General features: G+C 48.0%; 5 protein-coding genes and 2 long non-coding RNA genes across 14 annotated transcripts in view; 4 read left to right on the top strand and 3 right to left on the bottom strand.

Moving 5' to 3' along the window:
* Positions 1 to 22,509, bottom strand: part of LOC105494688 (uncharacterized) — a 33,133-nt gene extending 10,624 nt beyond the window's left edge. The window contains exon 1 of the long non-coding RNA XR_011623338.1: positions 22,163 to 22,509. This is a non-coding gene — a long non-coding RNA (uncharacterized lncRNA). The remainder of the gene's footprint in view (positions 1 to 22,162) is intronic.
* Positions 22,510 to 35,079: 12,570 nt separating this feature from the next.
* Positions 35,080 to 38,842, top strand: LOC105494687 (gap junction protein beta 5). The gene is made up of 2 exons (XM_011763346.2): positions 35,080 to 35,542; positions 37,637 to 38,842. Exon 2 carries the CDS (start codon positions 37,661 to 37,663, stop codon positions 38,480 to 38,482), a length of 822 nt encoding a protein of 273 aa, XP_011761648.2. The 5' UTR covers positions 35,080 to 35,542; positions 37,637 to 37,660; the 3' UTR covers positions 38,483 to 38,842.
* A 2,319-nt stretch (positions 38,843 to 41,161) lies between these two features.
* On the top strand, positions 41,162 to 42,550 carry LOC105494686 (gap junction protein beta 4). Its single transcript, XM_011763344.2, has one exon. It carries the CDS (start codon positions 41,598 to 41,600, stop codon positions 42,396 to 42,398), a length of 801 nt encoding a protein of 266 aa, XP_011761646.2. The 5' UTR covers positions 41,162 to 41,597; the 3' UTR covers positions 42,399 to 42,550.
* Positions 42,551 to 65,026: 22,476 nt separating this feature from the next.
* Positions 65,027 to 66,622, top strand: LOC105494684 (gap junction protein beta 3). Its single transcript, XM_071096400.1, has one exon. The coding sequence runs from the start codon at positions 65,027 to 65,029 to the stop codon at positions 65,837 to 65,839; it is 813 nt and encodes a 270-aa protein (XP_070952501.1). The 3' UTR covers positions 65,840 to 66,622.
* Positions 66,623 to 66,735: 113 nt separating this feature from the next.
* LOC105494685 (uncharacterized) lies at positions 66,736 to 108,917 on the bottom strand. Of its 3 annotated transcripts, XR_011623335.1 has the most exons (5): positions 104,933 to 108,917; positions 78,767 to 78,842; positions 73,141 to 73,240; positions 72,553 to 72,660; positions 66,736 to 71,524 (listed from the first exon to the last, which is right to left on the bottom strand). It is a non-coding gene; the product is annotated as an uncharacterized lncRNA (long non-coding RNA). The 3 variants fall into 3 exon arrangements; XR_011623332.1 differs by lacking the exons at positions 78,767 to 78,842; positions 104,933 to 108,917 and having other exon boundaries at positions 66,736 to 68,474; positions 69,194 to 71,524; positions 73,141 to 73,315; XR_011623336.1 differs by lacking the exons at positions 78,767 to 78,842; positions 104,933 to 108,917 and having other exon boundaries at positions 73,229 to 73,315.
* LOC105494682 (gap junction protein alpha 4) lies at positions 73,450 to 76,180 on the top strand. Of its 2 annotated transcripts, none has more exons than XM_011763339.2 (2): positions 73,450 to 73,530; positions 74,659 to 76,180. In XM_011763339.2, exon 2 carries the CDS (start codon positions 74,676 to 74,678, stop codon positions 75,675 to 75,677), a length of 1,002 nt encoding a protein of 333 aa, XP_011761641.1. In that variant the 5' UTR covers positions 73,450 to 73,530; positions 74,659 to 74,675; the 3' UTR covers positions 75,678 to 76,180. The 2 variants fall into 2 exon arrangements, with proteins under 2 accessions (XP_011761641.1, XP_011761642.1); XM_011763340.3 differs by lacking the exon at positions 73,450 to 73,530 and adding an exon at positions 73,599 to 73,719.
* A 27,749-nt stretch (positions 108,918 to 136,666) lies between the features above and the next one.
* Positions 136,667 to 141,391, bottom strand: LOC105494689 (small integral membrane protein 12). 5 transcript variants are annotated; one of them, XM_011763347.3, is made up of 2 exons: positions 140,672 to 141,391; positions 136,667 to 136,954 (listed from the first exon to the last, which is right to left on the bottom strand). In XM_011763347.3, the coding sequence occupies exons 1-2, from the start codon at positions 140,964 to 140,966 to the stop codon at positions 136,671 to 136,673; spliced, it is 579 nt and encodes a 192-aa protein (XP_011761649.1). In that variant the 5' UTR covers positions 140,967 to 141,391; the 3' UTR covers positions 136,667 to 136,670. The 5 variants fall into 5 exon arrangements, with proteins under 5 accessions (XP_011761649.1, XP_011761652.1, XP_011761653.1 ...); XM_011763350.2 differs by lacking the exon at positions 140,672 to 141,391 and adding an exon at positions 140,450 to 140,657; XM_011763351.3 differs by lacking the exon at positions 140,672 to 141,391 and adding an exon at positions 139,832 to 140,433.
* Positions 141,392 to 142,876: the final 1,485 nt, after the last annotated feature.

Here is a 142,876-nt window from a genome sequence, read left to right as displayed (position 1 = left end):
TTAACATTTTTGTATTAGAACTCCATTCCTTCATCCAATCAGTGTGTCTTGAGTATCTGTGCTAAGCACTGCATGGGGCTCTGGGTATATTATGGTGTGCCAAACAGACACAGTTCTTGTCCTGATGGGAGTTCTGCCTTGGTGAGAGGAAGATGCCAAGAGACATCCAGGAGACAATTCAGAGAATAGTCAGGGCTGGATACGGCTTGGGAGCCTTCTCCCAACTGCCCCAGACACATTTCAGAAAGTGTTAAGAGCTGGAAAAATTATGAGAAGATTTCTTCAAGGCCCAGACTTCAACCCTGCATTTCCCACAATATCCAGCCAAGGCCAATGTCCCTCTGCAGGGCTTTGCTCCAAGATGACCGTGGGAGGGGCAGCTCCCTTGGAGATGGATACCTGGCCCAGTGTTCAGGGGCTCTGGCTTCTTGATTACCTGCTAGATGGGAGTCTTGTGATTGCAGTCATCTGATTAGGGATTCATGCACTCATCAGAGCTGAGCAGAGACACAGGCCAAAGAATCTGGGCCAGGCGGAGTAGTTCTTAGCTATCTGGTGATACAGGTGAGGTGTTTCTTCAGCACTGCCCCATGGATTCCCAGGCCTTCATACCCATGCATCCCTCTTTCCACTACACTTTCTGTTCCCCTAAATGCCTCTGGGGCTCACACTGTGCCAACTGACCCCAACTTTCTTTACCCTCCTAAACTCAGACTTTTATCTCCTCTCTACACTCCCTCTAGCCTCTGCCTTCCAGCTGCCCAGACTCACTGCACACATACACACACTCCTGGCCCCTGTAAGCCCAATTAAGCCAACAAATCCACAGTTAATTTAATACTGAGCACTCAGCAGAAGGATACATCACTGGTGGTAGATTGCGTGAGTGATACCGTAGAATTACATCTTTGTGTGCTTCAGTTGTGTGGGTATATTTTATAATTCACTGTGGTCAATGGGTAATAGATATAAAATTCAGAGACTAATATAACTAGTATAAATGATGCAGAAGTTTCAGGCTGTAGCTCTCGTTTTCTGAGATAGCATTGTTAGAACTGCAGTCTCCTGGTACTCATTCCCTGGGCAGGAAGCAATCCTCAGGTAAGAGCGCCCCAGCATAGAAAGATGATCTCCTCCACTACCATCTGCTCCGTGATGCGGTTTCCAGGAATACACTGTGTGGGGTGGTGGGGGAACTCCCTTTCCTCCAAACCCTACTCTCTGGTGATTTTGTCAGCCTGAACCAAAAGCCTTAAAAATATGCATTTTCTTTGACTCTATAATTCTACTTTCGGAAACAAGTTCTAAGGAAAACGTATGTGCAAGGATGTTTGTGAAGCACCATTTAAAATAGCTACATATAAAAATGGAAAGAACCGAGATGTAATATACACACAGTGCGATTCTATGCAGGTTATTTACCCAGTGTCTCTCAGCTCACATCTACCCTTTTGTATTCTGCTCTTGCTGAGGCCAGAACTCCAAACCCAACGCTTCCCAGACTCCAGAACCAGCTGGCTTCCTGTTGGGTTCCTGCAATGAAAGGCACTTGAGGAAGATTGGAAGGCAAGATGAGGAGAGAAGGGACTTGGTTCCTGTTTCTTCCTTTCCTGCCAGCATCACTCCAGCAGCAGCAGTTGGCTCCAGCCCCTACTTTCTTTTTGTACTCCCAAACCCAGCCTCACCGCAATCCTTCCATATACCAATAGCAGCCACATACCATTCCCAGGTCTCAGCACCAGTTCTGCAGGACTGCAGGACCCATACTCTGAGTTCCTAGGTCCTGGTTGCCAAACTTCTTTTGTTCCTGTAGCCCTAGGGTTGGTACCTGCTTCCTGCAGTTATTATCTCTGAGTTACCCCTGTGTTCCCTTTTTGCCCTATCAGCTCTCCAACATCTGTGTAGCCAATTTCCTGTATTAAATTCACTCTCTTTGAAATACCTTGTGTGGTGTCTGGTTTTCTGAGTTCTGGCTAATATAGATGTCATTTCACCCCAATTGGGTAGAAAAAAATTTATAAATGTAACAATATCAAAGGTTGGTTGAGACTCAAAGAAATTGGAAATTTTCTACATTTCTGATGGGATTGTAAATTTACAACCATTTTAGAAAATAATTGGGCAGGCAATAACTGGTAAAGTCAAATTGCATACGTGAAATTCTGGTCCTGTGTATGAACTCTAAAGAAACACTTACAGATTACTCAAACAGAGAGCATCATTCCTTATTTTTCCCAACAGAAGAAGATGGATGATTCAGTTGCAGTACATTCATATAAGGAAATACTACTACATGGTGGTCAAAAATGAATAACTGATAGTTACCTACAGCAACATGGATAAAACCTAGAAGCATAATTTTGAGTAAAGAAAGTATCCTGCAAAAAGATGTGTACAGTATGGTGTCATTTACATATACATTTTTAAACCTACAAAGCAATACTATATATTGTTAATGAATATACTTGAATATAGTAAAAGTGCACATCATACATGGCAAGTTAAATTATTTAGAAGCACTAGCTGTAGATGATGGTGACTCAGGAGACAGGAAGGAAAACGGAATCAGATAAGGAGGAATCAAAGGAGGACTTTTTTTCTTTCTTTCCTTCTTTCTTTTTTTTTTTTTTTTCTGAGACAGAGTCTTGCTCTGTCGCCCAGGCTGGAGTACAGTGGCATAATCTCGGCTCACTACAACCTCCACCTCCTGGGTTCAAGCGATTCTCCTGTCTCCTGAGTAGATGGGATTACAGGAGCATGCCACCACACCTGGCTAATTTTTGTATTTTCAGTAGAGACAGGGTTTTGCCATGTTGACCAGGCTGATCTTGAACTCCTGACCTCGTGATCCGCCTGCCTCGGCCTCCCAAAGTGCTGGGATTACAGGCGTGAGCCACCGCACCCAGTCTGGCTTTATTTCTTCAGCTTGGTGGTAGGTACTATTAAATTGAGGGTCTGGAAGGCAAGGGCTTAGCGACAGGAAGAAAGGAATAAGAATCTACATTTAGGGGAATGGAAGAAGTGGGAGCCAGTTAGCATATCACGCCTAGACATCTAATAAAATTATTATGTAAAAATATGATTTATCGACACGAAGAGTTGTTAAGAACACATTAAGTAAAAATTAAGGATACAACATAGTATGTATTTCATTACCCCTTTTTTATATAATACAGTGTGTGGGGGGGGGGGGGGGGAATGGCTGAAAAAGAATATACCAAAATGGCAAGAGTATTTACCTCTGGGTAAGAGGGTTATAGGGGATTTTTATTTACTTCTTTATAGTTAACTGTATTTTCTATTGCTTCTAAAACAAATATGAACTTCTTATATAATGAATTCTTAAAGGAATTTTTAAAATGTACTTTGAGAATTTCTTCCCTTACCTGTGGCTGTTATCTCAACATCCCACTGAAGGGTTTCCTAAAGTGTCGTACGTAAGATGATTTTAGGTGGTTTAATGCACATTAAACATTTTTTATTTTCACATATATATCTACTTTAATGTATTTTACAAAAATAATTTAGCGCGTCAAACTCATGATTCAAAATGATACTCAATTTTTTTAGATGGAATCCCTGAAGTACAGGGGAAAGGGATTGTCTTCTCAATAAATGGTGCTGGGTCTGTGGGATAGCTGTATGGAAAAAATGGAATTCAGACCCCTACCTTAACATACACAAAAGTCTGTTCCAAGTATCCTACATTTTAAAGATAGGACAAGAAAGCTTCTAGATGATAAACGTAAGAGGGCCTTATGCCTTTGGGGTTAGAGTTACTTAAACGGAACAAAAAATTATTAATCATATAGAAAAAGATGGATAAACCAGACTATTTCAAAATTCAGAACTTCTTTTTTTCAAAGGACACCACTGAGAGAGTAAAATAAAAACCACAGAATACAATATTATTGCAATATTTGTAATCAACATTAGACACACAACTAGAATGTATGAAGAAGCCCTACGCACCAGTTGTAAAAAGGCAGATAAAATGCAAATGAAAAATTACCCAAAGACATAGGCACTCCAAAAAAGAAGATACCCAAACATCTAATAAACTGGTAACCCTGCAGGATGTTTGCGGAGACCTGGGAACACTTTCCTTTCTTAACCTGAGAGTTGATTAGATGGATACATTCACTCTTTGAGTTTCCAATTTTCAACTCACGGAGCTGTACACTTAAGATGTGTGTACTTTTCTGTATATACATTATACCACAATTATACTACAATAAGATTATCGTTTTTAATTTAGATAAGAAAAAGAAAATAACATTTTGGCCCTTTTACCGATCAACAGAGTTTAGAAAAGTAACAATGTACTATGTAACTTGCAAAAAGGGAACAATAGAAAGATAAACCAAAAACAAATAAAAACAATTGTCTCTGGGAGGACAGGCAAGAACAGGGGAAAGGGATTAGGAATAAAAATTAGACTTAGCTGCATGTGTGTTTTTAAATAATCCTGATTCACAATCATGTAAATAATCAATATAATTTCAAAATGAGTCCATTTTTAAGAAATACTAATTTTAAATTAAGTTAATTGAGATGGTATATAGACAGAGCAAAAATTGTGACATAGATATTAACCTGAGTGACTAAAGTCATGCCATGTGAACATAAGGTTTCCATATGATGGGACATTAATGAGACAGGCCACTGTCCAAGTCACCAGGGCAGGCATTGCTAATCTATCAGAGCTCTTCCCCACTGAGCCCAGATTCCACTTCAGAATCCAGCTCAGCACACACTCCAGACAGCAGTGGCACAGAAGTTAAAACAGGCTTGCCATTCCTACTCTGCGATAGCAGGGCTCCAAGAAACAGGATGAAGCAGTCACAAACCTACCCACGTCTCCTAACCCCTCATTCTACTAATGGGAAAACTGAGGCCAAGAGAAGAGGAGTGGCTTACTCAAGGACACAGCCGGAGTTTAATTTTCCCTCTGCCACACCACCACCCAGGCCTTGGCATTCCAGCCCAAAGAATGGAGTCCTTTGCTCTTCCGTCAACCACACACGCCCAGGCAGGGGAGGTACAGAAGCAGTCAGCTGCTAACAGCTCTTCCAAAATTCCCAGGCAGGAACATTGCAGTTTGCCTTTGCACTGAGCCTGTTCCTCAATCCAGGGTTCTTCCCTTGCCTTAACAACCAAGCCACCATCCTGCCTCAACCAGCATCACGGAGATGTCTTACTCAATCGCAAGGATGATCCTGCCACTTTCCTGCTCAGAAGGTGGCCTTGCCTCCCTATTTCTTTACTCCCTAACTGGACATTCTAAATATTTGTGATCTGACTCTAAACTGCCTCTTTCTCTGATCATCAGCTTGCCGCCTCCTGTGGGCTCCAGCTCAACCCCACTTCCAGATCTTTGTCCATGCTGTTCCAACCACCTTATACTTTCACTGAGTCCCAGAAGGTGAAACTAGGACACCTGAAAGTCATTCTTTCATGCTCTGGAATGAAGCCAACCCCGTGAGTATGGTCAAGAGGCTTCAGTTGGAAGGAAAATGGGCTCTTGAGGCTGGAGCCAGGTCAAACAGCAGAAACTTTCTCTTGAGCGTTCTCAACCTTCTTTAGACATAGGACTCTTTGAGAATCTGATTAAAACTCTGGACCCCATTCCTAGTTAAATACATCCAAACACGACATTTTCTATTTAATATCAAAGCACTGGGGAGAACCCTTAAGAATCCTTGCCCCATGAGGCTACAATGTCAAACACTATTTCCTTGTATTCATTACGTGTCAGGACTATGGTAAGGACCACACACATTATCTCATCTAACCCCTCAATACCACCATGAAGTAGGAAACATGGTTGCCTGCACTCTATAGATGAGGAACGAAGGCACAGATAGATGGTAGCCACGGAACCAGAATTCAGATCCAAGTCTTTCTGGCTCCTCAGCTTTTGCTCTCACATGATGCACCAAAGTTTTCGGTTGGTTACCCAGTGTCAGAATTTCCTAGGGTGCTCATTTTAAAAATGCAGATTTCTCAGCCCCACACTAAGTCCAGTGAGTCAGAACCTCTGGAGGTGGAGCCCAGGAATCTGCGTCATTCACGAGAGCTCCAGTTGACTCTCAGGTACCCTAAGGTTGAAAACTGCTGCACTTCACTGGACTGTCTTCCCCAGTAAGCAGTAGCTAAACATTCCAGATATTACGGTTGTGTAATAGATGACCCCCGAAATGTAGAATGACCACTGTTTTATTTTACTCCCAAATTTGTGGTTCCAGAATTCAAGCAGGGCATCCCTTCCACCAGACTCCATTAGTCGAAGCAGTCACAAGCCAGCCTAGATTCAAGAAGAAGGGAATTAGACTCCACCTCTTGATGGGGCATGGCAAGGTTCCCATTGTACACAAACATATGGCATGGACGCTATTGTTGTGACCATCTTTGAAAAGGGTAATCTGCCACTCCAAGCCTCTATTCACATGCAAAATCCGGTAAAATCAACCGGGCTGCTTCGATCTGCAGCCTGGAGAGAACAATGCTTAACATTCATCAAAGTCACTTTTCAACAGGCTTCCTCATGCTTCACAGTTCACCCTTTCTGCTTCAGGAAGAACTGCAGTGGCACAGCAGGCCCCTCAACGGCCACATCAGAAAGTGCCTTCAGTGGCAACACTTTCCTGGCAGCTCATGATCTCATGGACCAATTTAAAAAAAAAAAAAAGTGTTCATCCAGCTTCCTTCTGCATCCAGGTGGCCTTACCTCAGGGCACAAGGGGGACATAATGGGAGACCCAGAATCAAAATGAAAAAGGTTTAACGAGAAGACATCAAAGAGAGAGAACAGAAAGAGTGTAAACTAGGAACTAGGACAACCTTTCCAAAGGGCAGCTTGGCCACATATATCAAGATGTAAAATGTGCGTACTCTTTAACCCAGCGTTCCCACTTCTAGAATTCAGCTCAAGGAGATAACAGCTCAAACGCAAAAGAAGACATATGCATAGCATACACACACAGTATTGTTTGCAATAGAGAAGAACTGAAAACAACCTTCACTCCCACAAGTCAGTGATAGATCAGGCAAATAAATTGTAGCTCATTAATACTAATTTTCAAAGAATGAAGTAGATCTATAGGGACTGATATGGAAAAATCTCTAAGACAGACGGTTAAATAGAAAAAAAGGTATGTGAACAATACCTATCATAAATCACATTTATATAAAACTATGTGTGTTTTAGCCCCAAGAGAGATGTCTGGATGAAGGTCCCCTGGGTGATAGCATTTGGTGTCGATTTTGCTTTCTTCCGCATTGAAAGTGTTCAAGAATAATAATGAAGGTGCATCTATTATACCTACTCTGTGCTGCAGACTCCAGTAAATCCCTTACATATGTTAACTCATCTTATCCTAATAACAACGCTACAATGTGGATACTGCTATTACCTCTATCTTAGAGGACTGGAATACTAAGGCTCGCAGAGGTCAAATAGCTTGCCTACAGTTACACAGCCAGAAACTGACAAAGACAGGAGTCAGACCCAGGCAGCCAGGCTCCACAGTCCATGTGCTTAGCCATTAAGCTGTCCTACTCCACAGTGATTAGACACTATTTCTACGAAACAATAAGACTATTTTTCTTATTTAAAAAAAGACTGCATGCAGTGGTTCACACCTGTGACTCAGCACTTTGGGAGGCCAAGGCAGGCAGATCATTTGAGGCCAGGAGTTTGAGACCAGCCTGGCCAACATGGTGAAACCGTGTCTCTACTAAAAATACAAAAATTAGCCAGGCGTGGTGATACACACCTGTAATTCCAGCTACTAGGGAGGCTGAGGCAGGAGAATCGCTTGAGCCCGGGAGGTGGAGGTTACAGTGATCTGAGATCATACCACTGCACTCCAGCCTGGGTGACAGAGCGATACTCTGTTTAAAAAAAAAAAAAAAAAGTCATCAACTTGGCTTTAAGGTGCCTTAAGTTTCCAAAAGACACATCCCCAGGTCTTTGTTGAGGATTCTCCTGCCCCCTTACCAGCTGGGGGTATAGACAGAATTCCTACAAGGTAAGTTCAAGGGACATGACAAGATCTGGTCCAGGAAGTCCCATGGTGGAAAGGATGTTAAGGAGACCCAGATTGTAGGCTTATCCCTTGGTGGGGTGAGAGGTCCATCCTGAGAGTCTACAACTGACCAATGGTAAAGAAAGAGACCCCTATGGAACTCAGTTCCAAGCCCCAGATTCATGCCTGATTCAAAGCCAGAAAAACGTGTTATGATGAATATCTGTTTCAAATGAGACCCAAATGGCTAGCAAGTGAGATCACCAGAGAGGTGGTATCAACGGGTGCAGAGGTCTGAGAGCCGGGATTCAATCTATGTGCATCCTTGGACTCTAGCACATCTGCAGGAGGGGTAAGGCAGGCCCACCAGGAGCTGTTGCCATGAAGGAGGGAGAACTCATCTAAGGGAAAGGAAAACTGAGGTCCAAACTTGGTCCAAAGAGGAAGGTAAAGGAGGTTCTAGCACAGCTCTGGTGTGTCACTCAGTGCTCCAGCACAACCCCAACCACCTCATCCCTGAGATCTGGCACAAGGTGGCCTCCATCTCCTCACCTTTACAAGTTGAAGTTTGAGGAGCTGTTTCTCTCCTACCTCCGTGGGTCTCTGCAAGCAGCTGAGCTGGGAGCAGCCCCTCAGGCCCTCAGCACACACTGTGACAAGCAGGAGTTGTGGCCCCTCCCCCTTCTGTCTGGGGGACACAGCTGACACTCTGGGCTTCAATAGGAACAGGAGACATCACCACAGCAACTTGGAGTATAATGAAACGAAAGTGGTGGACACTCTTGGTTGACAAAGGCACACAGGAGGGGTCCCAGAAGGTGCCCAGGGCAGCTTGGAAAGGGATTTATGGTATCAGGGGTTGCCTTGAGCAGCTAGAGGTCAAGTTGCTCAGGGAGTGTGTGTACTGTGAGAAGCAAAAGGCCAAGTGCAAATCCTCAAGAAGACAAGAAAGAAAGAGGGTATGCAAAAGAGAACACGTCTGCAAGCCTTTGTGTCCTGGGCCTGCCCTAGTGAGGAGAGGGCTTGATTTCTTCCCACCTCCTCGTTCCCATTATCACTCCAGCCTCTACTCCTCCTCCTTCTCCACACTCAAAGAGCTCTCCCCAGCTCGCTCTCCATGTCCCCATCCACCCAAACTGTTTGGGAACCCACGTCTGGGTCCTCCTTCCACTGAAGAGTCAAAGAATCAGGTGGGACTGCCCCGCTGGGGGCAGAAGGGATTCTACTCTGGAAACTTTCTTTTTAAATCAAAGCAAGGAACAAATGGCTCTGCCATCCACTGGGGTCACCTTGGGTTGGAAATTTAAAATGCTTTAAAGTTGAGAGACCTATAAACATGACGTAACATGTTCTGCAGGCCGCTGCCTCTGTGACTTGCAGTCAAACGGCACAGATGGGCACACGCCCCCATACACACCTATCCCTGGAACATCCCCCTTCCATGCCTGTGCACGTATGTGCATGCACTCTCCCCATAGACAGACACACACAGGTCTGTGCATATGATCCCCCAAATAGATGTGCATTCACAGACCTTACACCACACACACTCACGCCTCATAGAGGAAGAAATGGGCAACTACATGCAGCTCCACCCTCGTGCATGAAGATACACACTTGCTGCATCCACACACGTACAGCAACTTGCACACAGTCACCCCACACACGCGCACGCCTTCACCCTGCATACACGCAGATGCATACACACAAACCTCCCTTATACGCATCTCACAGATATAAACGAGGCCTGGGCTCACCCTGAACCCGAGACAGACATTCTCACCCCACGTGCAGACACACACAGAGGTACACACTCACATACACTGACCCCACCCACACCTGCACAGATGTGTGCAGACATTCCTATAGTCATCCAAATACAGACCTTCATGTGCATACACACTCACCCCACCCCAAATGGATGCATTTACTTTCCCCAAAGCAAAAATGTGTACAAACATCAATGCATGCTCGCCCACACAGACTGTGCTCACATACTCAGCCCACAGAGACACAACATAATCAGATAAACACTCAGCTTCCCTCCGACTTCAAACAACCATCTGGATGACCATGCAACTGCCTGGATTCTTGATTTTTTGTTGTTAACTTTCTCTTCTCTGAAAATGGTTCCACCATTTGCCCAGTGGTTCGGGCCAAGAACCCGAGAATCTTCCTTACCCCTCACAGCCAGGCTATCTGCCATGTCTGCCTTGAAAGTATGTCTTGAATTCAGTCAAATCCCTCATCTCCAAAGCCATCATTCCACTCCACGCCCCCATCTCCCCAACCCCGGGCCATTGCTATAGTTCCTCCCTGAGGTCATTTTTTCCACTGTCGCCACCTACAATCTGTGGCAGTAAGAGCAAGAGACCTTTTTGTGACATCATTTGCACTTTACATAAGTGCAGGCTCCTTAACCGAGTCTACAAGCCTACATGATCAGACCCTGTTCCCCTCATGCCCTGACCTCATCTCCTGCATCCCCTCCACTCGCCCACAACACTCTCACCCATTGGCCTCCTCGCACTGCCTCAGGCACACCCACCCCTTCCCTACTCAGGGCCTCTCTCCCACTCTTCCCTCTGCCCCTGACTCTTCCTATGGCCCACACTCATCTTCTAGGTCTCTGTTGAACCGTCACCTCCTCAGAGAGGCCTCCTCTGATCACTCAGTCTAAACAGGACACTCCCCATTATTCTGATCCACTGGGTCTTGCTTCCTGCATAGCACTCATCACCATAAGCACTTCTTTATGTTTACTGTCTGCCTTTCCCTCTAAACTTGCACTGTCCAATAGCACAGCCACTGGCCTCGTGTGACTATTCAAATTTAAATTAACTAAAGTTAAATACAAAATTAATTTAAAAATGTAAAATTCAGTTCCTGTCACACTAGCCACATTTCTTTTTTTTTTCTTTTTTCTTTTTTTTTTTTTTTTTTTTTTTGAGACAGAGTCTTACTCTATCACCAAGGCTGGAGTGCAGTGGCATGATCTCAGCTCACTGCGAGCTCTGCCTACTGGGTTCACACCATTCTCCTGCCTCAGCCTCCTGAGTAGCTGGGACTACAGGTGCCCGCCACCACGCCCGGCTAATTTTTTGTATTTTTAGTAGAGACAGAGTTCCACCGTGTTAGCCAAGATGGTCTCGACCTCCTGACCTCATGATCCACCCGCCTTGGCCTCCTAAAGTGCTGGGATTACAGGCGTGAGCCACCTCGCCCGGCCACTAGCCACATTTCAAACCTGCAGTAACCACATGTGGCCAGTGGCTATTCCACTGAACACCATGAGTTATTTCCATCGGCCCAGAAAGTTCCCTTGGATAGTGCTGCCACAGACTGTAGCTTAGAGAGGGCAGGGCAATGCCTCTTCTACTCACTAATGTGTACTCTGTGCCCAGCATAGGATCTGGCACATAGTAAGGGTTCAGGAAATCATAAGTGAATGAACCCACCCATGTGCACACAGTCATAAATGGAGACAGGCCCTTCCCTGTATCAAAGGCCTCATTCAAATGCCACTTCTTTCTTGAAGCCTTCTTGTCTTCCTTCCTTTCTCTTTTCTTCCAGTCACGATGCTTGCACCTCCACAACACACAAGTACTTATTACGAGCCGCAGACCTAAGTTCACTGCAGGCACTTTTGCCCCACACTGGCTGTGAGATGGAGAGGGAGGAGGAAGCGTTGCAGGCCATTTCTTCCCCCACTATCCACCTCTTGGGGCAGCAGAGGAACGACATTAAAACCACAAGCCCTGGACACAGCCAACTCCACGTTCACCCTCCAGCTCTGCCTCTTACTAGCTGTGACTTTGGACAGATTACTGAGCCTCTTTGAGCCTAATTTTCTCATCTATAAAATGCACATAGTAATGCATACTTCATAGAACTGCTATTTGAAGTAAAAGAAATAACCTATGTCCACAATGTTGGGGAGTGATCCCTTTGAGGGTGTTGCAGAAGTAGGACTCATTGACATTCTACGTGCCACATACAGGGTCTGGTAAGGAAACCTCAGTTAGTTTGCAATTTATTCCGAAGAGGTGTGGAATTCCATATAGGCGGGTGCTCCAGGTCACTGCCCCATGGCCTCATCGTTAACCATGCTCTGATTCTGACCTAGTGGCTGCAGCTCTGGAGCAAAATAATCCCTTGTTGTATTTCCATAATTTGTTAAAAGGATACTAAAATGCCAATTTTTTAAAAAGCAAACTATGATCACCACTGAACCCACACAGGGTCCTCAAATGCTGCTTTATCTGAGATGGGCCAGGATAAATAACTAAGCTTCCTCCATCTTTCTGGTTTGAGTCTCTCCAGGTATAATGATGGAGACAAGATCCTGGCCAAAATAAATTATCAGAGAAGAAGGAGCAGGGCCCATGAGGAAGGAGCTTGTATTAGTCCATTTTCACACTGCTGATAAAGACATACCCAAGACTGGGCAATTTACAAAAGAAAGAGGTTTATTGGACTTACAGTTCCATGTGGCTGGGGAGGCCTCACAATCATAGCAGAATGTGAAAGGCCCATCTCACATGGTGGCAGACGAGAGAAGAGAGCTTGTGCAGGGAAACTTTGCTTTTTAAAACCATCAGATCTCATGAGACTTATTCACTCTCACTAGAACAGCACGGGAAAGACCTGCCGTCATGATTCAGTGACCTCCCACCAGGTCCCTCCCACAACGTGCAGGAATTCAAGATGAAATTGCAGTGGAGACACAGCCAAACCATATCAGAGCTGGCTTGGGAAGAAGGAGGAGGAAATCAGAGGGAATTTAGCTATCAGGCAAAATCCAGCATCGTGCAGTAGTGAACTTGTGGGATCCGATGCCAAACTGCCTGGGTCCAGTCCAGCTCCGCTCATCACTGTGAGACCTTGAGCAAGTTGTTTATCCTTTCTGTGCCTTTGTCTGTGAAGCAGGGTTAATCATAAGACCTACTTCAATGGGTTGTTTTGAAGAGTAAATTCATTAATATATATAAGGTGCTTAGAAAGGTGCCTGGCACAGGTTAAGATGTCACGTTCTTTTTTTTTTTTTTTTGAGACAAAGTCTCACTCTGTCACCCAGGCTGGAATGCAATGGTGCAATCTCAGCTCACTGCAACCTCCACTTCCCAGGTTCAAGTGATTCTCCTGCCTAGCCTCCTGAGTAGCTGGGATTACAGGCATGTACCACCATGCCCAGCTAATTTTTTTATTTTTAATAGAGACAGGGTTTCACCATGTTGGTCAGGCTGGTCTTGAACTCCTGACCTCAAGTGATCCACCTGCCTCACTCCTGACCTCAAGTGATCCACCCACCTCAGCCTCCCAAAGTACTGGGATGACAGGTGTGAGCCACCACGCCCGGCCACATGTTAAGTTCTTAATGAGGGTTGGTTAAGTAAATTGGTGAAGAGAGTGGAGAAGTCTGAGAATTGGGTCTAGGAAATCTCCCTATACCTTTTCCACTCTCTTCTCTCCTAAGTCTCCTAACCAAACTTTCTTCCCATTTTCTTTAAAGTCCTCCCCACCACCTGATCCTAGGTAGACTCCATCACAGACCCAAAGTGGCTCTAAAGGGAACACAGTGGCTGAAACAGGGGAAAGACATTCAGCTCTGCATCTTCACTATCGCCCAGGGTGAGGGAATTAAATCCACACTAAGAGGACTTGGAAGGGTCTCAGAGAGGGCCAGAAGGTGATCAGCATGCCTTCTACGTGAATACACCTTTGTTTAGTTGGAAATCTTAGTGCAGTGTATCACTCTCTGAGTAGACTTCAGACAGCTGTGATTCAGATGTTTCTAAAATACTGAAAAAATACCCGTACAACAAAAATTGCCTGCATTTCAGTGCCTAACAACACTACAGTGTACCAGAGCACCTGAATATTAAATGTTAAGAAGTCTTAGAATCCCCTTATCACTCCCAGAGTTCAGAGCGAAGAGCCGTTGGGAAGAGAAACCATGGTCTGTCCTTGAAGGCAGACCCTTGATGTTGTGGAGCCTGGGGGGCCAGCGGTGTGGGGCGGTGGGATGGGGGAAAAAGAAGAAAGTAGAGAGAAAGAGAATAAATCATCGGAAAGAACAGAGGGCGTATCAGGCCTGCAACAGGCAGAATCACAGCCCCCCAAAGATGTTCCCATTTTAATTCCTGGAATTTGTGAGTGTTATCTTATAGGGCAAAAGAGACTTTGCAGGTATGATCAAGCTAAGGATCTTCAGATGAGGAGATTATACTGGATTCTCTGAGTGGTCTGAGAGGGAGGCAGGAGGGCCAGAGTCAGAGGAGACGTGATGATTGAATCAGAGGTCAGAGTGATGCCGAACCACAATCCAAGGATTGTGGGAAGCCTCTAGAAGATAGAAAAGGCAAGGAAACAGATGATCTCCCAGAGCCTCCAAAACGAACACAAACTGTGGCCCATTTTAGACTTCTCCCCTCCAGAACTGTAGGATATTAAATATGTTACTGTTTTAAATCATAACATTTGTGGTCATTGGTTACAACAATAGGAGTCTAATACAGGATCCATAACAGACATGACGGCAATTAACTCAACAAATATTTCCCTGGAGGTCTGCTATGAGCCAGGCACTGCCCTGGGCATGGAGAAAAGAGCAATGAAAAAGGAGACAAATCCCTCTTTCCTGGAGCTTTCATTCTAGTGGGAAGAGATAGGTAATAAATGAGTTAAATAGGATAATTTCAAATAGTTAAAAGTACATGAAAAAGCCAGGCACAGTGGCCTTATAATTCAGTAGCTATTTTTATTCTTGCATTTGAAGGACCAAAGGCATACCCAGGTGGAGAGTTTTGACAGTCAGTTGGACTTTCAGCCTGGCTATTTCAAGAGTGGTTCAACTGCCATTTTACTGAACACTTATTATGTGCCAGACACTGTACTGGGCTCTCTCACATTGGCTAGCTTCTCTCAGCTTCCTAATAGTGGAGCTCTTAAGAATGTGAGGCCTCAGATGCCAAGATGAATAATTTATGCCAGGCACCTAAAGGGCCGCATCATCTGGCCCACTATGTGTCACTGACACAAGCGGGAAGGATCAAAGCTGTCTGTCACCCCAATTTTTCCCATAACTTGTATCATAGGAGGCACTTCCTATGTGCCAGGCACCACTCTAAACATTCCACGTGCATTGTCTCATTGTATCCTCACAAGACCCTTGAGAAATGGGTTCTGTTGTTATTCCACACCACAGCCAGGAGCACTGAGGCCCAGCCAGGCAGAGCTGCAATTTTGGGTTTTGTTTTGTTTTGTTTTGTTTTGTTTTGTTTTGTTTTGTTTTGTTTTGTGAGATGGAGCCTCACTGTGTCTCTCAGGCTGGAGTGCGTTGGCATGATCTCAGCTCACTGCAACCTCCACCTCCCGGGTTCGAGCGATTCTCCTGCCTCAGCCTCCTGAATAGCTGGAATTACAGGCACGCGCCACCACACCCAGCTAATTTTTGTATTTTTAGCAGAGATGGGGTTTCACCATGTTGGCCAGGATGGTCTCGATATCCTGACCTCATGATCCCCCCACTTCGGCCTCCCAAAGTGCTGGGATTACAGGTGTGAACCACCGCACTCAGCCCAGGTCTGGAATTTGAACCCAGACAGGTAGACTCCAGGGACCACTACCCTGCACTGCTCCATTGCTAGCACTTGGAGTCTTTGTATCCAAGGAGGCCCAGCAGCCTTCCCTTGATGCAAGCCTCTTTGGAAAGAGGGGAACAGACAGAGGCCGCCCCTGGTTGCAGGCAGTGTGATGCCATGGGAAGAGCGCCAGCTTGGGTGCAAGGGGGACACAAGGTGAAGGCCTGGGTCTACCCCTCTACCCCTTACTGAGCTGCAGACCATAGGGAAGAACTTCAGATTCACTAAGCCTCCACTTCCTTTTGAACAGAGATCTTCATTCATTCATTCCACGAATATTTACTGAGACCTTTCCATGTGCCACACACCGTCTTCACAAATGTGATGTTCTAGCTAGGAAGACAGACGAGAAAACAAGTGACCGAACAAATAAAATAACTGCAAGCCATAATGAGTACCACGCAGGGAGGCAGCCAGGGGCTGTGGGGGGAAAGCTGGCATGAGGGCCTATTGTGGATAATAAGAGTGGTCACCTGGAGGGCGAGAAGGAGCCGGCTACATAAAGGAGAGCAAGCACTCTGGACAGACAGAAGAGTGTGTGCAAAAACCTCAAGAAGTTTGGGAACTGAGGGAGCCCAGCATGGCTGCAAGCAGTGAAGAGACCACACGAGATCCTAGTCCCTCTTCCTGGCTTGTCGTGAGCATGAAAGAGGGCTGCACACATGTAGTAGACACTTAATAAATGTGAGATCTGCTCCTCTCTCCCCCAAGGTGGGTGCCATGGGTCCAGAAAGAGGCTCCTTCCCAGGGGTGGGGCAACACTCCTAACCATCTTCAGCCACGAAACCCTAACAGCTCCTCGGGGTCCCCAAGCTCCAAGCCTCTCTTGCCACCATCAAAGCACACACTTTCTCCCTTTGTCTAATTATTCCTAATTGGAAGAAAAATTGTTTGGCAAATCAACTGGCATCTCCTTGGCTCCGGTGTCCTAGCAACCCAGCTCTCAAGGGGTGACACCAGAGAGGAGGCGCCTGCCGCCTCCACACTGCACGGAGTGCCAGGGAAGGGCAGGCATGACAGCTACACCCCCAGATTGGCGTCTCCTCTCTCCTTGGCCCCTCAGTGCTGCACCGTGCACGCACGCGCGCGCGCACACACACACACACACAAACACACACTCCACAGAGGCCACCAGCACTTGACCTGCCTGAAACATAACCTCAGCCTTTCTGGAAAGCAGAAGGTGTCTCAGAAATAGATTTCTAATTTTCCAGCCACCTGCTCGGCTGAAAGATATTCTGGAGTTTATAATTACTTTTCAAGCACTTAACTAGAGCCTAGTTTCTAGGGCAGCCTGATGTATCTCCTAATGTTCTCCTAATGTTTATAGGGAAATCTCACCCTCCTGCTCAACTAGGGTGGCAGGAGAGTGCCCAGCCAGGTCCCTGGGAAGGGCACTGCCTCCTGGGCTCAGGCTTTGTAAAGATAGCAATACTGCCCTGGTGGGCTTTGAGGAAGGAGTCAATGAGATAATGCAGGTACAGCTCCTGGACAGGACACCAGAAGTCCAAGAAGTTCTCAGAGACTATTTAGCAGTGGTTCTAATGAAAACAGGCAGAATGGGCCGGGCGCGGTGGCTCACACCTGTAATCCCAGCACTTTGGGAGGCCGAGGCAGGTGAATCACTGGAGGTCAGGAGTTTGAGACCAGCCTGACCGACATGGTGAAACTCCGTCTCTACTAAAACTACAAAAATTACCCGGGCGTGGTGGTGGGCATCTGTAATCCCAGTTGCTCGGGAGGCTGAGGCAGGAGAATTGCTTGAACCCCAGAGGCGGAGGTTGCAGTGAACTGAAATCACACCACTGCACTCCAACTCCAGCCTGGGTGACAGAGTGAGACTCAGTCTCAAAAAAAAGAAAAGAAAAGAAGAAGAAGAAAAAAGAAAACAGACACAGACAGCGTGGTCCTCACGTCTGGGAGCATGCCGGTTGAGGGACCAGGGCTTGGAGGCAGAACCTCCGTCAATTGCCCTCTAACAGGTGACTTGAGCTTGGTGGCTGGACCAGGGTTCAAATCCCAGTCACACTATCTACTGGCTGTGTGATCATGGGCAAGTTACCCACCATCTCTGTGCCTCAGTCTCCCCACCTGGGAAGTAGAGATGATGATGGTGCCCACCTCATAGGGCTGTTAAGGAGCTTAAAAGAGTCAATTCATGTAAAGCAATTAGCACAGTACCCAGCTCATAGCAAGAGCGCTGAGTAAATATTCTATTACTGTTATTATCAGATAATGAGCGAACAGCTACCCCTGTTCTTTGATTATTTGATAACAGTAATAGAATATTTACAGTTACCGTATATTTATATTACTTCTCAAGCACTGTTGAAAATAAATATATAAATATATATTTATTTACATATATTTATATGTGTGTATATATACACACATAGTAACTTCTATTTGTATTTTTATCTCATCCTTTTAAATTTATACTTTATATATGTCTCATAATGTATGTACAGGTTTCATAAATGAACATACATATATTGATGGGCCTTACTCAAGAAAATTTCAAGGACAGGGGAACACAATCAAAAAGGTAGGAAAGAGAGACTAAACACAAATTAGTTCAAGTGGAAGAGGCCCTAGGGATCCTTCAGCCAATCCCCACTAGGGACACTGAGGGCCGGGAAGGGGGTGACGCAACCCAGAGTCACACCAGAAATAATGAACCAAAGCCCTGAAAAATCCACAGAAGGCTTGAGAAGCTGACGCCACAGAACTCCCAGGAGACAAGCATCTGCCGCATGGGTGGAGCAGTCAGAAAGGCTTCCTGGAGGAGGTGGCAGGACCTGACCTTTGAGCAGAACGGCAAAAAGTCCCACATGGGTCAAACCTAGGCCAGAAAAGAGGAGCCATTGCTTCTAAAGTTGCCAGCACATGGGGTTTACAGGGTGTTCACCCAGGGTGAACAATCCCACCAGGGCTAACTTCCAACAATTAAGGGTTTACAATTCACTGGCAAATGTCCTGAAAATTGAGGGGTACACGTTGGCACCAGCACACCCTAGAGCTCCCCCCGGCTGCTCAGCGCTCACGCACTGCGAATCTCTACCCGCCTCTCTGTCCTCCAGTCAGTTTATCTATCTGTTGTTCCCCCCGACTGCTCGGTGCTCACACACTGCCAATCTCCACCCTACTCTGTCCTCCAGTAGGTCTGTCTGTCTGTCGTTGGGTCAGCCTACCACTCTCTCTCCCGAGGTCATTCTCTGAGCTGGGGTGAGGGACCAGGGTGTCACTGCCTCTGTCCCTTAGGTGTCTCCTCCCTGGGTCTACACTGGGGTCCCTGTCTCCCCAGCTCTGCTGATGTGCGTCTGGGTCTCTCGCCTCCTCGGTGCCTCCTCTGACTAGAGTGTGTCTGTGGGTTGCTTGACTGCCCGCCAATCCTCTGGGCCTGCTGCTCTCTGGCTCTGGGTATGTGTGGGCGGAGCTGGTGTGTAGCTGACTTCTCTGTGGGCCTCTAAGTCAGTGGTTCTCAAAGCGTAGGGGGCAGCAGTGTCACCTGGGAATCTGTCAGAAGTGCACATTCCCAGCCCCACCCTAGACCTACCAAAGCCGATGCCCTGGGATGGGTGACCTGGCGATCTGTATTTTAACACCCCTTCCCCAATCCCCGGGGCTTCTGGTGCAGTTCAAGTTTAGCACCAAGTCAATCTCTTTCTGGATCTTCCTTGCGGGGAAGGAGGGGTGTTCCTCGCTCTCGGCCTGGCTTGTCCACCCCTGCGTCATTCTCCCGGTAGGTCTGCATCTGTCTGTCACTCCCAAGGCCACTGGACAGAAAGCAGCTGCATCCCGGTGGGCACTTGGCTCGTGCCCTGTCCCTGACAGCTGGGACCCAGACAAAGAGCAAACAAGCCAGGCAGAGGAGAAAAGCCCAGTGAGAGGCACAAAGCAGCTTGTGGACTGACCACAAAGCCTGGGGCAGCCAGAGCCTCTTCCTCTGCTGGAGACAATCATAAGGCTGTGTTCAGATCACCTCTGGCAGGGATTCTCCCCGGCTGCACACGGAATCACCTGGGACTCTGCCAAAGCATCCTAGATGCTGGGGATGCACTCCCAGAGATTCTGCTTCAGGTAGTTGAGCTGAAGCCCAGACATCAGTATTTTTTAAAACACTACCCAGGTGATTTGAACGTGCAGAGAACAAATTCCTAATGGAACCATCACAACCCCCTTCAGGATGGTGATCAGGATTCCCCTTGTGCCAATGGAGCAAATGAGGTTGAGAGGAAAGGACTTGACCAAAGTCACATCACTAAAAACGGCAGAGCTGGGGTTTGAACCCAGATCTTGCAGGCTCCAGGCCCACATCTTTGACTCCACCTCGAGCTGTACATTTTGCACGTAACAGTGTCATTCTCCATGGCCCGCTCAATGCTGGTCTCCCTGGATGGCCGTGGGTTACCCCTTCAGGCAATCCAATGGCATCCCCCGCCACTTACTTCCCCACCTCCCCGGTACTCCCCAACCCTGATGCCCCCAGCCTGGGACAGCCAGCCCCTCTGAAGTGGCTGACCTGTTACAGCACCCTCGCCCTGGGGGTAAACTCTCTCACTCTTTGCAAAGGATTTTTATTATATCATTGCCAGGAAGGTTTCCTTCCTGATACCCCCTAGAAAGCCTCGCTGCATCCCCACTCCTCCGTAAAAACACTCTTCTCCTCCAGGCCCCTGCCCCTGGAGTCTGACCAGCCCACTTCTCGTTATATAAAGCGGGCGTTTGCTTTCTCTCCAAATGCAGTCAGCACCCGGGCTCTGCAGCCACAATGCCAACAACAGTGCAATTGCCTAACAGCAGTTTCTCAGCCTCTCCCATGGAGGTGCCCTAACCCACAGGAGTGACCTCATCCCTGCAGGAGCCTGCACCACAGGCCAGTCTGGCCCCTCTTAAGCTCAAAATGTCTTTGAAGCCTCCTATTTTCTCTTTAAAAGTCAAGTGAACTTTTCATTTTACTCCATAATGTGTCAGAGTTTGTTTCAATATAAAAATAACACCTATTGATTGAATTTTGACAAGGAACATGTATTACTTTTGTAATGTAAAATATTTGATTAATAAGTAAATAGAATACTTCTAATTCCTTACCATCAAGTAAAATTGATGATCCAGTGAGATGCCAGGTTTACTCTGGCTTTATGAATTCCCAACACATAGGGCGTCCCCAGGGGCATCCATAATGCATTTATTCTTTCTTTCCTTCACCCATTCAACAAATATTTTTAGAGCGCCTGCAGTATCCCAGGCCTGGGGACTATAATGATGAGTAAAACAGACATGCTTCCAGTCTCCAGGGAGCTTCCAGTCTATTCAGGGGGTCAAGATGTTAACACACACACACACACACACACACACACACACACACATTCTCTCTCTCTCACTCTCTCACTCAAAATAAAAGTATAATAAGTTGTAATAAATACACTGCAGGAAAAGCAAAGGATGCTCTGAGAAAGAATAATGGGTGCACTAAAATTGTTTCCAAGGAAGTGGCATTTAAACTGAGACATAAAGATGACTAGGAGTTGGCCAGGTAAAAGAGAGCAGCGAGAGAATGCTGTAGATGCCAGTAACAGCCGGTGGGAAGGGGGAGAGGGGCACAAGCCCAAACCTTCCTGGCAGCTCAGGGATGAGTCCTTCACCGTCTACAGCAACAGTTTACAGGAGCGGTCCCCCTTATGAGCCCTGGGAGGCAGCCAGGCCCTCTGCTAGACCCAGCCCAACTGTATGCAGTCTCTGGGCCAAACCTTCCTGGAGGCTCAGGGATGAGTCCTGCACCACCTACAGCAAGACTTTAGAGTAGCAGTCCCCCTTATGAGCCCTGGGAGGCAGCGAGGCCCTCTGCTAGAGCCAGCCCAAGTGTAGTCTCTGGGCACAAGGCCACCTGTGATCACACAGCCAGCTTCCAGCTCAGTACCAACCTAGAGGACCTGGAGGACCTGGAGCCAGGTGGGGTGAAGGCCAGCAGGCAGCAGGCACAAAGGCTGGTGAGGCCTGTGGATTCAGTCCCAAGTAGAAAAGTGTAGGGCTTCAGTCAACTCGAGATCAGGGCCAAGACCAGGCTAATCCTCTAGGGTTTCCTCACACTGTCCCTGATGTCTGGTGACAGCACCTTTGGAGCACATGGCATGAGAGAACAGCCTTTAGGAATTAGAGGGCCAGCTGCCCTTCTGAGCCTAGCTCTGGTCAGAGACTCCACCACGGTCAAGCCCAACACCTCACTTTGTGCTCAGCTGTGCGTCCCTGGCCCCTGTTCCTGAGTCACTTTCTAGCAAGCCAGTCCATCTAGGATGGGGGGCTGCTCCCCTCCTGCCTGCTGTCACCCCCATGAAGGGAATCCTGGCCTTGAACTCAGGCCTATCTGGGCGGGGTGCCCTGTGTCCTGAACCCTCTGCCACCACTGCAATAGTGTGCTCATTCTGGGGTTCAGCACTGCCCCCCTGCACTCAGCCCAGCTCTCCCCATGTCCCAGCAGGGGGTACCCACCATCCGCCTCATTGTCTCACTGGTTCTTCTCCGACTCCTCTCCCACCTGGGCCATTGAAGCAGCTTCTTGTCTGTGCTTTCTGCTTCCCAGTAGCCAGGGGTACCTTTCCGAAAACACAAATCAGGCACTTCAGTGAACTTTCCATGGCTCTTAGGGTAAAGTCCAACTCCTTTACTGAAGTCGACAATTTCCAGGCCCCTACCCTACCCCCACCTGCTTTCATCTTCGGGGAAGATTTGTAGAGGAGGAAAGGATACTAGGAGAAGGCTCAGGGGAGAGTGGAAGGAACAATTCAGCAGCAGGAGCACAGACTGGAACACCCCAAACTTGGGACCTCCACCCCACCCAGCAGCTTCTGCCCCTACAGGAGCAGGAGCTGGTTGCTGGTAGCTGGCCGCAGAGAACGGCTCTGAGGGCGGAGGCTGCAGGAGCCCGGGCGCTGCCGCCAAGCCTGGGCCTCTGCTGCCCCCCAGCGGCTGAATGGAGCAGCTCGGGCAGGTGAGCCAGTCTTGCAGTGACCAGAAGCCAAGTGTCTCCCCAGGACTCAGCAATCCCCTAACACCTCCGCAAGTGAGCAAAGTCCACAGTCAAGGGTGTGGCCAAAAGCAAAGTCCTCCATCACCAGTCAGCATCAGCGTCCAGCCCAATGGGTCCTGAACACACTTCTGTTACGCATCTGCCATAATGCATTGTAATTTTCCTGTTCCTACATCTGTAGCAACTAGACCCCACTAGATCTTATAATCTGGGGTCCCCACTCACAAGGTAATCCCATGCCTTCTGGTCATCCAGCCTCTCCAGGCCTCTCACTCCCTTACTGTTCTACCCTGCTCTTCCCTACGAGACCTCCTTCCCAATCCCCTGGGCCTTGGAGACCATCCCAGGCCAACAAACCCCAAGCAGAGCGCTTCGGCCTCTCCACACACGCCCCTTCCACCACCAGTTTGAAGTGACCGCAGGTTCTCCCACCACCACCCCCAACGCTCATTCATTCTCTCATTCCTTCATTCACCAAATACTTACTGAGAGCCTCATGGGTGCTGGGCTTTATGCTAGACCCTAGAACAACGGCAGAGAACAGACATACAAGGTCTCCTCCCACGGAGGAGCTTCCCTTCCAGCTGGGGCAGACAGACAATTGGATCAACGAACAAGGTAATCTCTGATAGCGATAAGTTGAGTGATGTGTTATAGGGGACTTGGAGGGTGGCAACAAGGGTCAAAATTAGGTGACTTAGGGAAGGGTCTTGGCCTGTCTGAAGTCAAGTATGATGGTTTTTGAATATGTCTATCCACTGCCTTCAAAAAGTGGAGCCTAATTTCCCTTCCCCTATGTCCCTTACATGCAAGCTGTATTTAATGACTCACAAGAATAATGTGGCAGAAGTAATGATATTTGACCATGGACGACTTCCAAGATATGGCATGAAAGGATTCCACCCTACTTTCCCCTCTCTCACTCTAGGGGAAGCAGCTGTCAATGAGGACACTCAAGTCAAACCATTGCGAGGCCCACAGCGGGGAACAGAGGCCTCCTGCCAGTAACCATGAGTACACCATCATGGAAATGGACCCTCCAGCCTCAGTCAAGCCTTCAGGTGACTGCAGCCACATGAGTGACCCTGAGCCAGAACTACCTGGCTAAGCCACTGAGGGTCAATTTGTCCACTAAACACAAGAGGCACCGTGCCTTGCGCCCACAAGACATTTAGAACTAGAGAAAATGTTTTACACTTCCTTTAAAATCAGAGAAAGAAGGAACTTTTAGGTCAAAGAACATGTTTTTAATTTATAACACTAATATATTTACCTTTAATACCAACACAATCATGAAATGTAATTTTTCAAATATTCTTAGAAAAGGGAAGAGGCCAAAAAAGGCAAAAGTGCCCAGGTCCCATAAACATCATCATGTGCTCCTGAAGCTGCTCCAGAATTCCTGACCCACAGAAACTTGGAGATAATAAACACTTGTGATTGTAAGCTATTAAATTTGGGGGTGATTTGTTACAGCTTCGTATACTGGCTTTGTGAATATTTTAGGGCAGAGCATAAGCACTGCAGACAGGGAAGAGCAGGTGCAAAGACATCATCTTGGCGTGCTCCAAATGAACAGAAAAAGAGTTGTTTAACCTCTTTCAGCCTTCATCTTCTGGCCTGGAAGATGGGCCGATGATCGTCACATCTCATTGTGTGGCTGTTGGGATTAAATGAACCTTATCTGGCACAAAGCAAGCACCGAATCCCGTGCTGGTGTCCCCTCTCTCCAGCAGGTGTGGGGTCCCGAGGAGGCTGTGTTCTGGTTGTCAGCGGACTCTGGCAGCTTCTGACACAGGTTTCTTCGGTCTCACCTATCTTCATTTGCGTTAATAGCACCTGGGTAGCACTCACCGTGAGCTAGAGATGTTTCTAGGTGCTTTGTAGGTGTGCACATGTGCAATGTCTTATTGTTTGCTAGGATAACTCAGCCTCCTCTTGGCCTTTCTTCCCCATCCCACGCCTTGCCTGGGCCCCATACCTGAAGGCCTGAGCCATCCTAGCACCAGAGCCCTCAGGTTTCTTGTGCCTGCGATCTGCACCAATGTGCCCAGCAGCTGGAGGCGGGGGGCGGGGTTGGGGTGCAGAGAGACTTCTAGGCAGGACTCTGAGGTGGGAGAAGTAGGTGTTCCACAGACCAGGATGGGAGGAGCTCAGGCTTTGCAGCTCTGCCCACAAGATCTGCCTTCCTTTCCCAGCACCCACTTGCTCATTTACCCAGATGCAGTCAGAGTCTTCTGTAATCCTGGAAGATTCCTGATTGTGAGGCACAGTCCTTACTTTCCCCCTAAAAGCCTATCATTTACACACACATCTACCCGTGCTCTGCTGAGGTAGGGAAGAGCCCTCCCTCACCACTGTCAGGGCATAAGAGACAAAGCAAGGCCATAGCCCAGGGGCTCAGGAACGGCAGTGGGGGGCGGGAGAGGGGACATTACTTCTCCACGTGTGCGTGCACACACAGACACACACACACACACACACACACACACACACCTTGAAGCCTGAAGCCTGAACTCTCCCCTTCCTTAGGAAGTCTTTCACCCAGATTCACAGACAGGTTAGGAGCATGAGGATGAGCAGTCCCTGGGCTGGCTGGGTGTAGGAGGGGTGTCCATCACTCCCTCCCCTACTCGCTGCCTCTGCCAAGTAGACACACCGTGATCTATGATGGCAGTAATAATAATGGCAACAAGCGGTGGTGGCAGAGTGCGTCCTCTGGGCCAGGGCTCTGCATGCATTCATTCACACAGCATCATGTATTCAGTCTTCACATGGAGAAGATAGCACTGTTACCTCCGAGGATGAGCCGAGAGCACAGAAAGGTGAAGTCACTTGCCCAGGGTCACACAGGGAGAAAGTGGGATTCAAATCTAAGCAATCCACCTGCAGAGCCGGGGCTCATGGCACTGAACCATACAATCCTGCTTGTCTTGCCCATCCAGGTCACAGACACCTGGACCTAAGGGCAGCCAATCATCACGAGGAGGAGCTGGGCCAATCAGTCACTCCTTCAGCTAGACTGGGAGCAATGGGCGCAGGGGCCAGGAGGAGAGACTGAGCTCCACTGTGGAGTAGAGCGGGCAGAATAGCCTTGGAGACCAGGTGTAAGAGAGAACAGAGCAACCATGCAGAGAAATGCCAAGCCGAGATGCCCAAGAAGCTCCCAGGAGAGAGGCCAGAGCCCATCTCAGTCCTGCTAGCTCCCAAGCTAAACCAGCAGAAACCTGCTGGTCCAGTGGCTCCTGCCCTGGGAGATGTGGAAGTCCTGCCGCACCTACAGTGTGTCCCTTTCATGGGACAAGCTTTAAAAGGTCTCCCATCCTGGCTATCAGAAGAGTTCTGGTCAGAACATACTGTGTGACCTTAGGCAAGTTACTTAACCTCTCTGTGCTTCAGACTCCTCCAGGAAATGAGATTTTGTGAGAATTCAAATTGATGCTGTATATGAAGCAGCTTAGGAGACTTACCAGCATGTAACAGATGTGAAGTAAGTTGTAGATATTTCCGGTGCTTCCCCTCCCCCCACCACCCCCCACCCAGGCATCCTCACCCCTCCTAGTGGACTGAATCTTGAGTGCACACAGTGTAGACTCAGGTTGAGGCCCTGGTGACATGGCCAATGGGGACCTAGGTGAATGATACTGACCCGACTGGCTTAACTCGAGTGCCAGAGGGCCCTCATATGAGAACACTGCCGTGGGGGCCTGCATCAATATTCCGCACCCCAGTTCCCCTCTGGGGCCCTGACCTCTCCCCTCATTAACCCCCTTCCCTGCCCCCAACCAACAGCTGCAATCTGCTGTTGGTTGTGGGTTTTTTATAATAAACTTTTTATTTTGGAAGAATCTAAAAACTACAAAGATAGTACAAATAGCTCCTGTATACCTTCTACTGATAACATCTCACATAGCCATGGTACATTTATAGAACTAAGAGATTACCATTGACACAATAACTATAAACCAAACTCCAGATAAATCCAGAAGCATGCTAGAGAGGCATACTGCTGGGGGTGCGGAGGGGCGGGATGCAGAGGTGCCCTCAGTTCCAACAGGGGAGGGAGGGGCCCCGTGCGAGCTGACTGGAAGGATCCGTCACACCTGCTCCCTTTTCCTCCCTCACATCTACAGAAGTCACTGCTCTTCCCTAGGTCCCCACCTTCACTCAGACGGGAAGCAGCTCTGATGCAGGGTTTGTGTGCTGAAGGCCTGTTTCCAGGGACTTTCTCAGTGAGGGAGAAGGTCCACCATGGAATGGGTGAAGAGCATGCACTCTGGACACAGACAAACAGAGGCCAAATCCCAGCTTTGTTGCTGTGTGACTCTGAGCAGGTGACTTAACCTCTCTTTCCCTTCAACTTTCCTGCTCTTTCCCTCCATCTCTGCTTCAGACCCTGCATCTTGGGCTCTTTCTGTCAGACACAGTCTTCCCAAGTCTAGTTTCTCTCTCCTCAGCCTCTTTCAGCCTTGGTGCTCCCCCACCCCAAACCCCTTGGAGTCCCATTAATTTTGAAAGGCTGTCTGTATGGATTGCCGCCTGGCCCAGTCCTGGGGCTCAGAGAGCTGTGTAATTATCCACTTGGAGCTGAGGGGAAGCGATAACCAGTTCTCCCTCCCTTCTTCCCTGCCTGCCTCGCTATTCCATTTCGCTCAAACATCCCCAGGGAAGCCGATTACAGAGGGGCCCGCTGGGTGAGGAGGGCGGGATCTTCATTACCGTGTGGAAGGTCAGAGAGACTGAATGGGGGGGCATCCCTCCAACTTCCACCAAGCACTAAGGCCACAGTTGGTCTGGACACCCAGGCCTGGCTCCTTTTGTCTGTACTGGGCACCACAGCTTACTCTCTGTATCATCATCTCCAGCTAGGAGCATCCTCCTGCGCTCCAGACTTGTTCAGCCAACTGTCCCCGGACATCTCTCTCCAACTCAACACCTCCAAACTGGATGCACCATCTTCCCCTACCAGACCGGCTTCCCCCAACCTCTCTCTCCTCCCCTTTCCTGCCCCCCCAACCCTGAGCCCCTGAAGGGCCAGCCACCGAGGCTGTCAAGCAAGACACCTGAACAGCATTTCCGTCTCCTCCCTTTGCCTCATTCCCCTTGGCTAATCAGCCACCAGGTCCCCAAAATATCTCCAGCCACAATCCTCTATTTCTCAAATCACCAGGCCCAGACTCCAGGTGCTAAAAGTGACCTAGGAGTGGACCCCTTCACCTGGACATCCTGTGGTCCGTTCAAACTGGCAATGGCCTGGTCTGACATCATCATCTCCCCACCCTCAAGTTCTCCTGCCTCTACCTGTGGCACCCTAACCCTTCCTAATCACCGATACCAAACCTCTCCCCCTCCTCACTCTTCTCCCACAGATAGCCAGACAGTCTCCGTACTGTGGTAGGAGAATAGACTCTGGGGTCAGTAAGAACTGAGCCACAACCCTAGCTCCATCAATCCCTAACTGTGTGGTCTAGAGCAAATCACTTTATCTCTGACTCTCAGTTTTATCATCTGTAAAATGGAACTAAGTGGGCTTTGCAGGGCTATTAGGAAGATAAGTTGACAGTGTCCAGGATTACCATCTTAATGACTACAAGGTAGGGGCAGCGCTTGTCAGCTCCAGCTCTTGATGTTACAGGGAATACAGACCCTGTGCTGCCAAATCTTCTGATTTTTCAAGACCTTCCCCCAAAATATGTTTTTATATGGAACCTCCAGATTTTGATATGTTGATAATTAATTGAAATGTTTCTTTAGCACCGTGAAGGCCAAACAAAACATTTGCCTCCAGGTCACCAGTTTGCACTCTCTGATGTATGCGAGGAGTTGAGCCCAGTGAATGCTACATAACAGAGAGTCAATAAACATTAATTCCCTTCTCTGCCCTTCTTATTGATTCTCTCAAAAGAAAAAAGAAATCTCCCCAAGCCATTCCTCCCATTCCACTCCCTTCAGCTTCATCTTCATGCAGCTTTCACTGGCTCTGTGCATCCACAGATCCAGGCAGGGCTCTGAGCACCTCATCCAAGATGCCCTACCTTCCCTGGCACCCTCCCTGGCACCCTCCCTGGCTCACAGGCATATAACAAAGCTCTTTGCGTGGCTCTGACACTTCGTAGTTGACAGAGCCCTTGCTAGGGTCTGGATGTGTCTCCCAAAATTCATATGTTGGAAACTTCATCCCCCATGTATTGGGGGATGGGGCCCTTGAGGAGGTGTTTAGGTAATGAGGGCTCCACCCTCATGAATGGATTAATGACATTATAAAATGGCTTAATAGAGGAAGTTTGACCATTTTGGCCCTTCTGCCTCTGCCACGTGAGGACACGGCATTCCTCCTCTCTGAAGGACACAGTGTTTGAGGCACCATCTTGGGAGCAGAGGCCACATCCTCACGAGAGGCCAACACCTTGGTCTTGGACTTCCCAGCCTACAGAACTGTGAGAAAATAAATACCTGTTCTTTATAAATCACCCAGTCTGTGGTAGTCCATTGCAGTGGCATGAAACAGGCCAAGACAGCCCTCTCCCTCTCATTCTCTCATTTCATCCATGCAACAGCCCTACGAGCTACTTCTTATCACCCCCAACACACAAGTAAGGGAAACAGGGTCCAGAGGGTACAAGTCAGTCAACAAATATTTGTTAAACACCTACTATGCACCAGGCACTATTAAATGGCAAATCCAAGGTTATAGAGAGTATGTTTGGCTGCAGATGGCAGATGCCTAAATTAAACAGGCTAAAACAAAAGGAAAATGCAGTGGTTTATGTGCATGCGGGAAAGAAAACATTATGGCTGGGCTCCCAAGATAGATCAAGCCGGGGACTCCAGAGCCTCCCAAGCACTCGCTTGCTCATCTTTTGTTTCTGTTTCCCTTTCTGCATCAGATTCATTGTCTCACTCAGCAAAGCAGCTTTTTCAAACAGCAAACTGCCGACAATTCCGGAGCCTCACTTCTCACTATGTCTGTCATCAGATAGACACTCTCCCTATCCCATGTTCAAAAGTCCCAGGGAAGACCCCTTGGTAGATCAGCATGGGTTAAGTTGTCACATTGGACCAATCAACTGAGCAAGATCCGTGTGACTGATTAGCTCAGTTAGGGGCCAGTCCCAGCCCTGAGCCAATCAACACTCAATGTGCGAAGATGCGGCTGGTTAGAGTGAGGACAGGCGAATTCCCCAGGAAATGAGATTGCTTCTCTGTTCAAACAAGAGATGTCTTAGTTTGGGCTCTCCCAAAAGCCAAGCCTGAGACAGGATTTGCATGCAAGTTGTTTATTTGGGAGGCCATCCCAGGAAACATCAGCATGGGAATGGGCAGTGAGTCAGAGAAGGGAAGAAAGCTAATGAAGGGTGTTTAATTGAGTGAGTTACCTCCATGGGCAATGGAGCTTAATCCTGCTGGGGACTGCTGGGAAACAGCAGAAAATGGCTTCACAGTCATCTCAATCAAAGGCTGAGGAGGCTGGAGATTTTATACCCTAACTTCTATCAGTGACTTGTTGAGGGCTCTTCCCAGTGGGGCATCAGTTCGCTAGCACTTCCAGCCTACCCCATTTGCAGGCAGAGGCCCAGAAGCCCGGAGAGCCCCAGGCAGAGTGGCAGGTGCTGGCCATTGGACCCTGGTCCTGCTTCTGTAAATCATTGTGCTGTACAAGGTCCTCTTAACCACCGAAATGGAGTATGCCAAGAGGACCTGGGGCTGATACTGATAGCACCTGCTACATGTACTGACCACTTGATGGAACCAGATTTAAAATCCAGAGCTGTCTGGTAACTTTCAGTAAGTCATGTGGTCCCCACACTGGACCATGACTCAGCAGAGATGCTGAGCATCCAGGCAAGAGCCCAACAGGAAGGTCCTTGGCCTTGGAACTCTTGGCTAGCAAGGGGAAGGGTGGCAGCCAGTGGCCAAAGCTTCAAGAACTGCTCATAAGCCCTCAATACTCTAAAAGGGAGGCCCCAAATGGAACTGAGACAACCTGCCCAGAGACAACAAAACACTGTGTGAATGAGACCAGCGATTCAGCTTTAGTGTGGGCCGGGCTGGAGGGATGAAGATACCTAGAAGCATTGGGCCCCAGTCTCAGGAATGGTGAGCCTCTCCATGACCCAGCTCACACAGAGCCTCAGAAATCATAGGGAGAGACCAAGGGGCACATTCCAGTTTCAGCCCCCTTGGGCTGAGCTTGGAAGCATGAGCAGAGCTGGTGGAGTAGGTCTAGAGGCCCAGGAAGGGAGGCATATCATAGGGGAAGAGCATGACCATTCGTCCCAGGGGAGAAACAAATGTCCACCCAACAGGTCAGAGAGCAACAGCCCACAGAGTGGAAGAAAATGAATGTGTGGGACATGCCAACTGTAAATCACCATGTTTACATACATCCTCTCAAGCACTCCTCACAACAGCACCCCCCCCACCAACCCTTCCACATTCTAAAGAAAGGAAACTAAGTCTCAGAGAGAAGAAATGAGTTGACCAAGGCCACATAGCTAGGGAGTAGAAATGGGGTTTGAGCCCAGGTCTGTGTAGATTCTGCCCATCACACAACTCTTTCCCTGTTTTCCAGGTTTGCCTCTTCTCTGTCATGCCCACCTTCCACCCCTCCCACCTCCAGCTCACTCCTGGATTTCCAGCATCCCCCAAGTCCCATCCCTCAGTAAAAGAACAGCCATGAAGCCTCCATTGAAACCTCTCAGTTGATAATAAACCCACTCTCATGATAACAAACCCACTCCCATGATAATGATGTTCATCTAACTAACCTAATTACTTCTTAAAGTCCCACCTCCCAACACTGTTGCATTGGGGGTTAAGTTTCAGTACGTGAGAACACTGGGGGACACATTCCAAGCATAGCAGGGGGAGTGAGTGGGAAACGTGGTGCATAGGTTCGTACAGATGTGTTTGGAGTTAATGAGTTCAGTGCTATGTGTGCCGAGTAGGCGCCACTTGAACTATCCAGGGCCACGAGGTGGCAGCAATAGTTGGAGTCCTCAGCCCCAAGCTGGTGGTAGGAGCCACAGCCTGTGGAGAGTGCACTGAGAGAAGAGAATCCAGCAGAGCTCTGGAGAGTGCTGGCATTTTAGGAAGCAGGCAGAGGGTTACTGGCAGAGGAGAAAGCTCCAGGCCTCAATTTACATCTTACTCTTTTGGAAAGGCTTTCCCTGCCTCCTGAAACTAGGTCTGGTTCTCCATTTTACATTCTCTAGGCACTGTGCTTCTCCTTTGTGTCTATCAAAATTGTATTTTTAGAGTTATTGGTGTGTGTGTGTATTTAATGTCTTATTTCCTCCTTTGACTGTAATCTTCAAGAGGACCATGCCCAGAGGTTGAACCATGAGAATCATGCTTACTGATCTATTTCCACCACCAGGCACAACATGTGGCACATAGTAGGTGCTTAATGAATATTTGACGATGAGTAAATGATTCTGTTTATCAAGCATAAGGGAGCCAACAGTGTGGCCAAATCCTTGGGTATGAAGATGTTGAAGCATTACAGTGTTAAGAGCACCGGCTCCGGAGCTCAGCTACCTGAATTCCAACCCCAGCTCTCCTGATTACTGATTGTGCAAGCCCAGGCAAGTTTCTTAGCCTCTCTGGGCCTCAGTTTTCCCATCTGGAACATGGGGCCATTGGAGTTCCTACCTCATAGGGTTATTTCTATCAGTGGCCCAACCACCTATCAAATCACCAAAATCAGTAACCTGTGAACCATCCTAGGTCAGCCTCCTGCCTCACACCCTACATCCAATCAGTCCTCCAAAGCTGCCAGCTGTATTTACCAGCTATTTCCCAAATCCAACCCTCTTGCTCATCTCTTGCCTAAATCATTGCAGTAACTTTCATACTGGTCTCACAAGCCCCTCCAGCCTCTTTTCTCAAACAGAGGGAGCTTTCTAAACACACAGTTGATCTTCATTATTCACAGATTCCGTATTGTGCTTTCTCCAGCTCACCACAATTTATGTCTTTTTTTTTTTTTTTTTTTTTTTTTTTTGAGATGGAGTCTCGCTCTGTCACCCAGGCTGGAGTGCAGTGGCCGGATCTCAGCTCACTGCAAGCTCCGCCTCCTGGGTTTACACCATTCTCCTGCCTCAGCCTCCCAAGTAGCTGGGACTACAGGCGCCCGCCACCTCGCCCGGCTAGTTCTTTGTATTTTTTAGTAGAGACAGGGTTTCACCATGTTAACCAGGATGGTCTCGATCTCCTGACCTCGTGATCCGCCCGTCTCGGCCTCCCAAAGTGCTGGGATTACAGGCTTGAGCCACCACACCCAGCCCACAATTTATTTCTAATCCAAAATTTACACTTAAGACACTTTCATGGCCATTTATAACATAAACAGAGTGGCAAGAATTTGAGTCTCCCAATGCACATGTTCCCAGCTGTGGCTGAACAAGGTGACATTCTGCCTTCCCCTTTCAGCTCTAATACTATAAACATATGTTCTACTGGAGGTCTACTTACTGCCATGTTTTTCTCATTTCTTGCTTTTTGCTGGGGTTTTGCTGTTTGAAATGGCCCTGAGTATAGTGCTGAAGTGCTATCTAGTGTTTCTTTTTTTTTTTTTTTTGAGACGGAGCTCGTTCTGTGACCCAGGCTGGAGTGCAGTGGCCGGATCTCAGTTCACTGCAAGCTCCACCTCCCGGGTTCACGCCATTCTCCTGCCTCAGCCTCCTGAGTAGCTGGGACTACAGGCGCCCGCCACCTCGCCCGGCTAGTTCTTTGTATTTTTTAGTAGAGACGGGGTTTCACTGTGTTAGCCAGGATGGTCTCTATCTCCTGACCTCGTGATCTGCCCGTCTCGGCCTCCCAAAGTGCTGGGATTACAGGCTTGAGCCACCGCGCCCAGCCGCCATCTAGTGTTTCTAAGCACACGAAGACTATAATGGGCCTTATGGAAAAAATATGTGTGTTAGACAAGCTTCATTCAGTCGAGTTATAGTGGTGTTGGCTATGAGTCCAATATTAATGAGTCAACAATATATATTAAACAAGGTGTCTTCAGAAACACACATAAAACAGACTTCTATATTGATCAGTTGATAACCACATTGCAAACAGAAGCTTGCAGGAACCTAACCTCATATGTCCTCTAGGAAGAATGCTTCAATATGCACTAACTTGGTGTTCCTGGTGACTTATAGAATATAACTACCTCGAATAATGAGAATCAGAGGTACCAATCTGACCATGTCTCTTCCTTTTTTAGAACTCACTCCTGCCTCAGCACAAATGTAAAAATAGAAAAAAGAAAAGAATTCCCTCATGCCTCCCTCTGCACCCAAGATAAATTCAGACTCCTTAGCATGACATTCCAGGTACTTCATAGTCTGGAAGGTCTTTGCTGACCTTCCAGGCACCTGGCCATGTGGTGCCCCCACCACTACCCAGCCCACTCTCTAATGCTCTTCCATTATCTTTCACAAAGGTCCTCTGCACACTATGTGCCCACTGCCTCAAAGGCTCCTCCTCACTCAGCATCTCTTCTTGGTGAACTCCTATACATCCTTCAAGACCCAGCTTAAATGTTACCTTCCCTGGGTCTCCCTCTGGCAGAACTTAAAACTCCCTTCTCTATCTATGTCTTTTCTAGGACTTCTCCCAATGTTGTAAGTGATCTCTTTATATGCCTCCTCTCTCCTGTACTTGGCAACAGCTTTTCGGAAAGAGCCTGAAGGAGTATAGAAATGTGTGACTCTCTGTAGGGTGTGTGCATTTCACACACCATTCATTCAATAAGTACAAATTGAAGCCTAACTGGACAAGACACCAGGCACCATTCTAGGCACGAGAGGTAGAGCAGTGAATAAAATAAAGCCACTGCTGCATGTGTGTGCAACACTGTGCCCATAATTGTGGCCTGTGTGTAAGAGTATGCACATGTGAAGCCACATTGTGTTTGCTTGTGGACATGTGGTGTTTGTGGCTGCTGAATACTTTGTTGAATCCTGACCCTATGTGACCTGCTGATACAGGGCGCCTTGGAAGTTAATTAGGCCAACGGACTGTGTCTGTGCACTAACGAGAAGCCTTCCGCAGGCACCCCCGCCCACCTTCTCCACCTCTCCTGTGGTTCCTGCCTGGCTTGGGTTTGGCCTTTTTAACCCAAAGACAACATGCATCCAAATGAGATTTTCTCTAGTGAATATGTCTCTCTCTCCCTCCCTTCTCCTCTGCCTTCCCTGTATCTCAGAAAGAAAACGCCTAGGAATAAGGAAAAGGGGGAGGAAGAAATATTTTTTTGAGGACATACTATGCGGCAGGCCTGTGCTGGGCAGTTTACACGCATTACAGGCAATTGCAGACAGGGCTTCCCTTGTGCCAGGCACTGTTCTAAGCACTTTACCCCTACAGCTGGGTTAATTCATGCATCCACCCTATGAGGTAGGATTTGTTCTTTTCCCACTTTCACAGAGAAGGCGAGGCATCACACAGTGAGAAAGTGGCAGAGCTGGGATTCAGGCCTCAGCTTCTCCCACACAAGCCCACAGATGGAAGGATGAATAAGGAGTCAGAGTGGACCTGTGCCTCTCCCCTGAGAGGATACCAGGATTTGAGGCTCAGTGCCCTGGGAAGAGTGAACCCCTCAGTTTCCTGAGCCTCATCAGAAGCAGTCTGGGGAGGCTCGGGCCCAGCCAATGGCAGTGCAGGCCCCAACTCCTCCTCCTCCCGGGCTGGGCTGGCACACCCGACAGGCTCTGTCCTGGGAACAGGCTTCAACGGGCTTCCCTGAAAACCTTCCCCGCTTCTGGATATGAAATTCCAGCTGCTTGCTGAGTCCTATTGCCGGCTGCTGGGAGCCAGGAGAGCCCTGAGGAGTAGCCACTCAGGTAAGGGCATCTGTGTCCACATGTGCCCTGCCCCTTGGCATACGTGGCAGGAGGACACTTCTCTGCTGGGGAGTCGGGGGAGGTGGCCTGGACATATCCGCCGCCCTGGGTCCTGGTGGTGGAGGCATAAGGGGCTCTGGGTTCTTTCAGCTCTCCCCAGCCAGGCAAAGGTGGGAGCAGGGAACTGAGTGGGAGAGGAGCTAAGAAGGGGCCAGGCCGGAAACTCAGCAGGCAGGGTAGCTCTGCCTGGGCCTGCAAAGCCCTGCCCCACTCCTCTCCAAGTAGGGATGGGCTGGGTGACAGCCCCTGGGGGCTAAAGGCGGAGCCTCCCTGGGTGTTCCCTGAGAAGCTGCCAGGAGTCTCGCCTACCTTAGACAGGACTGAGAATGCAAGCTGGTGATTCAGATCAGAGGCCCCCCACCCCCCGACCCCCACCTCCACCCATCCGCCGTCCAACCCCCAGCCACCCTCATCCAGGATCCACGCACAACGGGGAGGACAGAATCCGTCTGCACACAAATAGGCAGGCAGCTCATTGAAACTTGAGGAAAGGGTCTGAGGCCTAAGGCTGGGCAGTTCCCGGAGGGTGGGCTCTAGAGCCAGCCTACCTGGGTTCAAATCCTTGCCCTGCCACTTACTAGCTGTGTGACATTGAACAAGTTAATTAATCCCTCTGTGTTCCTCTTTCCTCATCTGTAAATTGGGAATAAAAAATATGCCCTTTCCTAAGGTTGCTGTGAAGGAATAATGTACTGATTCATGCAAAGAACTTAGAGCGGTGCCCGGCACGGCACGAATGTTTCATGGATATTGGCTGTTATCACTCCTCTGCTTTGTCCCTGTGGAGGCTCGGGACAGCCTGGTGGGCTTCAGCCTGCACCAGCACGGGAAGACCGTCCTGAGCCCTTTAGCGGCTAGGCAGACAGGTTCCTTGGGGCCCCAGGGTGCACCGTTGGTTGAAACCACAGTGCATGGGTCTCAGTGGACACACCCCCATCCCCAGGAGTCAGGCAGAGGACTCGCAGCTGAGGACGTGGGGACCCCTTACTCTGCAGTCACGGTCATTACCTGGAGGTGAATCTGATTCTGTGAGTCCATCAGGCCAAATTCACCAGCAGAAGTGACAGGAGCAGCATTTCCCACTTGATGTCTTGACAAGGCTGTTCCACAAGATGATAAAAGGAGGAAAAGGGCTTCCATGGGCAAAGGAGTTTGGGCAATGCCACATATTTCATACCTCTTTTGGTGAATTTATTAGTGAGCTTCTTAGCACGGTTGAGCTAAAGAACCCTATTTAACTTTACTAAACCCAACGTTTGCCAACTTTTCTTGACACAGAATCCTCTTCTCTCACTTCTCCTATTGCCAACCTATGGGACAGGGTTCCAGGGAACACTGTGTGGGAAACACTGGAATACCAGGCTACTCTAGGCAGCCAACTGCATGAGGAGAATTCATTGCTGTCTGCTTTAGCTTTCAGCTGGATTGCACTGGCATGCTTCGGATGAGTGGCACTAAGCAGGACTCTGCCTGGCTAATTACAGAGTGTTAGAGCAGATGGGGGCTTGGGAACAAGGTTCCAGCCTCCTTTCCAGTCCCATCTCTGAGCCAAGAAAAGAACAAAGAGCAGGTTCCCCTGGGGAAGGGGCTGTCTGAGAAGAGGCAGCAATGCTCAGAAAGGAGAGAACCATCTCAAGGCTCAGTCCCTTGAGGAGGAGGGCCAGGGTTGAAATAGAGGGAGCAGGCAGAATGTCCCAATTCCGTAAGTCTTCACTCTGCAGAACCCCAAGACCACAGCCTCAGGCCCTGGGAGGAATGAGTGGCTCCCTGGACCTGCCCTCATCCACTTTTATTGGTAAGAGTTGGGTTCTGGACTTAATTACCTATGCTCAAATCCCAGCTCTGCACCTAATAGTTGTGTAACCTTGTATAATGCCTCTAAACCTCAGCTTCCTCCCTCTATAAAATGGGGACAGTAGTAGAACCTAGTTCCTCTAGTAGTGGTGAGGATGAAATGCGATGACATATTTCTACAAAGTGCTCAGAGTGAGTCTGTGATAAATGTAGGAAATTGTTGTTCTCGTTTCCGTGCAGTAGCAGCTGACGCGTGGGTCCACCATGAACTGGAGTATCTTTGAGGGACTCCTGAGTGGGGTCAACAAGTACTCCACAGCCTTTGGGCGCATCTGGCTGTCTCTGGTCTTCATCTTCCGTGTGCTGGTGTACCTGGTGACAGCCGAGCGTGTGTGGAGTGACGACCACAAGGACTTTGACTGCAACACTCTCCAGCCTGGCTGCTCCAACGTCTGCTTCGATGAGTTCTTCCCCGTGTCCCATGTGCGCCTCTGGGCCCTGCAGCTTATCCTGGTCACGTGCCCCTCCCTGCTCGTGGTCATGCACGTGGCCTACCGGGAGGTTCAGGAGAAGAGGCACCGAGAAGCCCATGGGGAGAACAGTGGGCGCCTCTACCTGAACCCCGGCAAGAAGCGGGGTGGGCTCTGGTGGACATACGTCTGCAGCCTAGTGTTCAAGGCCAGCGTGGACATCGCCTTTCTCTATGTGTTCCACTCACTCTACCCCAAATATATCCTCCCTCCTGTGGTCAAGTGCCACGCAGATCCATGTCCCAATATAGTGGACTGCTTCATCTCCAAACCGTCAGAGAAGAACATTTTCACCCTCTTCATGGTGGCCACAGCTGCCATCTGCATCCTGCTCAACCTCGTGGAGCTCATCTACCTGGTGAGCAAGAGGTGCCACGAGTGCCTGGCAGCAAGGAAAGCCCAAGCCATGTACACAGGTCATCACCCACATGGCACCACCTCTTCCTGCAAACAAGACGACCTCCTTTCGGGTGACCTCATCTTTCTGGGCTCAGACAGTCATCCTCCTCTCTTACCAGACCGCCCCCGAGACCATGTGAAGAAAACCATCTTGTGAGGGGCTGCCTGGACTGGGCTGGCAGGTTGGGCCTGGATGGGGAGGCTCTAAGCCTCTCTCGTAGGTGCAACCTGAGAGTGGGGGAGCTTAGCCGTGAGGTAGGGGCAGGCAAGAGAGAGTATTCAGACACTCTGGGAGCCAATTCCCAGTCCTCCGCTCCAGCCACCTGCCCCAGCTGGACAGCATTGGGCCAGTTCCCCCTCTGCTCTGCAGCTCGGTTTCCTTTTCTAGAATGGAAATAGTGAGGGCCACTGCCCAGGGTTGGAGGGAGGCGGGCATTCATAGAAGAACACACATGCGGGCATCTTCATCATGTCTGGCCCACTGTCAGAGCTTAATAAAAGTCAACTCGTTTGCTGGCTCCAGGTGCCCTCTGGTTGTGCGGCCTTTGTGACCCTCACATGTTCATGGTGTCAATCTCTCTGCCTCCGCAAAGGGCTGCACTTGGTCCAGTCTGATGAGAGGCATCCTCTCTTCCAGAAAGGGGGCCCCCCAGAACTCCAGGGGATGTGCTACTTGCTCATGCTCCCATCTAGCCTTTATGCCCCATGGCAAGTTTAGGCCTGTGGGTTGTCTGCAGAGAGAATAGAGCTTAGTCCACAGGGAGCTGCACGTGGCAGTGGGAAGTTCATGAACTCAGAATGCCTGTGTCGAATCCAACTTCCACCGGGACTCTGGGAAAGTAACTTCAGCTTCTCTCCAAAACTGGTTAATAATACCTAGCCTGTGGGGTTGTGCTGAGGACTGATGAGCTCATGGCTGTGGACAGGGTTAGCCAGCTGTAAAAGGACACATAAATGTTAATCATTGGTATTAGGAAGTGCTCGATAATGCCTGTGGGAAATGAGGCAGAAGGCCCCTCCCTAGCTGCACATTAACCTTCATCGTCCCAGCCGGAACACAGGTCCCAGGCCCCCCACCAGCATATGTGGGGTCACACTCCAGCTTCCCTGGAGGCCTTCTCCAGGACCCACAGAGGAAGAACAGCGATGCTGTGTCTGGCCCTGTACTAACTGGGGCATTTCATGCTGCTGACCTGCATTCCTTGCCTCCACCAGGGCTGTGGGTGCCCTGGTCTAGAAAAGTCATAGTTGACCCCTCCCATCCCCTACACAATCCAAGAGCTTCCCAGGCTCCAATCCCAGAAATATCCCACCACCAGAATGGGATGCATTCCTGCACTAAATTACGGTTGCCCCTTTCCGTAGATGTCAGCTGCTGAGGACCTCAGAATCAGGCTTCCCAGGAAAAGGGCAGGAGAGAGGGCAAGGAGGCAGGGCAAGGAGGCAATGGGAAGGGGACACGGTCAATCCCACTGGTGCGGTCCTAGGCCTGAGCATAATGATGTTGGGCTCCTGAGCCCCACAGAGCAGTCTCACCCACATACCTGCCTTCCTGGGAGCCAGGCCCAGCCATGCCCAGCCAGGCTAGAGAGGAGGCGTGGGCCAGGAGAGAAGAGCCACAGGTGTTTGCTCTGAATATGTGCCCGGGGAAATCCAACCTCCTGCCTGCCCACCCAATCACTCTCGCTTGGCTCATTGGCCCAGAAAGCCCCACCCAGCAGGGGAGTGAGGAACAAAAGCTGCCTCCAGGAGGTCCTGAGGCAGACGGACAAGCCTAAGGACAAGGGAGGAGCTACTGGACCCAAGAAGGGTGAGGACTGAATAGGGCAGGAGGCTGGCCGGAAGAAAGCAACCAGCTGAGCTGAGGATATCCAAGGGATCTCAGGCTGTGAGCTGGGCTTTAGGGAGGCAGTCAGAGGCTCAGGGTCCCTAAAGGATCCCCAGGGAAGTGCCAAGGAGGAGAAGGAATGTCCTGGCTGACCTAAGGGAGGACAGAAGATTAGGGAAGAGGGGGGATCAGGAAGTAATGGGTTTCAGTTCAGTTTAACAAACATCTATTGTGTGTCCACTGGGCCAGGCCAGTGCTGGGTGCTAGGGAGACAGAGGTGAAGAGCCTGCCCTCTAGCAGCTGACAGTATGGCAAAAAAATAAGACAGGTGAATAGACCATTTGGGTACAGGCGATACCTCTTGCTTGGAAAATGTCCCAGGCACACGATGTCTGAAGAGGCTGAGAGCAGAGTCAGTGATTGGGGATAGGGAGGGAAGAGGGTAGGAGGAGGGGAGGGTTTGGAGATGGAGCCTGATGGGGACTCCAGATAAGGGGGTGTGGAGGTCGGAGTCCACAGGACAGGGGCCTGAGAGGAAATAATGGAAATGCGGCTAGCAAACAGCCACTAAATGGACAGAGGAGGGGGTGCCCTGAGAGAAAGTAAATGAGGAGTTCAGACCATGCCAGAATCCATCCTGGGTCCTTCCTAAAGCTGGAATGGTTAGAATTCCAGAGGAACCCACTGTGGTCAAGACAGTCAGCCCTCAGGCCCCAGCATCAATACATGGGTTGGCAGGGATGATATCAAGTCCCCATGATTCCAAAGCACCTCTCTTTAGTTTGGGAGGGAATGCCAGGGCAGAGAACCTTCCTGGAGCCAGAGGCAAGGAGTAAGGTTGAAGATTGTTCTGGGATTTACCAAGGGGCTGATGTGAACGTCCCCAGCACAGGGCCAGGCTCTTGTTGGTGTTCAGTAAAAATGGGATGGATCTGACAACTGATAAGGGTACGTTCCCACCCTTCCTGCCCTGGCCCAGCCCTGACAGCTGATGGGAGAGCAGATCATCCAATCCAAACCTTCCCACAATCTCTTTAGAAGTCATGGGCTGAAACATGGGGTAATAGAGGTTGGCTGGCATGTCCATGCAGGATGATTGTCTTCACATGTATCTATTACCTTGTAGAATAAAATAGATCCTGATTTTGGAACCCGAAGGCCAAAGTGCAAGACTCTGCTACTTCCATCTGTGGACCCTTGGGTGGGTATCTCTGGGCCTTCACTTACTCTTTGTGAAATGGGGACAGGGGCAATCCCTACCCTACCAAGTCATTGGGAGTGAGGACATGATGACATGGTGATTGTGAAAAGATTTTTTCCATCGCACCAGCATTAAGCGTGCCCATCTCCAGGTTCCCCCAGGCCTCAAGGCTCCCAAGGCCTGAGTGGGTGGGTAGCACCCAGGTATAGATCTTCCACGTGCAGTACCCAGGACACAGCCAGCATGAACTGGGCATTTCTGCAGGGCCTCCTGAGTGGCGTGAACAAGTACTCCACGGCTCTGAGCCGCATCTGGCTGTCTGTGGTGTTCATCTTTCGCGTGCTGGTGTACGTGGTGGCCGCGGAGGAGGTGTGGGACGATGAGCAGAAGGACTTTGTCTGCAACACCAAGCAGCCCGGCTGCCCCAACGTCTGCTATGACGAGTTCTTCCCCGTGTCCCACGTGCGCCTCTGGGCCCTGCAGCTCATCCTGGTCACGTGCCCCTCGCTGCTCGTGGTCATGCACGTGGCCTACCGTGAGGAACGGGAGCGCAAGCACCGCCTGAAACACGGGCCCAATGCCCCGTCCCTGTACAACAACCCGAGCAAGAAGCGGGGCGGGCTGTGGTGGACGTACTTGCTGAGTCTCATCTTCAAGGCCGCTGTGGATGCCGGCTTCCTCTATATCTTCCACCGCCTCTACAAGGATTACGACATGCCCCGCGTAGTGGCCTGCTCCGTGGAGCCTTGCCCCCACACTGTGGACTGCTACATCTCCCGGCCCACGGAAAAGAAAGTCTTCACCTACTTCATGGTGACCACAGCTGCCATCTGCATCCTGCTCAACCTCAGTGAGGTCTTCTACCTGGTGGGCAAGAGGTGCACGGAGATCTTCAGCCCCAGGCACCGGCGGTCTCGGCGCCGGGAACGCCTACCCGACACCTGCCCACCGTATGTCCTCTCCCAGGGAGGGCACCCTGAGGATGGGAACTCTGTCCTAATGAAGGCTGGGTCGGCCCCAGTGGATGCATGTCGGTATCCATAATCTGCGAGGTCAGCAGATAAGATCACCAGGTCCCCCCACCTGAGGCCACCCAGGAAAACAGGCAGGGGCAGGGGCATCCTTACCGTAGCAGGGTGGTGAGGACGGTGGCTGTGGGGGCTCAGGAAGCTCACCCAGGGGCCAATGTGGGAGGTGGCGGGTAGTTTGGTCCCTGGGTCCTGAGCCTCAGGGGAGGGAGGTTGATGGCTGGCGGGGATTTTGTATATGGCAATAGTGTATGTCAAACCTCTTAATAAATACGATTTTCCCAGTACTTTGCAGACCAGATGGGGAGTGGCGGATAGGAAAACGGGGGTGGGGGGATTAGGTGGACCTCAGAGAGGATGCCAAGGCAACTCGGTGAGCACCTGAGCACCAGAACCTCAGATCCAGGCTCACCCATCACCCCCCAGCACACACAGAGTGTGCCCCCAGGACATGGTGGGGAGTGCCTAAAGGCAGAAGGTACTCCAGGGGCCTCTTGGTTCTGCAACCAGCTGAGCAAAGCCGGAGGAGATGAACCCCAGGGGACTCTGTGCCCAGCAGGAGCCGGTTCTCAGTGAGCGCCCATCACAGGAATGAGCGTGGGTTGGGCCTCCCTAGCCCTGCCCAGCACGGGTCCCAGATAGGTGAGTCCCCTCTGACAGTGGGAGGGGCAGGGCTGAGAGCAAGCCAGGGATAGGGGTCTGTCAAGGTGCCCAAGAGGCACATCCTACAGGCCAGGGCCCATTGAGAGTGTCTGAGCTGAAAGGTCCCTCGTGGATCCTGAAGTCTATGGAATTTCATGTTCTTTTTCACTGATACAACTTCCCCATCCCATACTCCCCCACCCCACAACCACTCAGACTTTGGCAACTCCCAGAACCACACCTCCACCCTAACATGCCTCCGAGCCCCACCAAATGCCCACTAGACAATTTCCTGGGAGGCCCCCAGCCGTCTCATGCTCGCCACTCCCAAGCTGACCTCAGCAGCTCCCCACAGACTTGCCCCCTGGAAGATGCCCCGCCCCATCTCATGCAGGACACAGCTATTCACCCAACTGCCCAAGCCAGGGGAAGGGACAAGCCTCACATCCTTGTCCCTCATACCCCACATCCCCACTGGCACCAAATCCCACTGATTCCAGTCCCTAAATGTCACCTGAATCTGCTCTTCCTCTCCTTACAACAACCTAACTACCTACTGGACCTCCCCCATCTGCCTCCGCTACAGGGATGGAGTGATTTACCTGTCTATGCAACTGACCATGTCATTCCTCCTGCTTTAAAACTTCTTCCACCATCACCAGCCCCATGCCCTCAGCATGGCCCCTGCTGACCTGCCCTCCTCATCCCAGCTTCCTCCTCCTTTCTACCTGCCAGTAATACCAAAGGGCTCCTGATTCCCCAGGCAGACACGTCACGTGGTGTCATTCTTCGTGCCTTTGTCATGCTATTTCCTCTGGCTAGAATGCCCTTCCCACCTTCTCTGTGACCCTACCTCAAAACTCTAGGACAGCTTTACCCATCTCTCCAAGTGCCAGCCTCACTTGTCCCTCTGCCACTCTCCCCAGATCGGAACTGTTACTTCCCCTGAGTGTCTCCCTATCAGTCTCTGAGCCCTTTACGGGCAGGTCACTGAGTCATCCAGGTCCCTGCTGCCTTCAGTAAATGCTTGTTGGATGAGTAAATAGTCTGTGAGCTGCTTGGGGGAAGGAACTAAGTCTTGTTCATCTGAATCTTCCACCACACCTAGCCTGCGGAGTTCAGCAAAGCATTTGTTTGCTTGCTTTGCTTTGTTTCTGTTGTTTAACTAGAGCCAGCATCAAGGTCTCACCTTTAGGTAAGCAAACTTGAGTCTAGAAAGGGGAAGAGGCCCTTCAAGACCACACAGATCTGCTGAGTCTGTCAGGGGCTGTGTCCTCTGTGGTCCACAGGTAGCCTCCACACCCACCCCTGATTACGGCATAAGATCAAAGTCACCCGTCTTTAGGGCAAGGCTCCCTGGGAGCAGAGCCAGAGGCAGGGGTTTGCGTGCATGTGAAGGAAGGAGCAAGGGGAGTGGGGGACGGAGGGGCCGAACTGAGCAGGGATGTAGACTCAGGAAGATGCAGCCTTGGCCCGATCCCTGTGGGATGAGGGGGCTTCAGATCATAAGTCTTGCCACATTTCAGTCAGTCATTACTTCAGGCGCCCCCAGTGGCAGGAGGGTTGGCAGGAAGGGGTAGGTGGCTCTGGCTCAGTCAAAATCAATTCTTCAGGGGTAGCCATAAGCCATCAGCAGCCAATATTCACAGCATTTGGGGAATGGATGTCCCCCAGTAAAGGGGACATGGGCAGGGCACCAATACCATCTACTAGACTCCTGACTCCAGGAAACAAGAATAACTCCCACTTCCAAGCCAGACCAGAGCTGGACCACCAGCCCGAGAGAACAGGGGGGGCACTCCTGACCAGTTCTGAGCCAGATAGCCCCACACTGCTCAGACCACAGTAGCTCCCAAGTCCAGGCCAGGGGACCCCACAATAGTCAATGCCCCCAAGATTCCAGATCCATCCTCCAGGGACAGCTGCTGGGTCCAGCTTATGGTGAGCTCACTCCAGGACCTGACAGCTCCCATGGCGACCTCTCGTTAGATGCTGTTCCCAAAGGTCTCGAGTCCTGAGCCATTGAGCCAAGTGGGGACTTTCAGAGGAGCCTGGGACTAAGGACCACTTCAACCATCAGGCCATCTTACCCTCAATCCCACTTACAATGTCAAGACTCACACTGCTCTCACCACCATTCACACCTGTCCACCTTCACCTTCTTGAAAAAAATCCTTCTTTGCTTCCTCTTCTGCCCTCTGTCCTGCCCACATCATTGTGACCTATCTCTCCTCATTCATTGGAGACTGAGCCCATAGCCCAAGGCCTTCTCCTCCTGCTATTCTCCCATGACCCAAGGCCTCAGGGGTCACCTGTGCATCATCCTGTCCTTTCCATCCCGTGACTACCTTTGCCACAGCGTTTAGCTACCCACTAGCAGGACCCCATCCCAGACCTGGTCATCACCCAGAACTTTTCCACCTCTAGAGCCTTCCATTCCTGGAAATATTTGTTCTTTATTATTCACTTTTATGTGAAAGCTCCATATGAGGTGTTAAGGAGTCATCTGGGAAAAATCAGACATGGTCCCTGACCTCATGGAGCTTACATTCTAGAGAAGAGGACAGCTACCTAACTCATGGCACACTGGGGAAGCTGGGGAGAGAGGAAAGGGGATCTAACATCCAGGCATCCAGAAAAAGGCTCCCTGAGACATCTAGAGAAGGAGGATTTTGCCAAGCAAGCAGGTGGAATTCCAGACAGAGGGGACAGTTTATGCAAAGGGAGAGCATGCCGGGTGACAAAGATGGGGAGAACCCAGAAGCGCTCAGGCCGGGTGAGGGGCTCAGGTAGGAGTCAAGCTGGAGTAGACAGAGGCTGGATCCTTGTAGTGCTTTCTTTGTAAATCTCTGCTAATGACTTTGGACTTTATCCTGAGGACAACGACAAATCCCTAGAGAGATGGCCTGAACTAGGGTGTGCACCTTGGGGATGGAAAGAAGTAGATGGATTTAAGAAATGTTTACAAGATAGAATCCAAAACATGTGGTGATTTAATTGGGTGTGGGGATCAAAGTGACACCCAAGTTTCTGGCTATGCATGGTGGTACCATTTACTTGAGTGGGGAGGTGTGGATGACTTCAGTTTCAGACATGTTGAATCTGAGATACAAGTAAGATATCCTGGTTTTTCCCTCTCCTTCACGGATGACCTCAGCCCCTCAGCGCCTAGTGTCTTCCATCTGCTACTACATTTATTAGTAGTGACTCCACTTTCGACACCTTGACCTCTCAGTTCCTTGACTTCCTTGATTTCAACAATCTTTTTATCCACCCTTCCAACCCACCCACCTGCGTGTTTGCACCTAGGCCTGTCTCCACCAAGAGCTGCATCATCTCCCATCTATGTGGCTCACCCAACCTGGTTCCCATTCCAGCAATCCTTCTGCCCCATCCACTGACCCACCACTATGTTCCCCCACCCCTTCCCATTCTCCCTGCCCTCCTTTCTCAGCTTAGACTCCACAGACCCCCAGCTAATCACCAGTTCACAAATGTCCTCCACTCCCTCACCTTCCCATGCCTCTCTAGTTCTCACCTGGCAAGACCCTAACTGCAGTTAAACCCAGACTCTCCACATGGCACCTGTTCCTGAGCACCTGGAGGATAATACAACTGGACTGACTGGTCTCCATTTAAACTTCTGACCACAAACTTCAAGTGGACACTCAGCACCTCTAAGAAATTCTATATTTTCCTAAAACTTTATCCCTACTCTCCAAAATGACTCTATCATGCCTTCTCCTCTTTCCTCAAACAGACGCCATTCTCCTAATCCTCCATTTAAGCTGATAGGCATCACAGAGTGCTGGGAATAGAAGCAACCGGCCAGCTTAGCTCAGCCCACCACCACCATATCTGCTAAACTCACAGCATGAGCGGCTGTTGGCCTTGCCTCCTCCCCTGTAACATGGACAAAGCGTCCCTGCTCCTGGGACACTCCCCTCCACTTGGACAATGGACCCCTTCACCCCTCACCTGCTCTAGACTGTGCTCCACAGTTGGTGCCTCTCTCTCCTGCGTTGCCATTTCCCTTTCTACAAATGTACTATAATAATTTCATCTCTCTCTTTTTTTGAATTCTCTCTTGACACTCCATTCTTCTCCAGCTGCTACCTCATTGCCAAAACAAAAGTCTTCTATACTTGCTGCCTCCACTTCCTTGTTGCTTTAACTTGTTCCAGTCAGGACTGCTCTTGTCAATATCCCCAAGGGCCTCCAAGCTGCCACACCCAGTGGTCCATTCTTTGACCTGGCCTAACTCCCTCAGAATCATTCAGTCATGGAGAGCTCCCTCCTCAAACATTGTCTTCTCTTGGCTTCCAGGCAGCATCTCTCCTGGCTTTCCTCCCACCTCGCTGATGGGTCTTTCTTGATGTCCTTCAATGCCTCTCCTTCCTCTTCCTAAGCTCTAAATGCAAGATGCCCAGGGCCCAGTTCTCTACCTTCTTTCCTCCTCTCTATACATTTCCCCTTCACTGACCTGATCCAGTACCACCTATAAAACCATCCATAAACTGATGGCTCCCACATTGATGTGTCCAGACCTAACTGTTCCTATGATGGTCAGACTCCTGTATTCAACTTCCTATTGGTCATCTAAAACAGAACTCCTAATTCCCCTAATCGAGAACAGATTTAAGCTTTCTCCAAGCCTTCCCCACCTTGGAAAATGTCATCCCCATCCATCCAGATGCTCAGTTCAAAAACCTGGAATCTCTTTCCTCATAATCATATTGGCACCATTAGCAAGTTGTATTGGCTATCATTCCAAAATGCCATATTCAAAATCCAATCACTTGGTGACTTCATATCCAACACCCCAGTCTTTCCAAGTGCTTCAGTCCCAGGTGAAGGCACCTTATTTCTACACCTGGACACCTACAGCAGCTGATCTCCCTGCCTCCACTCTTGTTCCCCTAAAATTCTTCTTCCACATAACAGCCTGAAATATCTTTCTAGCATGTCATTCAGATCAGTGGAGTCACTCCCTGACTTAAAATCCTCCAAGTGGCTTCCCATCATGGCCAGAAAAATAAATTTAAGCCAAACTCTACCATCACCTGCAAGGTCTTACAGGGTCAGACACTGGCTACTGCTCCAAACCAACCTCTGTTCACTCTCCGCTCTTGCCATGCTCCACCCACACTGGCCTTCTCCCATCTTGGGGTCTTTGCACCTGCCCCGCTGACAGGGCTCTTCCCCTCCAGCTTGATATGTCTGTCTCCCTAGCATTCACATCTCAACTCAGACATCCCCTCTTCCAGGAGGTCCTTTCTGACCCACCTCTTCACCCACCACACACCATCACTCTCCATTGTGTGACCTCATTTTATCTTCTTTGTAGCCCTTACTAGTACATGAAATTTTTTACATATTTATTATTTTTGTTGCCTCACTGGGATGAGCTCCTTAAGAAGTGGGACTCTGTTGTCTTCACCCTTCTATCCTCCAGCACCTAGAACAGTGCTTGACACATAGTAGGCACTCAATTAAAATGGGTTGACACTGATGATGAGCACCCAGAAGGAGACGTCTAGTAGGCTGTTGATGTAAGAGGGAAAAGGACTAGTCAGGAGATATCTATTTGGGAGTTGTCAGCATAAATGCCTGAATATAAGACACGATTTTGCTCCAAAATTACCCTTTAGGAAGGAAGCTTTTGTCTTTCATTCAAGTCCTTACAAAGTCCCCTGCATTTGGGAGGCATGCTCTCAATTATTGCATTTTGAAACAACAAAACGCTCTTTGGGGAAAACTCATTAGCCTGAAATAACCTCAATCAATGAAGTTCTGGATATACATGGTGGTTGCTTGGCAGAATTAGAAAAAAAAAAAGGTGAAGGCAAAAGCATTTCACATATATTGGATCATTATTCCCAAGGGCAGGACTTTACAATTGTAAGTATTGTCTTTGTAAGCAAACCCATTTTAAAAAATCACTTTAAAACAATAAAGGAAGTGGTTATGTTATGGAGATGACAAATACCTACTGGAAGATTTTTTTTTATTTATGCAACCTAATATTAAGCAGCCAGACTTTTATGGCAAAGAATAAAATCTCCAGCATCATACACTGATTCAAAAAGCACTATGTCTCAAATAATTTAGGCAGAAATAAAGTTTTTGTGTTTTGTAAAATGTTGATAACAACCAAAGCTCTAATGATATGGACTCAGATGTTAGAGAAAAATGTTAAGAATTTAAATAAAATTACTTCATAAAGCACGAGGAGAGAAAAACTAATACTTCTTACTACATTGTTTTATACAATTTGTGATTTTTAAAATGTCTAACAAACTAAGTGAATAAAGTACATTTTATTTCAACCACACTAAGAACTTATGTATCCAAGTCAGCCCACACACATTTTTGAGGCTCTCCTCAATGGGAATATGGGGGGTTACGTTTTATCTGGAGACATATCTGGGCCTCTATGGTAGTTGGGGACTTGAGCCTTGGGAGTGGGTAAGACCATACAGAGACTGGGGGAGAGATGAGAAGATACCCTAGGATGGAGACTTAAAGGTCAAATAACATGTGGAAAGACAGCTCCAGGAAGGGTAAGTAGAGATCATCCAAGCCACGGGAGTATGATGTTGTAGAGGAGGAAGATGGTGTCGCAGAAGCCAAGAGAAGTGTTTCTAGGAGAAAGTGATCATCAGAGCCAAACGCTGACACGGGCCAAATCAAATAAGGACTGAAAAGTGTTCGTTCCATTCACAAGATGGTCATGGGTACCTGTGCAGGAGAATGGGATGTAGAAACCAGGTCCCAGGGCAGTGAAGGGACAGTGAGGGCCAGGCACATGGAAACAGGTGTGAACAACTGGCTGGTGAATGTGGCTGTGAGAAGAATAGGAAATGAGAGGGTGTTTGTTGGCAGGAGAATCAGCGGACCAGCGAAGATTTTTTTAATGATAGGAGAGGCTTGAGAATGTTTAAATAATCATGGGATGAATCCAGTAGAGGAGGGTCAAGGTCCCAAAGAGAGATGGAAGGAATGGGATCCAGAGCCAGAAGGAGGCTCAGACTTGGAGACTTGGACTAGAGAAGGAGGGTTGGCTATTGTATCAGGAGGGAAGAAGGAAATGGTGAGACGGGGGCAAGCCTTCCTATGCTCTGACCACAGCCTCCACCCCAGCCCCCTCACTTAGCTCCTCCCTCAACACCTGTTCATGACCCCATAGGCACTTCCAGAGCTGACCCTGTGTCCTTCTCCCAATCTACCAGCCTCCCTGCCCTACATTCCCTTCCTTCTGCAGCCAGCCTAGGCCTGAGGTCCACAGTGTCTTTATTATCACCCTCAGCTCACATGGGATCTGCCTTCCCTACTAGACCACAGGCTCTCTGAGGGCAGGAACAGTATCTGCCTGGTTTGGCAATGTATCCTCAGACCTCGCACCATGGCCAGTACACAGTAAAAGGGTAATGAATATTTGCTGAGATGGTGACTGGAATGAATTGCTGTCTCACAGCATCCCCGCTACCCTCTGCCCCTCCTTCCTTAGCAGAACTCCAGGCCCCGATCAATCCAACAGGGCTTCTCTATCTCTCCATCCTGTGTTGGACTCTGCTAGAGTAAACCACGCAACCAAATAGAGTGAGGCCACTGCAAATTCTTGCTCTCCAGCCTAACCTGGGCGCTCGATGCCACCTAACGAATTCTGCTTTGGTCTCTCTGCTGTTGTACATGGTGGCAGCTTCCTCAATTTCTCCATTCTCCTCAAACTTTCTAGCACATTCCATCTTATTTACATCCTATTTCTTAAAGAAAGTAGAAGCTATCTGGGAAGAATGCTCTCTTCTCGACTGCCACCAAACCTACAGACCAATGCTCATCCACCACCTCCCTCTCTCCTTTCCTACAGCACAGAGGGGTGGGCCGACTGTTAACTCTCTAAACTCTTGACCTGTGCACAGGATCCTCTTTCTCCCCCACCTCTTTGCTTTCTTCTGCATCTCTGACACCTACTTCTCTCCTGGATCTCTCAGCATTTAAGCATGCTCAGATCTTTCCCATCCAAAAACAAAAGCAAAACCCTTCCTTGACCCCATGTTCCCTGCAGCAACCTCCTTATCTCTCTCCTGGCTTTCACAACTGTGCCTCCTGAAACTGATGTCTACACTTACTGTCTCCACTTCTTCACCTCCCACTCACCCACCCACCAGCTATGATCTGTCTCTGTCCTCACATGCCACTCAAACTGCCCTGCCTCTGCCAAGTTCACCTATGATTCGTTTGTCAGTAAGCCCAGTGGATGCTTTCCAGCCCTTGTCTGTGCGATGAGGCGTTTAGCAGGGTAGATGGTCTTCCTTCTTTAGCCTCTTCCCCAGGCCATTGAGTCCTTCCCCATTCTGCCCACTCAGCACTTCTCTTCCTCTAAACTGTGGTTCTAAAGGCACCTGCCAGGCTGATGCCCAGGTCCCTTGTCCTCAGGGTGTCCTCTAGGTGAAGCCAATCAGCATTCTTCTGCAGATCATTTCAATCATTTCTAAGAGAAGAGTGTCATGGCAAAACTTGGAAGGGAGGAGCTCAAGCTAAGAGTAACTTTGTGCAAAAGCCCATTAGTGCAAGGAGAGAAGAAAGCCAACAGTTAGAGAGGAGCAGAAGTGAAGTAGGCGGGAGAGCAGCTCCAGATGCACCCCAGACCTAATTCCAGGTACCCCTGGGGCCCCAAGGTCCCCCTGCCCTTCCCGTGTTTCTTTAAACCAATGAATTGCCCTCTGTGCCTGGAACTAATTCAAGCTGCATTTCTGTCACTCGCAATTAAGAGTGCTGACTAATACACCCAGGCTTCTGGGACACCACTCATCTGGTTTTCCTGCCACTGCTCCGGCCGCTCCCTTTCAATCTCCTTCAGTCCACCTCTTAATTAGGAAGGTCCCTGGGGCTCTGTCCCAGGCCACCTTCTCTCCTCAGTCTCCCTGCCCTCCCTGGGTGATTACAATTACATCCTCTCCCATGGCCTTGACCACCATCCCAACACTGTTGACTACAAAATCTGTATTTCCACCCTTCTTTTTTTTTTATTTTCATATTGTAATAGAATATCCTTAACATAAAAATTACCATTTTAACTGTTTTAAGTGTACAATTCAGTCACATTAATTACATTCACAATGTTGTGCAACCATCACCACTACTTATTTCCAGAGCCTTTGTTGTTGTTGTTGTTGTTGTTGTTGTTGTTGTTGTTGTTTTGAGATGGATCTTGCTCTGTCACCAGGCTGGAGTGCAGTGGCATGATCTCAGCTCACTACAACCTCCGCCTACCGAGAGCTGGACTCCAGGCATGCACCACCACACCCAGCTAATGTTTTTGTATTTTTAGTAGAGACGAGGTTTCTCCATGTTTGTCAGGCTGGTCTCGAACTCCCAACCACAGAAGATCTGCCTGCCTCAGCCTCCTAAAGTGCTGGGATTACGGGTGTGAGCCACCGCGCCCAGCCTTTCAGAGGCTTTTTATCACCCTCAACAAGAGCTCTATCCATACCCATTCGACAATAACCTCCATTCACCCAGCAACCTCTGGTACCCTTGGTAACCTCTAACCTACTTCCTGTCTCTGTGGATTTGCCTATTCTCAGCATTTCAAAAAAGTGGAATCATACCATATTTTTCCTTTGGTGTGTGGCTTATTTCACTTATAATGTTTCCAAGATTCATCCATATTGCAGCACGTATCAGAACTTCATTCACTTTTCTGATTGGATAACAGTTCGCTGTGTGGATAGACCATATTTCATTTATCCATTCATCCACTGATGGACATTCGGGTTCTCTCCACCTTTTGACTGCTGAGAACAGCGCTACTAAGAACATTCGTGTACAAGTATTTGTTTAAGTTTCTGTTTTCAATCTTTTTGCGTGTATATCGAGGAGTGACTTGCTGGGTCCTACGGTAATTCTGTGTTTAAGTGCTTGAGGAACTGCCACACCTTTTCCCAAAAAGGCTGCACTGTTTTACATTTGCACCAACTCACACAAGGGTTCCAATTCCTCTTCTGTTTCCTGAGGCCCAGTCCCATTCATCCAGCTGCCTCTGGACATCCAAACACACATGTCTCTTGGGAAACTCAGACCCAACCATAGCAGGGCATCAGGAGGCAAAGGACATTTTGGCTGTGTGAAAACAATCAGTCCTGAGGCTTGGGGATGGGCTAAGTGCCGGGGATTAGGTGAAGCTTGGGGATGCATGTGGGATGGGGTGAAGCTTCTGTTGTGCACTTTTATCACAATAAGAAATAGTTTTTAAAGGCCATGTCAGAATGTTCCAATGGCCTTGTCAAAAATGGCTGCATCCACTATTTACAGTAGCAAAGACTTGGGACCAACCCAAATGCCCATCAATGACAGACTGGATAAAGAAAATGTGGCACGTATACACCATGGAATACTATGCAGCCATAAAAAAGGATGAGTTCATGTCTTTTGCAAGGACATGGATGAAACTAGAAACTATCATTCCCAGCAAACTAACACAGGAACAGAAAACCAGACATGGCATGTTCTCGCTCATAAGTGGGAGTTGAACAGTGAGAACACATGGATACAGGGAGAGGAGCATCACACAGTGGGGCCTGTCGTGGGGTGGGGGGCAAGGGAAGGGAGAGGATTAGGACAAATACCTAATGCATGCAAGGTTTAAAACCTAGATGACGGGTTGATAGGTGCAGCAAACCACCATGGCACATGCATACCTATGTAACAAACCTGCATGTTCTGCACAGGTATCCCAGAACTTAAAGTAAAATTAAATAAATTAAAAAATAAAAATAAATAGCGGCACCAGCAACTTGGATGGAGTGGAAGCCATTATTCTAAGTGAAATAACTCAGGAATGGAAAACAGAATAGTGTATGCTCTCACTTATGAGTAGAAGCTAAGCTGTGAAGAAGTAAAGGCATAAGAGTGACAGAATGGAGTTTGGGGAATTGGGGGGATGGCAGGAGGGGGTGAGGGATAAAAGACTACATATTGGCTACAGTGTACACTGCTCAGGTGATGAGTGCACCAACATCTCAGAACTCACCACTAAATAATTTATCCATGTAACCAAAAACCACCTGTTCCCCAAAAACTACTGAAATAAAATTTTAAAAAAGGAAAAAAATGGTCGCAGCAGAACACATTTACAAACATACAGATCATTTAGCAAACTCCAGGCACAAGGACCCTGTTGTTTTCTTCTGCCCCTCCCAATATGCTCCTTTCCTAATCCTTAACAGCTCAGGTAATGGCAAACCATCTTATCAGGTGCTTATGTCAGGACGTCTCTAATTTGTAGAGACAGCGAGGCCGGGAACAATATGGCCCTACAGCTCAGATACAATCTAAGCTCTATGCCCTGAAATCTATTGCCGTCACCTCTGCAGCCCAGGATCAAGGCACCAAAAGCTCCCACATGTCAGGCGGCAGACTGATTTCAGGGCCTATTGCACACATCTCACCTTAAGCTGGCTTCCCCAGACATCCTGATGCCCTACACTCTTGCAGCTCGAACCGCAGCCCAAGCAAGGAGCCTCCTCCCATCCAGAAGGAGGGAAGGAGCTGGGTGAAGACAGACAGACTACAGCCAGCCACGCAGCCCACTTGACCCTTGAGCACCAGGGATTCTGACCTGGTGGCAGGAAGGAAAGGGGAAAAATGAGGCTCAGTCAAAAAGGGCTTCCTGGAGGAGGGCAGCTGATCAGGGAGGAACTTCTGGCAAGTAGGAGGTGGCAATGCTGAGCTAGAAGGAAACTGATGACACGGCTGCCATGCACTGGCCTGGGACAGGAGCTTACCATGCTTTGGGGGTCTTATTCACTCGTGTGACAAGTATTCTTTGTCTACTAAGTGCCAGGCACTGTTTTAGGCACCGGGAATATAGCAGCAAACACAACAGAAAGAAAATGGCTGCCCCACAGATTTCTAGTGATATGAGAGACAATAAACAAAAACTGAGAAGGGAATTACGATTTTAGATGGGGAGGCCAGGGAAGGTCAGTAAGTCTATTTCAGAGAGAAGAAAGAGCAAGTGCAGGGACACTGAGACCCGGAAACGCCTGGCACATACCCAGGATACAAGGAAGCCAATGAGGCAGCACAGCCAGTGAGCCGAGAGACGTGGAAATGAGGACGGAGCCTACGGGTGAGGCCTGAGAAGGACTCGGTCGTGTAGGGTCTTACAGGCCATCCTGGTGCCGTCGGCTGTCAGTCTGAGTGAGTCGGAAGCCAGTGCAACATTTTTAAGCAAACAGGAGCAAGATCCCTCTGGCAGCTCTGTTAGCAGCAAATGGATGGGGCAAAGGCTAAAGCAGGAAGACCAGTTACAAGGCTACTGCAATCATCCAGGAAAGAAATGGTTCTTGATTTCATTTTACCCCAGTAGTATCAATGGAGTCAGCGAGAAGTGGCCAGATCCTGTAAATATTTTGAAAGTAGCACCAAAATGATTCACCGACATTGGATGTGGGATATGGGAAAAGAGGATCAACGAAGACTCTAAGGTTTGGGACCTGAGCAAGTCAATGAGTAAAACTGCCATTTAGTAGAATAAGTGAGAGAAAAGGTCAGAGAGGAAGAAAAGGGGTAGGTTGCCAGATGAGCAAATTTCAGATAAACAATTTTTTTTTTTTTTTTTTTTTTGAGACAGAGTCTCACTCTTCACTAGGCTGGACTGCAGTGGTGCAATCTCGGCTCACTGCAACCTCCACCTCCCTGGTCCAAGCGATTATCCTGCCTTGGCTTCCCGAGTAGCTGGGACTACTGGTGCACACCACCACACCCAGCTATTTTTTTGTATTTTTAGTAAAGATGAGGTTTCACCATGTTGGCCAGGATAGTCTCGATCTCTTGACCTCGTGATCCACCCGCCTCAGCATCCCAAAGTGCTGGGATTACAGGCATGAGCCGCCGTGCACAGCCAACAATTTTTTAATGTGTGTACTAGCTGAAATTCAGAATTAACTGGGTGTCATGGTTGTGTTTTTGCGTTGTTCCCAAATCTGGCATCCCTAGTAAATAAGGAGCTTACCTACTAAACATCCTAGGAGAAAGCTGACTAACAGCTGGACATAAGAGTGCCGAATTTAGAGGAACGGTCTGGGCTGGGGATACATATTTAGGGGTTGTCAGCTGAATTTTCATATTTTAAACCCTGAGACTGGATGATGTTGCCATGTGAGTGAGGGAGGACAGAGAAGAGAAAGAGCACAAGGACTGAGCCCCAAGGCAGCCCAGTACTTAAAAGTCAGGAAGATCTGGAGGAACCAGCAAAGGAGACTGAGAAAGAAAGCACAGGAAGGAAAGAGAAAAGTCAGGAGAGTGTGACGTCTCCGAAGCCAAATGAAGAGTGTCAAGGCAAGAGGAATCAACTTCATTCAACGCTGCTGAGGGTTCAGGGAAAGATGAGGACTGAAACTTGGCCATGGGGTTTAGTTATAGGGACTTTGACAAGAGCAGTTTTGGTGTCATATAGGAAGCAAAAGCCTGATTAGAATAAGCTCAAGAGAAGATGAAAGAGAAAAAATGGAGATCATGAATCGGTACAAGTCTTTTGATAGATTTTGCTGTAAAGGAGTGGAAAGAAATGAGGCAGACGCTGGAAGGAGAAGTGGAGTTCAGGTTAAGGTGTTTTTTTGTTTTGTTGTTAAGATGGAGAAATACCTACATGGTTATTATAACAGGAAAGATCCAGTAAAGAGCAAAAAGTCAGTGATGGAGGAGAAAGAGAGGGGGTGGAGGGAGGTGCCTGGTGGGTAAGAAGGGGTGTGTGCACATTAGAATGGTTGGCTCCTGACAGCTGCTCAACGAAGTCACGTATTACCTCCATTCGAGGAGCAAGGTGTGTGGGCAGAAGTTTCGAGCAACTCTAGGTGACTTGGAAAATAAGCAACACTCCAGCCCAGGCCCCGGAAGACCGTCTCCTCCCTGCCTGCAGCCCCAGACATGCCTGAGCAGGGCTCGAAAGCCCCCATCCCTCTGCCTGACCTGTTTCCCATGGCTTCTGCCTGCCCCACCTCTCCGCTCATGGGAGGAAAGGGCTTATGCCTCTGCTGCAGACACACAAAGACAAGGAAAACTCCAGTCTGAGAGGTAGGGGGCGGGGGTCTTCCCATCCCAGGAAGCACCTGCCTGAGGCCTGGGCAAGAGCTCTAGGTGGAGAGGGTGGCCTGGGAGCAACACCACCTGGGCCAGGGCCAGGGCCAGAAGAGGTACAGGCTCAGGCCCTGCCACCTCCACAGAGCAGGTGTAGGCCCTGAGGGCAGCTGCCAAGCCCTGGTGCAACACAGCTTTGTCCTGAGGCAGGGGGATGGCCTAGATGGCCTCCTACACATTCCCCTACTCAGGGAGCAGAAATTTAGGGTGGGACCACAAGGCATTAAGGTCCTCAGAGCCATTCTCTCTGGAATGGGGAACTCTTCCAGCTCACTCCAGAAAAAGCAAAGGCCAATTGTTGGGGGCACTACCTCATGTCAAGAGTGAAGAGCCGGCATCTGGCAGGGTCAGAATGACAGGACCTAGGTGATAAAATCACCTGGTCACCAGAGCAGAATAACCCAACCACACATATAGACACCACTACACTCCACCACCTGACACACAACCACACACGCACACAGTCTCCCACAGCAGCCCAGCCATCTCCACCATCACACACATTCACAACCATGCAGGCACACAGCCTCCCACACCACCCCAGCCATCTCTGCCATCACACACATTCACAACCACGCACACACACAGCCTCCCACACCACCCCAGCCATCTCCACCATCACACACATTCACAACCACATGTGTGCACAGCCTCCCACACCACCCCAGCCATCTCCACCATCACACACATTCACAACCACATGTGTGCACAGCCTCCCACACCACCCCAGCCATCTCCACCATCACACACATTCACAACCACATGTGTGCACAGCCTCCCACACCACCCCAGCCATCTCCACCATCACACACATTCACAACCACATGTGTGCACAGCCTCCCACACCACCCCGGCCATCTCCACCATCACACACATTCACAACCACAAATGCACACGGCCTCCCACACCACCCCAACCATCTCCGCCATCACACACATTCACAACCATGCACATCAAAGCCTACACACACGGCCCACATACCACCCTTAACACACAGATCTCCAGGCTCACACACACAGAAACAGTACTCGCACATAATCTTATGTGCACCCAGTGTTTACGAATAGTGACTGAGAATCTGTACATTCCTGGCCCTGGTAATGTGGCAGGAACATGACCAGCAAGCTCCCTGCTCTCCTGGAGATAATTTCAGAGACGGCTGTGAAGAGTGTCTGCTGAGGAAGTGGGGCAAGGAACCTTTGGGGCAGGGGTAGGGGAACCAGGGAACACCTCTATAAGAAGGTGAGACCTGAATAAGGAGGAGGAAGCTTCCAGGTAAAGAGCCAGCAGAAGGCAGTCCAGGCAGAGGGAACAGCAAAGGCGAAAACCAGAAGGCTACCCTGAATGTGGCTTGTTCAAGAACCAGAAAGAAGACCACTACAGCGCCCAAGGGGATGAGAGATAGGGGGAGACGCAGGACTAGGTCGCCTGGTGTCTGGGGGTTCAACGTCGGGTGGATATCAGTCTAAAGTTAATGATAAGTCACTATAAGATTTTAAGAGGGAAGTGGCATGATCTATTAGGTTGGTGCAAAAGTAACTGCCGTTTTTACCATTACTTTCAATGGCAAAAACCACAATTACTTTTGCACCAATCTAATAGATCATTAAAACACTACTTCGGCTAGAAGCAACCATGGGAAAAGATGTTATTGCAATCCTCAGAGTGGTGAAGGCATTTCTAGTGACAACAAAACCCAAAGGCCATAAAAGATGATTTTAATACACTGGACTACATAAAACATGTTTAATTCTGTATGGCAAAACCGCGCCATCTATAAAGTCAAATTACAGGTGCCAAACAGTAGAGGCGGAAGGAATCCTTTCTATTTGTATCACAGACAGAGGGCTTGTTTCTTTAGTGTGTAAAGAGCTCCTGAGCAAAAAATAATAAAAGTCAACCATCCAATAGAAAAATGGGCAAAGGCAAAGGACTGTTCACAGGATGACAAAAAAAGCGGCTCTTAAATATACGAAAAGATGCTCAATCTCACTCATCCCAAGAGACATGCACAATAAAGGATAATGAGCTATCACTGACAAAGATCATAAAGTTTGATAACACTCTCTGTTGGTAAGGATATGGGGATACAGGCACTCCCTTGTCTCTTGGAGTGCAAACTGAAACACCTGTGAAGACGATTAGGCAACATCTATCAAAATTTTAAATCCACATACAACTTTAAGGCAAAAATTCCACTTGTAGGAATATACCCTATAAATACAATTTTCAAATGTGTTAAATAATGATTATCCAAGGATATTCACTGCAATTGTGTTTGTAATAGAGTGAAACAAAAGACTAGAAACAGCCTTAATTTTCATCAGAGTAAGACTGATTAAATATATTGTAGTACATATACTATTCAGCTGTTTTTAAAATGAGAGAGCAATATCAACTGATGGGAGAAACGTCTCATATTTTGTTAAATGAAAAAAGCAAAGTGCAGAAGAGTGCAGATAGCATAGCATACTTCCATAGGTTAAATGTGAAAAGAATATATAGTTGAATATGAACGGGCGATTTGAAAATGAAAACAAGAAACTAGGGACCCTGGTGTTCAGGTAAGCAGCTCCAGTTACAGTCTGGTGTTCAGGGAGAAGTCACGTCTGCTGTTGGAAATGTGTGAATCATCAGTGAGTGGGATGGTGTCTAGATCCCCAGGACTGGGTGAGCTCATCTGGAAAGGAAGAGACTGGTCCCTGGGACATGCCCACCTTAGAGGCCAGGATGTGAGGCCTGTGGTATCAAGAAAGCACAGGGAAGAAAGTGTTTCTAGAAGGAAGGAGTGGCACATTGTCCCAGGTGCTTCTGAAGGTCAAGGGGCATGGGGACAGAGGTGTGATTGCTGGATTTAGCATTACAGAGATGCATGGAGACCTTGACAGGCCGTTTTTAGTGACATGGTAGGGACAGGAACATTGCTCAAATGAGTCAAAAAATGACTAGGAGGGGAGGTAGAGGGGAGCAAGTCTTGCTCTGACAGGGAGCAGAGCAGCAGGCGGCAGAGTCTGGGGCCCCACACCATCATGCTCACTCCCACACCGCCCATGCACAGAACACGGCACACGCACCTGGGCCACCTGGCACTCCTCAATCTTAGCAAAGATTTTCAAGGGCCACAACCCCAGTGAGTACAAAGGGAGCCTCTGCTCTGTGACTTTTCTGTATCTGGAAGCAACACTGCTGAGTCCTCCAGAGCTGGGTCTACTGCTTATTATCTGTGTGACCCTGAGCAAGTCACCTCACCCGTGTGTGCTTCAGCTGTCTCCTTCATAAAAGCAGGAAGGATTGGACCTTCCTCATCTGGATGCTGCGAGCATGTGGGACAGTGTCAGGTACAAAGATGCCGCTGGGCTCCCAACTCAGTGCTCATTCCCTACCAAAATGAGTAGGAGGAGGGTGACCATAATTGATGCTCCTAACTTTGGGGCATTTTTTTTTAATTTATTTATTATTATTATACTTTAAGTTGTAGGGTACATGTGCATAACGTGCAGGTTTGTTACATATGTATACTTGTGCCATGTTGCTGTGCTGCACCCATCAACTCGTCATTTACATCAGGTATAACTCCCAATGCAATCCCTCCCCCCTCCCCCCTCCCCATGATAGGCCAACTTTGGGGCATTTTTTAAAGTAAAAGGGGACATTGTTAATGATGCCAGCACTGCAGGCATCAACCAATACAGTCCTGGGCAAACGCCGTGTGGAGCCACCATAGTGCCAGCAATATCACCTCTGTGGAGGCAGGACTCGGGCCTCACCCTAAGATCCAGGGACTCCCAGGGAGGCTGGCAACCCTGGGGTTTTCCAGAAAAGGCTGAAGCGCTGCAGGCTCTTATTAGTTCCCAGTCATGACACGCTAGTGAATAAGACAACACATCCTTATCCCCAGGGCACAGCCCAGCCCCACCCCAGCCGCAGACCCACCTGCTTTGGCAGGGGCTAGTTATTGCAATGGCATTTGTAATAGAATGAAATAAAAGACTAGAAACAGCCTTAATTTTTATCAGAGTAGAACTGATTAAATATATGACAGTACATATACTATTCAGCTGTTTTTAAAATGAGAGAGCAAGGCAGCTCTATATCGACTGATGGGATAAATGTCATATTTTGCTAAATGAAAAAAAGCAAAGTGCAGAAGAGTGTTGATAGCATACTTCCATAGGTTAAATGTAAAAAAGAGGACTATATAGTTGAATATGAACAGGCGATTCGTGAATGAAAACAAGAAACTAGGGACCCTGGTGTTCAGGTAGGCAGCTCCGGTTGCAGTCTGCCCTTCTGAGTCACTCCAGGCGGTGACCTCCCCCACTCCGCCCTCATTCCTGCACGTCTTTCCTGGCACAGGACTCACTGTGCCCCTTCCCGCTGTGGGTACAAGGTCTGCCCCCGACCCCGGCTCTCCAAAGCGCACCGACCTCCCTGGAGGCCGAGGTGGAGGGCCCGTCGCACCGGGGGACCGGGCTGGGCCGGAAGCGGGCAGGGTACCCGCGGCAAACTAGCGTGGGCGAGTCCTGATTGCGGTCGGACCTGCAGCCGCGGCACTTAACAGTTTGCAGAGTGCTTCCCGCCCCTGATCTCATTGGAGCCTTCGGATGGCCCTGCCCACGATCACCGATGCCCCCATTTCACGCCTGAGGAAGCGGAGGCTCAGACGGGCCACCAGCCCCTCCGGAGGCTGGCCCGGGAGCACCTGGCAGCGTGCGGTCTAGGAGCCGGCTCCCTCCTGCTCCCTCCTCCGCGCCGCCCGAGGTGTGCCCGCCGTCCGTGTGCACCACTGCTGAGCCCTGCCCCGGCGCCCTCGCCTCTGCCGTGGGCCCCGGGGACGCGGGCTCAGGCCTTCGCGTTGGCCAAGCCGCTGCAGGTAAGTGCTGGACCGGGCGGGGCCAGGCGGGGCGGGACCCTCAGGGGCGTCGAGCGCTCCCGGTGACCCCCTGCGGCAGGGCTGGGGCTTGAGGCTGCCAGTGCGCTGGGATGGGGCGCGAAGACGGGATGCGGGGACTCCTCTCCCGTGCCTCCCAATCCGCCCTCTCACCTCTCAATTCTGGGCCCATTAGGGGCCCCGGCTGCGGGAAGGTTCCGAGACACCCCCTCGCCAAGTCCGCAAGCTCCCAAGCTGCCTGGGATGGAGGGAAACTGGGGAGGAAAGGGAGCTTTATCCTTAGGGGACATTGTGGGGTGGGAGGCAAGGCTGGGCACAGTACAGTCTGGGGGTCTGGGAAAAAACGGTTGCGCTGGGAGCTGGCTTTGTAGGGCAGCTGGGGGAACCAGAACTGGCTCCACCAGTCCCCAGCCTAGACTTGGGAAGGAAATTCTTTGCCTGTGAGGCTCCTCCCTGGGGTGTGTCAAGAGGGACTGGGCAGACAGCGCCCAAGGGTGGAAGGTGGGGGCCCAGGAGGGAGCTGCACCCCGGTGGGCAGCCATGGGAGGGTGTCAGGTGGAAGCAGCCGTCAGGGTCCCTCTCCTCTCTCCATCCCGACAGACGGGGCTCCAGCCTCCACTTCAGTTCCTGTGAACTCCCACCACGTGAGTGGCAGACCTGGGAGGGAACAGTCTCAGGATTCTCACCACAGCCCGGGAAAGTAGGAATTATTTCCCTTTAGAGATAAGTAAATAGGGTCAATGAGATTAGGAAATTCTTGGAAGTCGCCCAGCTACTAAGTGGCCCAGCCGAGGTTTGAATCCAGGTGGAACTCGGTGTTCAGTGCTATCCCACTGCCTTCCCGCACCACCAGGGTTTGGAAGGAGCAGAATAGGGGAGAAGAGGAGGCTTTCCAGGAATGAGGTCTTCCCAATCGCCCCATCCTGCCCAGACTGTGATTCCCAGAGGAAACACAGCCAGGAGAGCCAGGTGCTGAGAAGGAACTCCCTCTCTCCCTCTCTCCAGTGTAGGGAAGTCTTTCCCCCAATCCCCCGACCAGGCTGCCCCCAACCAGGATCCTGCCCACCCTCCTGTCCCCTCCCTCCAAGCTGCCTAGCTGAGAACTCAGCATCCATTTGTTTACCCATTCAGCATTGAGTGCCTACTATGTGCCAAGCACTGGGCACTAAATATAAAGCAAGACCAAGTTGACATTCTAGAGGGGGAGCCAGATAATAAATAAGACCAAAAAAAAAGGACAAAGTATTTAATTTCAGACAGTGACTAAGTGCTATAAAGAAAACAAAGAGGGCTGGAAAAATTAGCCGGGCATGGTGGTGCACACCTGTGGCCCCAGCTACTCAGGGGGCTGAGGTAGGAGGATCCCTTGAGCCTGGGAAGCAGAGGTTGCAGTGAGCCAAGGTTGCACCACTGCACTCCAGCCTGGGTGACAGAGCAAGACCTTGTCTCAAAAGAAAGAAAGGGGACAGGAACAGAGAGACAGAAGCAGGGGCTCTTCAGACCCAGGGTAATCTGGAGAGGCCTCTAAAGAGATGAGGTTTGAGCAGAGGCCTGTGTGATGAGAAAGGTCTACCCATGTGAGGTTCTGGAGGAAGAGCATTCCAGACAGAAGGAATCAATAAAAAGCCCCCAAGGCTCTTATTCCAGTGTGGCAGGGTGAAAATGTCGAATCTGGGGTTTTGCTAAGCCTAGCAAGAAGCTAGTAGAGTCTTAAACAAGGGAGTGGCATGAACTGATTTAATGGACTCTAGGGGCACAGGGGGAAGGTGAAAAGCTAGTAAAGAGGTCATAATACAGGCCAGAGTAATGGTGGTTTGGGGCAGGGTGGTGGCCTCGCAGGCATCACACTTGCTCAGAGGTGCAAATCCGCTCCAGGGGGAGTCACACGCACACAGGCCCACACACAGGCAGGTGGGGGCTCTCACACCCACAGCAGCGCAGAAAGAAGGCATGCTCAGGCAGACCCACCCATTCACACCCTCTGAGTCACTCCAGGACTGGGAGGAAGATATGTGAATTGAGGCCTGAACAAAGCACATCTTTCCACCACAAGGCCCTGGCAACCAGCGTGGCTGGGGGTGGCTGGGCTTCCCCAGGCCCAGCGCAGGGAGCAGGGAGCTGCCTCTAGATACTCCCTGGATCCAGTGTCCTCCCAGGAGTCATATAAGCCTCCATATAAGGAGTCATAAGCCTCCATGCATCCCCCACCTGAACTGGTCTCCCCTCTCACCACCCAGCAGCTATGAGACCTTGGGCTCGTTATTTCTCCTCTCTGAGCCTCAGTTTCCCCTCTGTAGAATGGGACTCATAACCGCAACTTCACAGTATAGTAGTGAGGCATCCACAAAGTAAGCGTTTCAAGAATCTGGTCTGGGGCAGGAGTCCATCGGAGAAGAGAAGAGGAGGTGGTGGAGAGCACAGGCTCTGGCACCCAACAGCCGGCCTTGAATCCACCTCTTATTTTAAGTGAGTTACTTGACCTCTCTAAATTTCACAGTAATGAGTAGCCAGCATTTATGGGGCACTTACTACGTACTACTTGTTTTGCAATCGTTCAATGATCAGTTTCATCTGTAAGTGAGGAGCACTGTAATAACCACCTTATGAGGTCATTCTAAGAGATTAAATGAGATTCTGCTCATAAAGTGTTTAGCTTCGTGCCTGGCTCAGAGTAAACACTCAACAAATGGTGATTGTTATTATCAGCAAAAGCACATTTGCTTCCTTCCAGCATACTAGTTCTGTTGCCTTTGGGTAAGTTATGTAACCTTGCTGTGCCTCAGTTTCCTATCTGCAGCTTGGGAGGAATAATAGTTCTGAACTCAGAGGGTCGTTCTGAGGATTGAACAAGTCAGAACTCAGAACACTGCCTGGTACATAGTAAATGCTCAATTAAGTCACCTATTCATTCACACGATGGTTTTTCCTCTAATTCTCTCAGGTAGGCACAGCCCCCACCAGACGCCATGGACTGGAAGACACTCCAAGCCCTACTGAGCGGCGTGAACAAGTACTCCACAGCATTCGGGCGCATCTGGCTGTCAGTGGTGTTCGTCTTCCGGGTGCTGGTGTACGTGGTGGCTGCAGAGCGCGTGTGGGGGGACGAGCAGAAGGACTTTGACTGCAACACCAAGCAGCCCGGCTGCACCAACGTCTGCTACGACAACTACTTCCCCATCTCCAACATCCGCCTCTGGGCCCTGCAGCTCATCTTCGTCACGTGCCCCTCGCTGCTGGTCATCCTGCACGTGGCCTACCGTGAGGAGCGGGAGCGTCGGCACCGCCAGAAGCACGGGGACCAGTGCACCAAGCTGTACGACAACACAGGCAAGAAGCACGGAGGCCTGTGGTGGACCTACCTGTTCAGCCTCATCTTCAAGCTCATCATCGAGTTCCTCTTCCTCTACCTGCTGCACACTCTCTGGCATGGCTTCAACATGCCGCGCCTGGTGCAGTGCGCCAACGTGGCCCCCTGCCCCAATATCGTGGACTGCTACATCGCCCGACCCACCGAGAAGAAAATCTTCACCTACTTCATGGTGGGCGCCTCCGCCATCTGTATCGTACTCACCATCTGCGAGCTCTGCTACCTCATCTGCCACAGGGTCCTGCAAGGCCTGCACAAGGACAAGCCTCGAGGGGGCCGTGGCCGCTCATCCTCCACCAGCCGAGCTTCCACCTGCCGCTGCCACCACAAGCTGGTGGAGGCTGGGGAGCTGGATCCAGATCCAGGCAATAACAAGCTGCAGGCCTCAGCACCCAACCTGACCCCCATCTGACAACAGGGCAGGGGGTAGGGCAACATGGGGGCTGCCAATGGGACAGGCAGGGCGGTGTGGCAGGGTGGAGAGGTCCTACAGAGGCTGAGTGACCCCACTTTGAGTTCACTAAGCTATGCAACTTTCCTTTTGGCAGATATTTTTTGACACTGGGCACTGGGCTGTCTACCCGGGTATAGGTAACCCACAGGCCCAGTGCCAACCCTCAAAGGACACAGACTTTGAAACAAGCGAATTAACTATCTATGCCTGCAAGGGGCCACTTAGGGCGCTGCTGGCAGGGCTTCTAGCTAACCCAGGAAGGGGTCATCAGGAGAGGCTTCCCTGAGGACACAATGTGTAAGAGAGGTGAGAAGAGCTCCCAAGCAGAGACGACGGCAGCACAGAGGTCTGGAGGCCATACAAAAAGAGATGCTCGCCCTGGGCTAGCCTCAGCGGACCTAAGGCATCTCCACTCCTTCCGGAGGAGCCGCCCAGATTCCTGCAGTGGAGAGGAGGTCTTCTCCCAGCAGCAGCGGGTCTGGAGACCTGAGAGTGAGTCTGACAAGAGGTTCTGGAGACACCCAGGGGTCCTCCAGGTCATCACTTGGCTCAATGGAAGCCCTCTTCCCCCAAATCCTACTCCCTCAGCCTCAGGCAGTGGTGCTCCCATCTTCCTCCCCACAACTGTGCTCTGCCTGGTGCCAGCCTTTCAGACCCTGATCCTAGGGACTCGGGTGGATGCGCTGATAGCACACGCTCAAGACAGTTTCCTTGAAATCAATAAAGCCTGTGTTTTCTACAGGTTGGCTCTGCCCCTGGTTCTCCCACACTCCCACCCACTCACAGGACCCTGAAGGTAGGGAAGGTAAACCCTCAGAAAGGGAAAGAGTTCCATGGCTGGGGGTGGAGCTAGGGTGGGAGCTGTGGCAGTGGCTGCAGCTGGGGCTGGAGCTAGAGCTGGGTTAGGCTGGGGCTGAGGTTGACAGCGGGAAGCTGGGTTTGTATTAGAGGAGGAGGCTGGAGTGGAACCTACTGATATATATGTTGGGATTCTAGTTGTGGCCACAAGAGTGCGCTGTGCTCCCTCTGCAATAGCGCTTCCAGCCTTCGTAATTAGACTTCGCCCTGAGTACACACACAATCACTGCCACTCACTATAAATAAACCACACTCCCTCCTCTGTCATCCAGTCACTCTCATCACAACACACATCCCCACCCTGTGTACACACAATCCTTGCTATTCATACTCTCACTCCTTATGTGCACTCTCAACAGGGCCTGTCGTCTGCACTCAAGCATGCCATCCCAGCCTCACCCCGCATTTTATTCGGCTCATTCCATTTTCCCCGAGCATTTTCGCTGAACCAGGGCCCTGGCAGGATGCTGGGACTGTACAAGGAGGTAGGACCTGTGCCCACAGAGCTAAGCGACAGGAACACAGGCTCATCTCCCGCTCTAACCAACCCCTGGGGTGACTCACGGTCCTGCTCCCGGTGCTGTGTCATGACCTGAAATTTAGGGAACACCAATACCCAAGGCCAGATGAGAATGGAAAGCAAAAGGGGGTGCAAGCCTATATTAACCCAGAGGAACACTTAGTGGCTATCAGAGTCAGGGCCGGGAGCCAGAAATTCAGGAGCCAGTGAGCCAAGTGCCACAGCCAGCAAAGAGAGGGGAGGTCATCACGGAGACAGAACAGCCAGTGGTTCACCTGTGCTCTCACAAGTGTCCATCAGAGAGTGAATAAGCCAGCCAAGTTTAAAGGGCCCAGGGCTGGCTGACACTGTTCCTGCACCCCCATGACTGATTCATAGCTTGACCATTCCCTGAGCACAGCTTCACCACGCTACATCTTGGGCAGGCCTTCAGTACAATCAGGGCTTGCCATCAGTACAATGGGAATTTTATCAATCAGGGTCCTAGCAAAAAACAGATGGCACATTCAAACCAAGTAACTTTAAAAGGAGTTTCCTAGAGAGACTATTTTCAAAGGTATGGCTACTGCAATACTCCGGGGCTAGTACCAGGGTAACAATGGACAGGATGCATCCAATCCCAGCAACCAAGTAAATCCCCCAACTTCACTTTCCCATCTGCTTGCCTGCCGGTGGCTCCCACTGACCTAACCCAACCAGAAGTCAGAGGGCAAGTCAGCCTCCCACTGCACAGGGCAGCGTGTAGAGTAGACCTGAGGGACACAGGGAATACAGTCAGCATGACACCCAGTTGTTCCTACACAGAGGATTGTTGTAGAGGTAGGAGACACTGGAGGTAAAACATTAGCACAGCACTAATGTATCTGATAAATTCCCAGGTATGACTGTGCTCAGGAAAGCCTCTGCCTGATGCACTGGAGGTCAGCCTCTGCTCGGGCTGGAGGGTTGCAAAGGTCTCAGGGAGGGGTGATCTCCACCTACTTGCCGACATGCATTCCAGCATCTTCCTGGGTGGTTCTGGCTGCCTGGCCAAGGGTGGCTTGGAGGTCAGAGTAACCAGAGAACATCACTGGCTGTTACTGCAGAGAATTAACACTCAGCAAGGACTGAGCTTCTAGTCAGTCCACAGAGCTGAGACAGGAACACAGGCTCATCTCCCGCTCTAACCAACCCCTGGGGTGACTCACGGTCCTGCTCCCGGTGCTGTGTCATGACCTGAAATTTAGGGAACACCAATACCCAAGGCCAGATGAGAATGGAAAGCAAAAGGGGGTGCAAGCCTATATTAACCCAGAGGAACACTTAGTGGCTATCAGAGCCAGGGCCGGGAGCCAGAAATTCAGGAGCCAGTGAGCATGTCTCTGAGCATTCCGGCCCTGCACAGCCTGCCTTTGACCTGGAGTTGTTCTGAGCAGTGCAGTTCACTGATCTCATCCAGTATGTGTTGGGTGACTACTGTTCACCACCAAGTCCCAGGGCACATCATGTCACCACAAGGTGGACCTCACGTCCCCTTGACCTTCTCAGGGTACGTGCCTCTACCTCCTCCTTCCCCACCCAGAGGATTCACTGCAAACTCCCTCCAATCATGCATATGAGGGATTAGGATTTCATATAGTCTTCAAATCTACATCTACTGTGTAAGGTGTCACAGACACCCTGCAGCCCAAGATAAACAGGACATTCTTTTGTATTCATTCACCCTAGTCCAAGTTCCCATGTGGACTGAATGTTTGTGTCTTCCCAAAATTCATATGCTGAATTTCTACCCCCCAGTGTGATGGTATTAGGAGCTGGGGTCTTCAGGGGTCATTAGGTCATGGGATGGACCCTCCTGAATGGGATTAGTGCCCTTATAAGAAGAGATAGGAAAGAGATTATTTCTCTCTCTCTCTCTTCTCCATGTGAGGATACAAAGAGAAAATGGCCCTCACCAAGAACTTGACCATGCTGGCACCTGAATCTCGGACTTCTGTGCTCCCCAGCTGTGAGAAATGAATGTTTGTTGTTTAAACTACTCAGTCTTATAGCAGCCCAAACTGGCAGTACATCATCTCTCCCCGGGATGACTGCTTCCATCTCTTGCTTCCTGCCTCTGACTCTGGGAAGTGGACTCTGAGGAAGGGTTAAGAGGGTGCACTGGGGAGTGACTCCTATAAGTGGAAAAGGGGAGGAAGAAGGATTGAGCAGCAAGATGTGTCCCAGGGAGCTCAGAAGCAGAGACTGTCCATGCGGGCAATTCTGCACCAGACAGCAATGGCGAGGCCTTGACCACCTCCTGGCTCAGTCATGGCCTGAGGTCACCCCAAGAAGAACATGGCCACCTAGACAGCAGCAGCACACCTGGAAGTGCTGATAGGTGGAGGCAGTCAGCTGTCCAGGCTCCACACCGCTAGACAGCAAGTCCTACATTGAAGGGGGATGTCTGTCTGTCATCCACCCCCATAGTCTATTCCCAGCACAGCAGCTGGGGTGATCCTGTCAAAACCTAAGTCAGGCCATGTAACTCCTCTGTCTCAAACCTCCAAAGGCATCTTACACAGGCCTTCAAGGGCCCTTAAGATCTACCCCATCCGCATCTCACCTGTTGCCTTTCTAAACTCACCTCTCTTTGCTCACCTGCTGCAACCACACTGACCTCCTGCTGTCCCCTAAGCCAGGAAACACCAGGCACCCTCCTTCCCCAGGGCCTTTGCATCCTAGGTGCCCTCTGTCTGAAATGCTGTGCCTCCAGATAGCCACGGGACTCCCTCCCTGCCTTCGGGGCTTGCATCAAATGTCAGCTGCTTAGTGAGGCGTTCTCTCCTCTTCTACTAGAAATTGAGGCCGCCCGCAGTGACTCACTCCTGTAATCCCAGCACTTTGGGAGGCCGAGGCGGGTGGATTACGAGGTCAAGAGATCGAGACCATCCTGGCCAACATAGTGAAACCCCATCTCTACTAAAAATACAAAAATTAGCTGGGCGTGGTGGCATGTGCCTGTAGTGCCAGCTACTTGAGAGGCTGAGGCAGCAGAATCGCTTGAACCTGGGAGGTGGAGGTTGCAGTGAGCTAAGATCGCACCACTGTACTCCAGCCTGGCAACAGAGCAAGACTCCATCTCAAAAAAGAAAAAGAGAGAGAAATTGAAACTTGCCACCCCTGCACTCTCACTCTTCCCTACTTCATTTCCCCCAGAGCATTCATCACCATCTAACATGTTCTACATTTTATTATCTGTCTTCTGGCCAGCTAGAATGTAAAACCTCTGAGGACAAGAATTTTGTTGTTGTTGTTCCCTGGTTATCTCCACTGTCTAGGATAGCACCACAGCACACAGGAGGTGCTCAGTAACTATTAGTTTTAATAGCAAAAACCACAATTACTTTTGCACCAAACTAAATACTTGTTGAGTTAACAAATTTATATATATATGGATCCGGTGCTCTGCTAGGTGGTGGAGATATAAAGACCCAGCTGCCTGCCCTCAAGGGGTTCACAGTCTAATGCAGGAGGGGAATAAACATAAGTAGACCATGCACCAGGGTATAGGGAAAGGGGGGAAGGGAAGTGGTTTACCAGAGACAGAGTTTCAGTTTTGCAAGAGGACAAAGTTCTGGAGATCTGTTGCACAACAATGTGAATATACTCAACACTACTGAACTGTACACTTAAAATCCTTAAGATGATACATTTTATGGTAGTTGCTTTTTAACACAATTAAAAATTTTTAAATAACAAAAAAACAAAGCACCATGGGTAGTAGCTGAGCTTCTGAGAGCACAAAGGCACACCTAGCACAGAGCGGGCCGCAAGGGGACTTCTGGGAGAAGGCAACAACTGAGAAAAGTCCTGATTCACAGCATTTAGCACGCGAGGGTGCTCCATGCAGAGGGAGCAGCATGGACAAAGGCAAGAACGCACAGAGAACCCCATCAGTGAGATCTGGTTGGGTCATGGCAAGAAGTGGCCATGAACTGGAGGTTGGGGAGCCTAGGGCTTACCCAGAAGGTGACAGGGAGCCATAGATGGTTTTTCAGCAGAGTGATGTTGGTCAGATTTCTAGGGAAGTATGGAGGCTGGGCTGGAGGGGTGGGGCTAGAGGCCAGGAGACCAGCTGGGATGGCAGCAGCCTGAACAGCACCAGGGCAATGGGAATGCAGGGAAGTGTGCGGTTCCAGGGACATTTCCAGGTGGAATGGCCGAGTTGTGGTAACTGTTGTCTTGGTGGCTCCCAATTTCTTCATCCTCTGGGGAAGAGCCGAGTTATTCAAACCTCTAAAGCCCTTGAGGAAGGAGTCAGAGCAGGGTGAGGGCAGCCTTGACGTCACTCCCGGCCCTCCACTGGTTCTTCCCTCCTTCCCAGTAGACGGAATCAGAAAGGCTTTGGGAGAGCTGGGCCCAGCCCCAAGAGAGGAAAACTTGGGAGTGAGCAGAGGCTGCAGTGGGGGCGTGGTGAGAACCAGCCTCCAGGGGCCTCAGTTCTCATGCCCTCAAGGGTCAGAACTAAGTGGGGCAGTTGTTAGCTTCAGAGATCCAGGAGACTCAGTTCAGCCTGGCCCTGATGGAGAGACCTAGAGGGGAAGCCAGCTCAGCCAGATCACCCAGGGCAGCTAGCCCTGAAGTTCTCAGGTCTGTGTGTCCCCAAAGATGTCCTCCTGCTGGTCCCGAAGACAGACCAGGGACCCAGCCCTGGGGCCCAGGGAATCCAAGGACTAAATCTTGCTGTGGAGGAAAAGGGACTTCTGTGTCATCAGCCCCAGGCCTCAACAGCCCCCTGCCAACTTCCCTTTCCTCAGCTGTGCCCGCCCCTACCACCGTCCAAGAACAACCCACAGACCCTTTTTGTTACAGTATCACAATGTTTTTAGCCACCACTCACTTGAAAAACTTTAGGTACCACTATTACACTATGTGCTTTGATCACACTGTATGCTGTCAACACTGTATGCTTTGGGCCCAGCTCTCCCATAGTAGGTATTATCACTATCCTCATTCTGCAGAGGAAGAAATTGAGGCACAGGGATTTGAGTAACTTGCCTAAGGGTGCAGGAGTCAACAGCAAAGTCTCAACTCTTAGGCTCAGCCACCAAGAAAGTCTCAGCACTCTGAGGGCGGTGTCCAGTCTCAGAACCCCACAGCTCCAGGCCCTCAAGCCACACTCATGCCGCCCCTCTACCTAGAATGGTCTTCCCCTCCACTTGGTTAATGGAGGGGGAAAAGCATTTCCTCTCCTCCAGGAAATGTTCCTAACCAAGTCCCCTGGGAATCACCCAGTACCTCCCAGGAGAACTTTCCACATTTATTATCTTACCGTTATCCAAGGGCTGATATGCTCAATCCCTGCACCAGCCAGTGAGGGAGGAGGCCAGAGATCACGTTTGGCTGGTTCCTCATGGTATCCCAGGTCCCCAAGCAGCGGCTGCAGAACAGCAGATACTCATTGATATTCATCCACCTGTGATGCCTGAATGCATGACAGCAGGCTCTGCATAGCCCTTTCACTCCTATGAATGTCCCCCGCACCACCCGGCCACCATTTAGAGGCATACCAATGGGTCCAAGCTAAAGGTCAGGTGGTTCCCCTACCCCCAGTCTCAAGGAGTCCATGGGACTTGCTTAACGGCCTCCGATTGTGTAGCCTGCCCAGGCATGGGGATGTTTGAGAATTCTGGAAGAACGTGGGCTGGGTGTGGGTAGAGACCCCAGCTCCACCACGTATGCGGGAAGCGTGGATTACAACCCCTGTCCCCCATTGGAGCTTCCCGCGCCGTAATTAGCCTTGAACGCCTCATCCTGGCACACTAGGGCCACCTAGCAAATGAGTGGTTCCCACACCCCGTCCCCATCCCCCCACCCCTCACAGCACCCCAGGCCAGTTGCCCAGATCAACAGCTCTTACTGCAACCCTTTCAAATCCAGATCCCCTAAGAGATCCTGGCCTGGGAGAACTCCTCTTCCCTGGCCAAAGAAACGACAGGAGAGTTTACCATCTGGAATACCTGGTGGAGAGAGAACAGGAGAGGAAGGGTAGGTCAGCCCCTCTTGCCCCTCCCCACCGCAAATCACAGGCCCACCTCCCCGGAGTGGGTTTAGGGAGTCTGCACCTCCCAGTCCCCGCCCCCGCCCTCTCTCCGGCCCCCGCCGCCCTCCCCGTCGCGTTTCCTGCCCCCACCCCGCCCCTCTGCGCTATTTAAGGCGCCCCCGCCGCCCGTGCGGTCCAGCAGGGCTCCCGCGGGCGTCGCTCCGGCCATCGTCCCCACCTCCACCTGGGCCACCCGGCAGGCAGGCGGTGAGTCGGGGGCTAGGAGGGGACCGGGGGTGCCACCTGCTCGCGGGAGGCCGGGCGGAGTCTTGGGTCCTCCGAGGCCAGGACGGGGGTTGCTGCGGAACGCCCGCCGCGACAGAGCCGCGCTCACCCAGGTGGCCTTGGCCAGGCTCCCACCCTCTTTCCATGGAATCCTTATAACAACCCGAGGCGGTAGGAATACTATTGTTTCCACTCTACCATGGAGGAGACTGAGGCGCCCAGAGGTTGTTCCTTATCCAAGGGGCCGCAGTTTCTAAAAGCCAAGATTTGAACCCAGGGCCACTTCCAGAGCCTGGCTCTAAACAGCTTTGCACTTGGGAAGAGGCACCTCCCTCTTGGGAACTTTGTGGCCTGTGCCTCACCCTGCAATAACAATTCCTTTCAAGAGTCTAGAATTTGCCAGCATCAGCTTTGGAGATGGAAGGGGGTGGGAGTGGAGGTGGACGAAGAAGACAGGACCAAGTGTCCCTCCTCAAGTGGCAGGTGGTCATTATTGCTGACCGGTGGAGCTAAAGGATGATGCTGCCTTCAGCTCCTAAAACCCCTCCCGCCTCCCAGCCCCTGCAGGCTCAAAGATTAGAGTGAAGCCAGCTGGGTAAGATATGAAGCAGGGAGCAGGAACCGGAGGCTTTGAGCCCCCTAAGAAGCAGAAGATAACACCTCTACCATCAGCACCAGCCCCCACTGTCTGGGGGTAGCCAGCCTTGGGTAAAAGGGAGGAAGGGCTTAGCCCAGCTGCACAACCTTGGATATATTCCTCAAATTCTGTTCCCACAGGCAAAGGAGCCTCAATTCCACCCAGATTTCCTTGGTCTGTGTCCATCCTAGGGCAGTGGCTTGGGGACAAGAGGGATATCGATGTCTGATTAGGCAGGGACCTTAGCCAAAGCAGAATGAGACCATACAAAGAGGTTGGCAGCCATCATCCAAAGATCTGCTTTGGGTCCTGCCTGCACTGCTGAGTGGGAGCCTCCAGGCCAGTCCTTCCCCTTCCTGAGCCTGGGTTTCTATGTAGGTAGAAGGGGCATGGCAGACCTCCCTGCAGGCTTGTTGCTGGGCGAACGAGAAGGATGCCATGCTAACATGCTGATGTGCTCTGTCTCCTTGCAGACGGAGGCCCGGGAGCCATGGGTGACTGGGGCTTCCTGGAGAAGCTGCTGGACCAGGTCCAGGAGCACTCGACCGTGGTGGGCAAGATCTGGCTGACGGTGCTCTTCATCTTCCGCATCCTCATCCTGGGCCTAGCCGGCGAGTCAGTGTGGGGTGACGAGCAGTCAGATTTCGAGTGTAACACGGCCCAGCCAGGCTGCACCAACGTCTGCTATGACCAGGCCTTCCCCATCTCCCACATCCGCTACTGGGTGCTGCAGTTCCTCTTCGTCAGCACGCCCACCCTGGTCTACCTGGGCCATGTCATTTACCTGTCTCGGCGAGAAGAGCGGCTACGGCAGAAGGAGGGGGAGCTGCGGGCACTGCCAGCCAAGGACCCACAGGTGGAACGGGCACTGGCGGCCGTAGAGCGTCAGATGGCCAAGATCTCGGTGGCGGAAGATGGTCGCCTGCGCATCCGCGGAGCGCTGATGGGCACCTATGTGGCCAGCGTGCTCTGCAAGAGCGTGCTAGAGGCAGGCTTCCTCTATGGCCAGTGGCGCCTGTATGGCTGGACCATGGAGCCCGTGTTTGTGTGCCAGCGAGCACCCTGCCCCTACCTCGTGGACTGCTTTGTCTCTCGCCCCACGGAGAAAACCATCTTCATCATCTTCATGTTGGTGGTTGGACTCATCTCCCTGGTGCTTAACCTGCTGGAGTTGGTGCACCTGCTGTGTCGCTGCCTCAGCCGGGGAATGAGGGCACGGCAGGGCCAAGACGCACCCCCGACCCAGGGTACCTCCTCAGACCCTTACACGGACCAGGTCTTCTTCTACCTCCCCATGGGCCAGGGCCCCTCATCCCCACCATGCCCCACCTACAATGGGCTCTCATCCAGCGAGCAGAACTGGGCCAACCTGACCACGGAGGAGAGGCTGGCTTCTTCCAGGCCCCCTCTCTTCCTGGACCCACCCCCTCAGAATGACCGAAAATCCCCCAGTCGCCCCAGCAGCTCTGCTTCTAAGAAGCAGTATGTATAGAGGCCTGGGGCTTATGTCACCCAACAGAGGGGTCCTGAGAAGTCTGGCTGCCTGGGATGCCCCCTGCCCCCTCCTGGAAGGCTCTGCAGAGATGACTGGGCTGGGGAAGCAGATGCTTGCTGGCCATGGAGCCTCATTGCAAGTTGTTCTTGAACACCTGAGGCCTTCCTGGTGCCACCAGGCACTATGGCTTCCTCTCCAGAACGTGGCTTTGCCTGAGCACAGACAGAGTCAGCATGGGATGCTCTGGCCTTTCGCAGCTGATCCAGAGGGACCCAGAGCCAACTTACCCCAACCTCACCCTATGGAACAGTTGCCTGTGTGCAGGTTGTCCTCAAACCCTCCCCTCACAGGAAAAGGCGGACTGAGGCTGCTGGGTCAGCCTGGATCGCACAGACAGAGCTGGTGCCGGATTTGGCCCTGTCTAGGGGACTGGTGCCTTGTTTTCATCACTCCTTCCTAGTTCTGTTCATGCTTCTAAAATAAACAGGACTGGATCACAAGCTAGGTGTGTATTGATGCTATCACGATGTGCTAGGGGTTGGGGGATAGAGTTATTTTGCCCAGGCTTCCTTTTCTTTTTGGTCCTGTATAATCTCTTTGGTCTCTGTAACCCCCAACTCCAGCCAGCACCTTCACCCCTCAAACTCATACCTTCTGCCTCCAACAGCCCTGATTCCTAAATGTTCTGCCTTTTGAAATGCCTCAGACACTATCTTCTTCTCATCCCCACCGCTCCAGCCCATTAATGAGTGGCCAAAGCATAAGTGTCCTTGCCCTGCCTCCCCCATGCCCATCATCGCCCTGGCCACACTGCCCCCTCCAAAATGCTTCCTTACTGGATGGTTTGCTCCTCAAGCATGCCTGCCAGCCAAGCCCTTCACAGTCCAGTTCAGATGGGCCCTGCACTCATCCCACCTCATCCTCATCCTTGGTATTTGGAAAGGGAGGTTTAGGTCACTAGTCTTTCCTACCTTGGCCCTTTCTAGTCTGCCCACCAGGAGGAGCAACTTAAGGATCTGCTTCATATCTGCTTTCCAGGCACCCAGACCTCAATGAGGACAATGGCAATGTACAGAGGTAGAAGAAACTGAATCTTGCCAATGACTCACAAAGGCTGCAGAAACAAAATGAACAATTGAACTGGGTCTTGACTAGGAGTTCACCGGGGAGGGAAAGAGAACACTGAGCATTCAAGAGGAGAAAACTGCTTGTGCAAAGTCAGAGGAGGGACTGACAGGCTGAGGGGGCACTTAGGTCCTGATGAGCCATCGAGACACAGGAGGTGTGGCTGAGGATGGGCCCACTGCTGGCAGAATTGACCTATGTGGAGGCGACCCAGGTAGGGGAGAGCACTAGGTATTGACCCTCAGAGGCAAGCTGGTTGTCCTCCCTTCCCAGGGATATCTGGGGCTAAGAAGGAAAGGGGGTCTATCTGATGTGGCCACATGCTTCTTCTTGAGAGTCACGATGCCTTTACAGCAGGTTGGCAAGTTGGCCCCTCACCCATCAGGATAGGTGTTGAAAATACCAGCTCTGTACCCCTCACCCAGAGCTCACTGGCTCACTCGCTGCTTACCCAGCGAGTCTGAACACTCAGCCTCATAAATGACGACCCTCTTCCTCTTCCAGCTGTGGTTCCCATTGTTCCTTCTGAACTGCTGAAATGGATCAGGCCAGCTTCCTCATGGCTCCCAGATTGACCCAGTATGTTCCCACCCTGCCCCGTGTCAGCATGCAGTGTCCCTGCCCCCACACTTCAAAATTCCACAAATCTTTTAAATACTACTGGACCCTGGAAAAGGCCACAGTGCAGAAGAGTAAGATGAGCTTTAGCACCAGAGGTCCCTGAATTTAAATGCTGTGATCTGAAGTCAATCATTTCACTTCTCTGAGTCTCAGTTTTCTAATCTCTAAAATGCAAGTAGCATCACCTGCCTCACAACTGACAGGAAACCAAGTAAGTGAAAGTATGTGACTGTACCTGGCTCAGTAGCCATGTAGTAAAATTAAGCTCACACCTTTCAGCCAGGCTAACATAGGTTCTTCCTCCAGGAAGCGCTCCCTGACTTCTCCAGCTAGTCTCCAGCAATGACCTCTGCCTCTCAGGGATCTGAACCACTGCTTGATTGAGTGAGGCTGGGCTCAATCCTGAAAGCCTCAAAAAGGAGGCTGTTCACATACTGGAAGTCCATGACCACTGGAAGCTGAGGTCCTCGTCTAAGAGATTCTCTTCCAGCCAGGGTGAGAGGCCAGAGGCGGCAGGTTAGAAGCCAGCGTTAGAGCCAGCGTTACCAGAGGGGCCTGAGAGCCCTGATTTGGTGTTTCTGTTATCCCCAACCTTTCCTACTTTGGAAAGGTAGGAGAAGAAAGGTTTCAGTGAGCAGAGATGGCATCCTTCCCCTCCCTCAAAGCTCACCCACTCTGAGCTTGGTGTCAGAGCTGGGGTCAGGCTGGGGCTCAGGAACTTGGACCTTTGGCAAGACAAGTTGGGTCCTAGACCAGTGGCCACACAAACACAAGCACATATGGGCTGGGGGTTTAAGAGTGAGGATAGTGTTGTGGGGCTGGGATCACACCGTTTAGGGTTGGGGGTATGGTGAAGACCATGCAGGAAGAGTGGCTGTAAGCCCCGTCCCACCTGTATTCCCTTGCCAGGGCTACTGTACTAAAGTACTACAGACTGCACGGCTTAAGCAACAGAAACTGATTCTCAGTTCTGGAGGCCAGAAGTCTGAGATCAAGATATCCGAAGGGCTAGTTCCTTCCAAGGGCTGTGAGGGAGACTGTTCCAGGCCTCTCTCCTAGTTCTGGTGTTGCTGGCAATCTTTGGTGCTCCTTGGCTTTTAGACACATCACTCCCATCTCTGCCTTCATCTTCACCTGGTGTTCTCCCTTGTCTCTCTGTCTAAATTTCCCCTCTTTATAAGGACATCACTCATATTGGATTAGGACCCACCCTGATGACTTTGATTTAACTTGATTACCTCTGAAAAGACCTTATTTCCACATAAGGTTACATTCTGACGTATTAGGGGTTAAAACTTCAATATATCTGGCATACGACCACCCTCAGGGCCCCACCTCACCTCCAAGCACCGGTCAGGCAGGGGGCTCTGGAGAATGCTAGGTTTGTTGGACGCAGGCATCTCCTTGGTGATGTCACTAGGATGAAACACAGCAGGTTCACACCTTTCTTTTCCTTTGCTTCCTTCTTCCTCTCACCAGCCTATTCCTTGCTGCCACCAACCAAAATCTAAGTTGATAGCTGGTGACTCTCAGTTAGAGAAAGGGCCACCGTTTGGAGTCAGGAGACTTGGCTCCTACCTCGCACCTCTCAAACGTGCTTGACTGTGGCTCTTTCCCTTCTCTAGGCCTCAATTTCCCCATTGTGAAATGAAAGAGTTGGATGAGAAACACGTATGTGACAATTAGGTATGAGGAGCGTTGCACGTGGTAACCTGTCACTGATCATTGATCTGAAAACTCATGAGTGATGTGCTATTTTACACGAATCAGAAAAAAGTCAAGGTTGTTTCTACAATAAGATTAATTCCAGTTGCTTAAATTCACATTGCCTTCCTGAGTAGGAAAGACAGGGATGGGGTTATGTGGAGTGCGCTGGGAATTTTGCATAACCCAAGGTCATCTTATCTATGACCGATGGGAGCATGAGAACATCACAGGCTGCACATAAACAAGGCTGTCAAGCTGAGTGATGCCAAAACTTCTTCCCAATCTAACATGCCGGCTCACTGGCCACTGGCTTGCCAGCCTCATGGTTCTATCACCTCCAGTTCCTTGACTAGGGATTCTTCCTTTTCACACCAACCTCAGCATGACTATTGGCATTTGCAGGAAGAGGTATCCATCACAGCATTGTCAGAACATCTCTCTCCACCTTTAAGAATCTCTTTCCAGTCTTGGCTCTGATCCCAGAGCCACAGGACACTCAGTTCTGTCCTTCCCAAACAGTACTGCAGCCACATACAGACAGCCACCAGGTCCAGCCTGAGCCTGCTCTCCTCCCATTCCTCCAGATAATCCTGATTTCCAGAAGTCTCTGGCCAACCTGCAATTTGTTTAATTTCCTCTTTTTTTTTTTTTTTTGAGATGAAGTCTCCCTCTGTTGCCCAGGCTGGAGTGCAGTGCCATGATCTCAGCTCACTGTAACCTCTGCCTCCTGGGTTCAAGCAATTCTTGTGCCTCAGCCTCCCCAGTAGCTAGGATTACAGGTGTGCACCACCACGCCCGGCTAATTTTTGTATTTTTAGTAAAGATGGGGTTTCACCATGTTGGCAAGGCTGGTCTTGAACTCCTGACCTCAGGTGATCCACCCGCCTTGGCCTCCCAAAGTGCTGGGATTACAGGCGTGAGCCACCGTGCCCAGCCTACTTTCCTCTTAACATGTTCCACCCTCCCTGTACGCTGGACGTGACACTCCAGTTGGTCTGAATCCAGATTATTGCCTCTTTTGCCCCAAAACTTCTGCCTCTCTTAATGCAACTTAAGATTATAATTTTTTACATTTTCTCCTCCTTTACATATGTTTAACTTCTTTTGAATTATAAAGATAATGCATGATAATTGTAGACAGTGAATGAGAGCCCACCATCCAGAGGTAACAACTGTTAATATTCAGAAGTAATTCCCTCCAGCCTTCTTCCATGCATATTTTAAAATAAAATCTTAGTAAAGATATACCTACAATTTTATATTATGCTTTTTTCATCTTACGACAAATCATAAGTTTTTTCCCATGTCGTTAAGAACATATTTTTGGAAATACCACTTAAAGGCTTTATCAGTGCCTACTTAAACCATGACCCTGATATTGGATTTTTAGGATGTTTGTAACTAATCCTCCTCTATTATAAATTGTACTGTGATGCAGCTGTCTGTACCTAAATGTTTTACAAATTTCTATTTCCTTAAAAGAAAAAGATATTCCAAAAGTAAAATTACTGGGTCACAAGGTAGGAAATTTTAAATAAAGAAAATTTAGGGGCTTTTTTCTGATTGTGAAAGTGATTCATTGTGGGTGACTCAGAAACACAGAAAAGCACAAATTACAAGAAATGAAAGCACAAACTGCCTCTGAGTGGGAATGTGGCTGGAGCTGAAAACAGGAGAGCTAATTGAAAGCACCTAGGCCCCGGGGATTCCGTCCCGGCACTGAGCAGCTAGGTGACCACACCTTCCCAACTCTGTGAAGAGGTGGAGGTTTATTCTTTGGAGAGGATAAAACAGAGAAATGCAACGGGTGCGGTGGCTCATGCCTGTAATCCTAGGAGGGAGGCGGAGGCGGGAGGATCTCTTGAGGTCAGGAGTTCAAGACCAGCCTGGCCAACATGGTGAAACCCCATCACTACTAAAAATAAAAAAACTAGCCAGGCGTGGTGGTGCACGCCTATATTCCCAGTTACTCGCACTCCAGCCTGGGTAACAGAGCAAGACCCTGTCTCAAAAAAAAAAAAAAAATCGAGAAATGCCAGGCATAATTGAGGGTAGGAGCACCATAAATAAAACAGAGGAATTAAGTGGAAGTTTACTGAACAGTGGGTCCTTCTGCCTTCTCCCCGAAATAGGCTCCCAAAACACTGGTTGATGGATCACACTTTAAAAAAAAAAAAAAGAATCTGATCTAGCCTGAGGTCATGGAAGCCTGCCTGCAGGAGGTGGCCTTCAGAGCCTGAAAGGTGAGAAGGAATGATCTAGGAAGAGATGGGGAAGAGCATTCCAGGTAGGCGGAATAGCACTTTCAAGGCTCTGAAGAAGGAGGAAGCGGCTTGATATATTTGTTGTTCAGGTTTGCTTTTGATACAGACTGTAAAGCTGCTTTCCAGAAAAAAATTACTCATTCGTTCAATAGCATTGTATGAAAGTGCTCATTTCATGGCCGGGCGCGGTGGCTCAAGCCTGTAATCCCAGCACTTTGGGAGGCCGAGACGGGCGGATCACGAGGTCAGGAGATCGAGACCATCCTGGCTAACACAGTGAAACCCCGTCTCTACTAAAAAATACAAAAAAAAAAAAACTAGCCGGGCCAGGTGGCGGGCGCCTGTAATCCCAGCTACTCGGGAGGCTGAGGCAGGAGAATGGTGTAAACCTAGGAGGTGGAGCTTGCAGTGAGCTGAGATCTGGCCACCGCACTCCAGCCTGGGCGACAGAGCGAGACTCCGTCTCAAAAAAAAAAAAAAAAAAAAAGAAAGTGCTCATTTCAAGGTATACATACGAGCCTGATTGTAATTTTTAAATTCTTTTGCTTATTATTAATTATTAAACAGGGAAAAAATGGTATCACCTTTCAATGCGTGAGGCCTGATTACTAGTGAGTGTAGACTTCTATGTGTGTGTGTGTGGCACAGTCTCACTCCGTTTCCTAGGCTGGAGTGCAGTGGTACAATCTCAACTCACTACAACCTCCATCTCCCAGGCTTAAGCAATTTTTGTGCCTCAGCATCCCTAGTAGCTGGGATTACAGGTGTGTGCCACCATGCGGGCTAATTTTTGCATTTTCTTGTAGAGATGGGGTTTCACCATGTAGCCTAGGCTGGTCTCAAACTCCTGGACTCAAGCAATCCACCTGCCCCAGCCTCCCAAAGTGCTGGGATTACAGGCATAAGCCACCATGCCTGGCTAGTTAGACTTTTTAACATATACTTCTTCAGCACTTATGTTTCTTCTATGAATGCTTTTTGCCCATTTTTCTATTAGGTTTTACTATTTTCTCGTCAATTTGTATAAGCTCTTTATAGATAGAGGGTATCAACCCTTTATCTGGCATATGTTATAAAAAAATTTTCTGTATTATTTTGTTCCTTTGTCTGCAGATGTTTTCAATTTCTATGTAGTCAAATTTATGGATTTTTTTCCTTTCCAGTAACTTTAGGCTTACACTGTTATCCCCTTTTCAATATTATTTTTAATTTCATACTTTAACCTGCCTTGAACATAATAGGGAACAAATAACTATTGAACAAAAGACAAAGCATGAACAAACAACCTAATTCTAGCATATAAGGTGAAGTGCTAACTTTTCCCCCCAAATAATCAATGGTTTTGGCAGCACTTATTGGATAATCCTTCCTGTACTAATTTGTGATAACAGCTTCACTATACTACGTGTAATAGGCTATGTTTTATAGACTACCTATAATTCTGTTCCATTAATCTGTCAATTTATGTGATACTACCACTCTTTTCATTAGTGGAGCTTTCTAACACAATCTTTTTGGTGTTTCGTTTGGTTTGGTTTGGTTTGGTTTTGAGATAGGATCTAGCTCTGTTGCCCAGGCTGGAGTGCAGTGGTGCGATCTTGGCTCACTGCAGTCTCCACCTCCTGTACTCAAGCCATCCTCCCACCTCAACCTCCTCAGGAGCTGGAACCACAGGCACACACCACCATGCCTGGCTAATTTTTGTATTTTTGTGTGGAGACGGGGGTCTCACTATGCTGCCCAGGCTGGTCTCGAACAGCTGAGCTCAAGAAATGCACCCACCTCAGCTTCCCAAAGTGCTAGGATTACAGGCGTGAGCCACCACACCCTGCATGTAAAACAGTCTTAATATCTGGTAGAATCCATTTTCCTTTTGTTACTTTTACTTTTCTTGAGAATCGTGGAAGCCAGGCATATATTTTCTATGCAAGTGTTTGCAAGAGTCTTGTCAGTGGATCTGACAGATCCGAAAGAAAAAACCTAAAGATATGGGCACCAGGGGCTCTCCAAGGAAATAGACAGCTAGATGGCCACACAATGAAAATCACAGTCATGAATCCTAACCATGCCCACAGATCGTCCAAACAGCTTTTTTTTCCCTTTTTTTTTTTTTTTTTTTTTTTTTTTTTTTTTTTTTTTGAGACGGAGTCTCACGCTGTTGCCCAGGCTGGAGTGCAGTGGCGCGATCTCGGCTCACTGCAAGCTCCGCCTCCCGGGTTCCCGCCATTCTCCTGCCTCAGCCTCCTGAGTAGCTGGGACTACAGGCGCCCGCCACCGCGCCCGGCTAATTTTTTGTATTTTTAGTAGAGACGGGGTTTCACTGTGGTCTCGATCTCCTGACCTTGTGATCCGCCTGCCTCGGCCTCCCAAAGTGCTGGGATTACAGGCTTGAGCCACCGCGCCCGGCCTTTTTTCCCATTAAGTTAGGTTTTTATTTGCCTACTACAATGGTTAGAGTGTCCAAAACAAATGTTTTGTTTTTGTTTGTTGAACAGACTTTATCTTCTAAATATTCAAAAATGCTCCTCTAGAATATTTTTAGGTTCACAGCAAAACTGAGCAGAAGATAAAGAGATTTTCCTTATATCCTCTGCCCACTTTCCACATGCACAGCCTCCTCACTGTCAACATCCCCCACCAGAGAGGTACATTTGTTACACTTGATGAACCTACATTGATACATCATTATCACCCAAAGTCCATAGTCTGCAGTAGGATTCTCTTTTGGTCAGACAGCGTTTTAGTGACCCTCTTTTAAATACGAGCACATGGGTAAGGATCCCAGGCATGTGAGAAGATCATCTTATATGAAAGAGTCTAAAATAATCAGAATAAAGCTTTCCAGAGAAAAGAGAGATTATGCATGGATAATAAAAACATTTTTTAAACTATTATTACTTTATTCAGAAAGATTTTATCATATCTTTCTGATATGATAAAGAGGGTATTGCAGCCACAAAATAAGATAATACTTTAAGGAGCCACGAAATAAGATAATACTTTAAGGAACAGCTACATAGAGAACAGCAATGACAAAACCAAGGTATTGGAAAGTAAAAGTATGATAGCAGAATTGAAAACTTCAATAAAAAGGCTGGAAGACAGTGAATCAATTCCCCAGAAACTAGAATAAAAGACAAAGATACAAACACTAGAAAATATAAAAAATGCTTTGAGGACAAGTCCAGAAGGTCTAACAAAAGCTTCAGAAAAGAAGAGTAGAAAAAATAGGAACGTAAGTAATCAAAGAAAATTCAATAATCTCTAGATTGAGAGAGACACTGAGTGCCCAGCCCAATGGATGAGTATAGGTACACTCTACTGAAAATGTTCAGAACACTAGAGACAAAGGGATGAGCCTACAAGTTTCCAGAGAACACAGTTTCATACATAGGCTCAAGAATCACAGTAACATCAGACTTTGCAGTAACAATACTGGAAGCTACTAGACAGTGGAACACTGCCTTCAAAATCCTGAGGAACACAATTTCAACCTGGAATCCTATACTCAGGCCTGCAATAATTTTAATAGCATAATTCCTTGAAAGTTTAGATATGTTACTTGCCTATAAAGCCAACTGGATTCAGTGTCTTTTTTATATGTCATTCTTCAAAAACTTCTTCACTGTCTTCAGCAACTAGTTGTCTATTCAAATTCTCTTTGTCATAAATCTCTCTTAGTAATTTATACTTCTTCACCAAAACAATGCCCATGTGAATTAAGTATTCAGGCATCCTTATCTCATCACACCACATAGTCTCATTTGGTTTAAATTTTTACGAAAAGCCCTAAGTAAAATTGTTCCTTGACATCTGTGTGTGCCATGTGAAGATGTTTTATAACTAGGGTTATGCTAGTTTTATAGTAAATTGGAAATATTTCCAACTAAAACCCCTGAGCCTTTTATAAGTGGGATGCCACTAAGCTATTACTAAATACGAGTTTATGTAATTGGGAATTTGGGCAATGAAAGTGACAAATATGACATCTGTACCAATTAAATATCATATCCACTTTAGCTCATTGATCCAACTAACAAGAACTATCCTCTTAAATCTGGATTTTGTCAACCAGAATATCAGCCACTCCTGGTTTTTATATAAATCAGGTTTATCCTTCATCTGATAAATCTAAGAAGCTTAACGCAATTAAGTGGCATTCCCTGGTGGAGATTATGCTTATTCCTGGGTTTGAGGTCTTCATTAAGTGAAAAATACTATTTCTAAAAGACCATATCCCTTGCTCCACCCAACCCCACAGAATGGGAAATGGAAAAGCAAAGTATCACAGAAGGCTGAGGTTAGGGGCCTGATTATCCAGGCTATTTGCCGATTTCAAGGAACCTCTATCAGTTTAGCTCAGCGATGACCCAGAGCAATCTCTAAAACCGAAAATAGGAACTCTTGTGTAAAGGGAGGGTGAATTCCCATGAAAGGCAGACAAAGGAAGTCAAGTCCAGCACAGGGTCCATAATGCTTTCCAAGAGGTGATGTCCAGGCATTAGGTTAGGATAACAGGTGGAAAAGCCAAGCTTTAGCCGTGGGAAGAACCAGCCTTATCCTATGGTGGTCAGTCCTGCCAAGGACAGAACCAGGGATAGGGAGCCCAGATGGTTTGCCATCTCTAGAGACCAGCCTTGTCCTGTGGTGGTCAGTCTTGCCAAGGACAGAACCAAGGATAGGGAGCCCAGATGGTTTGCCATCTCTAGAGAGGCCTCCAGAAGGACTGAGCAGATGACAAAAAGGTGTATCAGAGCCAGGCACACCTAGAATAGAGATAACAAGGGACAGGCCAAGACCAAGAACTTTACCAACCCAACAGCAACATCAATGGTATTTTTGACATTATTTACAAATAAGGTTATACATACAATGGTGTTTTAGTATGTCTGTTTACAAAACAACGTTCACATATTTGAAACATTCCACAATGTTTGTAACTCTATCTATACAATCCTTTAATATTTACTATGGTGGCCAGGTGCGGCAGCTCACACCTATAATCCCAGCATTTTGGCAGGCCAAGGCAAGTGCATCACTTGAGGTCAGAAGAGACCAGCCTGGCCAACAAGGTGAAACCCCGTCTCTACTAAAAATACAAAAATTAATTGGGCATGGCAGCTCACACCTGTAATCCTAGTGACTCGGAGGCTGAGGCAGGAGAATCACTTGAACCCAGAGGTTGCAGTGAACTGAGATCACACCACTGCACTCCAGCTTGGGCAACAGAGACAGACTCTGTCTTAAAAATACATAATAATAATAATAATATTTACTATGCCAAAAAGTGAAAATGCCCCAAGCTTCTCAACATCTGAAAGGCTTTAAAAAGAGTAAAAAAAAAAACTGGACAAAGGAATTTTATATTATGAGTTTCTAGGTCTTTTAGGGTCTGAACTATGCATCCCCAGTGCTCAGAATCAGGGAATTCCTACAAAGAGCAACTATTTTCTGAATCAGGGAAATGAGTTCATTAAAGTTTATAGAATTTAATCAAACTGAATTCAGAGATTCTGACAGGACTCAGCCGGAAGCTCTTTCAAGACAGTAAAGTCTATGAGATTTTTGCTTTTGTTTTTGTTTTTCAAAGAATATGAAGAAGTAAAGAACACAGGAGATCTACCCTATCCACAGCCACATTAGAAATGAATTCTAACAGACTGCATGAGAGGCAGGCAAGGAACACGAAAGGAAAGTATACATCCCTGGACCTGGAGTGGGGACAGGCTGGCAGCAGCGGGGGAGGTGTTGGGTGTTATAATAAAATGGGGCAAATGGGGATCCAGCTCAATAAGAGAATTGTCTTCCTTGGGGTTAGCAGCTATCTCTGAACAGACATATGAATCCCTTCCTATTGAGGAGAGCATCCTAAGATCAATTGAAGGCAGATTCTGTCTTCCATTATGGCAGCCAAAGTGAAGAGACAGTACCTTTGTACCAAAACCTAACAAGCAGGGCAAGCCCATGACTTAAGTTCAGCCAACCAGATGCTTCCACCCAGGACCCTCCAGAAAGTGCTGCAAAGACACGAGGAAGGTAAAGATAAGCCCAGTAGTATGATAGTGAGTGAGCAGGGACTACAGAATCTGAGAACAGAGCAGGACATGTCCAGTGACAGCATCATCAGATAAGGAATTCTAAGCAAACTATGTCCATGATAGTATGAATCTTGGCTGGTGTCTTAGCCAGTTTGTGCTGCTATAATAAAATACCTGCAAGTGGGTAATTTATTTAAAAAAAAATTATTTCTCATAGTTTGGGAGGCTGGGAAGGCAAGATCAAGGCACCGACAAGTTCAATGTCTGGTGAGGGCCTGGTCTCTGCTTCCAAGATGATTCCTTGCTGCTGTATCCTCCAGAGAGGATGAATGCTGTATCATCTCATGGTGGGAGGGACAGAATGGCAAAAAGGAGGGCCTAGCTAGTCCATCCAGCCCTTTATAAGGTCACTAATCCCATATATGAGGGCCCTGCTCTCATGACTGAATTACCTCCGAAAGGCCCTACCCCACATCTTAATACAACTCTGGCAATTAAGTTCTGACATGAATTTTAGAGGGGACACAAACATTCAAACCACAGCATTCTGCCCCTGACTCCCAAAATTCATGTCCTTCTCACATGTAAAATATTTGCCATTAAAAGTAATAGCAAAAACCGTAATTACTTTTGCACCAACCTAATACATTCCTTCCATTCCAGTAGCCCCAAAAGTCTTAACTCATTTCAGCATCAAATCAAGAGTCTAAAGTCTAAATCAGATATAGGTGAGACTTAAAGAAATGACTCATCCTTAGGCAAATTCTCCTCTAGCTGTGAGCCTGTGAAATCGAACAAGTTATGTGCTTCCAAAATACAAAGGTATAACGGGCACAGGACAGACTTTCCCATTCCAAAAGGGAGCAACAGAAAAGAAGAAAAGGGTAACACGTCCCAGGTAAGTCCAAAAGCCAGCAAGGCAAACAGCATTAAATCTTGGGGCTTAAGAACAATCTTCTTAGCCAGGCACAGTGGCTCATGCCTGTAAACCCAGCACTTTGGGAGGCTGAGGCAGGTGGATCATGAGGTCAGGAGTTTGAGACCAGCCTGACCAATATGATGAAATCCCGTCTCTACTAAATGTACAAAAATTAGCCAGGCATGGTGGCGCGCATCTATAATTCAAAATGGAACACAAAAGGAAAGAAAAGTAGGCTACATCCCGGGACCTGGAGTGGGGACAGGCTGGCAGCTGCAGGGGAGGTGTTGGGTGTTTTAATAAAATGGGGCAAATGGGGATCCAGCTCAATAAGAGAATCATCTTCCTCAGGAGGCTGAGGCAGGAGAATCACTTGAAACCGGGAGGCGGAGATTGCAGTGAGCCAAGATTGTGCCACTGCACTCCAGCCTGGGTGACAGAGCGAGACTCCATCTCAAGAAAAAAGAAAACGAATAATATTCTTTGACTCCACGCCTGTGCCACCTTCTGGACACAGTAAGATGAAGGTTGAACCCCCAAGGCTCCAGCCAGCCCCACCCCCATGGCTTCTCTGAGCATAGCCCACACAGCAGCTCCGAAGGGTTGGAGTTAGGTGTCTGTGTCTCTCCCTGGCTGACGTTACATGCTGGTGGCTGGTGGCTGGTGGCTCTACAGGTCTGGGATCTTCGGGGGCAGCCCTGCCTCCAAAGCTCTACTAAGCATTGCCCAAGTTGGGGCTGTCTGCAATCTCTCTGACCTCACAGCTCTGCTGGGTATTACCCTAGTGGGGACTCTGGGGTGGCCCCACTCCCATGGTCGCTAGGCATTGGCAAGGCTGTTTGAAGCACCCTTTGCAATGTAGGTGGAAGTAGCCGTGCCTCCACAGCTTGCGCACTCTGTGCACCTCCAGAGTTAGCACCACAGGAACGTTGCCAAGTTTTGCCATTTGTGCCCTCCAGAGCACAAGCCATACCCGGGCCCACTTGAGCCACAGCTCGGGTGGTTAAGGAGCACTGTACCAGAATTTGGGGAGCAGAAACTGAAGGCAGAACTGGGCAGTGAGTCCTGAGGTATCGTGGGTGCCCTGGGCCCTTCCCTTGAAACCATTCAGTTCTCAAGGCCCTGGCACTCTGGAACTGAATGGGAGTGGCAGCCTCAAAAATCTCCAAAATGCCTTTGGGGTCATTCTTTCTTTATCCTGATGAATAGCATCTGGCTCCCTTTCATCTGTGCTAATCTCCTTATCAAACATTCGCTTGACTACCCCCTTGGTATTCTCTCCTGAACATGCTTTTTTATTCTGTACATAGCAAGGCTGAAAATTTTCCAAAGGCTTAAATTCTGCTTCCCTTTTGATTATAAATTCCATCTTTAATTCATTTCTCTCTTCTTACATTTTACTATAAGCATTCAAGATAAATCATCCAGCACCCTGAACACTTAGATTTCTTCTGCCAAATATCCTAGGTCATGGCTCCTAAGTTCTGCCTTCTACAAAGCAGTGGGGCATGAATACAGTTCAGCTAAATTCTTTGCCACTTTGTAACAAGAATGGTCTTTCCTCCAGTTTCCAATGACATATTTCCTCATTCCCATCTGAGACCTCATCAGGATTGCCTTTACCACTCATATTTTACTTTATTTTTTATATACAGAGTCCTGCTCTGTTACCCAGGCTGGAGTGCAGTGGTGCAATCCTGGCTTACTGCAGCCTTGACCTCCCAGGCCCAAGTGATCCTCCCACCTCAGCCTCCCAAGTAGCTAGGACCACGGGCATGCGCCATCAAGCTTGGCACATTTTTTTTTATTTTTGCAGAGATGGGGTCTCCCTATGTTGCTTAGGCTGGTCTCAAACTCCTGAGCTCAAGTGAGCCTCCCAAAGTGCTGAGATTACAGGCGTGAGCCACAGCACCCAGCATACTACTCATATTTTTACCAACATTCTGCTCACAACAACTCAGTCTCTAAGAAGATTTAGGCTTTCTCTACAGCTCTCTTCTTCTGAGCCCTCACCAGAATCACTATTCATGGTGATTAATGCTCTGTTCAGGATCATCTAGGCTTTTTCTGGCATACACCTCCAATCTTTTCCTTCCAGCCTCTACCCATTTCTAAATTCCAAAGCTGCTTCCACACTTTTAGGTGTTTGTTACCATAATGCCCCACTTCTCATACCAACTTCTGTCGTAGTCCATTTGTGTTGCCATAACAAAATATTTGAGAGTAGGTAATTTACAAGGAACAGAAATTTATTGCTCATAGTTCTGGAGGATGAGAAGTCTAACACCAAATCCTGGCAGGTTTGGTGTCTGGCAAGGCCCTGTCTCTGCTTTGAAGGTGGTACCTTGCTGTTGCACCCTTCAGAGAGGACAAACACTGTGTCTTCACATGGCAGAAGGGATAGAAGGGCAAAAGTTGGGGGGCACTGTTTCCCTCCAGCCCTGTATAAGGTTTCTAATCCCATTCATGAGGGCTCTGCTTTCATGACTTAATTACCTTAGTTACCACCTCTTAATATTAGCACATTGACAATTAAGTTTCAACACAAACTTTAGAGGGGACACAAACATTCAAACTATAACAACTGGGCTTTTCCTTTCTTGGATCCTGTTCAAACCTAATTCCGGCCGGGTGCGGTGGCTCACGCCCGTAATCCCAGCACTTTGGGAGGCTGAAGCGGGTGGATCACGAGGTCAGGAGATCGAGACCATCCTGGCTAACACGGTGAAACCCCGTCTCTACTAAAAATACAAAAAAATTAGCCGGGCTTGGTGGCGGGCGCCTGTAGTCCCAGCTACTCAGGAGGCTGAGGCAGGAGAATGGTGTGAACCCGGGAGGCAGAGCTTGCAGTGAGCTGAGATCTAGCCTAGGCAACAGAGCGAGACTCCATCTCAAAAAAAAAAAAATTTAAAAAAACAAACAAAAAACCTACTTCCATCTTCCCATCAGTTGTACAAGTTAAATAATACCTTTTCAATTAAATTCATTTTCTTTTTAAATTAATCAGAGTCCATTTCTTGCTTTTAACCAAGAATCTTGACTGGTAAAAAGCTTGTATAGTTCTCTGACACAGTCCATAAATGTCATTATCCAATCATTCATTAAAAGGTTGACTAGAACAGACTAGAACAGTCTTAATGCAGGCAACCAGCAAGCTTTTGGAAACCACACTTGAAAGTACTTTGACTAACTAATATCACATACACGACTGTAATGACACGTGGTAAATATCATGACTATTCATTCAACAAACACTTACAGAGGGCCTGCTATATTCTAAGCATTGTACTAAGCTCTGGGAATTAGTAGAAAACAAAAAGATCTGATCTCTGTTTATGAGGAGCTGAGAGTCTAATGGGAAAAGCAGAAGTTAAATAAGCATGTAAGATCACAAAATATAAAAATACTATGAAGGAAAATAATTTCCCCATGAGAAAGAATAAGAAGAATATCTAATTTACCAGAGGATTCAGAAGAAATGGAGTCTAAAGTATAAGTGGATATTGGGAATAATCCAGGAAAAGAGAAGAGCGTATACAAAATAGCAAAATAGCTAATGAGAGAACCTGAGAAACCTCACTATACAAAACAGATAGAGACACCGGGTAAACAGCAATCCTATTACTGGGTATATACCCAAAGGAATATACATCGTTCTATTATAAAGATACGTGTATGTTCACTGCAGCACTATTCAAAATAGCAAAGACATGGAATCAACCTAAACGCCACTCAATGATAGACTGAATAAAGAAAATGTGGAACATATACACCATGGAATACTATGCAGCCATAAAAAGAAATGAGATCATGTCCTTTGCAGGGACATGGACGGAGTTGGAAGCCATTATCTTCAGCAAACTAACACAGGAACAGAAAACCAAACACCGTATATTCTCGCTTATAAGTGGGAGGTGAATGATGAGAACACACGGACACCGAAGGAAGGACCGACACACACTGCGGCCTGTGAGGGGTGCTGGGGAGGGAGAGCATCAGGAAAAATAGCTAATGAATGCTAATGAATGCTATCACCTAGGTGACAGGATGATCTGTGCAGCAAACCACCATGGCATATGTTCACCTATGTAGCAAACCACACACTGTGCAGGTACCACTGAACTTAAAATAAAAGCTGAAGAAAAAAATAAAGAAATGTTGGGTAAATTTTTACAAGCAACTTTTCAAGTGTAGCACTGAGCTAAAAATAAAGACAACAAAACTAAAGAGGAAATTAAAACTAAAATGAATATGTGGGTACCAATGCTTTTTTTGTTGTTGTTGTTGTTGTATTTGTTTTTGTTTGAGACAGAGTCTCACTCTGTCGCCCAGGCTGGTGTGCAGTGGTGCAATCTTGGCTCACTGCAACCTCCACCTCCCAAGTTCAAGCAATTCTCGTGCCTCAGCCTCCCAAGTAGCTAGGATTACAGGTATGCACCACACTCGGCTAATTTTTTGTATTTTTAGTAGAGATGGGGTTTCACCACGTGGGCCAGGCTGGTCTCAAATTCCTGGCCTCAAGTGATCTACCCACCTCAGCCTCCCAGAGTGCTGGGATTACAGGCGTGAACCACCGTGCCTGGCCTACCAATGCTTTTTGTTGTCCTGCTTTTGGTAACAAGGTGTTGGCTTCCAATGATGATGTAGGAATAAGGCACAAGGCTTTGGGCCCACTTGAGGAGGTTAAACTGAGTCTCCTGCATAAAGCCAGTACACAATCTGTCTCTCAGCCCTGGTTCTAGTAAGAGGAAAAATGCCTCACCAGAGATTTGGTAACCACTGCTCTACATGATATAGAGTTCAATTTTCTTTTTTTTTTTTCTTTTTTTTTTTTTGAGACAGAGTCTTGCTCTGTCGCCCAGGCTGGAGTGCAATGGTGTGATCTCAGCTCACTGCAACCTCTTCCTCCTGGGTTCAAGCTATTCTCCTACCTCAGTCTCCCAAATAGCTGGGATTACAGGCACCCGCCATCATGCCCAGCTAATTTTTGTATTTTTGTAGAGACGAGATTTCACTATGTTGTCCAGGCTGGTGTTAAACTCCTGACCTCAGGTGATCTACCCACCTCAGCCTCCCAAAGTGCTGGGATTACAGGCGTGAACCACTGCTCCCAGTCTAGGGTTCAATTTTCTACTCTTTGCAAAGTTCACATACCTCCAATCTGAGAAATTAACATAATAAAGAGTCCTTGTCTAATGTGAACCTTAGGGTACCTAGAAGAAACTGACAGAAAATTATTCTTGAGAGATGTTTCCTCAAGCCAGGCCACATGGAAGTTCCATTTCTAAAAGCCCTACCATGTCTGAACACCAATCCAAAATGACAAGATACACCAGAAAATAATGCACCATGAATGGGAGTATGCAAAAACAATATACAGAAGAATTTCACTTCCAAACACTTCAAATCATTGAACCATTGGTCAGGATTTTAAATTCATGTAATAAACCAGGTGCGGTGGCTCACACCTGTAATCCCAGCACTTTGGGAGGCTGAGGTGGTCAGATCATTTAAGGTCAGGAGTTTGAGACCAGCCTGGCCAATATGGTGAAACCCCGTCTCTACTAAAAATACAAAAATTAGCAGGCGTGGTGGTGCACACCTGTACTCCCAGCTACTTGGGAGGCTGAAACACGAGAATCGCTTGAACATGAGAGGCAGAGGTTGCAGTGAGCCAAGATTGTGCCATTGTACTCTAGCCTGGGCAAGAGAAAGAGACTCTGTCTCTAAATAAATAAATAAATATAAAATTTATGTAATAGTTTGAATTACTGGCTTCAATACTTTATCCTTCCCTGCATCCACACCCTTGCCCTGGCCCCACTGTAGGCAGAGTATACTTTTACACCTTTCAGCTTAGAGCTTGGCTAGGTGCCTTGTTTTGGCAAATGACTTGAGGAGGAAGTAGCCATGGATGATTCCCAGACTCAGCTTTAAGAAGCCTGAATGCTTCTGCTTGTTCTTTTGTGCCTCTGCGATCAACACAAGAACTTCCTCGGGGTGGCTGCTGCCTTTCAGCCAGGGCCCTGAATGAACACTAGAAGCAGAACTGCCCCAACTGACCACAGATCTACAGTAAAAAGTGGAGCCACATCGGCTGCCCCAGTTTTAGGCAGAGGCCCCCAGCTGAGCCCAGCCTAGTTCCAGCCAGTCAACAGACTCATAAAAATATGTGATTTTTGTTTTAGGCCAGTGAGTTTTGGGGTGATGTGTTATATAATATTATTATGAAAATATTCATGTGATATGAATAAGTATGCTTTATATTATTGAGAAAAAAACAAAAAGGCACCAAAAGTGAAGAAAAAAAGGTGTTTTTCTAAGTCCATGGAGAAAAAAATCTAAATCAAACACAGAAATAATTTTAGAAGTTATTGAATTTAAAAGCTAATGGAGAATTCTGCTTCTACTCACAAATGACACTTATATGCAAACTTTCTTCCAACCATAAACAACTAGAAAACCAGGCAAAATATATGAAGCAACTCCTTTTGGACATTGAACAATAGGCAGTGAAGAACTCTGAGAAAAGGGAAATAAAGTGAGCCGTACCATTGCCCCAGTTACTTGTGAAAACAGTTTCCAGGCTGCAGAGCAGGGAGAGAAACCCAAACAGAGACCCACAGTCTTGCTGAATTGAAGAGAAAGAGCTCAGAATTCAGGGAGGCAAAAATGTCCAGACTTTCTAGGACAGAATATCACAGAAGATGGAGCTGCACAGAGAAAGAGAGTTCCAGAGATCTTCAGAAGGGTACCCTTGAGTGTTTTCCTAAGTAGCAATCACTACATGTATAAGGTGAAACTCCTAAGGCAATCATCAATAAAAAACTATAAGCTGAACAAATCCTGGAGCTCCACAAGGCTAATAGTTCATGTTTGCATCTTCCAGAGTGGAAAAACCACAGAATACACGGGGCATTGGATAAAGTCCTGACATTAGCATCACATAGGAGCAGGCTAAATTAGCCCCACACGAAATGATCCTCTTGACTCACCCTAACAAAACTAAAAAGCAAACCTCAAGGAGATCTAATATCCCAAGTGGCTCAACTGCATGGCAGAGCAATTCCAATATTTTATAAAGGAATACAACAAAACCCAGCATCCAAAAATTATAACTTACAATGTCCAACACTCAATAAAAAATTACCAGGCATGCAAAGAAGCAGGAAAAAGTGACCCAAAACCAAGAAACTATTTAATAAATAGAAACAGGCCCCTAAATAACAGAAATGATGGAATTAGCAGAAAATGAATTAAAAGAGTCACTTTATAAATATAAAAATATGGCCGGGCACGGTGGCTCAAGCCTGTAATCCCAGCACTTTGGGAGGCCGAGACGGGCGGATCACGAGGTCAGGAGATCGAGAGACGATCCCGGCTAACACGGTGAAACCCCGTCTCTACTAAAAAATACAAAAAAATAGCCGGGCGAGGTGGCGGGCGCCTGTAGTCCCAGCTACTCGGGAGGCTGAGGCAGGAGAATGGCGTAAACCCGGGAGGCGGAGCTTGCAGTGAGCTGAGATCCGGCCACTGCACTCCAGCCTGGGTGACAGAGCAAGACTCCGTCTCAAAAAAAAAAAGAAAAATAAATAAATAAATAAATAAATAAATAAATATAAAAATATATTCTCAATGATATAAACGAAAACATGAACATGCTGAAGAAAAAAAGGAAAATAAATTTTAAAGACCAAAATGGGATTTGTAGAGAGAATAAAATGCAATATCAGAAGAAAAAAAGTACATTGGATGAGATTTACATTAGAATAGACACTACAGTAAACATGAAGACACACCAGCAGAAACTACTAGAAATGAAGTGTAGAAAGAAAGTCATTCAAAAAGATTGAGCAGAGCATCAGTGACCTATGAGACAGTATCAAGTAGTCTAACAAAGAGAAAGTCTGAGAAGTGAAAAGAGAAAAGAGGGATTAGGAACAGCATTTAAAGAAAAAAAAATGACCAAAAAATTCAAATTTGATGAAAATAATAAACTCACAGAATCTCAACTAAGAAGCTCAATGGAGACCAAGCAAAATAAATATAAAGAAAACCACACCACGACACATCATAATCAAAACTTGAAAATCAGAAATCTTAAAAGCATCCAAAGAAAAAATATGACACACAGAGGAACAAAAATAAGAATGAAAGAAAACTTCTCATCAGAAACTAAGCAAGCCAAAATCAAGAGCAACATTTTTAAAGCTAAAAATAAAAAGAAAAACAAACAACTATCAGGCTAGAACGCTAAACCCAGAGAAAATATATTCTAAAAATAAAGGTGAGTGATATATGCTACAACATGTATAAAAACATTATGCTAAATGAAGGAAGCCAGTCACAAGGACAACAGATTGTGTAATTTTATTTATATTAAATGTCCAGATAGACAAATCTATAGAGACAGAAAGTAGGTTAGTGACTGCCTAGTGCTGGGAGCTTGAGGAGCAATGGGAAGTGACTGCTAATGGGTACAAAGTTTCTTTCTAGTATTAAAAAAATGTTTTAAAATCATGCTGATGGGTTACACGGCTCTGTGACTATACTACGGACCACCGAATTTGCATACTTTAAATTAGTGAATTGTATGTTATGTGAATTATATCTCATCAAAGCTGTTATTTTTTTAAATGAAAGCTAAACAAAGACATTTTCAAACAAGAAAAAAACTAAGGGAATTCATGCCAGCAGATATGCACTACAAGACATGTTAAATGAAGTTCTTCAGGAAGAAGCAAAATAATACAGATGGAAATTTGGATCTACATAAATGAATGAAGGAGAAAATATTGTAAATATGTAGGTAAACATAAAAGACACCTTTTAAAATCTCATTAAAAGATAACTGTGGCTGGGCACTGTGGCTCATGCCTGTAATCCCAGCACTTTGGGAGGACAAGGCAAGAGGATTCTTGAGTTCCAGACTAGCATTGGCAACATAGGAAGACTGCATCTGTACACACAAAAAAAATTAGTCCAGCGTGGTGGCATACACCTGTAGTCGCAGCTACTCAGGAGGCTGAGGCAGTAAGATCACGCAAGCCCAGGCCTTTGTGGCTGCAGAAAGCCATATACGCACCATTGCACTCCAGTCTGGGTGACAGAGTGAGACCTTGTCTCAAAAAAAAATAAAAATAAAAAAGATAATTGACTGTTTGAAGCAAAAAATAATGTTATATTATGATGTTTATAGCATATGTAGGAATAAAACATGATAGTAATAGCTCATAGGCCAGGAGAAGAAAAAAAATAGAAATATACTATTATATGGTTCTTGTATGGGAAGCAGTATAATATTGCTTGAAGGTAGAATGTGATAATAAGTTAAAGATTAATATTGTAAGCCCTATGGAAATCACATTAAAAATATTTTTTAAAAGAGGTATAACTCATAAGCTAGTAGTAGAACTAAAACATAACCATGTAGCTTCCACTTCCATAAAGATGACCTAGGGACCTTAGGACCAGAGGAATGACATGAGATGACAGAGTTCACTGGATTTTCTTTTGGCCTCAAAAATCCCAAATTTGGAGGTGAAGAAGCTGGCAACCTTTAAATGCCAACAGGCACAGAGCAAAAATAAAGCTCCAACAAAAGCCTACTCTCTTTAGCCAAAGGACAAGAAAATGGCAGCACAGAAAGAAAGAAAACTTTTAGACAATAACCAGTCTACTCCAGGAAAACACCAAGAAAAAACCGTATAACTCACAATGTTGTATATGTGTACATTTGTACATAACGTTGTACAGTGTAGCCACACTCCTATCTATACCAGCAAATATTGAGTGAGGAGCCTAGACGTTCACCTTCATTAGGCTATAACAAGGTGCTTCCAACACCCCTGCCAGTGTGATGTAGAGAAAGCCAAATAGGGAGCCAGGAAATAAAAGATATACATATTTGAAAGGAAAAAATAAAATGTCCCTATTTGCAGATGACATAATTGTATATGTAGACAACCATCTCTATTTCTACACAATAGCACTGAACTTAACATTAAAGTTAAAAATACAATACCACTTACAATCACCCAAAAAAATTGAGGTGTAAATCTAACAAAACAGGTGCAGGACTTGTTTCCTTAAAACTACACAATGCTGCCAGGTGCAGTGGCTCGTGCCTATAATCCCAGCACTTTGGGAGACCAATACAGGCAGGTGAACTGAGGTCAGGAGTTCGAGACCAGCCTGTCCAAAATGGTAAAACTGTCTCTACTAAAAATACAAAAATTAGCCGGGCATCGTGGCGCATGCCTGTAATCCCAGCTACTTGAGAAGCTGAGACAGGAGAATCACTTGAACCCGGGAGGCAGAGGTTGCAGTGAGCCAAGATCACACCACTGCACTCCAGCCTGGGTGACACAGCGGGACTCCATCTCAAAAAAAAAAAAAGAAAAAAAGAAAAAGAAAATACACAATGCTTATGAAAAAATTTTTAAAAGAGCTAAATAAGTGGAGAGATATGCTATACTCATGGATTGGAAGATTCAACAGAGTAAAGATGATAATTTTCCCCAAATTACAGAATTAATGCAATTCCTTTCAAAACCCCAGCAAGTCTTTCTATACATAGAGACAAGGTCACCTAAAATTATATGGAAAGGCAAAGGAACTAGAATAGCTAATAAAAACATTGGGGGAAAAAGAATATAGTGGGAGAAACCAGTCAACCCAATTTCAAGACTTATCACATAGCTATATAATCCGAGCCACATGGTGCCATGCAGGGACAGACACATCAGTGGAGCAGAATAGACACTTCAGAAATAGACACACACAAATATTGCCAACTAATTTTTGAGAAAAGCAATTCAATGAGGAAAGATAGTCTTTTCAACAAGCAGTGCTGTAGCAATTGAGCATTCATAGGCAAATAATAATAACAGTAATAATGCACTTCAACCTAAGTCTCACACCTTATACACATGGATCATGGACTTAAATGTAAAATCATAAAATTTTAGAAATGAAATCTAGCGCTAGGCAAAAAACATTCTTAGGATTGACACCAAAAGCATGATCTGCAAAGGGAAAAACTGATGAATCAGACTTCATCAAAATTAAAAAACGTGTGCTTTGTGAAAGACCCTGTTAAGAGGATAAAAAGACAAGCTGCGGAGAGAACAAAATATTTGCAAACCATATATCCAACAAAGGATTCGTATCTAGAATATATAAAGAACCCTCAAAACTCAACAGTAGGCCAGGTGCCATGGTTCATGCCTGTAATCACTGCACTTGGGAGGCTGAGGTGGGAGGATCACTCAAGCCCAGGACTTCGAGGCTGCAGTGAGCCATGATCACCCTACTGCACTCCAGCCTAGGCAACAGAGATCCTGTCTCAAAAAAGAAAAAAACTCAACAGTAAAAAAAAAAAAAAAACCCAAACAATCCAATTAAAACGTGGGCAAAAGATGTGAAGAGACATTTTACTGAAGAAGATATACAGATGGCAAATAAGAACTTGAGAATGTACCCAACATCATAAGCCATCAGGAAAACGCAAAGTAAAATCACAATGAGGCCGGGCACAGTGGATCACACCTGTAAGCCCAACACTTTGGGAGGCTGAGGCGGGTGGATCACCTGAAGTCAGGAGTTCAAGACCAGCCTGGCCAATATGGTGAAACCCCATCTCTACTAAAAATACAAAAATAAATTAGCTGGACGTGGTGGCGTGTGCCTATAACCCCAGTTACTCGGGAGGCTGAGGCAGGAGAATCACTTACACCCAGGAGGTGGAGGTTGCAGTGAGCTGAGATTGTGCCACTGTCCTCTAGCCTGGGCAACCTAGCAAGTCTCCATCTCTAAGTAAATAAATAAATAAATAAATATAAATGTAAATGTAAATAAAATCACAATGAAATATCACTATACACCTATGAGAGTGGCTAAAATAAAAAATAGTGTCAACACTAAATGCTGGGAATGATGCAGAGAAACTGGATTCCTCATACACTGCTGGTTGGAATGTAAAATGGTACAATGTTTCTAGAAAATAGTTTGTCAGTTTCTTTAAAAAGTAAACACACAACTATTACATGACCCAGAAATTACACTCCTGACATTTATCCCAGAGAAATGAAAACTTTTGTTTACCAAAAAAAAAATCTGTAGACAAAAGTTTGTAACAGCTTTACTCATAATAGCCAACAATTGGAAACAACTTTAATGAGGGAATGGTTAAACAAACAACAGTATATCCATACTGTGGAATACTACTCAGTAATAGAAAAGGAACAAACCATTGATACATACAACAACCTCGATAAATTTCCAGAGAATTATGCTGAGTGAAGTAAGCCACTCCCAAAAGATTAAATACTACATAATGTCATTCATATAACATCTTCAAATTAAGAAAATTATAGAAATGGAAAAAAAGTAGTAGTTGCCAGGGGTTATGGAGAAGGTATAAGTAGAAGGTAGGCAGGTATGGCTATAAAACGGCAACATGAGGGTGCTTGTGGTAGTAGAAATATTCTATATCTTGACTATATCAAAGGCAATAACTTGGTTGCAATATTATGCCATAGTTTTGCAAGATGTTACCACTGGGAGAAATTAGATAAGGATTCATGAAATCTCTCTGTATTATTTCTTACAATTGCATGTGAATCCACAGTTATCTCAAAATAAAAGTTTAATTTAAAAATGTAATCATACAAAATAATTCAAAAGGAGGCCAAAAAAAGGAAAAAATAAAGGACATATAGGACAAAGAGAAAAAAAATAACAAGATGATAGATTTAAATCCAACTATATCAGTGCTTACATTAAATGCAAATGATCTAAGCATTCCAATTAAAAGAAAGAAATTACAAAATTGGATAAGAAAGCAAGAACCCACTATATGCTGTCTACAAGATACTCACTTCAAACATAAAGACATAAATAAATTAAAAATAAAAAGAATGGAGAAAAATATACCACACAAATACTAATAGATAACTATATTAGTGGCTATATTAATACCGGACCAGCTAGACTTTAGAACAAGGCATATGACTAGGGATAAGCGGGGCATCTCATAATATAAAGGGATAAGTTCAAGAAGATGTAGCAATCCTAAATCAGTATGCACCTAGTTACAGAGTCTCAAAAATACATGAAGCAAAAACTCATAAAATTGAAAGGAGAAACAGATCTACAATTATAGCTGGAGATTTTAGCCCTCGCTTTTCAGTGATTGATACAAGTAGACAAAAAAAAAAAAAAAAGTGAAGATTTAAAAGCCTCAAAGAATACTATGAAGCAACTCAACCCAACTGACATTTTTACAGTTCTCCACTTATTAAGCACAGGGTATACATTTTTTTTAATTCACATGAAACATCACCAAGATAGACCAAATATTAGACCATAAAACCAGTCTCAACAAATTATAAAGATTTAGATCATGCAAATTATGTTCTTTGACCACAATTAAATTGAATTTAAAACTAAGAAAGGTACCTGGGAAAAACAAAACATTTGGAACATAACACAAAGAAATAAATCAAGGGTCAAAGAAGTTACAAGAAAAATTAGGAAATATTTTAAACTAAATGAAAATGAAAACACACACAAAATTTGTAGAATGCAGCTCAAGCAGTGTTTAGAGGAAAATTTGTAGCTTTAAATGCTTATATTAGAAAAAAAGAAAATACCAAAATCAATAATCTAAGTTTCTACTTTTAGAAGCAAGAAAAAAAAAACTGATCCCAAAATAAGAGAAAAAAATAATAAAGATAAGAACAGATGGCTTATGCCTGTAACCCCCGCAATTTGGGAAACCAAGGCAAGTGGATTGCCTGAGTCCAGGAGTTTGAAACCAGCCTAGGCAACATAGTAAGACTCTGTATCTATGAAAAATTTAAAAATTAGGTGGGCATGATGGTGTGTGCCTGTAGTCCCAGCTAATCAAGAGGCTGAGGTAGGAGGATCTCTTGAGTCAGGGAGGTCAAGGCTACATTAAGCTGGGATCATACTATTGCACTCCAGCCCAGGTGACAAAGAAAGACCCTGTCTCAAAAAAAATAAAAATAAAAAAAGAACAGAAGTCCTTATGAACAATAGAGAAAATCAAACCAAGCTGACTTTTTAAAAATAAATATAAAGATAAATAAAGTGGATAATCCACCAGCCAGATTGATCAAGACAAACAGAAAAAGACACAAATTACCAATATCAAGTATAAAAGAGTACAGATCCCATAGGTATTAAAGGAGTAATGATATATCATGAATAACTTCATGCCAACAAATTCAACAATATAGATAAAATGGGCACATTATTTGAAAATACAAACAATCAAAGCTCGCTCAAGAAGACATAGATAACCTGGACAGTCTTAAATAAAGTTCATAGTTTAAAACCTTCCCACAAAGAGAACTCCAGGCCTACACGACATCACTGATGAATGCTATCAATCATAAAGAAAAAGCATTAACACTTCTACACAAACTCTTCTAGAAAACAGAAAAAGAAGGAACGTATCCCAACTTAATTTGCAAGCAAGCATCTGCCTGAGTAAAATAACAGATACTCACAAAAAAGAAAGAAATTACAGACTACAGCCAGACATGGTGGCACACGCCTGCAATCCCAGCTACTTGGGAGGCTGCGGCAGAGAACTGCTTAAACCCAGGAGGCGGAAGTTCCAGCGAGCCAAGATCATACCACTGCACTCCAGCCTGGGTGACACAGCGAGATTCCATCACCGCACCCCCAATACACCAAAAAAAAAAGAAATTACAGATTAATACCCTTTGTGAACACAGACACATAATATTCTTATAAAAGTGTAGTGATATATAGAAAAGATAATACAGTATGAATAAGTGGGCTGATTCTTGGAATGCAGGATTGGTGTAACATTATAATATCTGAAACACATGATCATCTCAAAGGATGCAAGAAAAGCATTTGACAGAATTCAACACTTGATGATTATAAACTCAGTTTTCTAAGAATAGACTTCCTCTATCTGGTAAAGAGTGTCTATAAAAAACCTACAACTAACATCATACTTAGTGGTAAATTAGGCAAGGATGTCTGACCACACCACTTCTGTTTAATATTTTACTGTCCAGTGCAGTGAGACAAGGAAAAGGAAATAAAGTGATATATCTTGTAAAGGAAAAAGTCAAATTATTTTTATTCTCAGATGACATCATTATTTAGAAAATCCTAAGGAATATACAAGAAGATACTAGAAATAATAAGTGAATTTAGCAGGATCTCAATTTATAAGGCCAATATACAAAAATTAACTATATTTTTATATACCACAAAGGATCATTAGCATCAGAATTTTTAAAAACACTATTTGCAATAGCATTGAAATCTTTTTTTTAAAAACTAGGCATCAATTTAACAATATGTACAAGACCTCTACTCGGAAAACTATGACAAATGGTAAGAAAATTAAAGATCTAAATAAATAAGATAGATACCATGTTCATGGATAACAAGACTCCATGTTTTAAGATGCTGGTTCCTCTGAAATTGATTTACAAATTAAATACAACCTCAATGAAAATCTTAGCACGCTTTTGGATAAAAACTGGCCTAGAAAAAGAACAAGATTGGTGTATATACCTTACCTATTTTCAAGATTTACTGTAAAACTACTATGATCAAAAGGGTGTGGTATCAACATAAGGATAAACATATAGAGAAATAAAACAGAATAGAATCCAAAAATAGACATATACATATATAGTCAGTTGATTTTTGACAAATATTCCAAAGTAAATCAGTGAGGTCAGGATTTTTTTTTTCATTAAATGGTGCTGGAACAATTGGATATGGAGAAAAAAATTAATGTCAGCCTATACTTCACACCATGCATAAAAATTAACTTAAAATAGATTTAAAAGCCTAAACGAAAGAGCTAATAATATAAAACTTCCAGAGAAATTCTTGATTTAGGTAAAGATTTGTGACATTGAATTCTTAACAACACAACAAGCACAAACCATAAAAGAAAATAATGATAAATGGAACTCCATAAAAAGTATTAACTAAAAGACATGAAATGATGCTCAATACTAGTTGCTAAGGAAATGCAAGTTAAAACCACAATAAAATGCCACTACAAAACCCTGTAGACAACCTAAAATGAAAAAAACTGATCACGCCAATAACATGGGTGAATCTCAAGAGCATGCTCAATGAAACAAGCCAAACACAAAAGATACCATGTAATTACATTTATATGAAATTCTACAAAAACAAAACTTTAGTGAGAGAAAGCAGATGAATAGTTACCAGTTTCCTGATCTATAAAGTGGAGGAATCATCTCCATAAGTACCTACCTTCTTCACAGGGTTGTTGCAAGTATTAAATGGGAATTAAATGAAATAACCTCTACAGAGCACAGTATCATACACATAAGAGTTCAATAATTGTTAGCTGTATTTTTAAATGATTATTATTGTGGTAGAGCCTGCTAGGATTCACTTATGTCATGTTGCCCTCTTCTTCCTGATAATGCTGCTGGACCTCATTTCTAGACTCCTTGAATCTAGGAGAACTACACAACTAGTTCTCACCAATAGAATTAGAGTAAAAATGATGTGTGTTACCTCTTAATAAGGTAGTTAAGGCTGCGGTGCCTTCTCTATGCTCTGTTTGCTGGAGGATAAAGAGGATCCAATGGAGGACTCAGACCCTAGAAGACAATGGAACCACAGCATGACAGGGGCCTGAGTCCCTGAATGACTGCCTGGAGCAGAGCTGTCCCCATTGCACTGGACTCTGAAATAAGCAAAAACCGAACCTTTATCATGTTAAGCAATAGAGAGCTGGGTTTTTGTTTTTGTTGTTGTTACAGTATTAGTCTAACTAACCCAATATACCCAGATATATGTATAACCATATACAATACTGCTCTATCCTTATCCTTCCTACTTTGAACACAACTCCTCAAAAGCCGTAGTTCATACTGAGCTCAGCCTCTCACTCTTCAGTTTCCATTCCTGGCCCTATACTTGAACCTACATTTTTACTTCCTGTTACAACCTGAGTCTACAATCATCGATGAGCCAAATCTCCACCAACAGTCCAGGATGTTAAGTAGCACATCTTTATCGCTAGGCAGGGAGGCACAATCAAATGAACATGGCTTGGTGTTTCAAAGACCCAGACTGAAATCTCTGATCTACAAATTACCAGTCACATGGCCTTGGCCATGTGATATCATGTCTCTGAGCCTCAGTGTCACTATTTATAAGATTGGGATAATAATGTCCTCTTCACAGAGTTGTTGTGAAGATTAAACTAGGTAATGGATGTGTAAGGACCCAGCACAGCCTCTGACACACATGAGTCTCTTGGTAGACCCAGAATTACTTTCCCAATTCCCAAAGACTACTAGAGCTGACCAGGCTCCCAGGGGCCAGCATACCATACAGAGAAGCCTGTGGATTAGTAGAGAGATGCACTCTCAGCCCCAGTAGAAGTGGCATCTGCTCAGCTCTCTTTCCTGTACCCATGGAAACAAAAGTAAGTACAGACCTCTTACTGGAAATATTGTAACAACCTCCTCTCAATCACACACTGACAATACCACCACCAACAGCAACAGTCTGATGATAGGTAAAATCTATTGGGTTTATTGTGTTGTACACTCCCCATAAGAAAGTTGAGATGCTAGAAGCACATTTAATTTTCACAATAATTCTATAAGGTACATATTCTACAGATGAGGAAAATAGGGCCCAGAGAAGTTATGTAACCTGCTGGAAGTCACACAGCCACCAGGTAGCAGAGCTAGAAATTAAATGTATTCATATGTTCAATCTTTCATTGATTGGGTCAAGAAATTGTTTCTGCCATGTGCCCTGTGCCAGGTCATACACCGGGCCTGAAGACACAAAGATGCAGAGACACAAAATCCTCAAGGTGTCCCAGGGGAAACAGATCATGACTCATTAGCGACAGTCCCATGCAGAATGCAGCCTTTGCCGTGGCAGTCCCACTCTGGCCCCTTCCCCCAGCCCTGCTGCCTCCAAAAGCTGTGGAACCCCAGCAGCAGCCCAGAGATGTTTCCTGAGGCTGCTGTTTTCCTTGGCCCTGAGGTGGGAGACGGTGTGCCCAACAAGGTGGAAAACAAGACAGAGGGTGGGGGAAGTAAGAGGACAGCAAATCTCCCCACCCCATCAACCTGTCTCTGTCACTGGTGGAAGCAGGGATCAGAGGGGGCTGCCTTTCCACCCACCCACCCACCAGCCCGTCCAAGCCATTGTTCCCTTGTTGTGACAGGGGGTTCAACTGGGGCCCACGGACTGGGGGCTTCCTCCCCAGCTCGCTGTGCTTGGACAGCTGGAGGAAACAGGCGGCTGGCCGGCCAGCTCTCCACTCCAACAACAACAGGCTGCCCGCCCACTGGCAGCCTCGCTGGGGGCCCAGCCTGGAGCCAGAGAGGCCACCCCACTCCACCCCGTCACTGGCAAAACATGTTTTCTTGTTTTCCAAAGGGGAGGAGGAGTGTACCCACGCTGAGCAAACACAGACACTGATAAGCATGGACAGGCCTGGCTGCCAGGTGGGGCTGCAGAGGCAGGGCCAGGACCAGGCTGGCCCTGGAGGTCATTCTGGCCAGCCTGCCAGGTTCGGAGTCAGGTCGGGGGACAGAAAGCGCCTGCCGCGCCAGGAATAAAGCACCCAACCACAAGCCTTTCAGAGAAAGAGAAGAGACTGCCAGGCCACAGATACAATCACTGACCTCAGAAGCACAGCAGGCTAGCCTTCAAGAGCTGGAATGCTCTACCGGGTGCCTGCTCCTCGGTCAGTCTCTATGCCAGTCCCTTTGCCAGCAATATGCTTTTCAGTGCTTGTAGAGACCATGAGAAGTATGGATTGATGCCCATGGCCTTCTTCAGATAAGGAAATAGAGGTTTAAAGAGGCTGAGTGACTTGTTCAAAGTCACGCAGCAATTGGTATCCAATTGGGATATTAATTTTTATCTGTCTGACCACAGAGTTCATGTGCTTTTCACCATGCCCTGACCAGTCCCAGAGCCCTTTATATTTGTAGGAGTCTTTAGTTTACAAAGCACTTACCAGGTTATTGTATTAGTTTCCTAGAGAGCAGCTGCAGGAACCATCATCAACCTGCCAGAGCTGTGTCTCTTATCAGAAAGCTCACAACAGACCAGTTAGGTTAATGTCTTAGTTTGGGATCCCCCCTCCTTCACCGAAAGCAGGAGGTAAGGATTTGAGTGCAAAATGGTTTATTTGGGGGTTGATCCCAGAAAGCTACCATAAAAGAGATAAAGAAAGGAGGAAGCCAATATAGGGTGAACAGGGACTGCTGTGGACAACTGGGGCTCAGTCCCATTAGGGACATCGTGGAGACAGCACAGAATAAAATTGTCCCCCAGAGATACCATCCAAGCCATTGTTCCCCTGTTGTGACAGGGGGTTCAGCTGCGGCCCGTGGACTGGGGGCTCCCTCCCCAGCTTTCCGTGCAGGAAGCTGGAATATTTATCCACCACTCCTACACATCATTGGTTGAGAGCTGTCCCCCGCATCTAAACTTTCTAAGCTTCCAGACTGCTCCATGATTAAGCTGAGTATACTCCTGTATCCAGAGAATGTCCTCAGGCAGAGAAATGCAAGTTGACAGCTGTGCAAGGATGGTCAGTACCGAGAGAGTATAGGTAGGACACTGACAGCCCTGCCACTGTTGGTAAAGCAGGGAGCATCACCCCAATTTGTACATGTAACCCTTGCTCCCCCAGGCCGCACCATCTCCATACCCTGTACACACAGAGACTCTGGCCCCATTGATCCCTCTTTAGCTCAAAGGAAAAGAATGACCTCTCTCCAAAGGTCATAGCTCCTGTAGCCAACCTCACAGCTCTGAACACCACCAAGGGATTACGTCTTGCTATCCTTGCCAATTCCGACCCTGCCCAGAGAGAGTCCATGTCCTTTAACTCCACTTCACCTCTGTCTTCCATTCCTATCCATGACCTTCCCCTTCAAAAGGCTGAGGCAGTATTTATTTTCCCTCTATTTGGGGGAGGGTCTTAATAGTACTGTCCAGGAAGCAAATAATCAACTCTCAAACACCTTTCAATCATTTCTCCAACTAGGCCCAAGGGCTGTTGTACAAACAAAACCCCTGGTGTCCACCAGCTCAGGGCCAGAGTGTTCCATGTATACCAGAGTGCTAGAATGAGGCCACACCAAGTGTTTCACTGCACAGATGAAAAAAAGCTCTAAAAGCCAAGTGATTTGACCAACGCAACACAGAAAGCTATCCTTCGAGTCCAGGTCTTCGGAAAAAAGGCAGGGTGCGTCCTGCCCCTGGAGGTTTACAACAGATGCTAGAAAGGGGTGCTTTGCTTTTGCTCTACCATCTGCATGTGTACAGGGGCGTGCCAAAGTGGGGGATGGGAGTGGTCAACCCGAGGTATGGGCAGTAAGGGGGTGCACTGTCTCTAGCACATTTAAAAAGAACAATAAAGCTGCCTAAAACTCAGCCAGCTTTTTATTTTCACCATGCACTGGCAATTCTAGAGGATATTAGTGATAAAATACCCCCCAAAGGTGGGCTGCTCCTCCCACCAATCCCCCAGTGCACTGCTGTACTGTGCTCCTCCTCTCCCTTACATGACCATGGCAGACATTACCAATCAATAAGGTCTTTCTCTCCCACTGAAGTGGGAGGCTGCCTCAAAATCCATCTTCCATGCATTACTTTAAGCAACTGCATTCTGAGCTGGTATTGGAACTGATCTCTGGTACCTAAGATCCCTAGAAGCTAAGGGTCGCCCAGGCCCTGTTCCACAGGCTGTTCTCTAACTAGACCCCATCCTGTCAAACTTAACCCAACTCCCCATCCCCACCTTTCTGATTTCACAGTCCTCCCTCATCTTTCCTTACTATCCTCAGCTCTATTTTTGCTCTGTCCTTATCCAACTCCACACCTGCTTCCTGCCCCAGGACACCTAAGGCCTTGGCCTGAGAATTCAATCCAAAAAGGCTTGGCCTCCTGCCGGTCTACCTCTGGGCTGTGCTCTTCCTCTGGCCAGACAGCACAGCCCCACAGGGACCATTGGAAGGTGACTCCTTGCCTGTGTATTCTGTCATCAATCCAACCTTGAACCCACCGGGGAATCCCCTTCAGGGAGACCAGGCCTTCAGTTCTTATGACTGTCTGAAGTTATATTATGGATTTGCCTATAGGTTTACTGTCTGTCTCCCTCCATTGGGAAGTAAATTTCAAACGGGCAGTAACCCAGTGTGTCTTATTCCCCAGTACCTACAGCAGTGCCTGGAACATGGTAGGCACTCGATAGTCCTCGGTTGAATGAGGAAGTAAATGAGTTTTTGGCCCAGATTCACCTGGGAGAGCCCCCACACTCAGGATGGCTCTGCCTCAGGATGTAACCCCTATAACAGGCACACCTGCTCTTCACCCCATGTAAAACCTCAATCCCTTCTGCCACCCCATCCTCTGCCCATCAGCCACTCCTGTGCTCTCCTGCCTTCCCTCTGTGCTCTCCCCTGTCCTCTGGTTCCCTGCAGTCTGGGTCTCTCCCCAGTACCTGTCAAACCAATCGGCAGCCCCAAGAATGGAAAGACAGGAGGTGGAAGAGCAGAGTATTTGAGGGCTAGGACGCTCAGATCAGACAGGCCAAACCAGCCATGTGACTCTGGGCTGGTTACTCAACCTTTTTAAGGTTCAGTGTATCTTCATCAACAAAATGACAAAAGTAGTAATACCCATTTCAAGAGTTCTTAAGGGATTAAAGAGGGAGCTAAAATATACCAGATGTGTAGTGAGTACTCAGTAATGTGTACCATTATTTGTACTAAGTTAAAAGGCTTTTACAGCAGTCCAGAGGAAAACTTCCAACCCACTCAGCTTCCCCCACGGCTTATAGGGATCTCTGAGAAAAATGTGCACAGCTTAGGCTTGCATAGAACACAGGTTGAAAAACACTGGTCTAACTGCCACTTATTTTGCATTGCATTAATGTCCCTAATTCTTCATCCCTCCCTCTGCCCACAGGTTTTGTCCTAATGCTTTGCATTTATCTCACTGAAGAGGTAGAGTTTATTTCCTCACCTTTGAATGTGGCCTGGCCTGTGGCCTACTCTGACCAACAAAATGCAGTAGAAGTGACGATACCAGTCCTGAGTCTGGGCCTCTAGAGGCCTTGCATATTTGTATCTGCTCTCTTGTGCCTCCACCACAGCCAAGAGAACAAGCCTGGGTGAGCCTGAGAGAGAATGAGGGACATGTGGAGCACAGCAAAGCCATCCTGGTCATGCCAGCCACGGCAGTGTAAACCAGCCAACACCAGCTAACCCCCAGACATGTGAATGAGCCCATCCAAGATCAGCAAACCTGCCTGCCCTGTGAGCCATAAGCCCTTACTGTTGTATAGCGCTGAGGTTTTATGGTTCTTACACAGAAAAAGCTGACTGATACATCATCCAGCCAGGTATTGGACCCCATTGTGATCTAGCCTCTCTACCAAAAGCTGACCAGCTTCTGCTCATGCAACCTCCACCAACAGGAATCAGATTACCTTTAGAGGCAGCCTACTCCAAAACTTTGTCTATATTTTGACCTAAAATCTCTCTATTTGTACTTGAAGCCTTGAAACAAACTCCTAGATCCACACAAAAGAAGCCCAGTCTCTCTCCTAGGCCCATCTGTGTGTTCATTTAGAATCCACGCAGAATGCTACTGTAGGTGCCCATTCCTGCCTGTGGGGACGGCCTCTCTGAATCCTCCACTGTCCCTTTGTCTCTAGGCCATCGTCTCTGGATCCTAAGTCTGGAGCCAAGATCACATACCCCTACCCAGCAGCCAGAAACAGGAGGAAATATCTTGCTCCCTGTGACCTCCATAGTGAGAGATGGAGCTCTGCTTCCCTCCAAGGATCATGAGATTCCTTTAAATCAAGGAGGGGGCTTTGGGTGCTGGGCAGGCAAAGTCAGGGGACAAGTGTCAACAACAGTGCCTAGCCTCAAAGACCTTACATTTTGGAGTAGAGGTGAGGAGGGACCTTAGAGATCATCTATTCAACATTTTCCAAAGTGTTATTGTAACCACAGCAGACAATTCCTGTTCAACTTTTTTTTTTTTTTTTTTTTTTTTTTGAGACAGCGTTTTGCTCTGTCCCCCAGGCTGGAGTGCAGTGGCACAATCTCAGCACACTGCAACCTCTACCTCCTGGGTTCAAGCGATTCTCCTGCCTCAGCCTCCAGAATAGCTGGGATTACAGGCACCTGCCACCACACCTAATTTTTACACTTTTAGTAGAGACTGTTGGCCAGGCTGGTCTCGAACTCCAGACCTCAAGTGATCCGCCTACCTTGGCCTCCCAAAGTGCTGGGATTACAGGTGTGAGCCACCAAGCCAGGTCTGGTTCAACTTGCATGTAAGAAAGTTGTGAGTTGGTTTTGAGTCTGCCAGGGACCCTCAGGTCACATAACCAGAGCAGGCCCAGATGAACCAAGCGTGCAACCACAGGGGGATCCTAAGGGCTCAGTCCGAGGAGTGGGGACTGAATTCAGAAGCTGATGCTGGCCGGGCGCAATGGCTAACGCCTGTAATCCCAGCACTTTGGGAGGCTGAGGTGGGCGGATCACAAGGTCAGGAGATGGAGAACAGCCTGGCTAACACGGTGAAACCCCATCTCTACTAAAAATACAAAAAAATTAGCCGGGCGTGGTGGCGGGCACCTATAGTCCCAGCTACTCAGGAGGCTGAGGCAGGAGAACAGTGTGAACCCGGGAAGCAGAGGTTGCAGTGACCCGAGATGGCGCTACTGCACTCCAGCCTGGGTGACAGAGCAAGACTGTCTCAAAAAAAAAGAAAAAGAGGAAAAAAAAAAAGAAGCTGATACTACATGGCAGGGTCCAGTCAGATCGTGTGTCCCAACATCACCTCATTGCAAGATCCAATAAGATCACACCTCATTATCCTAGGCTTATAAAACCTGACTCAGTCCCAGCTCAGGGAGACACTGCTTTGGAAACTACCCCTGGCGTTCTCCTTATTTGTTACATGTAATAAAATCCCCTTGCTAAATCTTTCTTGGTTGTGGTCACTGGGTTGATACCCACCAAGAGACCAACCCATCCGTGATGTGATGAATGTTATCAACAGAACACTGTAAGGAGGATGAGAAAGGTTCTGCAGTCAAATAAGTCACTTGAGAAACACTGGTGAGCTTGGGTTCCTTCATTTCCAGACAGCTCAGAGTCTTTACTATGCCAATGTGCACTGGGAACATCTAGAAGAAATCAACAGCTTTTCCCTGGTTTATTTGACCATGCAACTCGATTCTCGTGGAGTATCTTGTAGGACTCATGTTCAGCAGATCACACTTAGGCAAACTGATCTAACCTAACCCCCTGATATTCAGACAGGGAAACTGAGGGACTTTCCTGGTCTCACCAGGTCCCTGGCCTCATAAGAGTCAGCTCAGGACTCAAGGAAGGGACCAGTTCCCAGAAAGAGGAAGCAAAGATGGAGGTAGGGACCTGGGCCAAGGAAACTGCTCAGGCGGTGTCCAATCCCTGGTCTGGTGCTGCCTTCCCTGTTCTGTCTGCTGACATGAGCTCACCACCAGGTGCAGCTGAACAATGCACACTCTCTATGCCTTCAGGTCTCACTTCCACCTTCAGGAAACTCCTTCCGGGAAAGAGGGGGAAACATCATGGGCTGCACCAGGCAACTCAGCCCTGCTCCCCAGCTGCCTCCACAGCCAGAGGGAAGGGGCAGGACACTTGGTAATCAGCAGGTGCCAGGGCCTGGTTGTGAAGCACGGATGCTGGAGTCCAGGCCCGGATCTGCCACATGGCTGTGTGACCTTCAGAAACAATAGTTAATTCTCTGAGCCTCAGTTTCTACAGCAGAAAAAGAAAACACTGATCAGTTGAGACATTTCAAATGAAAGTATCCAGCAAAGTGTAAAGGATTCTGCAAATGTGGAGAGTTATTGTTACATTGGACATCAGATATGAAACAAACTTTCCTCTTTTTCCTAACGAGAGATCCTGAAAAAAGATTTATCAGATGGGTTACAGTAACCCTGGGGGCTTCCCTAAAAGGAGGTGTCTCCTATTTGGTTTAGTTTGACAGGGCTGTGATCTGCCAAGAAACAGAGATAAGACAGCATAACACTGAAGTGTTTATTCTAGAAATATTCACTGAGTGCTGCTAATGTGCCAGAACTTTGCTTATAGTCTCTCTCTCTCTCTCTCACACACACACACACACAATGTACACACGCACACACCATGTCAGCTTGCACCTTCATCTCCAAACCCTTTCTCTGATGGTCCAGGCTGCCTAGAATGTGCTGCCCTCGCTTCACCTGGTGAATTGCTCTTCATCCTTCTCAGTTCAGCTGAGGCATCACTTCCTCAGGGAAGTCTGCCCAGCCTCTCCTCCCTCCAGGCTAAGTTGGGTGCCTCCTTTGTCCTGCAACCATGTAGACTGCCACCACTCATCCTCCTATCCCAGAGTGACTCTTACCTGTTTGTACACCTGTCCCCTCTAATAGGTTGTGAATGATTTGAAGGCGATGACCCTTGAGCCCAGCCTGGCTCATACAGGTTGACTGAATGAATATGTGACCCAGCTTTCAGTTCTCCCTGTTGAGGGAAGCCTCAGATTTTGCCTCCTGCCAATCCTTGAGCCAAGATTCCACATGTCTTCATATGTCCCCCCAAGAAAATGCATACCCCAAAGCACCTGAGCACTGAAGGTTTTGTAAGGAAGTCAGAGGTGATGCACACACCACAGCAAAGCCCCCCAGTACTCAACAGACATGTGTATCCCCCAGTCTCCTTCCTATCAGCAGTAGTCCTTGATGGAAGACAAAATGAGGCCCTCACCCCCAAGATGTCCATGTCTTAATCCCAGAACCTGTGAATATGTTAGGTTACATGGCAAAGTGGAATTAAGGCTGTAGATGGAATTAAGGTTGTTAATCAGCTGACCTTAAGACAGGGAGTTTATCCTGGTTTATCAAGGGAGTCAGTAAAAGTATAAGAGAAGGCCGGGTATGGTGGCTCACGACTGTAATCTCAGCACTTTGGGAGGCCAAGGAGGGCAGATCGCTTGAACCCAGGAGTTCGAGACTAGGCTGGGCAACATGATGAAACCCCATCTCTATAAAAAATATAAAAATTAGCCAGGCATGGTGACACATGCCTGTAGTTCTGGCTACTTAGGAGGCTGAGGAGAAAGGATCGCTTGAGCCCAGGGGGTGGAGGTTGCAGTGAGCTGAGATGGCACTGCACACCAGCCTGGGCAGCAGATTGAGTGTCTCAAGACAAAAAAAAAAGTGCAAGAGGAAGGCAGAAGTGGAGGTCAGAGTAATGTGATGTCACTTGAGCTGGCTTAAAGATGGTGGAAGGGAGCCATGTGCCAAGGAATGTGCGTGGCTTCTAGAAGCTAGAAAGGATAAGAAAACAGGTTCTCCCTTAGAGCCTAAAGAAAGGATGCAGCCTGCTGACACCTGGATTTTAGCCCAGTAAGATCCACTTCAGAATTCTGGCCTCCAGAACTGTCGGATAATAAATTTCTGTTGCCTGAGGCCACCACATTTGTGGTCATTTGTTTCAGCAACAATAAGAAACTAATACATCCTCTTTCTTGCCCTTGCCCCATACCATGCCCAGACTCTCCTGTCTCAAACAATTCAGTTCTGGCCCAAAACCTGCAGCACATCTCACTCAGTTAAACAAAAGCCCTGCAGTTGCCCAATCTATCATTTTTTTTTCTTTTTTTTTAGACACAGAGTCTCACTTTGTTGCCCAGGCTGCAGTGCAGTGGCACAATCATAGCTCACTGCAGCCTCGAACTCCTGTGCTCAAGGGATCCTCACACCTCAGCCTCTCAAAGTGCTGAGATTATAGACATGTGACATGGCACCTGGCTTACCCTCTTTATTTCATTTATTTATTTATTTATTTATTTTGAGATGGAGTCTCACTCTGTCGCCCAGGCTAGAGTGCAGTGGTACGATCTTGGCCTCCGCCTCCCAGGTTCGACTGACTCCCCTGCCTCAGCCTCCCGAGTAGCTGGGATTACAGGCATGTGTCACTATGCTCTGCTAATTTGTGTATTTTTAGTGGAAGGAGGTTTCACCATGTTGGCCAGGCTGGTCTCGAACTCCTGACCTCGAGTTATCTGCCCACCTCAGCCTCCCAAAGTGCTGGCATAACAGGCGTGAACCACCGCATTCAGCCTACCCTCTTTAAATAAAGAGTTCAGCAACCATTTGTTGTTACTCAAGGATATATCCTTTGACAAGCAACTAGTCAAAGCATCCTTCCCAAGCAGACAGTGTGCTCCCTGAGGGAAGTACTGGTAAATGCAATTTTCTCCATCTTATCACTTGTGAAATAAGAACACAGCTAACATGTGGGAGTACCTGCAGTGGGCCAGGGACTATTGTTAGTGCTTCACATGTATTAATTTGCTTCACCCTCCCAACAACTCAGTGCAGTAGATACTGGTATCATCCCCACTATATAGTAGAGGAAACTGAGACACAAGGAGTTTAAACAACTTGCCCAAGGTCACACAGCTGAGATGGTAATTCAGGCAGTCTGACTCCAGAGTCTGGGCTTTTAATCATCACAGTAGAGTCTTCCAGTATACAAGTAAATGAATAAATGAAGTGAACGTGGATGCAGGTATGAACGTATACCTATGTGTACAGATGCTGACAAATAGTCATTACGACAGGTCACCTGTGCTTATAATCTCAGCACTCTGAGAGACTGAGGCAGGAAGGTGTGCTTAAGCTCAGGAGTTTTAGAGCAGCCTGGGCAACATAGCAAGACCCCATCTCTAAAATAATTTAAAATTTAACTGGTCATGGTGGCATGTGCCTGTGGTCCCAACTACTTGGGAAGCTGAGGTGGGAGAATGGCTTGAACCCAGGAGATCAAGGATGCAGTGAGCCATAATCATACCACAGAACTCCAGCATGGACAACACAGCGAGACCCTGTCTCAAAAAACAACGAAGAAAAAGACAGGGCACCTCCCCTCAAGTTTCTCACAGTCCACCTGGGGAAGCAGGGGCGAACTGCATCCGCAACCACCCAGAGCTCAGAGAGCTTTTCTGTGCAGAGCTCTGGGAGCAAAGGGAAAGGGCATCTAAATTGGACTGGAGTGAGGGGTCAGAGAGAGCTTTCTGGAAGAGGTGGCACTGAACCGAGTTTTATGGGGTACATAGATGATCACTGGGTGAAATGCAGCAAAGGCACTGGGTCAAAAGACCCTGAGGCCTAAAGGAAAAATACAGGGACAGGACAGGGACACAGAGAGACAGAGAAACACTGACTGCAAATGGTAGAGGCAGAGAAAAAGCTACAGAGAAAGAGGCAGAAAATAGCTGATTGTGTCGTGAGTGGCTGCTCCCGGCCCAACCTCCCTCCAGTCCTGGGACAGAAAATAGCCTGGCTGACCCGTAGTGTGCAAAGCATTTCCTGTGCAGCCCTGGGGACCCCTGAGCTGTACTTTCTCAGGGGTGGGGCTGGCTGGAGTCTGGGTGTGAGGACAGAGAAGGAGGGGTCAAGCAGTCCTGGGCCTGGATGAATTCTCCAGAGCGAGAGTGGCTGAAGATGGGAAGGCGCTGGTGTGCATATGTCAGGGTCCGTTTCTGCATACGGGTGTGCGTGTGCCCTTGTCCGTGCCCATGTGGACAACTGCACCTCAACTCACCCATGTGGCTAATCCTGGGTTTCCATGTGTCTCTACATGGGCATTGAAGGCTGGACCGGCACAGCAGGGCACAGTGGCCACCTCCCTATCTTAGGTACTCAGGCAAAGGGCAGCTATGAGCCTTCTTGAGGTTACAAGCCACCTCCACTGGGAAGCTACCAGCTTCAGTGTTCCTGGAGCAGCTTCCACTTGATTCCTTATCCCGCCTGGTCCCCAAGGACACCACCTCCATGTATCCCTTTATGGGTCAATGAACTAGTCCCAACTTTTACTGGGGACTGAGTGATCCAGAAACAACTTTCTCTGGAGGCCTTTCCTAAGGAACGGGGGAGGGGTTGGGGGACAGTTAGGCCTGGTTCCCAGAACCGAGAACATCTCACTGAGGAGGACACCTCCTTTCAGGAAGCTCTCACACTTCCCAAGTGACTGCTCAATGACTTCAGCCTAGTCCTTTTCCCCTGCCCCCTTGTGGAGTCCCTGTCCCCACCCCTGAGCCTCCGCCAAGGTTGCTTTTTTTTTTTTTTTTTTTTTTTTTTTTTTGAGACAGAGTCTCGCTTTGTCACCCAGGCTGGAATTCAGTGGTGCAATCTTGGCTCACTGCAAACTCTGCCTCCTAGGTTCAAGCATTTCTCCTGCCTCAGCCTCCTGAGCAGCTGGGATTACAGGCACACACCACCATCCCCAGCTAATTTTTGTATTTTTTGTAGAAATGAGGTTTCACCATGTTGGCCAGGCTGGTCTTCAACTCCTGACCTCAAGTGATCCACCCACCTGGGCCTCCCAAAGTGCTGGGATTACAGGGCTCACAAAGTGCCAGCCCCCAAGGTTGCTTTTTAGATTAACTATCTTTAAACCAGCTCTCCCCATCCTGTCTTTATGCAGTTTGTTATTTTACCCTCTACCCCGTTAGACTTTTCTCATTCCAACACATGGAGATGGCTTTGAATCTAGAGCACAGGGCATTCCTATTCGATGGACCTGATTTCAGAAGCATCCTAGCAGTAGCTGAGTGACCACCAACGGGGCTGCCGCAGAAGGACTCCTACCCGGGAGGGAAGCTGGGCTTTCATCTGCAGCAGGGCAGATGCACCTGCTGCAGGGGCAGTCCAGGTGAAACACCGGTTTTCAGGGTGCCCAAAATGTACATTCTTGGGCTGGGCACAGTGGCTCATGCCTATAATTCCAACACTTTGAGAGGCCAAGGTGGTGGATCACTTGAAGTCAGGAGTTCGAGACCAGCCTGGCAAACATGGTGAAATCCCATCTCTTCTAAAAATACAAAAATTAGCCGGGCATGGTGGCAGGCACTATAATCCCACCTACTCAGGAGGCTGAGGCAGAATTGCTTGAACCCGGGAGGCAGAGGTTGCAGTTAGCCGAGATCACGCCACTGCACTCCAGCCTGGGCGACAGAGCAAGACTCCATCTCAAAAAAAAAAAAAAAAAAAAAGGGGGGCCGGGCGCGGTGGCTTAAGCCTGTAATCCCAGCACTTTGGGAGGCCGAGACGGGTGGATCACGAGGTCAGGAGATCGAGACCATCCTGGCTAACACGGTGAAACCCCGTCTCTCCTAAAAAATACAAAAAACTAGCTGGGCGAGGTGGTGGGCGCCTGTAGTCCCAGCCACTCCGGAGGCTGAGGCTGGAGAATGGCATGAACCCGGGAGGCAGAGCTTGCAGTGAGCTGAGATCTGGCCACTGCACTCCAGCCTGGGCGACAGAGCGAGACTCCATCTCAAAAAAAAAAAAAAAAAGAAAAGAAAAAGAAAAAAAGATGTATATTCTCTTGCTCGCCTCCTATGTTGGAGGTTTCCAGCCCACATCTCAGCCAGGATTACCTCTCCATGACCTTTGGTCTCATACCCTGGCCCATCTAACCACCAGTTAGGATCTTTGATTCCACCACATTTGGACCCGTGGAGCTCCTGTGAAAAGTCCATGGAAGAGTTGCTGGGCTGGATGAATGCCAGCTTCATTGGCCAAGCCATGCCAGGCCTTCCTGGCCTTCAGGGTCTGCTCCCCTACTCCCCTGGTTTCCAAGCAGCTGCACAGATAAGGGGTGCTAGCATCCCCGCCTTCCTAATAGGAGAGCAATGGAACTAACATTTGTTGAGCACATATCCTGTATCTCCCTTAATCCACACAACAATCCTTCTAAAAGGACACTGTAATTCTGATGAAGAAGGGCTTTCCAGATATGGCAAGTCAGGATTCAGAGCCGGGTATATCTGATATGTGGAAAGGCCAGCATCTGCTCCTCCCAGCATATATTTACAAGGGGAGGGTCTGATATGGAAGGAGTGTGCAGGGGGCAGGCCTCTGGAGGAGGTCAGGGCCAGATGACCCTTCTCTGGCCCAGCTCCTAGGACTAGGGCAGCACCTCAGGAAGAGACAGGGGATCTTCTGGCAGAGGCCAAATAACTTTCTTTCCTGGGGGATTTTGTGAGAGAATGCTCACCAGCTGAGCTGCTTTGGGGGCCAGTGACAAGGTATGATCTGGATGTGGTAAAAGGAACCTTCTCCCGCCGCCTTCATGGAGCTTCAAATGGCTCCAGTTCAATAAAGACCAATGGAAATATGGTGCCACCTGGAACTCGGGCTGTCTGCAAGTTTGAGGGCACCAGGACAGCACTGGACACAGATGGAGTAACAATTCCTCCAGGGGCCCTACAGCCCTTCTGTAGCTTGCAAGCCAGGGCCAGTCATGAACTAGCAGCCTGTGCGCACATGAGAGGTAGCCCGGGGTCTCTCTGAGTAGGCAGAAGTCTGGGGTTCTAGAAATGGGGAGGAATATGAGGCAGAAAAAGTAGAACATTAAAGCCAGTGTGATTTCATTTGAATCCACAGGTTGATGAGGTCAGGGAAACTCACATCTCGTGGACTTTTAGAGATGGGATCAGAAAGGCCAAGTCACTTGCGGGGGTGGAGCTAATGCCTAGCCTTGGTCTCTCGAGCCTGGCTCTACAGCCACATACTTTCCAAGACACCAGGCTACTTGGGCCACTCTTAACACCCGTTTCCAGACCTCACCTCAGTTCCATTTTTAAGGTTAGTGCACTTCTAAGAAATGACCAGCCGGGTGCGGGGGCTCACAGCTGTAATCCCAGCACTTTGGGAGGCCGAGGTGGGTGGATCACTAGGTCAGGAGTTTGAGACCAACCTGACCAACATGATGAAACCCCATCTCTATTAAAAATACAAAAATTAGCCAGGCATGGTGGCACGCGCCTGTAATCTCAGCTACTCAGGAGGCTAAGGCAGGGGAATCGCTTGAACCCAGGAGGCGGAGGTTGCAGTGAGCCGAGATCACACCACATGTTCTCCAGCCTGGGCAACAGAGCAAGACTCCATCTCAAAAAAAAAAAAAAGAAAAGAAAAGAAAGAAATCACCAAAGCAGAGAAGGCTGAGTCCATCCCTGCAAACCCCTGCCCTGCCCAAGAGCAACTGTCACACCTGTTCCTTCTTGGAACATCATCTGAGGAACCATGTGCCTTCTCTGGGAACTGTGACCCCAACCACAGGCCATTGCAGAAGCTGCCTCGTCTTACCTAACACGTCTTCTTCCCAGACACTATTTAGTAGTCAAGGGACACAAGTACCTGGGCTAGTGTGTCCCTTCTTTAGGATTTTTGGATTTAGAAACCAAATTTGATAGTCAGCCCTCTCCTGTGACTGACAGAACCTGGAACACAGACGACCTGGGGGTTATCAGTGGCCCTGCTTTCCTCCACCTGGAAGAAATAGGTCTGCCGGGAGAGGTTGGGGCCACCCCAGAGAGAGATGCGGAGGTGAGGGGCAGGGAGACAGTACTGGGGAATCTCACGTCTGTTGCCAAAGCTGCCCTGGGAACTAGTAAGGTCTTTTTGCCTGAACGAGTTGGATTTTGGTCACTTGCCTAAAGCCCTATCCAGCCCCCATATGCCCTTATCCATCCCAAGATAGGAAGGACAAAGGGCAGCAGCACCAGGGAAAAGAAAAGCCCTGGGGGCTAGGGAGGTAGAGGGAGGCCCCCGTTAGACTGTCCCTTGGGTTTCTCCCAACAATGGCACAGGCAGTGACATTGTTTGTTTCTGGGATCGAGATCCCTCCCCGGATACCACCACCCCTTGGCTGGCAGTCAGGTGGGGTGGAGGTAAGAATTTGTGGTGAGGCAATTGCCAGTGTCTTTGGAAACCTGGTGCCCGTGGACCACCTTTCTCACACAACTTCACACGGGCAGGGACGGAAAGAGGAAGAAATCAGATGAGGACAAGAGAACAGCTTGTTCTATGCTACAGAGCAAGAGAGTGACCCCAGGCTTGAATGAAAAGGGCTAGGAGACTTCAGAAACAACCTGGATGCTTGATCACTACTCAGACACCCCAGGGTGGCCTTGCGCAACCAGTTCTCTTTTCTTTGCCTCAAGATCTACAACTATGAAATGAGCAATGGGAGCAGAACATACTCTGGGCTAGAGACCCTGATCCCTCCCACGTTTGGGGAAAACTTGGCCTCACATGTGATCCCAGATAGGCTCCTAACCGTGTCACCTGCCAAGCTCCTATGAATTCTAACTGCTGTGACTGTCTGGGAACCTACCATAGTAGACCAGCCCACAGGGCCTTCCTAGACCTGTCCAACACCCATGGCCTCAGGTGCCAGGCTTGCTGAGCCTCCACTGTTGGTACAGCTGATGGGAAAGGACAGGAAGGTGGGACGGGGCAGGGAGGGTGAGTTATTCCAAAGGCAAGATCCAGCCCAATGCTGATGTCTTGAGGCCATTTTGATGTTCACAGCAGACAGATTTCAGAATTAGGGTTTCAGGAAACAGGCGTGTTCAGAGCAGGATCCCAGTCCAGAGCTTAGGAGTACAGACACCCGACCCCGCTCCTCCAAGGGGAGCAAAGAGGGACGCTGACAAGGCTAATCAGTGTCAGGAAGCAAAGCAGGGCTGATAAACTGTATAAACTGGGAATGTGCAGCTGAGGTTAGATGGCTTTGGTCCGGGGGTGCCCAGGACTTATGCACACCAGGATGTTGGCAACAAAGCTAATAATTCCAGAGCCCACAGCCCATGGAGGCTCAGGGAGCAGCCTGGCTAAGAGTGGTAAGATCGGTGCCTATAGCAGAGGAGGGAGAGACTTCGAGCCACATGCTGGAACTACAACCGATGCTTGGGGGATGAGTCTGTCATTGACATTAGGGAAAAGCCATGTGATTGTCTATGGTTTCTGTGCCAAGGATGGGAGACAAAGGGAAGAATCTAGAGTGGCAGTTGTCGAGATGAAGAGTTCTAGGGCAGTTGTGGCTTCCCTGGGCCTAAGCAGTCACAATTTACACCTGTATGGGGGCCAGAGAACACAAGGCAAACTCTGTTAGTCAGTAAGGCCTGGCCATGACCCATCCATGGAGCACAGGGCCTGCTTGGGCAGCTTTCTCAGTCCAGCCCCAGAAGTTCCTGGCCTTTGAGTGTTAGACCAAGTGTGCACTGGATTAACTCCACCAATGGAAGAAGAGAACCAATATCAAGAATCCAAACCCCATAGACACTCCAAAGAGTAGAGGGATACTATGTCACTCAGTTCTCAGTCACCCAAATCCTTTTTCCTCATTAATTTATTTCCTTCCACTTATCAGATTCCACGGTTATATCACACCCTCTCGCTCAGCACCATTCAATAGGACATTCTGCAGTGATAGAAATGTCGGTCCCCACCGTCCAATACACGAGCCACTAGCCACGTGTGGCTAATTAGGAGCTAATTTTTCATTTGTGTTCGTATTACTTTAAATAGTCACATGTGACTAATGGCTACCACATTGAACAGAGGCCTGGTTCTCCTATGCTGTAGGGCAGTAGGATCCTCAAGTCCAAACACTTAACTATATCTGTACACCAGCAATGATTAGAAAGGGATCTCTGCTCAGGGTAGGGCTGAGTGACAGAGACAAGAGGAGAAGGGAAAGAAATGGAAGGAAAACATGACTAGGTGAGGAGCATGTGCATTACCTTATTTTATCTTCACAGAGACCTGCAAAGTAAATATGATTAAGCTCAGATTATAAGTAAAGAGACAGAGACTCAAAGAAGTCAAATAACTTTCCTTGTCACACCATTAGTTAGGGCCAGAGTCAAGATCTGAACCCAAGTGTCTGCCTCCAAAGTCCATGGTTTTCCACCTATCAGACAGCTGAGAAAGAGAGTGGCCTCTTCCTGGCAGCGATGGGTCTCAGAGTTGAGCAGGTCAAATTCATGGGCTGCTAGACAGTTCTCTAACTCGCCTCCTCCAGAGCAGGTCTGCCCTGTTACAACTGCATTGATGTGAACTTCCAGAAATCAGACACACCCAGACTCACACACAAGGCCAAAGGCACATGGCCAGAAAAAATTATCTGTGACTGTGCCATCCATTAGTGCAGATAATTAATGGTCTATTTGATATTCTTGGCATAAAAAAAAAGGCAGAAATAATGCTTTGTTTGGGCTGATATTAAAATATCTCTTCATAGCCCTGCTCTCACTAATTCACTTGCTCACTGGCAGACCAGGCAGTAGGGTCAGAAGTGAGCTACAAGGGAAGGAGATGAGGGTGGAGAAGGAACTCACATTTCTTAGACATCTAATAAGTACCAGGTACCAAGTGAAAGACTTCAACTGATTATTTCAAGCAATGATCATCCCTATGAGTCAGCTCTTACTATCCTCATCTCACAGGAGCAGGACTAAAGCTCAGGGGGTAGGGTGGTATATGCGCAAAGCTGCACCGCTTATAGCAGTGAGGGACGACTTCAAAATCTAGGTCTGCCTGACTCCAAACCCATGCTATGTCACACTGACCATTGGCAGAGATCTAGAAAGCCCATCGCTGCTAATAAAGTGATGGACCTCCTTTCCACCTCACTCTGGTATCATGCCTAAAGCCAGGCTTCTGTGTAGCCATCTCATCTCCCAGAAGTTCAGGCTCCCATGAGCAGGAGAGGACCCAACCCCCAACCCCATTGTGCAACCAATGACAATGAGAGCCAGGCGTCCCCTTTCTTACCCACCACTTTCCTCCCCACCCCATGGGGTGCTGCCAGTTCAGCACAATAGTGTATTCTGTGTCCAAAAGCCTCTGCTGGCGGCCCCTAGTCTTTTGCAGTCCCTCCAGACAATGGCAGAGCCCAAAAGGCCTGATAGCCAGTGACAAATATATGTGAATGACCAGCTCACAGGAAGTGGCCTTCAATAGTCCGATAGTTTCCTGTATCCTGACATTGTGAAGGCCCACTTCCTGTGCTGTCTCTGAAAATACAGCAAGGCAAAGCTGGGGGTGGGTGCAGAGGCAGGGTTTCCCTGTCTACCCCCTAGCCCAGGCTCCCCTATAATATGCAACTCTGCTTGCCTAAGGATGCCACCAGCCAGTCTCACCTGACTTCTGATTCAAGGGTGAATTCCTGGCTGGTCTCTGACCTGTCCCTTCTCCTCTTAACCAAACCCCACCCAAGCCCAGTCAGAACAAAATGACCTATTTTTAAAGATTTTACAGGCTTCCTCAGTCTCACCCCCAACCCCCCTTCCAAGTTCCCAGGCCTTCTCCTGCTGGGAAAGGCTTTCTCATGTCTACTCACATACCTTTGCTGCATACTAAACCCATTTCCGCGTGTCCGCTGGTCACTCTGCCCTGAATGATAACCTTGATAGGTTTACAAATGCTCATTAAGTCACCCTTCAAGTTTATCTTCCCGGAGCCAATAATCACAATGCCTTCAGCTTCCTCCGTGTTACAAAAAGCAAAGCGAAGCAAGAGAGCTGGGGAAACAGGGAGGCCTCCTTTATCTCTGGCTCCAGCTGGACTCAGGAAAGGCTCTCCCAGGTTGTGCCTCCCCGCAGCACCTTGCCTCCCAGCAGAAGCTGGCCCAAAAGATCAAGCGCACCTGCCAGTTACCAGGAAAGCAGGGGCAAGAGGGAGAACGGATGTCTTCTATGGAATGAGGCATTATGCTAAGAGCTTTCTCCTCAGTTACTTGGTGAAGGAGGTAGTAAATCCCTATATTAAAGACTAGGACACAGAGAAGCTAAGTGGCTTTGCCCAGGGTCCCACAGCTAGTGAGAGGGGGAGCCATGTGACCCACAGCCTAGTAAGAGGAAGCCGACAGTACCCATAGCCTTGCTTGGCACTGGAAAATGGTTTGGATACGGGGGAATGGGGAGGTTACTGTTTGCTCCCTCCTCTCACACCTGCTCTCAGGACCCTCATATCTCATACATGGAAAGTCATCTCCCAACTTCCTAGCACAGGAGAAACAGTGCTGGAGGCGGGCAGGTGGCTGCACCAGTCCCGCCAGCAGCCTGTCTCTGAGCATTGTTCTCCACGGTCAACAATGACGGCACTGAATTAGCCTCGGGCCATTGTGGTCACTGGGGTAGGAGACGTAGTGGGGGTGGGGGTACAGGTCAAGAGGTGACAACCCATTCATTCCCTCCTAGTCATTGGAGATCTGAGAGCTGCAGCCCAGTCAGTCAGGAGCCCTGAGCCCAGTGTGTCCAGGAATCAGGGAAAACAAAGAGGTCTCTGGAGATGAAAGGAAAGAGGAGGGGAGGAAGCCCCCACTGACTTTCCCACCCTCCACCCTCCACTGTCCAAGGGGAAGAAAGGCCAAGGGCACAGTGAAGCTGGGGGGAACAGCCAGCTTCACTGGAGGTAGAACAGAGCTCCAAAGCCCGCAGACCTAGGCTTCACTTCCAGCACAACCACTCGCTCAACATGCGATTCAGTTACTTAGCCCCTGAGTCTCAGTTTCCCCATCTAAAAAATGGAGAAAACAACCCCTGCTTTGCAGGGCTCCTGAGAGGATTAAATGAGATATCAAAAGCATCCAGCCCAACACTTAGCCTAAAGGAGCTCAGTGGGCACAGTTTTCCTTCTCCTTCTTTTCCGGGATTCGTCTGCCTTGGGTTCCCAAGACTAATGAAGTCCACAGGAAAAGCAGGATGGCTGCCTTCTAGCCCTTTTCCAAGAAGCCAGGGAACCTCTGCAATCCTAGGAGTCTGTGGACCTGGCTGGGCAGAAGGCAGCGGGCAGCTGGACCTAAAGCATCCATCCTTCTTGCCCCTCCAATGCTGGCTTCTGGGCCTGGGGGGACAAGAGGGCGTGAGAGACCTAGAACTGCTGACCCCAGAGGAAGATGCAGGATGCTGGGTGAGGGCAGTGCACCATCAGAGGACCCTGAGATGATCTCAAGACCACCTAATAGGGCTGCATGAAAGACTGACGGGGAGGTGGGCTTCAGGGCCAGGCAAAGCGCTTACTTGTCATCTATGGCCAATTCTGATTCCCAGAAAGTTTCTGAGCCACTTCCCAACCCGCCCTCAGCTTTTATCAGAAAACACATGCACTCAGAGAGGAAAGTCTTTACTAGAATATCAGCCTAAACCAACTCAGTCAGACAAGAAAATCTCCTGGAAAAAATAATAGAAGTGATGTTTGAACTCTCAGTGCTTTTTCTAAACCACTCCCTGCCAGGTGGGGTATGTAGAGAGCTGCAGAGCTCAGCTAAAACAAAGGTGGTGGTGTTACCCCCTTCAAAGTCACTGCTCATGGGGACAGCCTGGGTCACAGCCTGGAGGCGGAAGGGAGTCGAGGCTCTGATAAGGCAGGGGAAGGATGGGACAATGCCTGGGACCTGCTGACTGTTCCTTCACCCCAGAGACCACAGGGATAATCAGCTCACAGAGCCTTCCGGCCTCAGGCATTTAGTTCTGACTCTAAGGCCTCTTGTGGGAGAGAGGGAGGACCCAACACCAGCCTCTCCCCAGGGTGGGCTGAGCGCCTCCCCATTAAAGGCTCTGGCTGCAGCCACTCTCCTATGCAGAGGGTTCCCCAGCGGCAGCAGCCCGCTTCATGCTGCTGTCGTCTGTCTGTTACTGCTGAAATGTGTCCCCACAAGATTCATATGTTGAAGTCCTAAACTTCATATTTCTTCATAATATGACTGTATTTGGAGATAGGCTTTTAAAGACAAGATTAAGTTAAATGTGGCCATTAGGGTGGGCCCTAATCTAACCCGATGGTGTCTTTTTAAGAGGAAATTTGGACATACCAGGAGTGCACAGGCACAGAGAGATGCCCATGTAAACAGGCAGCAAAAGGGTGCCCACCTGCAAGCCCGAGAGAGAGGCCTCAGAAAAACCCAATCAAGTTGGCCCCTTGATCTTTGACTTCCAGCCTCCAGAACGGTGAGAAAATAAGTCTCTGTGGTTGGTGAGCCACTCTGCGGTGTTTCATTACGGCAGCCCTGACAAACTAACATGCTTCCCCTGTCTGGGGGTCATGAGCAACAGTCTGGGGGACCCCCTCCGCATACACTCCCAAGAGCCACAGTAGCCCGAGCAGGGTCCCCTCAGCTCAGTGCCACCCTCAGCCAACCCTCAGCTTCTCCAGCCTCCTCCAGAAATCTCTCGCTGCCTGAAGGCCAATCAGTGAGCCAGCCAAGGCTGTGTGCAGGTTGGGATTGCTGCAAGACACCAAGGCAGTCCAGGAAGGGCCTGGGGACTCGGAGGGGGGCAGTGAAACAGGGGCAGAGAAGCAACAAACAGCACAGCCAACAGGCCTCAGGACTGAGGATCAGGGTACCCTCATGGTTCCCCAGCTGTTGGCCACAGGGTTACTGTAGGCCTGTTTCCCCACTACACTCCAGCACCCCTCTTAGAGCCCAGAGGGAAATCAGGGTCCTAAAGTGTGGCTCAATGTATGAAATGGAAAAAATACTCCTAATCACAATAACCAACTTTTCCTAGTGCTAACTATATGTGAGCCACTGTTCCAGATGCTTTGGTGTGTTTTCCTTGAATCCTCGCAATAACCCTGTAAGTCATACATTAGCCCCATTTGACACAGGAGACACTGAGAAGAAGCTTGCAAAGGACTGCAGCTGTGAGAGGCGGTGCTGGGCTTTGAATAGGAGCAGTCTAGCTCCAGAGCTGAGCTTCTTGAGGAGAGTGGATTGCAGGGTGCGAGGTGGGGTGGGGTGGGGTCTGAGCCCATCAAGGCCCCAGCATATATCAGCGAGGTGAGAGCCAGCCAAGGACAGGGCTTTAGGGACAACAGCAGCTGAACAATCCACCTTGTCATCAATCAACCAAATTATAAACACACAGGACTCGCATCTGTGGGAAAGACTGTGACCTCCTACCCTCCCGCACGTGGAGAAAACAGCTTGGAGAGGATCAAAGGGGCAGAGGTACCCTAAGAGTTGATCTTTAGTCTGTGTGCTGGGAAAACAAAACTGGGAGGGGGCAGGAAAAGCAGGCTGCAGCCTTCATCAGAGGTAAGTCACATGAGCCACCAGAGGGGCTGTGACTATGCCCTACGGCCAGCAGGCACCCAAGAGGGTTTCCCCTCATCGTCAAGTCAAGCAAACTGCAGGCCAGAAGCTGACCTTGGTTTGGCATGATGACAAGGTGGAAGCTGGAAAAGGGAGGGGGCATGGGGCGGCCACAGGGCCAGCTCTGCTAAGAATCCCATTATCTTGGGGGAGCCATTTCCCACTCCAGGGGTAGAAGGCGAATCGGTGATTTTCTCTTTTAATTGAATCCTTAAGAATGACAGACAAGTGGAAAGAGGGTTTCATATAAATACAAGATTTATAGTCTGCTTCTTGAGGAGGTGGGGAAACCAGAGCCTTCTTCATCTCTATTTTCAGTGGTTACAGGCTTCACCTGCCAGCCCACCCCACCCTCTTAGGCACGTGGCTAGAGGGAAGGCATGAAGGGGAAGATGGAGATAAAACAGAGACACTCCAGAAGCAGTGGCTCCCACAGGATCTCCAGGAAGTCATTCTCACCCCTTCCCAGGATTCCTCAAACCAAAGGGTTGGTCCAAGGGTCCACCGAGAGGCTGGAGAGCACCACCTGGTAAGTGCATTAAGAGGATCCCTGGGCTCAGACCCAGGGCCTCGCTGGATTCCTTGGAGTTTTCCCATCCACCCTGCTGAGCTGCTGCAGAGCTTTGATCACTACTACACGAAGGGTTTCCTGAATGCTTTCCTGAGGACATTGTTCCCCACCATAGAGTCATCAGGGTCAAATTCATCACGGGCTATCCTGGTCCAGGTCCTACCCAGGAGGGAAATGCAGTCTTCTGCCCAAGTCCCCGTCCCCTAGAAAATTAAGCCAGCAGTTTCTTTTGGTTCATCCCATTACCAGCCTTGGGGAAGGTAACGCTGTAGCAAAACACAGCTGCCATTAGCTCTAAGCTGCCAGGCACTTCAAAGCACACACCTGGCGGCCCTGCTCCTTAGCCTTCTGAGACCTGTCCCCACACCCAGCCCCAGTACCTGCTCCATCCCAGAATCACACTCCAGGGCCTCTTAATTCATTCAACATTTATTGACAATGATCATTTGTGAGGCACTCTGCAAGGGGCAGAGGAGTAAGAATTGGTCCCTGCCCTCAAGGAACTCACAGTCTAGGGGGGATACAGACACACACCAATCCCAGTGCCTTGTAACGACATTCTTACAGTAGAACGAACACAGGGCTAGAGAAGCAGAGCAGGAATGACAATCTGTGCTTGGGAAAACTGCATGTGGCCCTGCATGCTAAATCCTGTAGTGTAACTAGGAGTTTACCAGTTACCAGGCAGCCAGTGAGGGAAGTACCAGGCAGGCACAATGTGTAGGGCACATGGAGGTCTCAAAGTTTAAATGGGCATAACATATTCAAGATGTGGCAAAAACTAGGTCCCATCATGGGGAACAATGGGAGATGAAGCTAAGGAGGTGGGCGGGGGCATGATGGTGAAAGAGCTTGCATGACATGCAAGGGCCTTTCATTTGTTTCCTGTAGGCGAGGAGCCAGGAAGGTCTTTAGAAAGAAAATGCTGGTAGAAATGGGGAGAATTTTCAGGAAGAGACCAAAAGCTCAGGCAAGAAATGAAGAGGACCAAAAGCAGGGGAGTAAGGGGGAAAACAAAGGATGGATTTCAGATGCAGAAGTGGCCACCACGGTGGGTGATGGAATCCATGGGAAGGAGGAGGGGCAAGATCAAAAACAACCTGAACAACAGGACAGAGGGAAGAGACTCTGCCCGACACTGCACTAGGTGTCTTATAAACATAAACATTATGTCAATGTCACCACTCTGTGAAGCGGGCAGAATTCACCCCATTTTACAGATGATGTTCATAAACTTTAAATAACTTCTCTAGTCACACAGCTAGATTACAGAGTTAGGCTTCAAACCCAGGTCAACATTTCAACCATTATACTATATGGTAAATCTAGACAGAGATGGGTGGTATGCTGTTTTGGATAATGATCTAGAATTTAAGGGAAAATTCAGAACTAGAGATATACATTTGAGAGTCATCGCCACTGGGGTGGGTGAAGCCACAGATGAGGCTAAGACTGTCCAGCAAGAAAACAGAGGCAAGAACAAAGCTGGAAGAACATTCACATTAGAACAGGAGGGAGCAGGGGCAGGAGAGCTGAAAAAGGAAACTGAGATGTGGTGATGTCAAGGGAGAATCCTATGAAGAGAACGTTGTGTACTTCAAAAAGCTAGAATATGACCAGTATAACAAGATTTGCAATTACAAAGGCTTTGAACCAAAATGCCCTCACCGCTGTATTGGTGGAGGCAGACAGCAAGCAGTAAAGAGCAACAAAGGGCACGGGGATGGGGTTGAGATCCTCGAGGAGCTTGGATTTAAAAAAGATTACCTTGGCCGGGCGCAGTGGCTCACGCCTGTAATACCAGCACTTTGGGAGGACGAGGCGGGTGGATTACGAGGTCAGGAGATCAAGACCATCCTGGCTAACACGGTGAAACTCCGTCTCTACTAAAAATACAAAAAATTAGCCGGGCTTGGTGGCGGGCGCCTGTAGTCCCAGCTACTTGGGAGGCTGAGGCAGGAGAATGGTGTGAACCCGGGAGGCAGAGCTTGCAGTGAGCCGAGATCACGCCACTGTACTCCAGCCTGGGTGACAAAGTGAGACTCCATCTCAAAAAAAAAAAGATTACCTTGAAGTGTTGCAGACTCTGTTGCCATCCACAACCCATGAAGGAAGAGGGCCAGGCAAGATGGTTATACAAATTACTCCAGCTGCACTTAGCAGCTTAGGCTCAGAGAAGGAGAAATGGACATTGGAGCGGGGATTGGAAGTGAAGAAACTGGGCACTGAGAGAGGGAATAAGGGCCCTAAGGACTTTGGATTCTTCTAGATGGAAAAGCTGCCCTTGCTGGGGCGCTAGTAAAGATTTTTTTAAATCTCAGTAATTAGAAGGGCCCATTAGGCATTTTTAACAAAAAACAAAGCCAGGGTTTACTTTTGTATTATGTAAAAAGGATCTGATTAACAGATAATTGATGTTAACAAGTTTAATTCAAAAAGAATAAACTGTTTTTCAAGTACCACAGGCACTGCTGGAACAGGATGAAAACGGATACACCATTTACTAATTACTCCTCACTCTTCAAATTGATTCCCGTAAAGACTTCTACTTCGCAAATACTTTAAAATAGGCTGTGTACAGGAAAGAAATAATAGCACGTGTATTTGTATTTTATTATTCAGACTGGCTGCCATCCCAACTAGATAAAGGAGGTTTTACTGGGCTGTAATATCTAGCACTTGCATGTTTTCAGAGCACTCTAAACTGGTTTTCTCCCTCTTCACAGGATCAGCAGGGAACACGTTCCCCATTTTGCAGGGAAACCAAGACCAGGAGAGGTGAAGCGGCATACCCCAGGTCACCACTCAGACCTCTTGCCTCCAAGTCCAAGGCTCTTTCCTCTCCCAATTCTCCTGATCTGTGACCTCCTGGGCATTCTGGCCAATCTGCTTCCCTCTGACTTTGCAGACTGCCCTGATGGAGCTACCACAAAGGCAGGTGGGAAGCCTGCAGTCTCCTGACCAGCCTGTGCTTCTTGGTTCTTACGCAAGCCAGTTCTTTCTGTGAAATATTTATCAGCAGCTCTCAACCACCAGGTCTATGAGGGTCCCTATTGTCCTTCAGCCAAGGCTGCTCTCTCCCCGAGACCCCCGCCTCACCAGGAGCACAAGGATACACGCAACTATTGCAGGAAACGTAGGTTCTTCCTGCAATACAATTAAAGCTGCTAACATTTACTGAGTACCCACTGGTGGTTGTGAGGATGAGGTAATGTATGTAAAGTTTTAGCATAGTCTGTGACAATGTATGTAAAGTTCTTAGCATAGTCACTATGTTAAGAGGTAATTATGTAAAGTTCTTAGTCACTATGCTAAGAACTTTACGTAATTACCTCATCCTCACAACAACCCAACAAAAATTCTCACCCCTATTTTACAGGTGAGGATATTGAGGTTCAGAAGGGCTAAGTGACTTGCCCAAGGTCATCCAGTTAATTGTTGAGGTAGTATTCATAATTCAAGTCTGTCAGACTCGAGAATCCACTTTATTTTTCCTCTGCTACACTGCCCTGGCTCCCTACTTTACAAGTACTTAAGAGATCTAAAGCAAAGTGGAAAAGAAAAAGTGAGGCAAGACGGAGGGGCTTTTACATTTTCACCGCCTGGCTCCCAACCCAGACTCTGGCAAGGCTAATTCCATGATGTTTCACTCAGCAACAGTCCCACCAACCAGGAGCCCTGGGGAGCTGACCAGAGTCAAAAGGCTCCCTGGCAGGCTTGTTCTGGCAGCTGCCCAGTCGACTTGTGCTAACACAGCAACAGGCACAGGAAAGGGTCTAGAAAGAGTGGAAAAGCACCAGACACTGAACCGCTGCAGGGAGAGAAGTGATTCCTGCCGTGCTCGGACAGCATAACCCTATACTAAAGCCAACACCATCACAGGGCTGGGAAGAGACGGGGAGAAGTAGTGGGAGCAAAAAGCCCCAAGCACGTCCACTCACTCATGTGTTTCAGTGAACTGTGACTGGAAGGCCAGTCAAAAAGAGGGTCACTGCCTCCAAGGTGAATCAGCAAGCATGGAAGAAAACCAGTCTGTACCTTGGTTCATTCCAGCAACCCTGACCTGTCTATACCCACATCCACATAAACCTTGCTACCTAATGTCACCTGAGCAGAGGCAAGAGCACATATACTATCTTACAGCCACTGCAATGACCGATTTCAGCCAGCCTGTGGGAAAGAAAGATCTAGCTGAGAATACTAATAGACTTGCTAGAGGAAGAAATTCAGTGACGACGTGCTCTTGGAAAGAAAAGTATTTAAAAGGGGGCACAATCAAAGTGAGACTGGAAGAAGGGAGCCACTTGGATTCCGAAAGATAGGGCTCTCTCGACCAGACACCGAGTGCAGGCCAATGGGTGGTGACAGGGATATTTTAAAAGATCTGAAAATCCAAAAATGTCCATGGGAAAATGTGTTTGCTATTATTTCTGTAGGCTTTCCATCCTCACATTTTTCTTAGGTTATTAAGCTGTCTTTGTACAGGATGCCCAAAAGGGTTTTGAGGGAAACCAATTCTGGGATCTAATATTTGTCACAAGTTGATAGATCGAAAAAAAAGCATATTTCTTAGGTGTCATCAGAAGGAGGAGGCAGTTTGAGAGGTCACAAATTGGCAGCCACTGGGTCAAATTAACCCCACAGGTAGGTTAGCATGCTTAGAATTTTGTAAAATGAACTATCAACACTTAAAAATCAGAAGGTTACACACACCAGACAACCCTGAATTTCTAGCATCTTTTCTTTTTTTTTCTTTTCTTTTTTTTTTTTTAACACTCTCTGGAACTCTTAGAACATCTTTTAGAAAAATTCAAAAATCTGGTACCACTGGATGAGCAGCAGATTGGAAGGTGAGTCGCCACTGCCCCCTTTCGGCAGGTCTGTACTTTCTGCCAGCGTAGTGGCGCATTTGTCACCTGACCTCTGCCGGCACCAGTGTTTGGTTTAGCCCAGGGAAGCGATTGCAGGCTTGGTAATGCCCAGGACTGCCATAGGGTGGCAGCACTGGTGTGCCAATGAGGCCTGCTCATCAGCCAGAACCAGAAATCTCCTTACTTGGTAGCTGACAGCCTCTCCCCAAGCTCTATCGGATTTGTTCCCTGCGAAGCAACAGCAGCTCATTTCCACATTCCCACTAGGCCTCAGTGACCTAGAAGAAGCCAACGACTCAACCTGCTCCCTCCTCTCAGGCCACCACCAGGTCCTGGAAGGTACCTCCAGCTGGCACCTCTTCACAGCTGGCACCTCTAACTGTTCAGGAACTCCACCCTCACCCACCTGTGAACATCATCAGGCCTCAGGAGAGACAGTCTAAGAAGCAGGGCCAATACCCACTCCCTTTTAGAGGCAGATTAATTCACGAAATGCTCAGTACTGCCCTTTGCTGACTTAAACATCAGACGGCTTCAAGAGGCAACAGCTTTTTATGCTTCTTCCTGCCGTCTGCTTTTACTCCCCTCACAGCCTTACCAGCAACATCTTAAGTGGTAACATTTAGTAGAAACTCCTAGAGCCCTTTAGGAAAGACATTTGGTGTTATGCATGAGATCCTCAAAACTGCTCATTTATCCCATTTCATCCAAAGTGACATTTACTATTTTTACTGTTTATTCCAAAATGCAGGAAAAGCTTCATATAAGATATTCATTGCAGTATCTAAACAAGTGAACAACCAGAAACAATTGAAATGTCCGGCAATATGGAAACTGTCCAGAATAAACTTATGCCATACTCCCACTTGATAGACAATTATGTTGCTATTAAAAACAACTACAGCCGGGTGCGGTGGCTCATGCCTGTAATCCCAGCACTTTAGGAGGCCAAGACAGGCGGATCACAACGTCAGAAGTTCGAGACCAGCCTGACCAACATGGTGAAACCCTGTCTCTACTGAAAATACAAAGATCAGCCAGGCGTGGTGGCGCGCACCTGTAATCTCAGCTACTCAGGAGGTTGAGGCAGGAGAATCGCTTGAACCCGGGAGGCAGAGGTTGCAGTGAGCCGAGATCACGTCACTGCACTCCAGACTGGGCAATACAGCGAGACTCCATATTAAAAAAAAAAAAAAAAAACAACAACTACAGGCCGCCAGGCACGGTGCCTCACACCTGTAATCCCAGCACTTTGGGGAAGTTGAGGCAGGCGGGATCACTTGAGGTCAGGAGTTTGAGACCAGCCTGGCCAACATGGTAAAACCCCCATCTTTACTAAAAACACAAACACTAGCCAGGCGTGATGGTGCACACCTGTAATCCCAGCTACTTAGGGAGCTGAGGCGGGAGAATCACTTGAACCCAGGAGGCAGAGGTTGCCTTGAGCCAAGATCACACCACTGCACTCCAGCCTGGGTGACAGAATGAGACTCCATCTCCAAAAAAAAAAAAAAACAAAAAACTACAGGCCAAGGCCGGAGGATCATTTGAGACCAGCCTGGGAAACATAGTGAGACCTGGTTCTACAAAAAATAAAAAAATTGGTTGGGCGTGGTGGCATACTCCTGTAGTCCCAGCTATTTGGGGGGCTGAAGTGGGAGGATCACTTGAGCCCAGGAGGTCAAGGTTGCACTGAGCCGTGAATGATGACCACACAAAATGGAAAAATGATAATGTGAGAAAAGTATATAAAATTAAATGTACAGTAATAACTATCTTTAAAACCTATGCAGAGAATTAGTAAAAGACAACAAAATGTTAATGGTTGTTATTAACGAGCTGGGAACATGGGTGCCCTTTTTAAAATCCCTACCAAATTTTCTGGAATGTGCGTATATACTTTTATAGGGAAAGGCGTGTGCGTGTGTGTGTGTGTGGTCTACTTCCATTTAGACTTGAAGCTGCTAAGGCCAACTGTAATGATGGTAAAAAGGTTCCTAGGAATCTGTGCCTCCAGGGTTCAATGCAACCGCACTAGTAAAGCAGTTTCCAGGGCTCCTTGGCACCCTTTAATACCAATGTTATCCTGCTCTAAAACACCTGTACTTGCCTAACTCCTAAGAAGACTCCCAAATACCATCTAGATGATAAGATTCGATCATTATGGTTCTCAGATACCACTTTAATCAAGTTTTGCACTCTACAGTGATGGGGGTAGATGATGGGGACTGTTTTCAAGCAAATTCACGAGGCACATGTTCGTCCCTGCCCCAAAGTGAACAGTCTGGGCTTCCCAGAACAGAAAAATGCTTTCCTTCCCGGGGGAATCCCATTCCTGAGCTGACAAGACAGATTTCAGTAAGAATGAGCACAAAGGATAGGGCAAAACAGTGAAGGGAGCCAGGTGCATATTTGAATTCTTCCCAGTGCAGACTGGAACTAGACATGCAGGTATCCCTCCTAAAGGCAACACCCAAATCCCAGCCATTCCCACTCGAGGCCAAACCGCCTGCCCACAGAGATTGACAGCCAACGTTCATCTCATAACACTCCTCCCAGCAGTGCACCAGTAAACTCAGATGCCTGAGTGCTTGTGGCCACCACACAACAGATGCGGCCTTCCTCTTCACTGGCCCTTTGGCTGCCGCTGGGTCTGCCTGGACATCAAGGAGCAGCCAGTATTTGTATGGCTGTGTGGTGTGGGAGGGGCCAGAATAAGCAACAAAGCCAATTAGATGTGGGTTCTGGGGCTCTGTCAACATGGTAGCAGGACAAGTCACCGCCCACAGTAGGACCGTAGGGCCCTGTGTCCTCCATCAATTCTTCTCTGGGCGGTTTCTGTTCAGCACAGCTTTCGGGGCAAATTCTAGCTTGTCCTTAAGGCTCACCACCTGTGTGTGGTCCTTGCCTAGAAGCTCATCCAGCTTGCGATCCTCTCGGCGCTCTGAGATGCTCTTTTCCTCCTCCACGGGCTGGGGGTCCTTTCCCCTGATGAACCATTCCAGGTGGTAGCCCACAGCCCCGACCACGAAGGCAACAGGGAATGTGACATAAGGAGCATAGGTACGAACCACGGTCCAAAACACAGGCCACATGACATCTGTGGAAGAGCACAAGGCAGCATTAGAGAGAATGCAGCATCACCTCCCACCAAATAAGAGCAACCCACTAGGGCTCTCCACTTACCAGGCAGCCTGGCACAATGTTTTTTACTTTTTGTTTTGTTTTTTTTGTTTTTTTTGTTTTTTTTTTTGAGACGGAGTCTTGCTCTGTCACCCAGGCTGGAGTACAGTGGTGCGATCTCGGCTCACTGCAACTTCCACCTCCCAGGTTCAAGCAATTATCTGCCCTAGCATCTCAAGTAGCTGGGATTACAGCTAATTTTTGTATTTGTTTAGTAGAGACAGGGTTTCACCGTGTTGGTCAGGCTGGTCTTGAACTCCTGACCTCATGATTTGCCCACCTCGGCCTCCCAAAGTGCTGGGATTACAGGCATGAGTCACCGTGCCTGGCCAGCCTGGCACAACTTACTGAGCACCCACCCCCATGCAGAGCAATGCGAGAGGTGGGTCCCTGAAATAATCTAGGAAATTTCAAAAGATTCCATTGTTAGGGAAGAAGGAGGGATCTCCAGCTTACAGACTGTAATCTTTGACAAGTGTGCACCAATATATGACAATGTTCCCCACAAGGGGACCTCTGAGCCTTACCTAATAGAGCTTCAAGCCCATTGACCCCAGGCCCTAGTTTGCCAACATTTCAAGAAGGGAAAAAGACACCTTTCTCTGCTCTATGAAATTTCTCCATGAGCGCAGCCAGCCACCTTTTCCCCATGACACACAATTCTACAATTCTCCACCATATGAAAAGTCGTTCCTTTTCCTCATGTAAAGCATAAGGAGTATATTTAAACAGTTAAATACATACTGTGTTACCTAATTATTCTGGATTTTAGGTAAATAGATAATGGTTTTATCCTATTTTGAAACCTGGCTTTTCTAACAAGGGGACAAACCTATACTTTACAAATCTGCTGACTAAACCACTTTCAAAGTATCCTATCTTGGCTAAAGACGGTGGCTCACACCTGTAATCCCTGTTACTCAGGAGGCTGAGGCAGGAGAAATCACTTGAACCTGGGAGGCGGAGGTTGCAGTGAGCTGAGATTACGCCACTGCACTCCAGCCTGGGCAGCAGAACGAAACTCCGTCTCAAGAAGAAAAAAAAAATTCCTGTCTTCAATGAAACCCATACCGTCGTATTTACATAAAAAGCTCCTGAAAATATCACAAATCATTATACATACTCTGGATATCGCAGAACTTGAAGATTTACTGTGAAAAACCACTGTACAAGCCCTGGCCGGGAGCTGGGGCAGGGGTAGGGGGGCAGGGAGAGGAGTGGAATTGTCTCAGGGGCTCCTGAAATGAAGTAGGGCAATGCCAAAGTAATGTAAAAACACACAAATTGGGTCACTCTAATGGCCATTCTGTCTCAAATGATTATCACATTATCAATTATCAAAGATCATTCACAGTTATAATAACACAGCTACCATGTATTGAGCACTTATTACATGCTAGGCCTTGGGCTAGCCACATCGTATGCACTCTCTCTCTTAATCCTCATGTCCACTACGTAAGCTAGATACATAACCCACTATCAGAGGGTTAAGAGACTTGCCCAAAACTATCCACTAAAAGATCTTTCTGTTTATGCCCCTGTAGGTACTTCTCCAACACTGCTATCTCTGATCTAAAGTGAACAATCAAAACCTCACCAAGGATAAGATGATTCTCCCCCTCTCTCTTTGGTTCCCAATTCTCTTTGAAGGAATCCCATTGTTCTCTGGACGTTAACACTATAAGGCAGCGGTCCACAACCTATATTTGGCACCAGGGACCAGTTTCGTGGAAGACAATTTTTCCACAGATGGGGTTTGGAGAGGGATGGTTTCGGGATGAAACTGTTCCAGCTCAGATCATCAGGCATTAGATTCTCATAAGGAGCACACACCCGGATTCCTCGCATGCGCAGTTCACAATAGGGTTTGCACTCCTGTAGGAATCTAATGCCGCTGCTGATCTATCAGAAGGTGGAGCTCAGGCGGTAATGCTTCCCAGCTGGCCCACCACTCACCTCCTGCTGTGCAGCCCAGTTCCTAATGGGCTGAAAACCACCACTGGTCTGTGGCCCAGGAGGTTGAGGATCCCCCCAGTAAGGGAGCATCATGAAATTAAAAATAATAAATAAAATTAAAAAATAAATAAAACTGCAGCATCTCCAAGACTCCCCTCCTTATTGTCTTAGCACCAGGCACTATGATGACAATTTACACACGAACCATCACCTGATCCTCATAACACCTCTATGATGTAGGAATGATTAGCCCAGGCTCTTGTTGACACAAAGGCTCACAGACATTATGTTAACTTACCCAAAATCACCAGAAGTGATAGAGCCACTGATTTTGAACCCAGGCCTCTCCAACTTCAAAGTCTACACTCTTTCTAGAGGGAAGAACACACTGCAGAGGTATACGATTTCTGTTCAAATCCTGGATTTGGAGAGAGCTTCCTACAGTTCTTTTCCCATCAGCCTGGCATTTCATTACCTAGAAGAGCTTCCCCTTTCCCAAACCCTGAGATTATACTCAGGGATTTGTGAAATTCAGAGATATAACAATAGTTCAAAGAGGCACCTCTGAAGAATCCCAAACCTAATACTTCTTCATTTTCCTTCCACCTTTAAAGCAAGTCCTCTGTAGAAGTAAATGCTTCCCTAAATAGCAACTGTCCAGACTTTCAAATCTGTCTTAAAACATATCGAGCCTGAGTTCACAACGATCTCTCACATGCAGCATAAAGTCTCTCTCTACCGTCCTGCTCACATTCTAATCATTCCCAAATAAGTCAATTCATTCCTTTATTCAACACTTATAACCACTTGCGCTGTGTCAGGCACGGTGCTGGCTTACCCTGTTTGCATTTCTCAAGACACTTTAAGCTCCAAAAGGCTAAGCACCATGTCCGTCTGGCCCCATTGTGCCCTATCCATCCAGGCACCTCTCCCACCCTGCCTGACAGAGTGCCCAAAAAAGGTCTGCTGAACGAATGAATGACAGCACAAACAACTCCCTAGTGTAAAATCACAACATTCTCCACCCACTCTCCTCCAGAAGGTGGCAGGAACATAACAGAAGCCTTTGCTGATTACAGAAACCTAAAGACTCCATCATAGTCATCCCCAGACAAGGTATCACAATGAAAGAGGCAAAAGTGTCTGAAAAACACTGTGACGCATATTTCCAGCCCGGCACGGAGGACGTCTGCCAAAAGCATCCGGTAAAAGTCAACTGAGTTGCTGGGAAACCTGCCCCAGTGCGGGGGCCCGGAGGCCCAACGAGGCCAGAAGCCGTAGTCCTAAATTCAAGAACTGCTAACAAGGACAGAGGAGGCCTGAGAAGGTGAAAGAATTAAACCTGACAGTCACTCAAGCGCAGTGCAGGAATGGGAGCGCAAGTGAGGTCAGGGTCCATCCAAATGGCTACCCTTCTCCCTTCTGTGGGGCTCCCGGTCCACTGCCCCTAGCCCACCTCATTCGTGGCCTCATCAACGTCCGTCCTCACTGAGGTGCCGATAAGCCCTGTCTGCGGAGGGCTACTTGGGCTCCCAGACTGGGCATCAGAGCACCCACCAGAGAAGGGGGCTGGCAGGTCTGGCCGGGACCGGGGTGGACCCCAGCGATCACTCCTCCCGTAACTCAGAGGTTACGGGCCTGGACTGACCGGACCTGCTCGCCCGGACCACGCGCTCACCTGCGGCCCAGCCCACACTCCCCAGTGTGGCCCCCGCTCTCCGCCCGCTCGCCGGGAGCACGGAAGTCGCCGCTCCCAGCGGCCCGCGGGACCTTGCCCTGTGACCCTGCCCACTAGCCGCCGGCTCTCGGAGCGCAGGGATTGGCTGAACTTTAGCCAAAGGAGGGAAGGAAGCTAGGCGTCCGCAACCGGGCCCCACTGCGCTGAAATGGACGTCGCGCCCCCTGGTGGCCTGGAGGTTTCTCAGTGCTGTCGCCACGTGCTTTCTACGTGGAAAAAGTGAAAGATCGATCATCCAGTCATCTTTTTCAAGTGATGTTTATTATGTGTCTTCTAAGACCTAGGTCTTGGCACGCAAAAACAAAAGACATGATCCCTGACCTCAAGAAGCTCTTCTTAGGAAAGTATAATTTAGTGCTTTAAGACCTCTTGGGATCCAGGCTAGCTTTCTAGTGACCCTGGGAACATTATTAACCTGTCTGAGCCTCCCTTCCCCTTCTGTGTAGAGGTAATAACACCCATTTCGCAGGGATGGTGTGAGGGTTGGATGAGACAATATTTGTAAAGTACTGTGGCAGGCACACAGCCAGCAGGGAAATAAATGTGGCTAGTGTTAGTGTAAAAATAATTGAAATATAGTAAAACCTAAGTCTTGCATGACCTCTTGGGTACAAGTATTCACTTCCTCCTCTGTGTCCCCACTGTACCCTATACAGACATCAATTTTATCATATACAGAAAAGTCCCAAAGCTCAAACTTCTTAACGCTCCCACAAGGCCCTTCCCACCTTCATCCCACTAATCTCAGCCTGCATATTTATTTTGCTCGCACATACAAAACCCGGCAGACCACGCTGTTTCACACCCAGTGAATTACTGATGCTTTTTCATCTACCTAGAGTGTCCTTCCCACCTTTTTTTTTTTCTTTTTAGTTTCACTCTTGTTGCTCAGGCTGGAGTGCAATGGCACGATCTCGGCTCACAGCAACCTCCGCCTCCCAGGTTCAAGCGATTCTCTCCTGCCTCAGCCTCCCGAGTAGCTGGGGTCACAGGCATGCACCACCACGCCCAGCTAATTTTGTATTTTTAATAGAGAAGGGGTTTTTCCATGTTGGTCAAGCTGGTCTCGAACTCCCCACCTCAGGTAATCCGCCTGCCTCAGCCTCCCAAAGTGCTGGGATTACAGACGTCAGCCACTGCGCCCAGCCGGTTTTTTTTTTTTTTTTTTTAAACAAGATCTCGCTCAGTCACCCAGGCTGCAGTGTAGTGGCACAATCATAGCTTACTGCAGCCTCGACCTCCTGGGCTCAAGTGATCCTCCCACTTCAGCCCTCCGAGCAGCTGGGACCACAGATGCACACCACCAGGCCTGGCTAATTTTTGTACTTTTTGTAGAGACTGGGTTTCACCATGTTGCTCAGGCTGGTCTCAAACTCCTGAGCTCAAGCAATCCGCCCGCCTCAGCCTCCCAAAGTGCTGGGATTACAGGCATGAGCCACCGTGCCTGGCCATGCAGTGCCCTTCCCGCCTTTCTTTACTATGCCAAATTGTGCTCTGGCACAATTTTCAAACTTCAGGGACACCTCCAGAGAAAGCCTCATACACAGACTGCTTACCATGTTAGGCACCCTTGCCCCATTATCTCAAAAGCTCAAAGCTAAGTTCTGGCAGTTAAGATGGAGAAAGGGGAACAGTGTTGTAGGGACCAAGGTTCACTGAAAATCAACTGACAAAAGGCAGATTAATAGGAGAAAAGACATACAAAATTTTATTTTAACGTGCATAGCACGGGGTGGGGGGTGAGGGGGCGGGAAGGGAAGGGTCACAGGAGAATGATTACCCAATAACCCAATGGGGTACAGAAGCTTATACACCCTTTTTCAAAGGGGAAGGGGAGAGATGGAGAATATAGACAATTCTTTTGAGGGAAGCACGTGATTCTTAGGGCGAAAAAATGGACAGAAATTAACTTGAAAATGATTCTCTTTAGAATTTGAATGAGCCCGAGAAGCAGGCATCATCTTGTGAAAAATCCATCCAGGCGTAGTTGCCTTCCTCAGTCTTCTTTTCTGAGATAGATGAGATTTCGCGGAGGGGAGGAAGGCAATTTTGTTTCTTTTGGAAAGAAGTTTTCTTGATTAGATTAGGACATTCTAGAGAGAGTGCCTCCCTATACTTGGGAGAGAAGGTTAGAGGGACCTTGAT

Source organism: Macaca nemestrina, chromosome 1 (genome assembly GCF_043159975.1).
Source record: "Macaca nemestrina isolate mMacNem1 chromosome 1, mMacNem.hap1, whole genome shotgun sequence".
In the NCBI taxonomy this organism is placed as follows: domain Eukaryota; kingdom Metazoa; phylum Chordata; class Mammalia; order Primates; family Cercopithecidae; genus Macaca; species Macaca nemestrina.
Note: the sequence above shows the minus strand (reverse complement) of the source record. Positions and strands in the feature narration are given on the sequence as shown.

What these genes read in the sequence shown, in the direction of transcription:
- LOC105494687 (XM_011763346.2), top strand. Translation starts at nt 37,661, where the DNA reads ATGAACTGGAGTATCTTTGAGGGACTCCTGAGTGGGGTCAACAAGTAC.
- LOC105494686 (XM_011763344.2), top strand. Translation starts at nt 41,598, where the DNA reads ATGAACTGGGCATTTCTGCAGGGCCTCCTGAGTGGCGTGAACAAGTAC.
- LOC105494684 (XM_071096400.1), top strand. Translation starts at nt 65,027, where the DNA reads ATGGACTGGAAGACACTCCAAGCCCTACTGAGCGGCGTGAACAAGTAC.
- LOC105494682 (XM_011763339.2), top strand. Translation starts at nt 74,676, where the DNA reads ATGGGTGACTGGGGCTTCCTGGAGAAGCTGCTGGACCAGGTCCAGGAG.
- LOC105494689 (XM_011763347.3), bottom strand. Translation starts at nt 140,966, where the DNA reads ATGATCGATCTTTCACTTTTTCCACGTAGAAAGCACGTGGCGACAGCA. An exon ending in GAGTGTGGGCTGGGCCGCAG is followed by an intron (nt 136,955 to 140,671) that starts GTGAGCGCGTGG and finishes GCTCTTCCACAG; the next exon opens with ATGTCATGTGGCCTGTGTTT.